The sequence below is a fragment of the Meles meles genome, chromosome 8 (assembly GCF_922984935.1).
Source record: "Meles meles chromosome 8, mMelMel3.1 paternal haplotype, whole genome shotgun sequence".
Lineage (NCBI taxonomy): Eukaryota > Metazoa > Chordata > Mammalia > Carnivora > Mustelidae > Meles > Meles meles.
Window position 1 is genome coordinate 28,273,745 of NC_060073.1, and position 124,771 is coordinate 28,398,515.

Genomic DNA, 124,771 nt, shown 5'->3' on the forward strand with positions numbered 1-124,771 from the left:
AAGGAAATTTCTGGTCGGGAGTAACCTGGGTGTACGGAGAAGATCCATGTCTTCTTGAGTGGGTGGTGTATCAGCCAGGGTCTAATCAGGGGACAAAATCCGCATCTACCAATGCAACCGAGAATTTAACATACAGAATTGTGAATCGGGTATCGGGCAAGTCAGCTGGCGAAGAGCAGACACGGAGGAAATCGCAGAAGTGGAAAGTGCAGGAAGCAGGTACCACCCTTCAGAGGAGGGAAACAAAAGCCTGAGTTGGGGATGGTTGAAGGGGCTAGAGGAGGGCCCAGGCTGGCTGGGGCTGCTGGCTCTGAGGGGTTGATGTCCTGAGGCCGCCTGCGGACTGAGAGAGCTGCGAACTGATCCCAGCTGCCGCCGCTGGGCCCACCTGTCCTGTCCCGGATGTTCCAGAGGCAGGAAACAGGCATGAGCCGGTCTCTGGTCTCTCCTCACTCCCCACGATCCCCCCAGGCCTCCCAGCTGCCCTCCAGCGCCTCCTACAGGCGGAGCCCCACAAAGCGGGGCGGGGTTTTAGGCTTCCAGCCCCAGCATCCCCAAATACTGAAAAGGCCCGAAGCTGACAGACTACAGCTTCACAAGCAACAGGCCAGGAAGATTTAGACTCAAGTGTGGGCAGATTTAAAAGAAACAAACGAGAGCGCTAAGACTTTTATGTGAGGAAGGAATCTACGCACAGTCCGTATTTTAGACACATGTGGTATTTAAAAGAATAAGGCCCTGTTCGGTGACAGCTTTATAATTCCATTTAAAAGTGTGTAATAGAGTAATTAATTAAGACTTGTGATTTTTATGGTGTCATCTAAGCTTAAGTAGAGCGTAAAAACATTTAAAGTTTCCCTTATTTATAAGCTTAATTGATTAGTTTCTAGAAGAAGTTAGGATTGGGGAAGATTTTATATGTTGTTAGAAAAACTGAAGTACTTAAAAAGAAATATTAAATTTATAAATGTATTTAAAAGTGTTTGAAGTGCTGAGCTAAGTTTGTAAATAGGACCAAACATTATTTAAAGGCTCCTCCAAAATTAATGCTAAAATCTGCTAGACATACAGAATAATAAAATTTCTAAGTTGAACTTAAAAGCCTAAGAAAGGCTTTTAAATTTGTATCTTAAACTGAATATTGATTCCAAAAACATTATTAACGGAATTATTAAATGAATACTATTCATTTAATTATTAAACTATTAAAATACTATTTTAAAATCCAAATTTAAACTTACTAGTTTTTTTAAGGAAAAGGCCCACTGAAATCTTTTCTGCGTAGGAAATTGACTGTTCAGGACAAGCGGGATTTCCCCACCCCTAGGCCCTCCCCTTATGAGATGTTTTTAGAAGTGGCTGAAGAAGAGCAAGAGAGGCAGCTTTGCTTCTCCACTCTCTGGAGACCCTGAAACCATCTCGCCATGTAACTAGCTGAGGGGGCTATGCCCCTGACTTAGTTGTTCTGCTTCCTCAACCTCTACCAAGCCAGGACACTTCATGGGATAGAGAAGGATGATCACTGGACATGGGGTAAAAGAACCCAAGCCTCAGTTTTGCCATCTGCGAAATGGGGGCGCTACCTGCCTTGCAGTTGTTGTGGGGGTCCAGATAGTACTTGCATACCAGGGCAGACTCTGAAGCTCCCTTTTGCTGGATCTATCCTGGGTTAGGGCCAGGAGGTTCTTGCCTAAGCACACTGGCCAGGAATACTCCCACTTACTTCTGGGAAGGAGACCTTCTTCAAAGAGAAGGCCGTGTGCCAACAACGGGCACATGGTCCGGGCCCTGAAGGACTCTCTCACTGCAGACAGAGAGGGGACACGCCCAGAAGGAAGCACCTGGCTCAGGAGCAAAGCAGCAGTCCTGTGCACAGGGTTAGCCCTGTACAGGGACTGGCGGCCTCGGGCTGGAGCAGGAAGGGGAGGGGCTGCAGAGAAGAGCAGAGTCCTGGCCCCCAGCCGTGTTCCCAGGTTGCTGGGCCACATAGCTTCAGAGGGAACATGACTAGGCAGCAGCATGGGGAAGGTCTCTGCCTGTGGAGAAAGGAAAGTGGGTGAAGGTCTATTGTACAAATAGGTGGGAGGGAAAGAGTGGCCATCAGAATTGTGACCATCCCATTAATTCGTCCAATGCATTTGACTTAGAGAACTTTCTCTGTCTGCTAAGCCCTAGGCAGGCAAACACAAATCCCACATATCGTCGCCTTCCTGGGATAGCACCTGACACGTGCAGAGGCATAAGTGTCTCCTACCTGGAGAAGCGGTGGGCAAGGCCTGCGGGGGTGGGGGGCAGCAGGAATGAGGTGGGAGGGTGTGGGGGTAGAAGGCAGAACCACCCAGTGAGACGGACACCTGTTCACAGGGAGTCACAGAGCAGCAAAGGCAGCGGGAGACTAGCTTGGAAAGGACCTTAAAGTCATGTTCAAGTGTGTGGATGTTAGTGGAAGCCTGGGAGAAGTTTATGTTTTAGAAAGATCCGCTTGGCCATCCATGGGGAGAGATGGCATCTGGAGACAAATTCAGGGAGTACCCAGTGGCAGAAATCCAGACGGGAGGAAGAGGGCCTGACAAGCACGTGAGATTTTAAATCAGAGAAAAGTCTGAGCAAGAGATTCCAGAATCCTAGTTCGTGTGGGAGTCCGGGCCTGGGTGGGTGGAGGTCAGGCTTGAAGGCCCCTGGACACTGAGACCAGCACTGGCCTACCCTCTGGAGCCTCAACTCCGTGGAGCCCCCAGCACTCCCTAGGGTGGCTTTTCTCCTGCCGGGAGAGACGCTGGCAGTGGGGTCAGCAGAGGCAGTGCCCGCGAAATCTCGAGATGGAGACCATGCTGTGTTGTCGAAGTGGGACGGACAGAATCACGGGGCCTTAAACGTGAGAGGAGATAGAATATAAGCCGCTGTGATGCACATGTGAGAGGGGTTCCCCCCACCGTAACTGGCTTTGACGCTGGAGGAGGTGGCCCAGGAGCCCAGCATACAGGTGGTCTCCAGAAGCTGGCAAGGGGGAGGGAATGCATTCTCCCCGAGCCTCCAACAGAGGCACAGCCCTGCTGACACCTTGATCGTAGGCCCATGAGACCCGCGTCAGACTTCAGCCTACAGAACTGTGATAATGAATGCGTGTTGTTTTAAGCCACTCAATGCCATTACCATCTGTGGTCACTTGTGACGGCAGGTCAGGCAACAGAAGCTGACTGTAAGCCCGGCTTGAGTCAACTGCAGAGAGAACTTCTCTAGCCACCCGACCCAGGGTCGCCCTCTCCTCTCCCCGAGCCGCTGCATTGTCATTTGACTCCCCTCGGGTGTTGGTCGTTATTTGAAATGCCTGTGTTGACCTGATCGCCAGCCTGCCCCCACTGGATTGTCCCCAGGAGAGCGGGCAGGCCCCTTGCCCGACCGTCCATTGCTGCATCCCCCGCTCCAAGAGAAAGGGCGTTCAACACAGGGGGAGCCGCCCCCCGCCCCCTCCCCCACATTCGGTAGGTAATTGAGCAGATGCAGAAGCCAATGTGACAGTGCCCCAGTGACGGGGAATCTGCTGCCGCACAGCTCTTTCCCACCTTACAGCCTCTGAATATTCAACACAAATGGCCACATCCTGCTTTTCATCTCCCAGGATTCTCGGTCAGCTTGGGTCACACCCCGTTAAATGCTCTCACTAATAACCCTTCAATCTCAGGTCAACTCGGCTCCAGCCATCCTGGGAAAATATATGCAGAGAGTAACACAGTGTAGATTGAAGTCTCCTTCTGCCAAACAAAATCGGAGGGGAGTGTACAGAGAGAGTCCATGCGTCGCAGTAAGCGTCCCCTCTGGGTCAAACGCTCAGGGAGAGCCCAAGCTGGCTTTAGAGGAGGACTGGCCTTCCCAGACTTTGTTCGGTGTTTTCCAAGCTCCTCAGACAGCCTGCTGGTCCAGGAAATGACTTGCCAATCCAGCTGAGGATGGCAAACAAAACCAGGGGACGCTGGCTGAGGTAAGGCTGCTGCTGAATCCTGGAGCGGAGGCGACAGGAAGAGGGACATGGAGGCAGGAAAAGCTGGCTGAGGGCATGAGGACAGGACGCACCAGGAGCCAGGGGACCGCGGCGCTTGCAGATCCTGTCAAGCCGCACAGCACAGGGAGAGAGTGACGTATATGAAACATTTATGAAATGTTTATTGAATCTATTTTGGAAACGAACAACATGAAACGTTTTTGGGTTGTGAGCTCACCCAGAGCTTGGAGTTGTGATAGCTTCCTGTCACTAAAATGCAGCCCCCAGGAGATCCTAGCTTCATCTCACAAAGGGAGAAAAAGAGCTTACAATCAGTACAGCTGTCACCCTCGCCACAGCTCTGATGGCTAAAATGCCCAGAAACATCAACATTTTTTCCGTAGAGTCTGGAATAGGCACTGCGCAGTATCAGGCAGGACATTAAAGGTGAAGTCGTCAACTGGCTGACAGTCATCAGCCGTTGAGTGTACTGGGGCTCCCCTGACCCTCTGGTTCTCCACCTAAGAGCTCACGTTTAACCCACGGCTGCTGTTCTCCTAAAGGAGACACACAAGGCATTTAAGAGCGTATATGTCATTAATGTTGTAAACTAAAAAAGAAACCCAGGCATGATTAATGACTTTGCCTGGATCAATAAATACTTGTCCCAAGTGCTAAGTACCAGTAAGGACAGACACCACCAGTCAAAGAAATCATCAAACTGTTACTTACAGATGTTCTAGATTGTTAATGCACGTTAGTCAATTTGTGGACCTCACCCAACACAGACACAGAGATGATTTTTTTTTTTGTTTGAAATTCTCCGAAGATCTCCCTGGGACATTTCTCTTCCACATTCTCTTAGAAGAATAAAAATGAGACAACTTTTTAAACAAACTTTCCAAAGTACAAGCCATCCAAAGCATGACTCTGGTCATAGTCCAGATCTTCGCCCAGAAGGGATGGGCCGTCAAGGCTCAGATATGCTTAGAAGGCCTCTTTCCCTGCCGGCAGCTCACACTGTCCTCGTCCCCTCCCAGCCACCTCCTGCCATATTGGAAGCCAAGCTGGCTCATGCCTCATTAACAGTTTCCAAAGACTAACAGGACACCTAGAAGGTACCAGAAGGATTCAGGAGAGCCTTCTCTTTTTTTCTGGAGCTGTTACCAGTGGGGCCAACGGGCAAATACAGAGAACAGTGGTTCCAGGTGGACAAAGGGCCCAGACCTGGAGGGAGCAGTGTTAAGGCTTCAGCGCAGTACCAAAGCCGGCTGCCCCAAACGGCATGTTGAGAGCTCAGATGTTAGAAATTCCAGGCACTTCTTCAATCACAGGGAATGAACATCTCTCTAAAAGATCCTGCCCACATCTCCCTCATCTTCCCCTGCTGTACAGCACTGGGACATTCCATTTACCACGACCCTCTGCTCGAGGCAAACGGAGGCTCCCCACCTCGGTGCTACAGACTGTGACGCTCACAAACACAGGCCACTCTGGATTCAAGTCCTGCTGCTTCCAGCGCTCCGCAGCTGACGAGCCCCACCCACCACCCAGCCTGCTCCCTGAGCCACTTCCAGGCTCCTTTCCTAAGGAGGGAGTTGTTTATTTTCTAGTTTGAAGACAAACCCCCTTGGAAACAAGCAGTGCAAGATCCTACGTGCAAATATTTGCAAACTATTTTTTTTTTTTTTTGAAACGATGCACATTTAAAAAATTCAAGTCAAATCCAGGAACAGACTACTTGGTTGGTATCCCCTGGCCCCACACCCCACAGCAGGAAAATGGTCAGTTTCTGAAATGGGAGAGGAACAAAGGCACCAGCTTCTCCACCAGGGAGGTTAGTTCCTTGTGCTTGGGAGGAGGCTGGAGAGGGGAGCGCTGAGGCTTTGTCAAAGAGGGGGCTTCTCCAGCCATGTGGCCCCCCTGGGACCAAAAGCCAAAGGCGGCATGTAGGATCTGGATACAGGTGAAAAGGACCCTCACCCGCCGGGGTCAACTCTTCCTAGGAATTCTGAAAGCATAAGGAAGGCACGTTCCCAGCGTCCTGTTTGGCAGGAGCTGCTGCCTGCTCTCGTTCCGCCCAGAACAGGGGAGAAGAGGTACCGCTCTAGGAGCCCCGCATCACAAGCCCCTACATGGGAGCTCCGGAGGCCAGCGCACCCTTGCCAGCTTCGTGGGCGGCTCATCCGACCTCCCGCTGTCATCATGCCAGGGGCCCTGGGCGATATGGTCGGGAGCAGCCGACAGCACTAATCTGGCGGAAAAGCCCGGAGAGGAGTATCCGGAGTCAAGCAAGCAGAAAGGAAGCATCAGACAGTTGGGTCTGTGTGGCTGCAGAGAGGGGGTCACAATCATGAACATGGAGAGGTTCACGAGCGGGGCACTTGGACTCGGCCTCCAGGAGGAGCCTCTTGGTGAGCCCCCCCCCACCACAGACCCCCGGGACGGAGCCGTTCTCATGCCAGTGGCAGGATGGAGCTGGGAAGTCCTGGGGCTGGGCGTTCAACCGAGGGAAGCACAGTTCAGCTCGGAGTCCTCCTGGCTGTCCAAGGTCCCCTGCTCCAGGCCATCGGGGCTGTCGGTGATGTTGGGCTCGCTGGAGCACTGTCGGTGCGGGGGCGAGAAGCTGGGCGGCAGGAGCAGGCACTGCTCCCCGCCAGGCTCTTCACCCAGGCCCGAGTGCATCATGGTGGCCATCGCCAGCAGCTGGATGTCCGAGTGGGCGTTGGCCACCGTGTGCCGCCGCACGCTGCCACACTTCTCCAGGTAGGCCTCCCCCTCCTGCTCCGTCAGCGGGGTCAGAGCTGTCTCGTTCAGGGGCCGGCTGAGGGCGGGCGTCGGGCAGGCGTAGCTCAGGACCGTGACCTTGGATCGGACCCTGGAGTGGCGTCTGGCTGCAAGAGACAAACCGGCAAAGGCTGTCACTGGGGAGGGGTGACGGGGGTGCAAAACCTGCTCATCTGTTTGGGGGAAGAGGGAGGTGGTGGCTCCACATCCAGGAACAGCTTGAGGTACAGACCTGCTGGAAGGCCGGGGAGGAACCCGACACGCTGTTCTTGCAGCAATGCCTGCGCCTGCTGGACGTGCCCCCAATCCCTACTCCCGCCAGAGCAGGGGGCCCAGAGGGCTTTCCAGGGTGCCTCCCATTCTAGGGCGTCTCCCCTCTTTCCCAGCTGCCTCCCCAGCTTCACTGCATTCGCCCTATGTTTCTTTTCAACCGGTCTCCTCTAAAGGCCTGGGCACTGGCTGGACCAGCTTCTAGAAGACACCCTGTGGCTCTGTTCAGCAGGAAGTAGAGGACTCTCGGGTGACAGCGGATGACTTAGCCCCTCAAGCCCAAGTCCAGCTAAGGGGACCTCGGCTGTCAAAGCAAGGGCCGTGGGACATCCTGACTGGGACCACACACCCCTCCCACCAGGTCAAGGGGCCGACCCCAGTGTTCTGTTCGAGTCATCTGCAGTTCCAGCAGCCTTTGGCAGCACCAAGGAATGGGCGAGGCTCCACAGATGGCCCTGTGGAGGCAGACCCCAAAGAGGAGGCCTGGCCACGAATTAATGCAAAACCGCCGCTGCCTGCGTGCCCCCACATTCCAGAAGCTGCGCTGAGCCTTGCCATGCACTCATCTTTTCACTCCTCCCAAAAACGGAGCTCAAGTCATGAGATGCTATTAGCCCCACTTTACAGATGAGAAAACGGACTATCAGAGGGGTGATAATTGACCTACGTGCACACAGTGAGGCTGCAGAATGGCTGGGAGATTGGGAGGTCTCACTGCAGACCCTGCTTTTCCAGAGACCCCCAATGCAGGGGTAACTAGAAAGGGCCGAGGATCTCCAGGGAAGGGCGAGCCAAGTGGATGGGGTTCCGAGGCAGGACACAGCAACACACACTTCCATGGGTCAGGGAGAACGTACCCTGGAGCTGGGCCTTCAGTATGTGAAACCCCCAGAAGGGGGAAGGACAGCCATTCTGAGCCCTGGGAACAGCCTGAGCGAGGTGCTGAGCCAGGGGCGCCATCCGGCCACAGGCTGGCTGGAACATGGAAGACGTGCACAAGCAAGCAGGAGGGCCCCTGAAAGCCAGACAGAAGCTTCTGTGATCAGAGAAGCCTTAGGGGCGGGGTAGGTTGGAGGCTGTGCTCCAGAATGATGCCGTGGCAGGAGCTACACCGGGTTGGAGCCTGAGAGGCCAGAAGTGAGGAAAGCCGGGGCAACGACAAGCCTACATCCCCTCGGTCTCGGGGCGGTTACCTCCTATGCTCCTTAAGAGGCACCCCACCTCTTCCCCCACATTGGCACTGCACCTGTCAGGGGCCGGCTGAAGTACCCCAGGGAGACAGAGGACTGAGAATGGAGGGCCGAGGACCAAGTGGGTTCTGATCAACCTTCCTCCTTCTACCAGTGCACGCCTCCCTAGCCATCCAGCACCCTACCCCATCTCATCTGCCCTGGCTTTCCACGGCTTCCATGTCCCTGAGACCCTGAAGACCCCCAAAGAAACCCATCCCTTTCTCAGCAGGGGGAGGCCGCGGGCAGCAGGGGAGAAGCGTGACGGGGTGGTGTTCCTGCATGGTCAGGATCCCAGGGGAAGACCTGGATTCTAAAGGGAGAAGAAACCATGCGGTTCAGAGACTGTCCTTGGGGACACGCGGCCCACTCTGCTTTAGTTCACTCTTGGCTCTTGCCGTGGATCTGCAGGGCCCAGACACGTTCTGTCGTCCCTTCCAGAGCTCACGCTCCTAGATGGGCGTGTCCGTCTGCAAGGCTCTCGGTGGCTCCTGTCACTGGACAGTTTTATAGGTCCACACATACACCTCGATGCACATTCAGTGAAGACAGGTTGAAATCCTAAGCCTTAGGACTGAGTCACCAAGTCTGCTGGCTCTGAGCCCCAAGGGAGCCGACAGGTAATACATAATTACTTCTCAAAACCAAAGAATGATATACAGAGTGTTCCCATCCATTTTCTCACTGCTGAGTCCCAATTACCCTTTGAAACACCTGGGCTACTCTCACTCTTCCCATTGTTCAGATGAGGAAGACTGAGGCTCAGCCCAACTCTCATAGGCTCTGAACAGCAGTGCCCAGACCTTCCCCACAGCATGCCATTGCGTCTTAGGGCTCTGCTGCTGCCCTCAGAAGATGCACTCCTCTCTGACGCCACGAACAGCAAACACGATCCCCTAGGAGGTGCGGAACAAGAGGCTGGTATTGGCCGGGAGAGGCTGGGTCAGCGGCTCCTCTCTTTGGGGAAGAACGAATAGGAGACAAAATGGCAAGGAGCAACTGAGAAGGAAGAATCCATGCCAAGCACTGGCTGAGGTTCTCTTGGGAGCATGGGTGCTCCTACCCTTAACGTTTCTATAATGTTCCCACAGTGTTACAATAACCATGTAGTACTTTTATGATCACAAAAATCAATCATTCTAAGACAGAGGCGCCAGAAGAGTAGAAAGAAGCCAGGATCCCATTAACGAACTATCCTTAAAAAAAAAAAATGCCCTTGAGGCACCTGGGTGGCTCAGTGGGTTGAGCCGCTGCCTTCGGCTCGGGTCATGATCTCGGGGTCCTGGGATCGAGTCCCGCATCGGGCTCTCTGCTCAGCAGGGAGCCTGCTTCCCTCTCTCTCTCTCTGCCTACCTCTCTGTCTACTTGTGATCTCTCTCTCTGTCAAATAAATAAATAAATAATTTTTAAAAAAAATGCCCTTGAAAACAATTCGTTTGTCTCCTGCTAGCTGCTAGAAGAAAGCACCTAGGACTGGCAGTTGCAAATCTATTGTGGCCCAAACCCTCAGCCAGCTGGGCTGTAGACTGGGCTAGACCATTCTGTGAGCACTGCTCACACGCAGATGTAGGAAGACGAGAGAGAGCAGGAGCTAAGGCTGGGCCGGGGACACAGGGTAAGCTGAGGGCCTGGGGGACAGACGGTGGACACACACAGCATCTCGGGAGGAAATGACCATTTGTTTGATGATTTCCAGGGGCCCCAGCCCAGCAGAATGAGCCAGGAAAGGTGCTTCAGACGGTTGCCTGGATGGTATCCGTCTCTCTCTCTCTCTCTCCTGCTGTTATCCCAGAAGCCCAAAGTCCTCGCAGGTTTAACAGGGAGCAAAGACAAGAGGCCTCTTCAACTGCTGCTGAGAGAACTAGAGCCACAGTGAAGGGCAGCCCCCCGGGACACCTGCCCCCTTCTTCAACAGAAACTCTGAACTGTGATGTGCAAAACCCTGCGGTCACTGCCGAGAGGGAGAAATGTGAACCTGCCTCGGGGCCTGCCACAGGGGCCCGAGCCCAGTGCACGTGCGTGAATGTGTGTGCCCGTGTGCGGCGGGGGGTTGGGTCCTGGCAGCCGTCACTAGCTGAGCATCTACTGTGGGCGGGGTACTGTATCACAAAAGCAGGTGCTTCATCGACATGCTCGTCTTTTGACCATTTTGCAGAAAAGGAACCTTAAGTCAAGATGCTGAATGACTTTGCAGCCTGTTAGTGATGCAAGCAGGGTTCAAGCTGAGGGCTCATGGCGGAGCCCCCGCTCGTGCCCGCTGGGAAACCTGCACACGAGTTACCGTTTGGACAAGGTTAATGAGTACGGAATTACCGAATCACTCTACTGTACACCTGGAATTAATACAATACTGGATGGGACCTATAAAGGAATTAAAAACAGACATGGTCGGGGGCACCTGGATGGCTCAGTGGGTTAAGCCACTGCCTTCGGCTCAGGTCATGATCTCAGGGTCCTGGGATCGAGTCCCACATCGGGCTCTCTGCTCAGCGGCAAGCCTGCTTCCCTCTCTCTCTCTCTCTGCCTGCCTCTCTATCTACTTGTGGTCTCTCTCTGTCAAATAAATAAATAAAAATAAAAAAAAATAAAAATAAAAACAGACACGGTCAAGCAATGGCAGGGCAGAGGTAAGGGCAGGAGCTAGCTGGGAAGTCAGGAGAAGTCCTGAAGAAGAGTCGTTTCGGAGGGGCGGGTTCCAGACTGGCAGACGGACAGAACCCAGACATTCACTCACTCGCTCCCTCAGAGCAGAGAGCCGTGATAGGGCCTGGGGGAAAGGGTTACACATGCTCCCGGCTCCCAGCGAGCTGACAGTCTGTGGGGGAGACTGACAGGTCACCAGGCAGGACCACACAGCATGGCAAGGGCCAGGATGTGGCCTGGGCTCCCGGGGAGAGGCACAATCTCTCCTCTGGAGTGATTCCAAGGAGGCCAGGTCACCCTCTAGCCAGTACCCATAAAGCAGCCAGTATCAGCTCTGCCTGGGCCCTAGAGATAGGGCACTGTCTTCCTTCTCTGTGCTCACCCCTCTGCTGCTCAGAGACTCAAGTAACTCATGCCAGGCCACACAGCAGAAGCCCAGCCCTTGCGGTTTCAAGGCCAAGTTCCTTCTGTGGCCGGCCCCGCCTCTCTCCTTAAGGCTGTTCCCTGCTCATGACTCACAGGAGTGGCCTAGGACTCTTCTGCCTTCTGGGGGGAATGTTTTGGTTCCCAGGACTGGGTGTGGGCAGAACAGAGACCGCAGGGGCTGCTGGGCTGCACTGAGTCCCCTGGGCGGACAGTATTTCCTCGATACGCTCCCACCAGACTCCAGACTCCAGAGTCAACCTCAGAGAAGCACGTCAGCTGCGTCCCCAGTGGGGTCAGGCCACACACTGGGCTGGGAGCTGAGACCGCTACCCACACTGGGCCTGCCCGCCACCTTCCCGGCCTTCTTGTCTGTACCGGGGAGAGCCAGGCCCTGCCACTCAGAGAAGGAAATCTCCCTTAAAGAGACCGATTCAGCTGTGGACACCCCCTGGGGGCTGAAACGTGTCCTTTCCTTGCAGGGGTGCCCTTCGATCTGGGAGAGGAGCTGGGCCCTGCCAACTCAGCCAGCACCCACCTCCAGCCCTCCTCCTCCTGCCTTTCACACGGGGTGGGGCCTGGGGGAGCCTTTATTCCTTCCTCGCTCCCCAGGCGCCCCGTGGAGCTCTGGGCATTCATCCCCCTGAACAGGAGCGGGCAACGGCAGCTCCTTTCAAACCCCCGGAGAAGCAGAGCCTGGATGAGGCGGTCCTCAGTGCCTCTGAGGGGCCCTCGGTTCCCAGGCTGTTGATCTCCCAGGCGCACAGGAGCAGCCGCCATAATGTTGTTGTGACCTCTGCAGGCCATAGCCCCCCGTGGGCATCAATCTCTGGGCCCCGGGCACCTGGAAGCCCACGAAAGCCTACTCGTCCAGAGGAGAAGTTACAGTATCTTGAGGCAAGGGCCCTCCCCCTGGAGACATAACAGAGGAAGATCTGTAGGGGGCCAAGGTGCTTCTGCGGGGGAGAAACACAGCACGATGAGTGTTCCTGAGTGTTTGCTGTGAGGGCCCCGGAAGCAGCCAGGCCAGTCGCCTGGAAACTCTGGGAACTGGAAAAGTAGGATGTGGGCCTGGCCTCTGACACATTTTTATTTACTTATTTTTTTAAAGTTTTCACCCTTCCTCCTCACCTCCACATCCCCACTGCCCTGGGAAGGTGACTGCTTTGGAGGAGAACCGTACATCATACAGTCGCTCCAGCGTGACTCCAACATGAGCCTCGGACTCCATTCTCTCTCTCTCTCCCTCTCTACCCCCTACCCCGCCACCCCAAGCCTTACACATTCAGTGAGTGAGGCTCCCTTCACAAACCCAACGGCCTGGCTTACAGCAAGAGAGTCTTTCCAAGCATCCCCATGGAGTCAAACAGGCCTGGGCAGGTGTCCCCCAACCCCCCGGGAACCACTCCTTAGGAGCTTTCTTCCCAAGTCGGAGCCTGAGGTCAGCACAGCAGCCACCCCTCAGCAGGCTGTTGTACAAGGAAGACAAGCACCTGGACGGCACCTGTGGCAGGCATCTGGTAAGCGGTGGCTTCTGAGATGAGCCCTCCAGCTGTCTCGGACCATGCCCAGCCCCGGATGGGCCCTGAGTGGACCATGGCAAACCCTTCCTGGGGCTTTACACTCCGGTTGGTGGTCTCTGCACTCCTCTCCTTCAGGCAGGACAGAGGTCATGGTCTCCATTCTACTAAGGGGAAGACTGAGGCTCAGGGAGTCCTCACTTTATCTGGCAAAGGGGTGTCCTCAACAGGGAAGGGCTCCACTGTGACCATTTTAGCTGTTCGGTGTGCAAAGGTTCAGGGTGAAAGGTCTGGCCCTGGAACCCTGCTGGGCTGGGGAACCCCCTCAGCTGTCCCTCAGTAAAAATCACCATCAGCTTCTAGAAACTGACAGGGGTAGGCAGGGGTGGGGTTGGAGCACGTAGGAGAGCTGGTCAAGTGCGACCAACGTGGGGCTTTGAAATCCCAGCTCCAACAGCCATGCGACTTTAATCCTCATTTGCCTTACCTGCAAAATGGGTACAGTGGGGCCCACTCTGTGGTCGGGTATCCAGCCCACCCGGCAGAGGGCCTGCCCAAGAGGTAGTCTGTGGCCGAGCCTTCCCCGGCCAAAGGCCACTTTGTAACTCTGAAGGTCTTTCAGTTCCTCAAAGGCTCCAACCTCCTGTTCCCCACTCTCCCTACCCCAGAGCCCTCCCAAAGATCCTTCCCTTTGCCTGGGACAGCTGAGTAAACAGGGACGGCAGATTAACTCAAATTCATCCTACAGGACGCGTCTCAGGTATCACTTCCTTTGGGGGGCTCCCCTGCTCTCCCAGTCCAGGTGAAGGGCCCCTTGGCTGATGAGCCTCCCCCCACTCCCAAGAGTCCCTGTACACAAATGAATCATTGTTTGTGATCTATTGTTTGTGACTTCCCCCCTGGACTGTGCACGCCAGAGGGCAGAGACGGGTCAGTCTGAGTCATGGGTATACCCGCAGCACCACACCTCACACGGCACCTGGGGGAGGGCCTCAGGACACATTTGCTACAATAATAATAAAACAATCAAAAAGAGTCCCTTTCTTCCCCCTCTACCCTTCCTGAGACAAGAGCCCAGACGTGAGGACTGTCCTTGGTAAAAGAAAATCTCAGGCCTTTACCATTTGCCAAAAGTATGTATTATTCTGAGTTTAACTGGAAAGCCAAAAGCATCCCCTTTTAGAGTAAGTACTCCTGAACAAACTTCCAAATCTATCCTTAATCCTGGCTCTAGGCGCAGCTGATGGCCAGGTCCCTGACACGGCCCAGTTCACCGGCTTGCATCCTGATATCTGCCTGATTCCTCCCACCATAGGCAGGTTAGGGTTAGGGTGAGGGCTGAGCCGAAGACAGAAGTTGGGCTCCAGGGAGGGCAGAGAAACGCAGCAGCCTGCTCATGGCTGGAGAGGCGGGGGGCCAGTTTTCCTTCAGCTGGCATTCCACTCTGGCTTGCACCAGCTCCTGGGTGGAATGAGCCAGTGATCAAGAGGAAAGGGGGGTGAAGAAAGGAGAAGAACCCGGCAGGCGGGCTGGGGCCAGCACCCCAAATGTGTGGCGGCTGGTGTCTCCAGAGACACATGAAGGGGCCAGGAAACCTGCTTTTCCTGCAGTAGTGAGGCCCAGGGAGGGGCGGAACCTCGCCGGACACAGTTCCTCTGCCCTTTCCTTTGAAGTTCAGCTACAATTCCACGGAAGCCAGGAGAACGGGGCAAAAGATTCCAATTTCAGGCAATCCCTTGCCGCCTCTGCACCTCTGTGTAGGTGCTGGTCTCCCCTGCCCGGGGTACAATTACCTGTCACCCACCTAAATACATATGTTTTTGAGTGCTTACTATATACGAACCAGCATTAAAGTTGCTGCAGATAGGAAAATTCCTGCATTTGGGGGGCTCTCGTTTCAAAAGGTAACTGAAGAATGTGTCTTGTGATAAGCCTATTATGGGACTATTTCCGCATCTGGACTGCAGTTTCACGGAGAGAAGGAACAGATCCCCTCCACCCCTTGATTCTCCAGGGTGCCGAGTGCAGAGGCGGACGCTAATGCTGGCTTTAGAGCCACCAACAGGACTTGCCCCCCATCAAGGAGCACCTATCCTTGGCATATAGGCCTTGGCGGTAGCTACAGACAAGGAGGGGGGAACAGCAGCTCCATTTCATCTGGCCGAACACAAAACGAGCTGTTTTCCCATCTCAAGCTGCTTTCAAGGGAAAATCCACTACCGGTGGTTTTTCCACTCAAGTGTGTGTGTGGTGGGGGTGCGTGCAACCAGGCAGTTTCTGGTTATCACATATGGGAAAATGAACACCGCAGGCACACAAAAAAGATCAAAGCCACCGATCAAAGATGCAGATCAGACAAGCAAGACCACAGAGGCGTAGCATTAGTCCCCCGGGAGGGATCGTGAGGCGGGGAGGTCACCGCGACACAGGCCAGTGGGAAACACAAGTGATTATTAACATGCGCAGATCGGCCTGGACCCACACCAGCAGCAAAGAGCTTGCGACAGCGTCCAGGCTCAGGAAGACATCGCTGGCAGCTCTCAACGGGGATCCCCGCAACCCAGGAGCCTCGCCCCTTACCCGCCATGTACGTGGGACCCGAGACGCCACGGTCCTCACTGATGCCCAGGAAGGGAGACACCACTTGCTTCACCAGTTCCTCCAGCTGCAAATAACCCTCACTGGGGCCCGTGGGCTCATGAACACTCTGGAAATAAACAGCCAAGAGAGACAAAGGTCAGTCAAAAGCAGCCAGGGCCAGCTGGCACCCAGCCAGCAAATCCTGATTGCCCTCCTGCTACATTCAAAGCGGGGACACCAGCAGGCAGCATCCTCGTGGCTGGAATGAAGGAATCCGAGGCCCAAAGCCTGAGTCATTTGCCACAGGTCACAGTGATCATAACTGTGCCCCCGTGGCATCTTCTCCCACCGGGCCCCATTCACGCAGGGTAGACGGGACACGCCAGCTCAGGGCTGAGGTCTGACTGGTCCCGACCACATTGGTCCCACCCCACTCTCCCAGTAGCTGCTTCACGCTCAGGAAGCACTTTGCATAAGCACTTTACATGGACCAAAGCACAGAGGTCTCTCAACAATGCAGAAGCCAGATGCCCCCATCATCCCCCTTCTGCGGACGAGAAAGTTAAGACCCAGAGGGCTCATGTAACCCAGGACTGGAATGCAGGCTGCTTTGGCTCTGAGCCCATCTTACTGCTACTTGTTAAGAAGGCTAGAAAAGAACGGGGAATAGAATTTAGCATCAAGATAAAAGTCAGTTCAAAAGCCCAACATGACAGGCGTCCTCAGGGCTAAGCCTGGGCAAACGCCAACTAACACCAATGACCACGGCCAAAAACAAAAAAGGAGACCAAAAGTGACCAAGCTTCTCCAGAAGACCAGTAGACTCCTAGGGAATCCAGTTTCTCTCTGCAAAGGACTCGAAGCTTTGCTGGGTGTCGAGGAGTTGGAGGGGAGCAGAGTTGTGCTCAACCCAACAGGATGTCCCACCGAAGTCTCAAATTGGAAGGGAGGGTACATCACCTTCACTTAAAAAATAAGAACTCCCCACCGTGCTGGAGTTTGGGGGGATGGGAGGAAAAGATGGTGGTGGGAGGATGAAGCCAGAAGAGCCCGTCCCACAGGCTGGGCATGACTGGGTGAGACAGAGGCTCCCTTGGATGCCGGCTGACTTGGCTCGTGTCAGCTCCTTCCCCTGGAGACAGGGAGGGCTGGAGGGTGGTGGGAGGGAGGGGGGTTGGCTTAAGAAAACACAAAGGAGGCTGGGGAAGGGGGTTGCAGGGCAGAAGACTCAGGATTGGGAATGGGAGGGGTCAGAAGGGAGAACATGCAGAAAAAACAGGGCGCAGTGAAGTCTGCCCAGCACTGCATGGGGCTGGGAGCGGGGAGGCAGGAGGGTTTTCATGGCCCCTGGGCTCTGACACCTGGCCCTCCTCCTGGGCTGAAGCCCTATAAAATCCAGCAGTGGAAATGAAGGGGGAAAGCACTTCAGCCAGGAAGGGACTCCTCAAAGCTGCAGAAGGGAGAGGGGAACCTTCCTCCGGCTCCCTGGAAACCACTCAGGACTCAAACCAGGGCAGGTTCAGCCCCAAGACCACCACGACTGGTGTTCAGAGCTGAGGAGACTTTTTTTTTCCTTCGATTTTTTTCTTCCTTGATATTTCTCGTCTGTCTTATCGCCCCAAGCCTTCCCTCAACTCAACAAGAGAGGGACAACGGAGGAAGGGGAAGAGCCAAGAGGTGGGGTGAAAATGGGTAACCCGCGCACGGTTTGGAGCCGGACAGTTTTGTCCCAGGGTAGCCATGGACAACCTGACGTGCACACAGCCCTCAGCCCGGCTGCCAGGCTGGCCCAGCGCAAAATGAAAATGTGGGTGGGGTCCCTTGTGCAAAAATTACTAAGCATTTCAAGATGGCGATGGTAGAGAGTAAACCGAGCATGGGCCCCTACTTGGCATGGGACCCCGGGTGACTGCATGGGTGCCCCTCAGAAGGCACTGCGCCAGGATGATCTCAGGGCCTGCCGGCACCTGCCAGGAGGAACCAGATCTCAGGCTCAGCCTCTCCCTGGGGCGGCCTGGGGACAGAAGTGTGCCACCCAGAGAGCAGGGAACTTGGCAGCCCCTGGCACGTGTTGGGGAGGGAGGGGCTCGTTCTGGGACATCTGCAAGAGCAGCGGCAAAGGGAGACCTGAAGGCCTGAGAAATGGCTCTTTTCACTGCATGAGCGTCAGGGGAGGAGAAATCAGCTCCAGATCTCGTGGCACAGGAACAAGCAGGGCCCTGGGGAGAGAAGGGAGCAATTCTAATGACTGGGGCCCCAATTTCCTGCAGTGGGCGTGGTCCCAGGGCATTCAGACCCAGCAGCTGCCGTCCTGCTGCTCAGGAAGATAGACCTGGACGGGCCAAGGATCCCTATTCGTCCCTGTCACATTCCCAGCTCTGGGCTTTACAGTTTCCAGAGTGAGGAAGAACGTGAGCCAGGACTCGTCCCACAAGACCCTCCGGGAAGCAGCGCCAAATGACCGGAAGGACAGTGGACCATCTTAGAAGCTTCTGAGGTCTCTCCCAGGGCCCTGGGGCACCGCAGGAGGGAGGCCGTGGTACTTGAGCAAGGCTGGCTGGGCAGGTAGAAAGACCAAGGGCTGAGGGATGGGTGACAGATTCACTCTCTTGAAAATTACTATGTGACCTTAAGATGCTTGACCAACTCTGAACCTTCACCTCATCTGCGAAAATAGGAAAACAGCGACTGTCCCCTTGCTCAACTTCCCAGACACCTGTCCCAACCACAGAGCTTCTCTGTACTTCCTTCCCTCGGCCAGGAGAGAAATCCCTGCACAATGGTCACCATCAGGGGACTGGAGGGAGGCCAGAGGCCTGGGGTCAGTCCCGCTCAGGTTCTCACTCGCTGTGCCATCCCTCACTGGACATGTTTCATTAACACGCACCACGTGCCTATGACGTGCCTACCACGTGCTGGGTGCTGAAAGCACAAGAGGGAGGAGAACACGGACAGACCTGCCTTGACCGGAAGGTGGCTGCAGGCCCCGGAAGACAGTGTTCTCAGCAGAGGGAACCCAAGTGCAGAGACTCTGCTGCCGCAGGGGGAGGCGAAGGGACCAGTGTGACCAGAGGCTCCAGGTGAGGCCGGGGAGGTGGGAGGACACAGATCAGGCCGTTCTCCTAAGATCACCGGGAACCCTATGGAAAGCAACGCAGGCTAGAGGCGAGGGTAGGTGAAGGAAGCGTCTCCTAGGCAAGCAGGCCTATCCCTGAAGGGTTGCAAGGGGATGATGGCAGCTTTCTGATATGGCTGTTGTGTTATCCCATGTGGGAATGTGGTGAATGTTTTTCACGAGCACAGACAGAGGCCTTCCTGGGCTGCTATCGGCAGGTGGCAGCCCTCACCCCCAGTCTCCCTCCAAGAACAAAAACAGCACCCACAACAAAAAATCACCTCTCATCCTTAAAGCAGCATAAATGGAAATAAGGGGAAAGCCCAACTTCTCTTTCCTAATCTTCCCATCTGAACCCCAAAGGGGTCATTTTCTAGATTACTCACTTGGGATGCAAGCTCCATTTTATGTTTCTCAGACACGAACCCTCCCCATATTTTCCCTCCTCCTCCCCCTCCTTCCTGCCCAGAAAACACCCAACCTGGCTCTCCAGCCAATGATGAGTATCCTCATCTTATTAGGTAACTTGTGCTCCTGTGGGACTTCAGGAAAGGAAGAGAAGGCCCAGAAGGGCGGCCCAGCTCAGGGACCCGCAAGAGAACAGCAGCTGGGGGAGGGGGAGGACAGACCCCATGACCGCGATAGGGCAGTGGGGTCACTGCTAGCCTGAGCAACGGTGACACCAGCTACCCCGGGGAGCAGCTCAGACCCAACATTGTGACGTTTGAATACAGAGATGGAGACACTGGGCCATCTTTGGGGGGGGGGGACCACATCTCTTTTGTGGGAATCGTGCACTCCCACCCATAGGACTGGGGTCCCTGAGGCCATATTTATATACTTGACTGAAGGTCACGGCTGACTGGCAAAGGAGAGTTGGGTAGCCAGGGCTAGACCAATCCAGTACAGTCCCCTGAGTGGACACAGCTCTGAATTCTACGACTTCTGGCTGAGGGACCCTGGACAAGCACACATGCCCTGGGTTCCTATTTCTTCACCTGGGAAATGGGAATAGCACCACCAACTACCTACAGAGTAATCCTCTGGGTGATCTGATTCAGAACACACCACACAAAGTCCCGGGCCTGCACCGGGTGCCTAGCTCGTCTTCCTACTGTTGATTCAGAACGGGGAAGAAGAGGCAACCATGTGGGTCATTTCTCGGTGGAAACACCTGAGCTGCATGTGTGATGCCACGTTTGGTCACGTGCAAATGGAGAAAATGAACACAAGTCTGCAGAGGGAGGGGGAGAGATAGAGGCACGCGGTCCAAGAGACACAGGGCAGGGTCAGCAGAGGCGGCTTCGGAGAGACAGGGAAAGTCCAGCAGGTGGCGACAGGCTGGCAGCTTTGCGGTCTTAGGACGCCCACCTGCCCCTGGGGAACCTTCTAGTGACTATAGTCTGGCTCCACTCACCTGCAGGGGGCGCTTGCTGTCACGTGCTCCTTGTGGCTCACGGTGAGGAGGGAGCATATCTGCTCCCTGAATGACAGGACCCTGGTTCTCTCGTGCCGCCCCCCTCCCCCCGGCCCCGGCCCCCCACAGCTGGGATCCCAGCATGGAGCACAGCCTCACCGGTGCAGCAAATGAACATATGTGCTAAGGAACAGGAATGACAACACTCAAGCGTAAGAGCTGAGCGAAAGTGCCCAGGTCGCCCGGTCCCATCCCCGTCCCATAGGGTCTCTTCCTAACCCAGCCCGGTGGCCATGTCCCCAGGGGGCCTCACCCACCTGCAGGATGAGCAGCATCTGGACGATGGACGGGGGCGGCGGGGACCGGGCCAGCAGCAGCACATCCCCCAGCTTCACCTTCAGCAGCACCAGGTCACGGAAGCCCAGCAGGGAGATCTGACGGATGGTCAGCTCCTGGCCCTAGAGAGAGAGGGGGCAGCGCTGGGAGGTGAGAGCCAGCAGGACAGGCCACCAACACAGGGTCCAGGACGCCCAGTATGAACAGAACACCAGGATGGGACAGGACGGGTGTGTGCAGAACTTGGGTGGGTGGGGGGGGGACACGCTTCCAAAGAGTCAAAGACTTGGCCCCGGTCCTCCCCAAGGAAAGCTTCATTTATGGTACGGCATGACTCGACCTGCCTGAGTGACCCAGGATGATACAAGACACATAAATGGGAACCATGCTGTCATGAGTTTGGTAGTGGTGGTGGTGGGGGTTGGTCAGGAAGGAGGAAGAGAGGGGAAGATGGGGGGAAATGAGAGAAAAGATCAACACCCCCCCCTTCCAGGCTGCTTCCTCAACTCTGTTCAGTACGTGAGCACGTAGCCTGCGCCAGGCCAAGCAGGAAAACGTAGGGACGAGTCTGACCACGCAGGGTGTGGGTGGGGGGGTGGAAATAACTGATAATCCTAAGAGCTGACAATTTACTAAGCTCCAGGTGGTAGGCAGGACTTTCAATATTTTAGATGGAACTAACACGATTAATCTCCACCCTTCGCGATAGATACTGTTATAAAACCTACTTCACACATGAAACCCCTTGAGCCCAGAGTTATGGTTCTAGCCCAGAGGTAGAGCCGGATCTCAAACCTTAACTCTTTGATTTTAGGGCTCCCGAAGTTTCTCAAAGCAGAAAGAGAAAAAGAGGGTCTCTCTCCTAGACTCCCCTTTGCGCGTATACACACAGCACACACCAAAAATGGGCTGCTCTTGGCGGAGCCGAGATCGGAAGGGACCTGTGAAACAGGATGTCATTTTTCATCCCTCGGGTCTGCCCAGGCTTAAGGAAGACCTGCATTTGCTAGAACTCCTCAAGGTCTCACAGAAACATGCAGAGTGCTTTTGTCTTCCCCGCATCCCCTCCTCCTTGCCAGCTTCTGTCCCCAGAGATACACACGACCGCCCCTGGCACTTTCCAGGCTTGGGTCAAATACCCCTTCTTTGACTGCCTTCCCCGCATGTCTCCAATGGCAGCGGTGCTCCCCCAACTTTGCCTTTTCCAAGGCACTACAGTCCACACTGACCTCTGACCTCGCAACTATCTGTACCCTCGCTTCATCTCCCAAGTTCCTTTCGCTTTCTAAGGTAGGAAAATGAAGGCAAGCTTCCACATCCTTGAACACAGTAGGTCTTCAAAACCCCATTTGTCCACAGAGGAACTAGGTCTGACACAGACACCTACACAGACAAGGGCTCTAAGGAGGATCGAGCTGACCTGACAGACATCTCGGTGTGTTACTATCAGCAATGAGGACCCCTAACTCTGGGTCTCTCAAGGTGGGGTGTCTGGGTCAGCAGCAGCACTGGGGAAACTGTGTGGGGGACAAGGGATGGACAGGGGCAAGTCAACTATCACTGGATCTTGTAATTTTCCAAGAGAAGCAGCTGGTAACATCCCAGACCCACACAACTGGGGTCCTACCTGGATATATGTCAGGGAGGGCCCTTCTTGGCCATCCAGTGATCGTACCAGGGCCCTGCCCACTCAGATACCACACTCCCATTCTAACCCATCCGGATACCCACACCTTGGAATTCCGTGCTCATGGGGTCCTAAGACAGACACTCAGGTGTACACACCCCTTCCAGCAGGGTTGCCAAATAATCGCAGAATGTCGAGTTGAATGTGAATAATTTTTTAGAAGTATGTGCTAGATTTTGCATTATTCATTATTTATCTGAAATTCAAATTTAACTCCTATAATATTACTTGCTAACTCTGGCCACGCTACCACCCAGGTTGGTCTTCTTAGGACCCAACATGGGCCTAGTAGTGACCATTACTGGGAGGGGAGACGTCTGTGGGGACTGGAGCTGAAATGACCCCATACACGCTCCAACCCTCTCAGAGGGGCACAGGATGGAGCTGAGGAGGGAACGGAGAGAGCAGCGAGCTAACAGTCAGAGCTCTTTCTGGAACTACTCGTGGCAGGCCAGAAATGGGATACGGACTCTGCAGGCATAACCTCCCAATTTTTAGATATTGATATATATTTAACGGAATTCCAAGTTCCTATACAACACCATCCAGAGCAAGAAAAGCATGTGGGCCCTTATGTCCAGCACGTTATCATGGCCAAGGGCTGTGCTGCTGCTGGGCCCCACACCCGCCCTTCAACAAAGCCCCCATGAGATCTGCACCTTCACCCCAGCGGGCACACCGGGGGCAGGATAAATGGAGGATGGAGATGTGACTCTTGGAGAGAACAATCTATCAGTCAACCTGACTGCGGAGGTGTCCATTCTGACCGGGCAGTGACCAGTCCTGTTATCAGCCTCTGCAGGAAGGTGGAGGAAGTCAACTCAAGTGTTAGAATAAGCTCCGGTCACAGAGTAAGAATACTAAGGAGATGCTGCTCAATTTTCGCTGGAAGTCCCACATTTTGCAGATGAAACAGAGCTCTGCCCAGAGAAATGAAACGAGTTTGCCCAAGCCCAGCTACCAGTGTCCTTTCTGCTTCCTCTTGTGGCTACTCGTCTTCAGGCATCCATCCTTTATGGAAGACAAGCAACATGATTCCCTTCCCACAATCTGGGACAACAGCATCCGTGGGCTTCAAAGAAAGGAAGAGGGAAGAAAAGAGAAAAGAGAAAAGTCTCCCTGCCCCATCTTCTCTACTTCTGAAACAAACCACTCCAAGAATATACAGGCAGACTCAAAACCAAGAGCGTGACGAGAGCCTACAAATTGCTGGTTAAGCGGGCACTCTCCCTTTGCTTGAGGTTAGATGCTAAACATAGACCAGAGAGCCCTCCAGAGAGCGCCGAGGTCCTTAGCCAACTCAGGCGCCCAATGTCCTGCCTCTGCCCCGTTCACCAGGAGGCCCCAAGCTGGCCAAAGGCCAAGGAAGGAGACAGAGCGCAGAGGCCGGCAGGAGGTTGTTCCTCAGTGAGACTGACCTGAACTGGATAAAATATTGCCTGCAGGGTGGGGAGAGTCTCAGTGAAGAAGTGGTCCCACACTTCAGCCAGAACCTCAATGCGATTTTCACCTACACGAGGGCGAGAAGATGGGAGGGGAGAAAGAAAGAAAAGAATTTGTCATTACTTGCAGGACAGGCTAGAGACAGTCCCATGTCAAATGCAGCATGGGGACAGGGGTACAGAAGAAGCTCATTATCTACATTTGCCCTAGGAGGCATTACTACAAGTAAATGTGGGATTAGATGGGAAGACTTCACGGAAAACAGACAAATATGTCTTCTATCCCCCATGCCAGAAAAGGGAGCTGAAGTTTAGAAATCACATGACAATTGGTGCCATCGTGGGAACGGTTCCAACATTCTCAGGCTCTGTGCTAAACTAATTATCTATAGGCCATTTCATGAGTAAACTCTATGACTTCATTTTATAGGCTCAGAGAGGCCAAGGGTCTAGCTCAACATCACACAGCTAGAAGGCAGAGCTGGGAGCCAGAACCCATGCTCTCAACAGAGTTAATCTGGGAGGATCCTGGGCACAGTTATTTATTGTTTTCATTTTCTAATCATGACAACACTGTTTTTGGTTTTTTTGTTTTTTAAATTCTGCATTCCAGCTATCAGTACAGGGAGGAGAAAGAAGGGCCTGGAAAGTACCACTTCCACCCACTGGTTTGCAACAACGAGAGGCCAGGTGGAGGGTGGGACGTAGACAGCACACTCTGCAGGGGTCACCTGCAAGACACAGGACACCCGATGCTGCGCCTACTCTCGCCCCTGGGACCCAGAAGGCTGACCACGGTCAGGCACCTGTCCCGGGCTGCCTGTACACGGGTCACCCCAATGCCACCGGAAGGCAGTGCCAGGAACTCTGTACCTGCAGGAAGGCGGGCACGGGCAGAGAGAGGGGCCCGCACGGTGGCTGCTTTTTAATGACCTAGATTGACAGAGATGATTGAGCCCTGTCTTTGCTCATCTGAGGCAGAGAAACTGGGTCAGCCAAGATTAGACACCGAGAGATGCGTTTGGCAAAACACTGCCAGTTCCACTGAGCAGATCTTGAAAGATTCATTTAGCATCTTCCGCCTATTAATTTAATGGACAATAAAAGCAGTGGCTGGGAGAGAGAGCAGAGCAAGGGCATAACTAGCTGTGAGCAGGGCCGAGGATGTGCCAAGTTTAAAAGGTCAGAGAGAAACACGCTAGGGGGGAAAATGCAAATCCATAGCACCCTTTAATTTCCCTCCTGGATGGCTAATTACAGTCAGTTGGAATTGCTTATTGACTTCTCCGTCCCCTCCACTAGAACGGGAATGAGTGCATGAGCCCTGTCCGTCCTGCTCACCGTTGTTATTTCTAGCGCTTAGCACGATGCCAGACGGATCAATAAATCCATTTTTAGAAATCTTTCAGTAAACGAATGGCAAGGATCAAGTGTATAGGTTTTCCCAGATGCTAAGGCCGGTGAGTGAAAGGAGGTTACCATTTAATTCAAATATGGGACAGCGCAGAACAGGACTAAATAATTCGCTCCAACATTTTCCTTTGCTCTTAGATCAAGAAAACCGCTACAAAATGGGCATTCCGGTGGGCAGGGGCAGGAGTCTGTTTCCTTCTTCTGCAACATTACCCTTGACCTTTCCCTTTGACCTTTGGGCCCTACTATGTGGATTTTACCTCAGCCCTTAATGCTCACCATGATCCTTCACACCACAGGGCTTTTGCATGTGCTAGTCCCTTTGCCTAGACTGTTCTCAGCCCCCACCCCACGCTTTGCCTGACTTAACATCTGTCTGTCCCTCTAGTTTTAGCTCCAATACTGCCCCTATAGCAAAGTCCCACCCACTGGTCAAACCCTCCCCCTACGGACTATAGTCTTGGTATCTGTTGCAATTACAGTTTTATATTTGATGATGATTTGATTAATATCTCTCTCCACCACTGATTGTGAGCTCCATGAGGGCCTAGAATCCTACGATGGCTTTGTTCAGCATAGTGTCCCCAGCACCTAGCAAAGCGCCTGGTACGTAGTTGACCAAAAGTCAACGTCTGAATGCACAGATCTTTTCAAACGCAGGCTATGCTAGTTCACAGCAGGGAGGAGTTGGGGAGGTCAAAAGGAACATCTGAGATGTTAGCTCTCATCCTGGTACCCAAGAACAAGGTGGATCCAACACCTGGGTAACGTCCTTCCCAGGAGAAAGGGCTCCTCCAGCTCCTTTACTGATGGGCTGCATCCTAAGCCTTCCACGAGGCAGACAAGCAGAGGCCTTCTGGAAATGGACGAAGGGAAGGGGACTCCTGCAGGCCAGTGCTGGTGCCTACTGACTCTCCTCCACCACCAAGACGGAACGCTCGTCGGCACACGAGGCAATCCTTCTACCCAGCAGCAGGAAGGCACCTCTCCCGGGAACCTGGGTCTAATTGCTGCCTTCAAACTTCACAGAGTAATGGACGTTTTGGAAAGCATTCAGAGGAGAACATCAGACAGACACAGGCTAGCAAAACAGGGTACCCCAGTGAAGAAAGGTGCAAGGAGGTGACTTCACCTTCAGAAAACAGCCCAGAGGACTCAGCTTCCTGCAAAGATGAAGGGTGACTGCATGGAAGGTTCTAGATGGACACCCTACAGGCACTGTCCTCTTAATGGGCCATGGGAGTTTTGATCGCCGCACGTCTACAGAAGGGGAATGAGAAACTCCTCATGGTCAAGGTTGCTAAAGCTTGGGGAAATGTCACTGGAATTATTGTGACAGAGCCTGCCCGGAGAGGAGCTGTGTGTGTTGGTTCTGCGGCCGTTATGCTGCAGGTACATAAACAGGGAGGTCTGTTCCGTGAAAGGATGGATCCTATCCATGGTTTCCGAGCTACATTTTATAGCCAGAGGATCCGGGGCGCCTGGGTGGCTCAGTGGTTAAGCCTCTGCCTTCCGCTCGGGTCATGATCTCAGGGTCCTGAGATCGCGTCCTGCGTCGGATTCTCTGCTCAGCAGGGAGCTTGCTTTCTCCTCTCTCTCTCTCTGCCTGCCTCTCTGCCTACTTGTGATCTCTGTCAAATAAACAAATAAAATCTTAAAAAATATAGCCAGAGGATCCTTTTAGCCGAATAAAATATTTCTTGGAGGTATAGTACATAACATAAAAAGTGAGGATGTTCGGAAGACAGGCAAGGCCCTTACAGGTTTTCCACAGGCCCCTTGGCTGTGCAGTAGGGCCGCTCAGACACCTGGACGAGAGCAGACCCGAGAAGAACGCGCGGCCCAGTGCCCCGTAGCGCACTTGGGCAGAGGCACAGAACCTCAGATGACCAGCATTCCTGAGCCTTCACTCCAAATGTATTTACGGCAAGCATCACTTGAATGAGAGGCCCTGAACTGCCCTTTGAAAGCACCATACAGCTCCGGTTTTGCTCAGTATCCTTTTCATGAAGCTGGTTTTCCATGTTTCCAGGAGCTTGTGAGAACTCCCCAAATGACTTCCAAGCAGATACCATGGCCACAGACCATGTGTGTCTCTTCCCTCCCTTTCTGAGGCAGCCGCCTCCCACGCTGGTGTACCAGCCTGACCCCAACAGGCAAAAGGAGCACAGATTTCTTCTCGTCAAGGCCAGTCACTTAAAAATAAGGCCTTGGCCAAGGGGGCGGGGGGCACCTAAGTTGACTCTTGAATTCAGCTCAGGTCATGAACTCAGGTTGTGACATCGAGCCCTGAATCAGGCTCAGCACCGGATAAGGAGCCGCTTAGGATTCCCTCTCTCCCTCTCCCTCTGCCCCTCCTCCCTGCATGCATGAGGGGGCAAAAAAAAAGGCACACCCTCCTGCCCGCTATTTACAGTAGTAAATAGTAGTACCTCCACGTAGAAGTTTCTAGGCTAGAGTAGGGGAAAAAAAAAACAAAACCCGTCTATGGGCCTACTACATGCCAGATAATGGTGTTACACCAATTATATTCCTTATACTCCCTTTCAAAATCGTATCATTTTTAAAAATGATTTTTTAAAAAAAACATACAAAGAAACTAGAAACTTGCCAAAAGTCCCCCAAGCAACAGGTGGTGAGCTAAGATCAGCATCCAGCTTCTCAGGATCCAGAGTCATGGGGTTGGCCAATTCTTGCCTTGGTCCCACCTCCCATCTCGATTCGGTGCCTCTCCATCCTGTCCCAGGGGCTCTAAAACGTTTTAAGTCCAGGAACCTTCCTTTGCCCATCAAATCAGACCTCCTTCAGCAGGTACCTGCCTGGTATACAGTCCCCCAAATGGGTAGGGGCCTCCTGTCATAGAAGACCTCAAGAAACATGAAAAAGGCCAATTGAGAATAACCTGGATCAGACCAGAAGGAACGGCGTGGCAGGATCTGTAGTGTAATTAATCCCTTCCCAGAGGCCGCCAGCACGCACCCGGTGAGAACCCCCAACAGGGTCTCTGAGAAGACCACCGCGATTCCACAGGACTTCTCAAAATATGGACCGGACTCACACTGCCCCGAGCGGCCGACAGCAGGCAAGTGCAGCCGCCTGGCTGGAGGAGACACGGGCAGCGTGAATCACTCCCTTGGAGCCCGCCACTTTTGGACAGAAGCATCTCAGCTGTCCAAACACCAGAGGCTGAGTCACAGAGCCCGCAGTACGAGGGCTGCCTTGTACTTGCCTTCACACAGCTTAATCTTCTCCTCCACGAACAACAGGCCTTTTGCAAGAAGCTGGTTCTGTCAAGAGAGAACAAAGAACACAAGGGTTGGGCTACTGCACAGAGTGACAAAACCTTCTTCCACTTCCAGTGGCTGAGGGTGCCGGGTTCTAGGCACTGGCAGATTCGTCAAGCCACCAAGTCTGAGGAGACATTTGTCCTCACGGAGGATCAGGCTTCGGGAGAAGTCAGAGAGACATCCCGCAGCAAAAGAGGGAGACAAGAGCCAATCCCAACTGCCATCCTGTCCCTCCAAGCAGGAAGGAGGTAGGCCTCGCGCTTGGCTGGCCCTGTGGCACCCAATATCCTTCGAGCCCTTAATCTGAACTCAGAAGAGGGAACACTGAGGTAATGGGAAATTAGGCAGAAATAATATTTTTTAAAAAAGGTAAATTTAGGGTTTCTCACGCTAGCATGAAAGAGACTATGTGCAAAACTTCAAGCAGCTGTGGGTATGTGTCCATCAGTGAGCGTGTGTGTGTTAAGCTGTGGAGAGAGAGAATAAGGTTGAGTCCTTTTTCAATCGTACCTAACAACTGTTGAGTGTTCTGTATATGTCAAAGGGTTTACAGCCTTCATTCCACCTAATTCCAACCATCCCGAATGTCTCACCTGGTTGGGACCATCACCCTTACTTGGCTGATGGTCAGGAAAGACACTGCCTACAGGGGACAGAGCAGGGCTTCCTGGAGCCAGAAGCCATGTTCTCTCCACTCCGCTTTGCTGCCTTCCGGCAAGTCTTCCCACCCAGACCTCTTCCTTCCCTTGAAGGGCTACAGCGGGTCCCACAAGAAGTGGAACAGCCTCTCCACAGGTCACAGAAGCTCCAAGAGCGAGGACGTGCTGGTGCCTCTCCACCTCACCCCATATTATCAGATTCTCCAAGGCCTATGTTTATGGCATAGGAGGCCTGTGGGGATATGGATCCTACACAAAAAAACCAATGCATTTCTTAGTATACTCTTTTATAAAACCCTACGTTGCCATGATGACAAGAGCATGCACAGCAGAGGGGAAAAAACTTAGATGTCAGACAGGTTCAAGTCCCACCTCGGCCATATTCTAGTTGTGTGATCTTGGCCTTACTTTCCCTGATTCTTGAGTTCCTTATCTGTAAAATGGTACCAGCAACATCATAGAGTTCATGTAAGAATTAGTCACTGTAAATATACACACACACACACACACACGCACACACACACGTGGTCTTTTTTTGTCCTTAGTACTCAGTGGCAATGGGCAGTGATGAGCACAGCTCCTCTGAGCCCATCTGTCTTCACAAAAGGAGTGGGAGGTAGAGAAGGTCTGTAACAAATGAGCCTACATCAAGTATATTAAAATATTTTTAAAAAGGAGCAACCACATTTCTGTGACTCATACATATGAACCAAATACCACAGATCCTATTATGGGTGCCTGGGTGGCTCAGTGGGTAAAGCGCCTGCCTTTGGCTCAGGTCATGATCCCAGAGTCCTGGGATCGAGTCCCGCATCGGGCCGCCTGCTCAGCTCCCTCCACTCTTTTCTCCTGCTCACGTTCTCTCTCAAACAAATAAAGCCTTTAAAAAAACAAAAAAAGATAGGACCTAACTTCAAAAAGTAGCCGGGCACTGTTTGGTTTCAAGATGGAACCCCAAATTTAAGTTAGAGCGACGTCTTATGGGAGAGCACCAACTCTGCTGAAGGACGAAAAAATCAATTCCTTTACAAAGAATGGGAACAAACAGGTAATTAAGGTGAAACCCCGGTTGCGTCCTCTCCCTTCCAGCCCAGCAAACAAATCCCAGCAGCTTCTGGGTCAGAAAGCAAGAAATCACCACGGCACCCAATTTCAGCTCTCAGAAGCAAGGCTCTGTGACAGCTGAGCTGGACAGGAAAGGGTTCCAGAGGAGCTTCCTGGTGACAATCGCTCCATCGGCAGGTTTCTGAGCAACTGAGGCCCCAAGTCCCTGCGTGGGTACCTTTCACCCATCCGGAAGAGGTTCTCAGAACATCTCCGGGAGCTCTGTGCAACGGCTCCTGATGCTATGACTCCCTGTCACCACTTCTAATGCAGCACGGATGTCCCAGGCTTTTTCCAAAACGGCCCTACAAGCCTCCGAAAGCTCACATCTCTGCGACGCACCCACGGATGAGATCCAGCCCCCCTCTGAAGGCAGGTTTCGCGAGTGTGTTCATCGCCACAGTCATGCACACGTTCAACGGCAGGGGTGGGGGAGAACCGGAAGTACCGGGAGGTGGACAGAGAAAAGCCTCGTCCAGGTCCTATCCTGCGTTAGTCAAAGAAATGAATTCAAATCCTATATCCTCTGTGCTAGGTCCTTAGGGGTGAGGACCGTTTCTTAGTTTAGTGCCTGTGGCTCTGAGAACAGTGTCCCAAACACGGCAGATGCTAACAGACATTAGCCGAGGGTCCATGTTGCCGGTTTGGGGGGTAAAGATCATGTTGAACGTTTAAGAAATCAAGATAAAAGACAGAATATGTATAAGAGGGAAGAAAGGGAAAAACAGTCTCCCTAAATTTGTTGATGTTTCTTCATTTGGTAAAAATCACTTTGTCTGGATCTTAAGGGATAAACTTCTTTAAAAGACGGCCCAGGCTCTCCTTCCTTCTCCCTCTTATAACTTCCCCCTTCAAGGAGACATTTGGTGGGGGGAACCCAACATTTTTTTATTTTTCAAGGAAAAGAAATTACTTGTGGATTATAGAGAAATGGAAAAGAAAATATTCTTTTTAAAATTCTCATGATAGAGGTGCCTGGGTGGCTCAGTGGGTTAAGCCTCTGCCTTCAGCTCAGGTCATGATCTCAGGTTCCTGGGATGGAGCCCTGCATTGGCCTCTCTGCGCAACAGGGAGCCTGCTTATCCCTCTCTCTCTGCCTGCCTCTCTGCCTACTTGTGATCTCTGTCTGTCAAATAAATTTTAAAAATCTTTTTTAAAAAATTCTCATGATACACAGCATGGCAATCCTTAATTTAGACCAAATAGAGCACCAAAAACTTGGGCTCAGGAAGGGACTGAAGGGAGCATCTAGTCATTCTGCCATCTTCCCAGCTCTGTGGTCAAAATCCACTGGTCAGACACCGTTTTGATGGTATATGGGTGGATCTTTTCCAGGAAAGGAGTCTCCAGATTTTCTTCGGCACATGTGCACGGAGGAAGGATCTTTGGGGTCAGCCTACCCACAGCCCCCACCTTTGGAGAAGCACCTGTCATCCACTTAATGGACCTGTGCCCCACTGTGCAAGTTCAAACCCCTTGACCCCAGCCTGTAGTGTCGGCTTAGTCAACTGGCCTGGTTCCAACCCCACCCCTGACTCAGGCCTCAGCCAATAGTCTTCTCTCCTGGGAATCTGCAGTCAGGCAGGACCCTGCAGAGGTTAGGGTCCTGTGTGACTGCAGGCCTCATAGTCTGAAGGGCCTCCCACTTGGGTTTAATGCCCTGCAGTTACCATTTCAATTCTTAGTATTTTTATCTTTGAACTTGTGTATTTTTTTTTAAAGATTTTATTTATTTATTTGACAGGCAGAGATCACAAGTAGGCAGAGAGGCAGGCAGACAGAGAGAGAAGGTGGAAGCAGGCTCCCTGCTAAGCAGAGAGCCCGATGCGGGGCTCGATCCCAGGACCCTGGGACCATGACCTGAGCTGAAGGCAGAGGCTTTAACCCACTGAGCCACCCAGGCGCCCCTGAACTTGTGTATTTTAAGTGAAATCGGATAGGGCCATGGAGGACGTGCCAAGGCCTGGGGCCTCAGCTCCTTTGTGGTTCTGCCTCCTACCACCTCCCCAGGAGGGGTTTTCAACATCTGCCCCCCTTGCACTGGTGGCTGACCCCGCTGCAGGGTCTCCTTCATCCTGCCCACCTCCCACTATCCTCCCATTCCCGATGGTGGAAATGGTCCTGCTGGTGGGCGCCCAGGCACAGGTGCAGGGAGGGGAGAGTTGGGTGCCCGCCTTGCAGCATCTCCGGGAGGGGTCTGGTAGCAGCCCTCCCCTCCCAGGGCTCACAGAGCTGTGCCTCAAGTGCTGGTGGCTCAGTGTGGGGTGGCGTGGGGGGGGGGGGCTCTTGGCCACCCTTGATCTGTGTCCTGAGGGTGCGAAGGTTACAATCTCTTCAGAGGTCACTTGGCCATCGTGGGTTACAACAGCAAGCCCACAGGAAGACTGATTTACCACCCTGGCCATGACCAAATTTTTATTTTGCACTGGGCCCTGTAAATGATGAAGCCCGCCTTGTCTGTCGGTCACCTTACCTAAGGATATGCCACCTGACGTCTGTGGGGCTTAAAGCTACTGAGACCTAAAAAAGTGGGGGAGAGGGGAACCAGCCTTGAGTCAGGCATCCATTGTGCACAGTCTGTCTTTCTAGGCACCTGTTCTCCCTGGAACTCACTTTGCCGCACTCCCAGCCCTCGACAAGAGCCCGACTCCGGAAGGTACCGACTATCTGCTCACTGCGGGCAGTGTGGGGCCAGAGCTGGAAAGAACCTAACTTTTCTCTGGTCCCACTCTCCGCCCCATGGCAGCAGGCTCGCCACCTCCCCAGGCCTAAGGCTTCAAGCTAATAAAACACATTAAACAGCAGCCACCTAGGAAATGATCTGGGCCTTGGAACGAGGCTCCCGGTCACTTACTGCCTCACCTCCACCCCGGAAAGGAACTTAGCCGTGGAACACACGACACTTTGTTGAAGTGGCAGACGCGGCTGGGTGTGAGAAACGGCTGACTTGTCTATTTTTTCTAAAGCATCAAAAAATAGGCTGCCCACAGAAAAGTGAGGTTCAGCTAGGAAAAATGCAAAAAACAAGGATGTCTGGGGAAAGGCACTAAAATCACCCAATCTTGCGTGGGCAGGACAGCTTCGCCCCACCCTGCCGCGGGGACCGTGGAGGACAGGCAGGAGGAAGCAGTAGAGGGCAGAGGAGCAGGTAGGCTTGTCTTGTCACCAGTGCACACCTCCTGTCCGCCCCCACCCGGGGGACTCAGGAAAACAGGGAACCCATTAGGTTTGCGGGATGGGGAGAAGGACACGGACCCCATCTTCCCAGAGGAAAGAACTTTCCACATAGCAGGAATTCTGTAGCTGCTGAGGCCGCCGGCCACCCTCCGCTTCTACTGCTTCAGCAGTGATGATGAGGACAGAAGGACAGGAGAGTTACTTACTGATTTTCACTCCTGTCAGGCACTGTATTAAACCCTCTGCATGCTCTTAGCTCATTATACCTTTGCCAGAAGCGATGCCTGTCTTACAGATGAAGAAATCGAGGCTTGGAGAAGTAACCAGCAAATGTGAGACCAGAACTGGCACCCAGGTTGGTCTGAATCCAAGCCCAGGTCTTTCTCCCATTCTATGTCCCTGGTTTATTTTAGCAATAATAATAAAAAATACAAAGACACAAATCACCATACGCTGACTGTTCCCTCTATACCAAGCACTTTGCTTATATAACAACTTCTCTAGGAACCACAACAAGCTTTTGAAGTCGGTACCATGATTACAACTAGCTTACCACTCAGGAAACTAGGCTCAGAGAGGTTGAGTGACATGCCTGAAGTCACCCAGTCAGTAAGGGTTCCAGCAAGGACCAGATGTGGGTCCAGATGTGCCTGGCAGAAGGGCGGGTGCTTTCAGCGGTCACGCTCTCCTGCCCTGGCACCCGGAGAGGCTGCTTACATCCTTGTCCACAGGGGAAAGCAGAGGAGATCCTCTTCTGGCTCACACACGCCAAGAGCAGTTGGCTTAGCCATCTCAGGTGAGGTCACTCAGTTCCACCACAAAGCCTCCATCCAGCTGGCTCATTCCTGCTGCCTGACCCTGCTAGCAGCGTCCCAAATTCTGCCTCTCCAAAAGTACTTTTTCAGGGCCTCCCTCTCTGCGATCCACTCACTGTCTAGCAAGGCTAACACCTGGCTCCCCAGCAAATTCCATTCCCAAAGGAGACATTCCTTCCGACCCCAGAGGCATCTAGAAGCGCGCCCCTCTGCCTCCAGAGAACTTGTGTTACCCAACAATTCTACTCCACACATGTTTCCAGCGATACCAAGGTCTACAGAGGTCCATGGTGCTGGTACCCAGCCTGTGATGGAAACAGTGGGCCACCTTCTGTTTTCCCCTCGCAACTATGAAAGTACAGTCATCGTCTCTAAGGACGTCTGCATTTCCTGTGAACCTCAATACCTTCCTAGATAAGCAACGAGAAGGCCCATAAACAAGACTCACCTCCAAGCCCAGAGAGTTCCTAATAAGCCATTCTTGGTGTGTGTTTTGCATGTGTGTGTGTATGTGTGTGTGTGAGTGTGTGTGTGTCGGGGGCATGATAAGACAGAAATCCCCAGCTGGAGTCCTGGTGTGTGTTTTGCATGTATGTATTGTGTGTGTGTGTGTCTGTGTCTGTGTGTGTATGTCAGGGGGCGTGATAAGACCAGACAGAAATCCCCAGCCAGAGTGAGAAGAAGATTTAAAACTACGTACAAATGCCAATGCTTCATTTAGCACTACTTCAGGGGTCACTAAGAGGATGTATTTGGACTTTTAAAAAAGTTGTTTCACAAGGAAACTTGGAACAGTCCATGTCTGTTTCACTGGACACAAAACAAATAAAATTTAAAAACACTGAAATTTCTCTTCCCTGGGGCATCCTTGAACACTTAAAGTACAATCCAGAAGATTTTTCTTCTGTGGCCAGATGGCCTGGGTTGGATACCTGCTCTGCCTTTTCCTAGCTGTGTGACCTTGGACGCCCTCCCTTCTCCAGGCTTCAGTTGCAGTATCTGTAAAACGGTAAGAACAAAATCTTCCTCATCAGCCATCAGGAGGAATAAGGGACATGGATGGCCCCGGGAAAAGGTTTAGAGCGTCTCTCAGAAAGCGTGCAGGCATCACAAGCACGGACTGCCGGACCTGGGCCCACACTTTCTGCTTCTGTGAGTGTGAGGCGGGGCCTGAAAATGTGCTTTTCCAACACACTCACAGGTGGCACTAAAGATGCTGGTCCGGAGACCACAGTCTGAGAACCAGGAGCTTAAAACAACGCCTGGACCGTGAACGTGTGAAAATGTTAGCCACTGGAACTATTATTGCTTTCGTCCTCCTTAGAGCTCTTCGCCAGCCTCAGAGAAGGCTGCCCTGGTGCTTTCCATGCCTAACAAATATTTCTCAGCCTTTCCAACTCAGTCTTTACTCCTCGTGGCCACAAAACGGCTGCAGTGTCCTCACATCCAAAAACCGTGTGCATTTCCAGCAGCCTCCCTCCACCCCCTGCCTGCTGTCCCTCCTCCATCGGGGCCCTGAGCCTGGTGGCTGCCTGCTCTATGGGAAATCACCCAATTTCATACAAAACGGTTTCCTGAAAACGCATGCAGAACGAGACACTTGCATGATATAAGGCGGAGTTCTGCTCCCGTAGAGCTAAGAAGGGTTATAAAATCCCTGATTACATCTCATCTGCGGGTGACAGACTTCTAGTGTTTCGCACCTACATGTTCCTTGTTTCACAACTGAACGTGCGGTATGCAAGGCCAACGGGGCTAAACACCCGCCACGTCTGCGTGCCCGCTGAGTTTCCTCTTGATCTCAATGATATGAAGACTTACGGTTATCAATTTCATGGGACCCATGTTTTCCATTTATCTTCATAAAATCTGAGACAAGCACACTAAAAATATTCAAATAATTGCAGGGGTTTCAGGTAACTGCTGAGGGGATGAAGTACGGCAGAGCTCCTGAAGGGTAACCCAGCCGGCTGGCAGGTGGCCCCCCACTGAGAGTAGCCTGAAGCATCCAGGGGTCCTTCTCACAGCCGCCAGATGGGTACCACTCCCTTCTCTCCCCTCACAGCAGCCAAGGAAACCTTCTGCCCCACCCCCCAATATTTACGAACTCCACAGTGCCTTTCTTCCACGTACTGGCCAACTCCAAAAGGCAACCTGCAATGATGTTCTCACCTAAGGGCATCGTTGCCTCCCCTCTTCCCTGTCGTTTCGCTGGAGCACAGCCCACTTGTTCAATGCCCCATCCCTTGCTAGCCTCTGTCGCCCTGATGCTTTTTTTTCCATTTGGGGAATCCCGCTGGTTGGAGAAGGCTTCCCAGGCTCCACAAAGAGGAGCTGAAACTTTTCTTCTCTATTCCAGTTGGGTTTGGAGGGGAAAAAAAAAAAAATCACACGCAAGTGATTTTCCCCACTCTTTTTTATCATCACTCCATCCAACTAGCTGTGGATTCCTACTGGTCCCATGTTTGTCCCCTACAAAATCTACTGATTCTGGGCCTCTTTGGAAGCCTTTACCATCTATGTGGGTTTTCAGTTAATGCTACACAGTGTTGGACCCATGTGGCTTCATCTATATCCTTGTTGTATCTGCATTCTCCAACTCCACAGGGGCCATGAGGCTTCCAGGGGTCTCCCCCCTCGGCTCTGCCAGGTGCCATAAGCCCTCAATGAACCTTCCCTGATAATGAGCTAAAGAGGAAACGGGCCTCCTGGGACTCTCACAGATATGGGTAACAGGGGGAGGTATTTATAGAAAATGCTACCAAGCCATCCATGTATGACCTTTTGGCATTAGGGTGACTAAATGTCCCCCTTTCCTAGGTACCAGCTTGTTCAGAGCCACTGAGGAGAGACGGAGTTCCTGTATCAAGCTAAACTCTAGTTTCACCAAAAGGAATTTCACTTTCTGGGCTTAGGGGGAAGCTTACAGCATGGCCAGCAGATATAGGAGCCCAGAAAATGCTCTCTGCTGCTCCTTCCATCCCCATGCACCGCACCACCAAGGTGGTTAACCACTAATTAGGTGACAGGAAAACGCAGAGCATTTCCCGTCATCAGTTCCCAAAGTTATAAGGAACCAATTATCCCACAGAGCTGTCTCCATGACACGGAGTTCCCCCGGGAAACCCCAAGTCTCCTTCCAGGAGCAATTCAAAACCGAGGGCAAAAGAAAAATTCAGTCCTGGAAATGTCCAGTTTTGGGGGGGAGCCCATGTCTTCTGGAAATCTACCTGTGCTTCTGTGGCTCAAACGGCCTGTCTTCTGTATGTGCGGACACAAGATAAGCAGCGTGTCTCCACCTGCTTCCCCTCTGCCTCCACCTCAGGTCATGGCCATCATTCTCCACTGAAGATACCCTTTCGTGACTCTTTTTTAAAGCTACAACATGAGAATGTTTATTTTCAGACGCAGAATCACAGAGAAGACTCTGCAAGTGGAAATGTCGGGTTGGGGCTCTGGGTCCCAGGCGATGGGCGTCCATGGATAAACACAGACAGCTAGGAAGGGGGTCATCTGATTGTCCACAGAGAGGAGCCCAGTGCGCCAAGAACCCATCCATCATCTTCCCGGGAGGCCACATCCACAGTGTTGGGGTCTTACCTGTCCACTCCTGGGTTCTGTTCCTTATGTGTCCCCAGACCTTCCCCCCTCCTCCTAGCTGGAGGAATGTTCTTCCTGGAGCCCATTCTGACTTTCCTTCTTGAAACTACATCTGCCTGTCGAATGCGAAGGCTGGCCTCTAGAACCCTTCCTCCTGGATGCCCCTCCCCCTCCAGCCTCCCTCCTGGAGCTTTGGGACCAGCCCATTTTTGAGAGGTGCCTAGCAGGGGGCTCTCCAAACCCTGAATCTCTCTCCAACCACCTTCAGCCTTCGGCCATAACCAGGGCCGCTTAAACGGTTAACTCTTTGCAGACTACTGGTCTTAAATCCATCCACTTTTTAAAACACACACATGTTTAAAAATGAAATTACAGCAACATCATTTGGCATAAATGGAATGTAACTCAACCATCAACTCAACACAAAAAAAAAAAAAAAAAGTTGTGAAATCCTAATTAGTGTCCCGAGCTGAAGGTACTACATTTGAGGCCTGCTCTGTCTTCCTGAAACACCATCGCCAAGTCCCACAGAAGTGTAAAAGACCCGGCACAAACCAAGACCCTCTCTGGCACAATCGGCAGCACTAAAGGAAAAGGAAGGCCAACACTTCCCTGCCACGAAGGCGAGTGTTATTTACCACCCCTGTCTCCACCATCTAAAATCATCTGCCTGCAGTAGACGACCCCTCCCTCTCTCCCAAGAAACTTTACTGAGCATCTACTCTACTCCAGGTACTTTCCAGGGGCTGGGGAACCAGACACCTTTTTATAAAGGGCTCTGGTCCTCCAGGAGACTTCAAACCTACACTTTAAAGAAACAGCTAGACAGCACCCAGGCTAGCTTTCCCTCCAGTCTAGCACCTTACACTAAGGAAAAACCCAGATTCAAAACTGTGAAAACCAGTTCCTACCCCACACCCCCAGAGACTCACTATTTGCCAAGCAGCTTGTCTGATTAAGCTCTCGATAGAAAAAAAAAAAAAATGACGTGTGGTTATTAGTTAAGTGTTTGGCATACTTTGTAAGCAGCATTAACCGCCCCCAAAAACCTCAGGGCTTCCCAGATAAACAAGTCCCCACCCAAATGCCCTTCCCCACCCATCCTAGGGGTAAGCCCCCCATGCCAGAAGACAACTGACATTTAAAACCCGATTGAAACCACACCAAATGCTGTCTATTTTAAATGTCAACGAGGAAGGCGGCCACGCTGGCAGGTTCCTCCAGGACTGATTGAAAAACCACTTTTCTGGAGCTGGATTTAAAAATCAATCACTACAGATGGCAAGAGGAGAGGCTGAGGACAAGACTGACCTTTGAGTCAAGGGCAACCGAGATGATGCACATTTGTAACTAATTACCTCTTTCTTAATCTTTATTTTTGTCTCTCCCCGGACAGGGGCTTTCTTTCCAGCAGCTGAGACATCTGAGCCAAGTAAATTCCAGGCTTCCGCAGCATCTCACTTTGTCCAGATTTACAGTGGCCATTTTCTGCTGTGTGTGTACGTGCATGCTTGTGCATGTGTGTGTTTCCAAAGGACTGACATCTGTCATTCTTTAAAAGTGCACATAAAGGGCGCCTGGGTGGCTCAGTCGGTTAAGTATCTGCCTTTGGCTCAGGTCATGGTCCCAGGGTCCTGGGATCCCTGCTCAGTGGGGGAGTATACTTCTCCCTCTCCTAGTCCCTCCCCCTGCTGCTTTCCCTGTTTGTGCTCTTTTTCTGTCACATAAATAAAAAATCTTCTAAAAAAAAAAAGTGTACATAAAAGTAGAAACTTCCTGAATCTTGGTTAAAAAAATAAAAAAAAAAGAGAATGCCTGTGTTTTTAAGACCTAAAACCTCTTTAAACTGTCTTAAAAGTATTTTCTCCTTGGATACGGAATAACATCACCAACCTGAAACCAAGATGTTTTCTGTTTTTATGTTACTTTCCCATTAAAAGGGATGGATGACACCTAGAATAACAAACATGCATACGTATAAATTTAACAACCATATTACTCTGTCTTCCTCTGTGCTCGTCCCTGTTCTGAACACCTGACAAATAATAATCTAGTCAGTCCTCACAACAGCCTCATAAGATTTGGTCTTATTACCCCTGTTTTTATAGAACAGAAAACTAAAACACAGAGAGGTAAAGCAACTTGCTCCAGGTCACACAGCTAGTTTGTGGCTATGCCAGGCACTGAACCCAAGTAATCTAGATTTAGGGGGCATGATCTTGACCACTCCCTCCCCACTCTGTCCCCACACCTCTCTCCCCACACACTCTGTGCTGAGTACTTTACAGATGTTATTTCATGTAAACCATACAACGACCTCTAATGTTTTTTATTCCCATTTTTCAGATGGGGAAAACAAGGCATCTTGCCCGAGACCACTCAGCTAATAAGTGAAAAGCAGGAGCTCGGACTTCACCGAAGACTCACCTAGTCAGTTACTCAAACAATGTGTCCGTCCCCATGCCCTCCCCTGCCCCCATGAGTCTGTGGTTAGAATCAGGAAAACAACTTGCATCGGTCCTCTAACTGAGCCTGGAACCTTGGATTCAATAGCCCCGTAACAACAGGGTTTGGGCAGGATGGACATCAGATCCCCTGACCCAGTTAACCGAATAGGCCGGGAGGCTTAGCGACCAGAAATAAGTTGGCCAAAGGGTACTTATAGTTACAGTGACTTAGATGCTGTCCATGGGGGTGCGAGGGAAGGTCGCTAGAGCAGCAATTCTCAAAGGGTGGTCTGGAGTCCCACGGGAGATCCTCAGACCTTTTCTACAGTTACTCTAAGCCACAGTTTGCCCTTCTCCTTGCTCCCTTCATGAGTGTACCGTGCAATTTTCTAGAGATGACAAGATGGGCAGTACTGCAACAGCTGAAGAGGAGATAGATACCAGGACCCAGCTCTCCCCTCTGAGACCAGACGGCGCAGTTTGTAAGCCTGAAACAACGCCACTCTTCGGTTAGTTTATTCTGAAAACCTGTCTTTCACAACAATGCTGTTTAGGCTAATGGGTAATAGGTCTATTATTTAAATGAATTAAATATTAAATAAAATAATAAATAAATAAAATAATAATAAAAATATAGAGATATATAAATATGTAACATATATAATATATAATTATAAATATATAACACATAATATAAGTATATATTAAAAATGAAATAAAATAAAAAATTAATAATAATAAATAATAAATAAATAAAATTAAATATTAAATGAATTAAATATTTTAAAGTTTTTCAGGTTTCATTTCCAATAGGGTGAAGACAGAGATAACCCAAGTAAGTGGTCATTTTTAAGAGCGTAAAGGAGTCGTGAGACTAAAAAGCCTGAGAGCTGCTGCCCAAGACCATCATGTCCATAATAGGAGGGGAGGGGCCACACCGGCCCTGCACGTATCAGGGACTCAGTGACTGTAATTCTGGACGCTGAAGGAATGGTACATGCATCCACGTACACAAGAATGATGGATACTCAGACTCACGCAGCTTACCTGGAAATAGTCCGTAATGAAGGATCCAAGTTCACTCTTCAGCAGCCTCCTGGGGAGAGAGAAACACTGTCAAGCAGTCATGGATGGTACAGCTCCCGCGGTCTTGTTCACAGAGGCACGAAGACAATGGAGTGCCCGCCAATGGCACAGGGACCAAGGCCAGGTCTAAGAAGGGAGTGTGCTAGGCTCTCGTAACCCAAGAGTTCTTAGGGAATTCAGGCAATGGAAATCCTATAGGGGGATCCAGGCAGCCACAGAGGATTCTTTTTTTTTTTTTTTAGAGAGAGAGAGAGAGAGTGAGCAGAGGGAGGGACAGAGAGAGGGGGAGAGAGTGAATCATCAGCAGGCTCCACACACAGCGCAGAGCCCAACACGGGGCTCAATCTCATGACTCTGAGATCACAATCCAGCCACTGGACATTCTAATAGGGTTGGTAGAGACAAGCCCAGGGCACCTGGCTTCATATGGAGGGGGGAAAAAAAAAGCAAAGAGGAGAAAGACCATAATTTTAGATTCCTCCATATCTGTAGACTTTATGGTTTAAACCACATCTGTCATACATTCTTCAACCCACGATTGTAAAATATGTGCGAGAGGAAGGTTATTATTATCTCCCATGCAGATAAAGAAACGGAGGCTCAGAATAAGCCAGTGGCAGAGTCAAGATTCAAACCCATGCCTTCTGCAAACTCAACATCTTTCCCCATAATCCCACCCAGTCTCTCCTCCAAATCCATCAGCTCATTCAACTTAGTGCCGTGGTTGGGCTGGTCTTGCTGCCCATCTCCGAGGGACTGAGGAAGTCCTTCAAAGGGGACTACAACAGGGAAAAGGGATTCTACTCACCCAGCCACAAACATTGACTGAGCTGTCCTTCACGTGCCAGACGCTGCGGTGGCACCAGCTACCCGGAAGTGAGCACAGGAGGTCTCGAGGCTCACAAACACACTTGCAAGATGACTTCAGAACCTCAAGAGCTAAAATGACTTTTTATATTTTTATTCGTATTTTTTTAAAGATTTTATTTATTTATTTGACAGACAGAGATCGCAAGTAGGCAGAGAGGCAGGCAGAGAGAGAGCAGGAAGCAGGCTCCCCCCAAGCAGAGAGTCCAATGCGGGGCTCGATCCCAGGACCCTGGGATCATGACCTGAGCTGAAGGCAGAGGTTTTAACCCACTGAGCCACCCAGGCGCCCCTAAAATGACTTTTTTTTTTTTTTAAGATTTTATTTATTTATCAGAGAGAGATCACAAGTAGGCAGAGAGGCAGGCAGAGAGAGTGAGAGGGAAGCAGGCTCCCTTCAGAGCAGAGAGCCCGACATGGGACTCGATCCCAGGACCCCGAGATCATGACCTGAGCCGAAGGCAGCGGCTTAAACCACTGAGCCACCCAGGCGCCCCCCTAAAATGACTTTTTAAAGTCTTGGCACCAGCCCCTCTTCTCCCTGTGACAATCATGGGACTGGCCCCACTGCTCTTTCTTTCATTGGATCCAAACAAGGTGAGAAAGCTAGAAACAAGAATAACTCATTCCCCAGACCCGGGCGTTCCCTAGGCGGGTACGCTCTTCATCGCTTCAAATGATGTCACTGACACATCCCACCAGTCATGGTCATGAAGGGGCAAATGCTTAGGCTTCTGACAACAGCTGCTGGCTATCACCCCCCCCCCCCAACAATGTGTTCCCACATGTCGCTGGAGGAGAAACAGGAAGTCACAGCGAGGTATCATTAGGGGCAGACCACAGACACAACAGGATTGCAAAAGAAACAGAGAGAGAACTCCATGGTCCACATTCTCATACCAGAGAGACCCCTGCAAAGCTGCAAACACGTGCTGAGCTAGGAAAACACCTTCCTTGGCCCACGACCGAAAATGTGCACGTGACGGATAACTGCATTCTGAGACCTAATATCACGGGGGGCTCCTGAAAGGTCACCCCACAAACACAGCCCAACAGCTCGCCCAGTTGTGGGCCTCTCTGACAAAAGGCGGGGGAACCTGCATCAGTCAGCAGGCCAAGGGCCGGTCACTCATCAAGGCTCCTAGAGTCTAGAGGCGTCTCTCAGGCAGAAAAGAGAAACCAGTGGGGAGCCCCAGGTGCAGGCTTTTGAACAGGAAGAGTCAGAGATGCCACTTGTGACTGCTGGAGGGAGAGGCACCTCCCAGAAAGGTCTTCATAGCCTCTGGGAAACCTTGAAACCACAGATGAGGAAGTCAAGCTTCCTAAAGGAGGGGACAAAGAAGCCCTAATAATAACGGGCCACCCCGAACCGAGCTTCCCAAGCACTTCTTTTTCCCCGTGACGCCGAGGGACGGACATGGCTTTGAGATCAAGTAACGGGCTATGGAATTGGTGTCCGCGAGGAATCGTGCTGGGAAACTGCTCGTGAAGATGCTCTGGGTAAAGTGGAAAGAGAAAGAGGTCCAGGGGAAGGGTAGTCCTTCAAGGTCAGCTGCTATGGGAAACCCGCCTGGAGCACCATGGCGGAGGGACCCATGTCAATGTCGTTCATTAGCTGGACGTGGTCAACAGGTGATTACTGCCCAGTAACCACGGCAGTGCTCGGGAGCATCACCATGCTACCCAGTTGAGGAATCTGAGAAGCACAGTCACCGACCGGTCAGGGGAGGCAGAAAGGCTGCACCCACAGCAAGGGGAAGGCACAGCATCTTCCGGTCCCTCCAGAGCTGCCGCCAGCCATGGCCACGGCCAGAATGCTGCAGAGCATTGCAGCAAGACAAAGATTGCGGTGGTGGGGGGGTGGGGGGACCAGCTGATAAAGGAGCAGAGGTTAAGGAGGGAACTCGACACAACCAAGACAAGGACAAACTCAGAAGCTTCAAAAAGACTGAAGCTAGAAGCAGCCATACCAGGAGCAGCACGATGGCGATGGAGAATATTGAGCAGCAGAGCACGGAGATGCTTCCACCACGCCGAGAACACGGACCCTCGGCCCTTTACTGAGAAGGAACCAGACACAGAAATCTGCACGATGATCCACCTTCTACACTTTCAACCTAATTAATGGACTACTTCTGCTCGTGTATGATAAGAGAACCAGACGTGTGTCCTTTCCTCAGTCCCGAGTTCAAACCCCTGTCCACTAGGTCTTGTGATATAGACGAAGCCGAACAGAATAGACCCCATTGGATCATTTAAGTCAACATTCTGTTGTCCTGGGGAGGGGAGGGGCCAATCACTAGGCAGTTCTGTCCCTTACAAAACCTGTCCTACTTCTGAGGATGTTATGTGTTAGACAAGGTCACTGCATCTATGTCCAGAGTTTTTGCTGCAGCAAAATATAGGAATCAACATAAATGGGCACCAATAAAGTACTCACAAAAAATTATGGTTCATTCATACAACAGAATTTTATGCAAAGGTTAAAAAAAAAAGAACTCTAATGATACATAAAGATCTAGGTTATATTAAGTCTTAAAAAATGCAAGATGCTGGAGATGGAAAGGAGAGGGAGTTGAGGGAAACTGGAAGGGGAGTTGAACCATGAGAGACTATGGACTCTGAAAAACAACCAGAGGGTTTTGAAGGGGCGGGGGGGGGGGGGGGGTGGGAGGTTGAGGAACCAGGTGATGGGTAATAGGGAGGGCATGTACTGCATGGAGCACTGGGTGTGATGCCAAAACAATGAACACTGTTATGCTGTAAATAAACAAAAAAAAAAAAAATGCAAGATGCTGAACGGTGTATATCATATGCTTCCTTGTGGAAGGATAAGAGAAAAATAAGAATATGTATTTTTATTTACAGAATATGAATTAACTCAGTTGTCACATCTGTTCTTTGAACTTATTGCTCTGGAACAGCGATGTGATTTGGTTTCCAGCAGGCCCTTTGAGCTGAAATAGACAGCACCTTGATTTTGAAAACACACCAAGCATGTATGCATTTTAAAAATTACATATAAATGCACTGGGTTTTGTCCCCTCCTCTCCATCTCCCCAAGTAAGGAGCTGGAGAAGTTGCAGCCGTTCCTGGAAATTAAGTAGGGCAACAAACCATGTCAGCAAACTTTATTCATTGACGTTAGGAAGAGATAGAGATCCCAGTCTGTGGACCTCCTATAAACTGCTGAATGCCCCTGGCTGCTTGTCCATATATATGTTCCTTACCTATGCATAAAGAAGGTCTGGAAGAATGTCCAATAAGCTGCCGTTCCAGTAATTATCTTTGGGAGGGGTGTTGAATAAGAACTGGTTTTCTGAGATACGAGAAATTCTCCTTTTTTTTTTTAAAGATTTTATTTATTTATTTGACAGAGAGAGAAATCACAAGTAGGCAGAGGGACAGGCATGGAGAGAGGGGGGAAGTAGTCTCCCCGCTGAGCAGAGAGCCCAACACGGGGCTCGATCCTAGGACCCTGAGATCACAACCCGAGCCGAAGGCAGTGGCCCAACCCACTGAGCCACCCATGCACCCCAAGATTCTTTATAGTATAACTCCTTTATTTAAAATTTCTGTACCCCATGAATCCTATGAAAAAACCATAAATTTATTTAACAAAAACCACCACAAGGGTTACCACCATATGGCCTGCAGCCGAGAAGGAATTCTGGGAGGGAGTTCCCATCAAGGTTGCAATGTCAGGAAGCGGGTGGTCCCAGGGAACCCACCTCAGCCTGGCAGCCTGAGAATTCAACTCAGAGAGAAAAGTGGGGAGGCGGCCAGAGCTGGCCCAGCCACGGGAAAGCAGACTGCCGCTGAGTCACCGCACAAGCTCCAACCTGTTTCTATTCTCGGTGTTTATTCTGCTAGCACTTGATTTACAAGGAAAGAGTACTTCTGAAAAAAGTGATCTTAGCTGAACTGAGAGAAAAAGGGATTTTCCACCCCAATGTCTTGATACATCATCTTCAGGGGAGGACTCGGCAGTACCTTCCCTCCAGAGCCCCTGAGAGAGACTAGAGATCCCACAAATTCATTCACCGAATCACAGCCATTTCCGGAACACCTGCTGTGTGTCAGACAGGGTGCTAGCTGCTGGAAGGGATAAACAGGGCCGGACAGAGATTTCTTCCCCCCTGGGGTCATGGTCTCATGAGGCACAGGAGCCCCATCTTCTCCAAAAACAGACACTACAGTCACCAAAGCGTTAGAGATGCGCAGACCTAAATTCACAGAGAGTCAACTCACCCTCTAACCTTCCTTGCTAACTTCGCCAGTAGAGTTTGGAAAGCACCAGAAAGGAGAGCAAAGCAGGAGGAATGACAACAGAATTAACGAACCTGTGGTTTGTGGTTCCCTAGATCCGAAAGAGGTGAAAACTCTCATTGCCTCCAAGCCCTAGGCTGCATGCTCTGGCTAAGGCACGGGGGGCTGAGACTCTGGCAGCCCCGCTCCCCCTTTTTCCACTCTCTCCCAGGGAATTTTCCCTGAAAAGAGGAATGTAATTCCTTATTAGAACAAATAGATAAGAATAAGGAATCAGAGTAAATGTCCCCCAGGATGGAGCAGGATGATTTTCCCCCAAACTGAAGGTTTCAAAGCCCAGGGGCCAGGCGCTGAGGTCCACAACAAACACAACAGGTGCTTCCTCCTGTAAGCCAAACACAAAGCCACAGGTCATGGTAGCAGCTCCGCTTCTTATCCACAAGGATAAGAAGAGGTCAGTACGGACAGAGAGGAGAGGGGCCTCGTGGAGCGTGAGGACCGGGACTGAAGCCCGCTGTCAGCGATCACCCCTGCAAGTCAGCATCACCGGTCAGTCCCTTGCACCCGGTCCCCAGCCGGAGTTCAGGGGTTAACAAGGATACCACTCTGTGGACTACCGCAGGGGTTAAAGGAGTTCATCCTGAACTGGGCAGTTCCCAGAACAGGCCTGAGGCACACAAAGCCAGGCAGGGGCGCGTCGTCCAGGGCTGCGGACCGGGATGCCCACGCTCCCAAGAACCTGACCCAACGGCTTCTCTGCATCTCCTTTGGAGTACGCCGGACCAGCCCATTCCCAAGCCTGGCATGAAGGACCCCGGTGAAACTCACGAAGGGGGCCGGCTGTGGGGGCCAGACCTTGCTGAATGAACGAAGGGTAACAAAGGGAAGAAGGTGGGTGCGAACTCGGGGGAAAAGGTGGCTTGACGAAGATGGAGGGGACGTCCCGGCTCACGGGGCTCCAGCTTCGCCTGTGTCACGCATGGGGCTTCCAGGCCAGGCCTTGTGTGCAAACAGAGTCCTGCTGCTAACCAGCAGCAGCAGCAGCCTGAGCTGCAAGGAGGAAGTGGGGACCGGGGAGTAATGGCAAAGGACGCTCATGCGGACCCAACCCAAAAGGGAACAGGGCACGACGTTCAGTCAGAAGCCAGAAAGGCCACAATAGGGAAAAAATGGGGAACCACACACTGGTCTGTATTATCTCACCCTTTCTCCCCTCCCAGGCTGACTGGGCGAGACATCACCCCAGATGACAAGATTTCCTGTTATTACACAGACCCGCCATCTCGCCCCTCACTGTCTTGTCAACTCAACTTCCCACTTCTGTGGGCTTGAAGAGTAAACAAGACCAGGCCAGAGCCGGATCCTGGCTGGTGGCGGGGCACGGGGACACTGCGGGGGCAGGTGGCACAGGAGTGGCCCAGAGGACAGAGAGAAACCACCTCGGGTACGAGCCACCATCTCCCTGGCACATGGGGAAAGACCCAGAGCAGCCAAATCCCGGAGAGGAGGCGGCCGTGGTTCAGAGACGGGCGTCATGGGGCTCGTGGTTCCCAGCTTCCATCAGGACGGCCGGAGGAGCTGTTCGGTATTTCCGTGTCCTCTGGCAACTAACTAGGGGCTGCCCCAATACTCAGGCCCCCCAACCCAGCGCCTTGGCAGGATCCAACCCGACCTCCTCGTGATCCAGGCCCTGTTCCCAATATGGTAGCTGGTCAGTGCCCCTCCAACCTGAACCCCAACCTGACTGCTGACTCCCCTGAAGATCACCTCCCTCATTTCTGCAACAGAACATTATTTTAAGGAGGCAGCATCTTTAAGCACTTAACGCAGATGCCGCTTTCCTCCCTGGGTCCATTTTACTGGGGCCCACTGGAGGCGGTGTCCACGACTCATGTAAAATGCGAGGACTCCCGTACCTCTTGCTTTCCTGCACCCTAAGGGGGGGGGGGCTGTGGGGACAGTAAAAAAAGATGGAGACAACCAACAAAGAGCTTCCATGGGCCTTCCTTTTTTTTTTTTTAATGTAATCTCTACACCCATCGTGGGGCTTAAACAACCCCAAGATCGAGTCACACACTCTACCGACTAAGCCAGCCCGGTGCCCCTGACCTTCTAACCATGTCACAGGCACGATGCTAGGAAGCTGACATGCAGCACTGCTAATTCGTCAATGTCCCCGTGGTAGGGGACAGATGAGAGGAGGCTGATGCTCACAGCCTTGCCCGGGGCCATATATGTAGATCCTCACCCAAAATAAGGCCGACCTCAAAGTCAGCCCATGGTACCCCACATGCTCACAGGCCAGGTGGGTTAGAGGGGTGGAGGATGCGGGTGGGTGTGAATGGGGGGGCTGCAGTGCACCCCCTGAAAGCCAGCAGGCAGGCCTTGGCTCCCGCTGACCAGTTCCAGGCCAGACTACACTTCCCAGTGTTACCCGATGTGAACTTTCCAGAGAGGCCTGGATTTTCAGGGGAGACTCAAAACACCATACGGGCCAACCACCACCACAGGGGCCAGCCCGAGGTTCCCGATTTGTCACTTCCCTCTCACTACTCTTCCTGCCCCCAAAGTCAAGGGTGTGTCTCAGCCAGAACAGACACAGACAGGGACAACACATATACTCGGGCAGAACCATCTGGGCTGAAAAGAGACTCCACCTTAAGCCCTCCCAAAGCAGGGTCGTCAGAAAACAATGCCTCGCCTACCTCAGGATCTGGGGGCAAATCTATGTCCTATACCCAGGGACGTCAGGCCTAGATCTGGACGATGCAGGCTCTGCATTCCTCTTGCCGCCTGCTTACTCGGTGTTTAAGAAAGGGGAGGCCCGGGTTCAAATCCCAGTATGGCTACTAACCAGCTCTGTGACTCTGGGCATGTTGTCCTGGCTCCCTGTGCCTCTGTGTCCTCATCCGTAAGACAGGGATACAGGATCTGTCTCAGAGAGCTGTGGGGAGTTCTAGAAGAACGGCCATATTGAAAGCATTCAGACTAAACCCGACACAAATGTCTGCTATCGTCATCACCTCCGGGAGCCTCGCCTCAGACTCTGCCAGCCTGGGGGCCGCATCCAGACTCCGCTCCTCCCCAGCTCGTCCCAGCGCTTCCCCCCAGCGGCTGCGGGTCCCACGACCCAACCAACAGACTCGCTCACAGAGATGGGAAAACCTGAGGTGCGTTTCCCTTCGGGGCATGGAGGGGCTCAGGCAGCCAAATGACTCAGGAGAAGGGCGTTTCAACTCAGACCAGTCAAAGACCAAGAGCAATTCTTGGAACCTCTTTCCTTGAAAATCTCTGGGGTTTCCTCCACGCCGCCTCCTTCCCAACAAGAACAGAAGCTGCGTGGTTGGAGAGAGAAGGAAAATGTGAGTTTCCTGCCTCAGGCCAGCTGCAGATAACCCATCTCTGGCTTCCGGAAACCTCGCCTCTGAGCATTCATTAAGGCAGAGGGGAAAAAAATGCTTCCTGGGGAGGAGGAGGGGTGGGAAGGCCTGGAGACGGCTGTGGCAAGGAGGTTATATCCCGACTGACCCAAACCTGCTCATCCTCCAGATTTCAACATCCTCCAATTATCACCTTCCCCCAAATAATTCCATGCCCCCCGTCTATACTCCCCCGGCAATCTGCCTTGTGCTCGCCTCCCCACTGCAGACACGGTCTTCGGGGAGCTCACCAACCCCAAACCTCAGACCCAGGTGTGCCCCACTGCCAAACGGCAGCCCCATCAGCATTGAGGCCAGGAACAGGATTAAAAACCACATCGATGCCCCACAGAGAGTTTAAACCGAGAGGACCTCCAGGTACTCACGATCATGTACTAACCCTACCACTTAAAAGGCTGCCAGGGCTGGCCGCGGGGACGTGGGGACGCTGATTTCGGCTTTGATTCTGAACTTGGACGGTCCATCAAAGTTTATTACCGTTTGGCTTGAGTAGAACGGAGAACAGAGAGTCATTTCCTCTCGTTCTTTTCTTTGCGGAAAGGACAAACAGCTGGCTCCTTGTAAGAACCCAGCCTCACCCAGACTCCAAGTCCAGCACATTCTTGGAGGAGCCCGTCCTGGACCTCTCTTGCTCAAAGTGAGCTCACCACATCCGAACTGCTGGAGGGGTCTTTACACAACACCGTCCGTGCGGCGAGTCACCACACTGCCCCATGCTCTCACACGTGGTACTCGTCCATCATTTATCACTTTATTATCACTACCATTTCACAAGGATAGACGCCATAATGGTTAACGTATTTACACACTAGACCCTGCCCTCGTGACCCGTTTAGCACCATCTTGGCCTGCCAACCACCGTGAGGTTGATGCTATTACTATCCCTGTTTCATGGAAGAAAAAACAGACCGAGAAAAACAAAGTAACTTGCCCAAGGTCACACAGCTGGTCCCCTCTTGATGCCCAGTCTCTCTGAATCTGGACACGACTCTCTTTTAAAGATTTTATTTACTTGACAGAGAGATCACAAATAGGCAGACAGGCAGGCAGAGAGAGGAAGGGAAGCAGGCTCTCTGCAAAGCAGAGAGCCCGACGAGGGGCTTGATCCCAGGACCCTGGGATCAAGACCTGAGCGGAAGGCAGAGGTTTTAACCCACTAAGCCACCCAGGCGCCCCTAGACACGACTTCACAAGTTAAAAAATTCTCCTGGACCTGGCACAGACATTCTGGCACAAACACCCATCACAACTGACTGCAAAGTGGGCTGGAGAATCACTGGTCCTCTCTCCTTCCACATTCTCTTCCCTTTGTTCCTACTGTCCTGTACCCCCGCCTCATACACCCTCTACACCGGACATCCCTCCACCCTGTTGGCTTTATGAACCTGCTTCCAAAAGAGAAAAGAAAAGGAAAACCCAAACCCAAATGTCTCCACGAAGAGCAGCAGGACTGTTCTGGCATTGTAATTGCTGAAATGAGGGACAGCTGTGTTCATTCCCACGCAGGCACCTGCAGAGGTGGGCATGCGTGCAGGCTGGCTCACCTGACTCCACTGGGGACCGAGTCACACCGACGCCTGGCATGCCTTGAATGTTCCCAGTCAGGCTCTGAGCGTCTATGATGTGAAAACCCATCTCTACACTAACCACTCTCCTGGAGAAGGTCAAGAACAAGTCTGGTTTTTGACAGCTTTGACATCTTCCGGGCTCACGTCACATCTGGGCAATCAGTGTTAAACCCCAACCACGTGTATTTCTCACCGGCCGGAAAATTGCTCAAAACATAGGAAAGAACAGTCAGCCCTGCCCCCCACCCCCAGACCCAATATTGGGAAGGAGTAGTGGGGGGGGGGGGTCGTGCTTCTCAGAGGGTGGTTAAGAATCACAACACATGATGAAAGATGGGGTCTCAGGGGCCTCGTGAAAGAAAAGCAGAAGACCAAGACCAACGGTTTAAACTTTCTTCCAGTCTGAAACCTCCAACTCTAGGAGGCGGTACTGAGAGCACAGGTGTTGCTCTGGGCTGACCTGTGTCCCTGCCAAGCTCCTGTGTTGAAGTCCCCCTCTCTATCTGCTGGTACTTCGAGATGGGGCCTCTGGAAGGTCATCTGGTTTCCATGAGGTCATGAGGGTGTGGCCCTCGAGATGGGATTAGTGACCTTAGAAGAAGAAATGGGAGAGCTTGCTGAACACAAAGGGGAGGAGCCCTGGGAGGACACAGTGAGGGAGCAGCCAGGACCTGGGCTCTTAGCAGGAACCGAATCTGAGCGCCCCTTGACCTCAGACTTCCCAGCTTCCAGACCGGTGAGAAGTAAATGTCTATGGTAGAAGCCACCCGGCCTGTGACATTGGTTACAGCAGCCTGAGCAGACTAACACAGGTGTCTGAGACGGGTTCAGGTTCCAACGCCGCCCTTTCCATAGCTGGGGGACCTTGGACAAGAGTTATTTTATTTTCCTTATCCACACGTTTATGGATAAACTACGAGAACAACAGTTGCCTCACATGGCTGTGAGGAGGATCAGCTGTGAGGAGGGTCGGGTGGGCCTATGGACGTAAAAGGTGCTCCGTGCTTTTCCAGACAAGCTCCCTTCCCCCACTCATGTGACCCTGGTGCTAGGCCAGCCGTCATCAGCACGGCCTTCACGCAGGCTGGGGCTCCTCGCGTCAACACACAGCCTCTGTCCCATTCAGCCCACAGATATGTTTTGTTTGACCTGCACTAATGTTTGGGGGAAATTTGGTTTATTTATTAACATTTAAAAGCCAGGAAATTTCACATAAAAGTCTTAATTTCCGGTTGAGAAAGAGGCTGACATGTCACCCGCCCCACGTCCTGCCAGGGCGATCCAATCCCCTTTCAACACAGGGGCAACTCTCACCTCTGTGCATCCAGCCAGTCTCCCACATTCAGAAGACGCCCTGGGCACCTGCAGGCTTCTCAGTTAGCAACAACCCCCCAGGGATAAAAGGTCTGGTGGAATCTGCCGTGGCCAGTACTTTTCCTCGCTGCCCACAAAGATTTTAAGTACAATTTCAGGATCGGTCTCCCGAAGTGAGGAACAATTAGCACGTTCCTGAGTCACTGTTTTATTTATTTATACTTCCACTGTGAGCTAAAGAACCCTCCCAGAGAGGCCAGGATCTCAGTTCTTGGAGTAAAATCGAGTTCCTGCAACCCAGGGGTTGGCTGACCCAGCTTTGCCCCTGTCACTTGACTTCGTGGGGCCTCAGTTTCCTTCTCTGTAAAAGGAGGCCTTGGGCTAGACAAGCTCTATTATCTCTTCCCTATTTGTGTAATTACTATGTGAAATTCAAGTTCCTGGGTAGAAATTCAACACACCTCAGTTTACTTCTGAGCCCCAAAGGTTTAATGAAAGCAGAGCTCTTAAAACACCTCACTGACCCTTAAAACACACATCTTCACTAAATGTAAACAGGACCCACATAATGGCCTTATTTATTGTTCTGCCCACTCCAGGGCTGGGTCTTTAGCCTTCATGTTCTGCACTTAACACACCAGACAAGCAAGAACACCAGGACATTAAAAGGCCTAATGTGCAACCTCCTTCCCCAGGAGATTTGGTGCTCTGGGCTGCTCCTGCCTCTCTCTCTCCTCATTTCACCAAAACACTAACCTGACCATACCACCCCCAAACCTTGGGCAGTCTCTGCTTGTGGGCCTTTTCTTGGTTTCTTGCTCACTGCCACCACAGGACCTTTGCACATGCAGTTTCACCTGGTGAATTCCCACTGGTCCTCCAGAAGATGGCACAAGTAGGACATCACTCTGGCCTCGGCAAGATCAAGTCAAACAGATGTTCTTTCCTCACAGCAGCTGTCACAATAGCACTTTCACATTTTATAGGTATAATTAATTGACCAACGATGGCCCCCCTGACTGAATATAAATCCCAGGACAGCAGGGTCCACCTCGGTCTTTGCTCAGTGCTGTCTCTCCAGTGCCTGGCCAATAAGCAGCACTCAAATATTTGTTGAAGGAGTGAATAAATTTATGAAAAGCTGTCACTACTGAGAAGATTCTGGAAGACAAGAAACCCCTCAAGGACCATATCTTATTGAGGGTTGTTATCGCCAAAACTCAACCGTAATGACCGCGACAACGTGCACAGTCATAAGAGCCCCCAGTACTTAGAGAGCTCCGACCCTGTCCTAACAGGTCATTTATACAATAGCTCAATTTAAATCTTTACAAGAATCCTATGGAAGTAAGCACATTTCCCACCCATACTTTATGTAAGAGGAAACTGAGGAACAAAGAAGTTGGTAAGAAACTTAAGTCAGTAAAAGCCGCAAGGGCAACAGAATCCCAGGCAGTCTGGTTTCAACCATGAGGCCATCTTACCCAATATGGCACCTAATGGTTAAGCAGGGCACAATCCATACGTACAGACGTGACATATATGACATCTGCCATATGTCAACCCTCCACCCCCTGGTTCCCCCCACCGTGCCCCACACAGCAATAAATGGATGAACCCGCCATGGATCATTATTATCTAGACAGATAAGGGTCTTGGAGCTTAGTAGCCATATAAGCCAGTAAAAGTCGACAGGAGCAACAAGAACCAAGCAGACAAAAAATTTAAGCTAAGGCTGCCAGTGGGACAGCCCCCGCTGCTCCAGCTCAGGCCCACAGCAGGGAACCTCAGGCCCACAGGGGAAAAATGGCCCCTGACCCAGCCATCCACGTACCTGATATTTTCGTTCAGTGCATAGAGCTCGTTGCTTTGCAAGCCACCTCCTTTGAAGACGTTGATCACGGCAGTTTGGACGCTATGGGGGAAACAGAAACGAGCCCTTGTTAGAGGATCTGTCTGCCTAGAGCAGCCTCGATCAACAGCTCAGGGCTAAAAGCAGGTGCAAGGGCCAGGGAACCCATGGCACAAACATGGCACCGTTTTCCATTCCTGGAAATCCGTTACTTCCTTCCCCCGGTCACTGGAGAGACAAGAAGACTGAGACCAAGAAGATTCAAAGGAAGACCCTCCCCCCCAAGTTTCTCAAAGGCAAGCTGGTCTTCCTCACTGGCCCCACCGGCGGCCCTGCTGGCAAGCAGCCCTCAGGAAGGGCAGATGCTGGGATGTGCTCTCAGGACGCTGGGCTTGGAGAAATCCAAAATGGCGCAAGTGGATGCCAAGAGTGCCTGGGGTTTCTTCACTTAGGAGGTCCCTGTCCTCCCAGAGCAGCCTGTGTGCCTGGGGCTGATACGAATTGCTTTTTCCTTGCCTTTTTGATAGGGTTACCTTGGAAGAGTCTCACTGAGGCTAGCCTCTCTCGCCCCTTCCATTCCCCTCCTGGGAGGTGCAGAGGCATTGGTGGGTTAGTCCCTGGCGGGGCCACAGCTAAGTCTTGACTCCACAGGCTCTGCGGCACCAGCCCAATATGTCAGCAAGCAGCAGACTGCAATCTCTTCTTTATCGAGGATCCCAGGGTTTTGTTGTTTTTTTTTTTTTTTTAAGAACACAGATCCATTCACAGCAAAACATGTCAGAGCCCCATCTTCAGCACCATTGTGAGAGTTGCGCATTCATGAGAAAATCCAGAATGAGTCAAAGTACAAAGAATTCAGTAATGCTTTAAAATAATGATATGCTGGGTTCCTGGGAGGCTCAGTCAGTTAAAATCATGAAGCATTTAATTCATCCAAAGAGTAATGGCTAGATACAAAAGCAGCAGCCCAGAGGGATGCAAAACGTGGTGTTGATCCTGTCTTACTCGTTGCCTGGTGTATAAAACATCGGCCAGACACTGCATAAAAGCCAGTATCTCCTTCCCCATGCATCTGTGGCTCACGGGTTGATACCACTCATTTGGCTTATGTCTTACCTTCCCAGAGAGGTAACAGGTGACTTGAGGTTCCTTACTCGGGCCCACCCCTGGGTACTCGAATAGTCTAAGGTTGACTAAGGAGCAGGACAGGAACTGTCAGTCCGGGGACGGTTAACGGACTCCGGTAGCCCAGAGGCCCCCAGGGGCTCAAACAAGGGAAGGCAGTGGACACGTCGTCCACAGGAAAACGTGCTTCTTCAACAGCTGCCTAGCTGTATAATCACGACCTTCTGGAACGGAGCTCTCCAAAGGAGCAGAAGCTAAACCAGTCCCCAGGCCCTTCTCTGGCCCTTGGCCACTGTCTACTCCACGACGATCGCCCCCTCCCCGTTACCTGTTCCAGGCCGAGTTGGAGCTGAGCTGCAGAGCCTGCCGGGCTGCTTGGAACCGGGGCAGATCGCTGAGCACTGGGGAGCTCATGAAGCGCGGCCTGGGCCTGCGGAAGGAGCCCATCTTGTGGAACTCAGTGGGCAGACTGGGAGCGAAGCCGCGGGTCATAAGTCCAGGTGAGGGGAACTTCTGGACCAGAAGGTTCCGAGTGCCCCCGGGAAGGGCTTCTCCCAGGGCTGCTCTCCGGCTCTCAGGATTTCTTAAAACCACAAATTTAGCCAACACCTGAAAAGAAAGGACAGTTTTTATTGAAAAGTCCCAGGTTGAGCAGATCATTGTAGAGGAGACTGGTGGGGATTTTCCAGCCACACTATTGTAAAAACGACTCCAGCACCCGGCAATAACATCCATCCCCTACCAGCTCCCATTCACAGATTTTCACGGGTCTCCTTTTGACTCTAACACTGTGCTTACCCCAAGGTGGGAAGCCAGTGACAACGGGCATAGGTTAAGGCAGTCCTACAGAAAAGTGATTTCTACGCTGAGCTTGACGGTGGTTCCTATAAATATCAAGGTCTGGGCACTGGCTGGGTTTCTGTAGACCCCGCATCATTGTGCATTAAGAGATGGCTTAAAAAAAAAAAAAAAAAGGCCTTAAAAAAAGAACACAGGAGCTCCTTCTCCTGCACTAAAGACCTTCCATGATCTGCCCTGAGCATGCCGGCCCATGTGTACTGCTCAGTATTTCCCAAAGCATCAATGCCTCCTCACTCAGGCCCGTCTCACCATCCCTTACCTGCCGTTCACTCATTCATTCCATCAGAACATATTTACTGAGTGTTCGTCATCCATTAACCACTGGGAGCTGTGGAGCATCCAGATTTCTAAGACATAGTCCCTGCCCTCAAGAGGCCCAGGGTCTATTGAGAAGACAAATGTCTGTGTATCCATACACACAATAATTACTGTTTCCTGATTTTTTTGTTTTTTTTTTTTATAAATTTTAATTCCAGCAGAGCTGACATACAGTGTTGGTTTCAGGTGTACGACGCGGTGACTCAACACCTCCTCGCATCACCCCGGGCTCTTCACGACAAGGGCCCTCCCTAACCCCCAGCCTCTGTTCCCCCACCCCCCAACCACCTTCCCTCCGGTCACCCTCAGTTTGTTCTCTATAGTTAAGAGTCTGTTTCTTGATGTGCCTCCCTCTCTGTTTTGCCTTTGCTCATTTGTTTTGTTTCTTAAATTCCACATGAGTGAAATCGTATGGTATTATTCTTCCACTGACTTACTTCACTTAGCTTAACATAGTACACTCTAGCTCCATCCATGACATTGCAAATGGCAAGATTTCATTCTTTCTGACGGCTGAGTAATATTGCCTTGTCTTCATACACCACATCCTCTTCATACATTCATCAGTCCATGGACACTTGGGCTGCTTCCATATTTTGGCTACTGCAGATAATGCTGCTATAAATATAGGAACGCACATATCCCTCTGAATTAGTGTTTCTGTATTTTTTTTGGGGGGGGGGGTAAATATCCAGTAGTGTGACTGCTGGATCATAGAATGGCTCTATCCTCGAGCAATATTCACTGACCACACATCATGCACCCGCCGCTCACCCAGGTACTGGGGATGCAGTGGTGGCTCTGGACAACACGGTCGCTGCCCGGTAGAGCTCACCACTAATGGGCAGGGTTCCACGCCATGCAGAATTCCCTTCCTTTTCTTCTCTCCTTATCTAGATCTAACTTACCCTGCAGGGCTGGGGTCAAGGATACTGTCCGCTGAGCAGTTCCCAGGACTTGATGGCTTTGCAGTTCATGGCAATGGCTTTGCAATGACCCCGGGTTTGAGTCTTAACCAGGTCCCACCCAGCTACATGACCTGGGGCACATGGAGTCCAAGAGTCCAAGGCTATGAGCAGTGCCACCCGTGCAGGACTGACGAGAGGAGACATGAGACTGTGTGATGTACCCAGCAGAACGGCACGCCCAAAGCTCGTTTTCCTCAGCACCTCTGCTCCTATCATTTTAGTCTCAGATTCTTTATTTTTTAATTTTAAGATTGTATTTATTTAAAAGAGAGAGAGCAAGAGCCCAGCAGGTGGAGCATCAGGCAGAAGGAGAAGCAGGCTCCCCGCAGAGCAAGGAGCCCGATGTGGGACTCGATCTGCCCCTCCACCTGCTTCTCAGAATGAACCCAAGGTGACTAATACCTATCAGTGTGTACCGCAGCAATCAAAAGAGGCCTGCTCCATTTCTAAGTCTCAACGACTACGCAAGTGCCACTGGAATTTGGAAAGATCTTTACAAATCATCAGATGAGGCAAAGAAGAAATAAAACCATGGAGTCCCTTCAGAAGCCTTCCACGGGCAAGCTTTGGGATTTCATTTGCCCAGTAAAGGTCACACTGTTGAAAAAGGATCCCTTTTGCTGCCCTTCTTTAAATGGGCCTGCTAAGTGCAATACATTCGTGTAATTACAGGATATTAACTCCTTTTATGAGGACCTGAGACTCGAGGTGACACTGAGCGGCCTCCCACTCAGGGCGCTGCTACAGGGAAGTAGAAAGGTAAGCTGAATGGGCCGTCCATGTGTTTACTCCCCGGCTTCCTGCTGCAACGGCCACATCCCCAGGAAGCTGTGCAACACGGAGGACTGTGGGGCCGGCTCCTGTCCCTTCCACTGCTCAGTCGGCAGCCCCACGCCTCGCACTCCAGCAAGGCGCACGGGTGGGCAGCCCCATTCACCAGAGGCCCCTTTTAAAGAAGAATAATTTTCAGTCCTAAGAATGATGAGCGCAGCCCCCACACCCTGTCACCAGCTCAGAGTGACAGCTGCCGCCAATTCCGCTGTCACCTGTGAGATCTGCCACCCGCAGACCCCGACTGGCTGAAGACCGTCGGAAGCTGCCTTTGTTTGCATCATTTCTGCTTCAGGAGAGAGTCAGGAGGCCTCCCCCAAGCACGGACAGGAGCAGCCTGAAGGGAAAAGCGGGTGCTGTGCCCCACGCACCGTATCCACCTGCTACCACCGCAGTGGCCCCTCAGGCACAGCCTGGTCCTGACCTAACCATGACAAATCAGTAAATGACAAGACAGAGCCCTATGTACAGATGGCCAAAGTGAAACCCAGAGGACCAGAGCAACTTGTCCAGTGTCTCTGAGGTAGGAGAGCTGGCACTGGCTAGAACTCAGCTTCCCCGACTACAGATCTAGAAAGTTCCCCAGGCCCCAGCGAGGCTGTTCCATAACCTCCTTAAAGAGGCACCAGCCCTTCCTCGTCTCCGTACCCTCAAGCCTAAGCTCCCTGCCCAAGACACAGAGGAAGGAAGGACAGGAACACATGAGGCACCGACGGCCTGCCTGTCGTGGCGCCAAGCACTGTCACAGCAGGTGAACTTACGACCCTCACAGAACCCCACTTCAAGATCAGAGTAATCTGCCAGAAGTCACAAACCAGGTGTCAGATTGCTGACTGGTGTCCAGACTGCCCTAACTCCTTAGCCTGTCCCCATTTTGTCATGCTACCAAACTCAGCCAGGAACCAGAAGCTACCACGTCAGTCAAGAACACCTACTCATGAGATTTCATTTCCGTTTAAATCTCATGTGCCTGAGACAGATAAACGGACATAAGGAACTCTAGGACCACAACTGACAGGAGCAAGAGGAACCGTGAGGAGAAGGGAAGAAAAGAGAAAGTGTGGACTGCCTTAGTTAGACACTCCATTCTTCCCCAGCTCTGTGACCTTTGTAAGTCACTTGACCTCTCTGAGCCTTGACATCCTTCTGCATGAAATGAGCATGCTAAGGGTGACTACCTCAGCACTGTACGGGGATAAAATGAGCACGTATTTGTAAGACACTTAGAGAGGACGGGTCATGGCAAACAGCTATGTAAGTGCTTGTTAAATAAATAACTTGTTATTCTACATCTCCAAGCAATGACAGCAGTGGAAATACAGCAACTCTGCCCCGTTTCTGGCAACTTTACTGACATCTGGAAAACACTTGGCTCAGGAGGACACAAGGCCTCTAAGCTGCCTTCATGGTCACAGAGTGCCTGAGGTCGTGCCCCCTCACGCCTCGGGCAACACACTTCTTTACTGAACCTTCACCTCCGTGTGGCCGTCCCTCAGTTTCAGAGCGTTTCCACACATCACCACACTCGTAAATCTTACCCTAACCCTGCACGGCAGGTCGGGAAGGGATCCTGTCAGATCAGGATCTGAGGCTACGTGATTTGGCCACAGCTGGGAGCCAGGTAGGGCAGAGAACCAGATCCCACCCCAACCTCAAGCCTGTCCTGCCAGAACATTCTTCTTTTTCCCCTCTGTATGTTAAAATATTTTCATGATGCAACATACGTAAAAAGGAGTTTACACACACGTGTAAATACATGCATTGTAAATAACGATAAACTTCCACCTGCTTAAGAAAGAGGATGCTACCTTGGAAACCGCCCCCGTGTTCTTATTTTTCTGATAACAGCACATCTGCTTACTTATTATTAAAAAAGTAAACATGCACATAAATCTATAACATACAACGCGAGAAGCTCTCTGCCCAGAACTTGCCGAGAGGACAGACATGTGCTAGATCGGTGCGGTGCAAGGTATAGCTACTAGCCACATGGCCAATGAGCACCTCTGACATGGCCAATGTGGCTGAGGAAGCGAATTTTATTTCAGTGTAATTTTTAACGCCATACACACGTGTCTACACACTATCTGAATAAAAATGGGTAATCTGGGGGCACCTGGGTGGCTCGGTGGGTTAAAGCCTCTGCTTTCAGCTCAGGTCATGATCCCAGGGTCTTGGGATCGAGCCCCGCATCGGGGTCTCTGCTCAGCGGGAAGCCTACATCCCCCTCTCTCTCTGCCTGCCTCTCTGCCTGCCTGTGATCTCTGTCTGTCAAATACATAAATAAAATCTTTAAAAAAAAAAATGGGTAATCTGTTCTTTCCTCTTAAGACATCGTGGCTATCTTCCCATATCATTGCATACTAACCTACTTCATTATTTTTAATGGTTCCTTTATTCCATTTGGGGGGATACCACACTTGATGTAACCAATCCCCATTTTGGTGGCTTCCAGTTTTTTGTTCCTGCAAAGAATGAACATATCCACCAGTTTTGGGGACCCCATGCCTCTAACACCCACTGCCGCTCTAGCCAGAAATAGCACCGCAGAAAGGGAGCTGGGAGGTCTCGTGGCCGTAGCTCCCAAGGATGAGTGGCCATGAGTGGCCTTGGAATCAGGCAAGCCCTGGCATCAAGGAACATTCTGCTGCTCACGGACGGTGAGAGGCAGGAAGCCTGGTGCCCCAAAGATATACTCACTTCTCAGTCCCCAGGAGCTCTGAATATTACATTACATGACAAATGACATGATTCCATTAAAGACCACGAGAGAAGGAGCTCACCCTGGATTTGCCAGGTGGGCCCCAAATGCCATCACATGTATCCTTACAACACGCGGGCAAAAGACGCCAGCAGTCACAGGCAGCGGCTGGAAAGGGAACGACGCAGATTCTCCCACAGCGCCCCCGGAGGAAGCACAGCCCTGGGACCCCTTACTTCTGGACTTCGGACCTCCGGAATTACAACAGAACGCCTTGATGCTGTTTTAAACCACCAAGGTTGTGGTCATTTCTTATTGCAGCCGCTAGAAATGAATATATTCACGGTGTGGCCTGGGACCACTCTGACTGCAGTCTCGACATCCAGGAAAGGGGGAACAGGAAGAGTTACTTTGGAGACCTGTGGCGACGAGAAAGAGGAGTGGTGAAGTAACCTGGCAGGGATCCAGGAACTATTAGGGGTGACAAGCAGGTGCAGTGAAGGTTCTGAGCAAAGGTGCCAAAGCCGGGCTGGGTGCCATCACTTACGCTGTGACCTGGCAGGTGACTTAGGATTGGTATGAGAGGTAATAGAGATGACTCAAGTAAGGCTTAGAATAGTCCTGGTATACAGCAAGTGCTTGATAAATGCCACCTATTCTTTATTTTTGTTACCCCCGCCACCACCACGGTGATAACCCGGCTCAGGCTGTCGCAACCAAAGACCGCAGACTGCATGACATAGACAACAGAAATGAATTTCCTCATAGTTCTGGAAGCCAGAAGCTCAAGATCCAGGTGTCGGCAGAGTTGGCTTCTGCTGAGGCCCCCTCCCTGGCTTACAGATCACCACCTTCCCTCTGTGTCCTCGCAGGGCTCTCCCTCTATGTATGTCCATCTCTGCGTGTGTGTGTCCAAATTTCCTTTTAGTATATGCATACCAGTCCGGCTGGATTAGGGCTCACCTAAGAGGCTCACTTTAACTTTATCATCTCTTTATTTTTGTTTTTTTAAGACTTTATTTATTTATTTATTTGACAGAGAGGTAGAGAGAGCTAGAGAGTACAGGCCGGGGGGGGGGGGGGGGGCGTGCGGTAGAATGGCAGAGGGAGAGGGAGAAGCAGATTCTTCACTGAGCCGGGAGCCTGATGCAGGGATTCAATCCCAGGACCCTCAGGTCATGACCTGAGCTGAAGGCAGACGCTTTACTGACTGAACCACCCAGGCGTCCCTCATCACCTCTTTAAAAGCCCTACTTCCAGATACAGTCACATTTGAAGGTACCAGGAGCTAGGTTCTAAACATACAAAGCCGGGGGGGTGGGGTGGGGAGGGCACACAATTCAGCCACAACCACCACCAACACCATCATCATCATCATCACCGCAAAAATTTCCTTGCCTAACGTGGCAGAGTTAAAGAAAACAGTGTTTCGGGGGCTGTTCGCCTGTGAAGGACCAGTTAACATTTAGAGACATGTGCTTCTAAAAAGATGTAAATGGTGAAGTGGGGGGTGCTTACGTTATCTGGAAAGCTGGGGTCCCGGACACATGAAGGGCTGTGGTGGTTACCCTCACTGGCCTTGTTCCCCAGGCTCACTGCACAGGGATTCCTTTTAAAACCTCCACACACAGGATCCAAGATAGGTTTCTTGGAGGGGAAACAAACAAACAAACAAAAACAAAAACCAAACCAAACCAAACCAAACAAAACAAAACCCGTGGTGTCTCACGTTCTCCTCCCAGCGGCCAGGGCACGGGGAGCAGGCAGGGCACAGGCCTGCAGGCCAGCCCAGAGAGCCGAGGATGGCAGTATACTTAGTAGAAAATGCAAATCAGTTCCACTCAGGCTCCAACGCTGCACTCTGAAAGGGGAAGTAGAACCATGGCCCAACTTAAAATAAAGAAGTGAGTGGCTTATAATGACTCTGAGGCTTCCAGGAAAAAGCCATTCTGAGGGTAAATAACAAAGAAGTCAAAGAAAACTGAGAAAACACAGTCGATGGAAAGGCCCAGAAAACAAGGAGAGGCCAGTTCCCAGGGAAACCGTGGAGAAGGCCGAATTTACACTTCCCCCCTCAGGAGCTCCTGCAGTCAGGAGACCCTGGGTGTAGCTCCTTCCCTGGGACCTGAACACAGACACGAAGGGCCAGTGTCCTTCAGCACCGTCAGGATGCTGACATCAGGATGACCAGTGTGCTCTGGTCACCGCCAGAGTCATCCCGATGATAACGATGGTGAGGAGAGCGAGGCCCACTTACCGAGGGCCCGCCGTGAAACACACACTTGACATATTCTCTCAGTGGTTCCAACATGAACTTAGGGGGTCTCGGCCAAAACCTTTAACAGATGAGGACAGAAAGTATTAGAGTGCGTCACATCTTGGGGCCACGTGTATATCACACGTGCACTCATGTGCGCAGAGTCTAAACGAATTGCTTATTTCATACTGTATGTAACAGCCGAATGTTTGAAAGGCTCCATGTGCTGTGACCATCCCCACCTTACAGAGGAGGAAATGGATGTGCCCAATGTTTACCTAAGGTAAATGTTTGTCTAAGGTCATACAGCTTATGGCAAGAACCTCACCACCCAGGGCCCTTGATACCCATATCACTTTGTTGCTCCCACGCCTTCAAAGCGTCCCACAGCTCTCAGAGTAAATCCCTCAACCCCATCCTCATAACCTCACCTCCTGCCACTCTGCACCCCAGCTCATTGGTCTTCTTTCATTTCCTCCAACACGACCTGTTCTTCTCTGCCTCAGGACCTTTGCATATACGATGCCCTGTGTGAAATACTTCCCATCCACTTCTCCAGGCTCAAACCCAACAGACCCTTTACCACCTGCCTTTTACTTGCTCAGAGAGCTCTCTTTCCCCTCACTCTTGCTTAGGTCACATGACCCCAGAGAACACCCTCCTCACCCCCTTTGTTGTCCTGTCACCCAGTAAAGGACTACAGAATTAGTTATTATTTCTGTGAGGTCCATAAAGGCAAGGACTCTGTCTATCCTGTTCCCAGGCACTTGGTACAGTGTAGGAATTCTGCAGACACTTGAAGAATGAGCAAATGAACCAGCCACCATGAGAGGCACTACTACTGGGAGACTGGGAACTGTACGTACCTGTCAGCTGAGAATACCAGCACCCAAAATTACACAAAGCTTTCCCATATGAAATATCCTGGTATTGAAATCTAAGAAATCTGGGCTTGAATCCAACCTCTGCCATTGATTATCTGGGTGACCTGAGTAAATGACTCAGTGTCCTTATCTTCAGGGGCGTCTGGGTGCCTCAGTCAGTTAAGCATCTGCCTTCAGCTCAGGTCATGATCCTGAGGTCCTGGAATTGAGCCCAGCACTGGGCTCCCTGCTCAGCAGGGTGCCAGCTTCTCCCTCTCCCTCTGCTGCTCCCCCTGCCTATGCTCTCTCTCTCTCTTAAATAAATAAATAAAATCTTAAACAACAACAACAACAACAACAAATCTTCCTCATCTTCAAAAGAGTGGGGTGTGCATCTCCATGAGATAACCTAGATCTCATGTGGCCAATCCAAGACCCCCCCCCTTATAATCATGGCTAGTGTTAATATTTTCATAACACACTGTGTTCACAAAACCCTCACAGGTTCCAGGAGATGACCTATGACTCGGATATGGGGTAACAGGCACTGCCACACGCTGCTGGAAGGAAAGCAGTGTGGGGCGGCTGCTCGGAATGGAAATCTGACAAAATCTACCATAAGGACAAAGGCTATGCTCTCTGACCTAGCAATTCTACTTCCAGAAATTTTACTCTAGGCATGTCAAGTGACTCACATAACCAGTGTTTTTACCACTGTCTTCTTTACAACCGCGGCAGATGGGAAATAACCCATATGCCCAGCAACAGAGGACTGGCTACGGAAACCTGGGTGTCCCACACGCTAGACTCCCACGCAGCTCGAAGAGCGAACGGGAAAACTACGGGCTGACTGGCGTGCCCTCCCGTCCAAATGAAAGTGTGCTAAACACAGAATCGTGTGTATATTATGCTACCATCTAAGAAAAAGAAGATGAAAAGAGCATTTACATATTTCATTTCACTGCATAAAGTATCTCTGGAAAGACAAGCCAGAAACAGAACACCTGTTTCCCCCAAGGAAAAGAGCTGAGTGACAGGGACACAGTTAGGGAAGACTTTTCTCTGCAAACCTGTTTGCACCTTTGAATTCTGAAACACGAAAATGTACGACATATTCAAATAAATAAGTAAAACAACAGTGATGCTTCCCGCCCCACTCCCAAAAGACAAAACACAAAGGTTATTAATTTGTTCAAAGTCACTCAGCTGCTTGGAAGAAGTGCGGATTCGAACTCGGCTTCTGATCCCAAATAAGCGGTTATAGTTCATTCACTCAACACAAATTTATTTCTTCACTTATTCTACAAGAGGAATTGCCTTGTACAGGGACACACAGGTCAGAAAAACAAACCCTAAGGGAAAAAAAGAAAATGAAAGGAAGACCAATTTCTTTCCCTTTTTTGCCCCACGTGTCGCAAACTGGCCACACTTTGTAGAACATCACAGACAGCGGGCGGGACCTGTCCCGGCTAAAGGAGGCAGTCCCTCCTCAATCCAGCTCCTCAATCCAGTCTGGCTTTTGCCACTTCAGGACACAAGCTCAATTTTGCCAGATCTAAATTTTCCAATAGATGCCAAAAATCCAGGGTTTTTTTTTTTAAATGCAAAATCATGTGGCTTGAAAGTGTCGGCAACAAATTCACCAAGCTCACTCGCACTTTAGGTCCTAACGTAGAGGTTTGGGACCTTTATTTGATCCCATCACAGCTCTGACCACCAGCTCTCTCACACCCTTCCCCAGGGGCCTCTATCAGATGTGACGTAAGCCCCCACAAACCAGCCACTGTCGGCTTGGGCAAGTCACTTCCCTTCCTGAGGTCTGCTGGCTTACCAGCTGATGAAGAGCCCGGCCTAGCTGGTGGCCACCAGCCCCTTGGCATCGCCAGCTCTCCATTCAGCCCTTACCCTGACCGACTGCCCTACAGAACCGAGCTCCTCTAAGAGACAAGGCAGCGTGACCATGACCCTGACCATGACAGGGCACAAACCTAAAACCAGCCCTCAGCTACCACATCATCTATCTGATCTCCATCTCAGTCCTATCCCCTCACTGACTCTGCCCTGGAACCACGAGCTCCCCTTTGTATTACAGACACTCTTCCAACAGGGCGAGCCAAGACCACATGGGGGATGGTGAGAAGAAACCTACAGCAACCAGGACCCACCGAGCCAACCCAGGAAACTAGATCTGACCCTCACACACCCCACCCCAGCCCACCGGACAGGAACCAAGTCAGATGTGGGTATTCAAGAGCACAAAGACCATTCTGTGAATCCTCTACCATGACTTAATTTTACTCCCTCACCGAAGAGAGTATACTAGCTTTCATCAGGGGCCAGCCAGGACGGTCAGGACAGGTGCACGCCTGCTTCCATCTAGCATCTCAGGTCATCTCCACTCAAAACTAACAAGGCAGGTTTAATCTTTCCATGTCCCTGATGAAGAAACTGACACACAGGGTTTAACTTGTCCAAAGTCAGAAGATGAGGAAGAAGGACCGAGTGTCGGATCCTACCTGATTCCAGACCCTGAGCTCCTAACCGCTGTGGTTCAAGCAATACCCCCATCTGCCACACGCAGGGGTGAGAGGTGACCACCACCCGTGGTTTCCCTTCATGCACACCATCGACAGCTTCTTGCCTGGCACACTCTGCCTCTCACAGGAAGAAGGCACCGTTTTCTCAGGGCCCTAACCAGCTTGTGAGGTCATTGTGTTTGTTTACTTGTTCACTGACGAGCCCTGATGACATGTAAGTTCCTCAAAGCCTGAGACTTGGCCTGTCCAGTCCCCTGTCATGCCCTGCTGCGAGCACAGTGCTGGGTACATACAAGGTAAACATCTCTGAACGATGGAATGACACGTGGTCGTTCAGGCCACCCAGCAGAACAGCCTTCCCGCTGCTAAGGGACCAGAAAAATCCTCTCCCTGGATGACCAAACTGGGGTCCGCCTAAGGATGACTGTCTGCAGGAACATGGACTGTGGCTGTGTGGGCCAGGAAGCCTGGGTCTGTGTACCCCAGCGTGGAACCTACAGATGAGGCCCAGGAGAGGTGCCTGGGGGCAGAGCCGTGCCTTTGTTTTGATTAAGGTCCAAACTTCCATGCAACTCTTGGGAGACAAAAGCCAGCCTAGGGACAGACACTCCCACCAACAAGAAACCATGAAGGGTCAAGTTGGGACTCTGGAAAAGGCCTCACTGGAAGAACGAGACCGCTTTCTCAGCGCTCTGCTGGAAACCGACACAGACAGAGGAGTCCCGAGAAGGTCAGTTTCGGCAACAGCAAATATTGGCGCAACAGGATGCGAGCTCCAGCGCTTATCTCCGCTTATCTCCGTCTAGCCGAGCCTTCCCAGTGCCCAGAGGCCTCAAAGCGCTGACGACTGGGGCCGGGCTAGCAGTCATGACTTCATCAGACCGTCGCCCTCACCCTGGCCTGCAAACCGCTGTATAATCACCAGAAAAAATCCCCTCCTTCGGTACAAGTCCAGCCAAACTGTGGGGAATAACCACACATCTTATTTATTCATCTGTGAGCCCCACGGTAAGGATGGAGTTTCTTGGAGTGCAAATTGTGAGGGTGTGGCCGGTCGATGCCTTCCAGAGTGACGCTGCAGAGCCCACCAGACAATACACCGGAACGTCTAGACAGAAGCCGTCGCTGCGGCTGACCATTACGTGGGCAATTACACTTCCGACACGTACCATCTAAAACCCTGGTGGGTGACCCAGTGCTCCAAAGCTACTGTCTGGCCGACAACAAGAATTTTCAGGGTGGGGAAATGTGCTCCCAGTTAACCTGCACAACTTGCTAAAAATGAGCTTCACCCTCCCACTGCAAGAACAGGGTGACTTGGGGGCGCCGGGGTGGCTCAGTCAGTTAAGCGTCTGCCTTTGGCTCAGGTCACAATCCCAGGGTCCTGGAATCAAGCCCCGAATCAGGCTTCCCTACTCAGTGGGGAGCCTGCTTCTCCCTCTCCCATTCCCCTTGCTTGTGTTCCCTCTCTCGTTCTGTTCCTCTCTGTCAAATAAATACATAAACTCTTAAAAAAAAAAAAAAAAGAGAGCAGGGTGACCTGTTTTGTTTTTGTTTTTGTTTTTCATGAGAAAATGGGATCAAGGGAAAGGAAACTTCCGTGTCCCGTAGCCAAATACAGAGAGCACTGAATAGAGACTCAGAAAACTAAAGAGGCTGCCGGGATCTGATCACTTCACACAGGTCACGGGGCCACTTCAAGTTCCTTCAACAACCGAGCATTAGGAGGTCCAGCGTGCACCAGGATCTGAGACGAGGAAGCATAGAGGGAAGGAAGAACAAAGTACCTGCTTCCTTGGGGCTCAGGGGCTCACCAGAAACACTCCCCAGGTCACACGATGAATGCAAATTGACAACTCTACTTGGAAGATGGGCAGTGGAGACAAGATTGAGGCAGAAAGGTGGATCACCTTTTCTAGTTACAAGGCAAAGCTATTAAGGGATGCATGGAGGGCTCAGTCAGATAGGCTCAGGTCATGATCCTAGGACCCCTGGATGAAGTCCCCAGTGGGGCTTCTTGCTCAGTGGGGAGCCTACTTCTCCCTCGGCCTGCTGCTCCCCCGCTTGTGCTCTTTCTTTCCCTGACAAATAAATTTAAAAATCTTAAAAAAAAAAAAAAAGGGGAAAAAAAGGCAAAGCTGTTAAGAGGTCAAGTGAAAAACACAGGTTCTCCATTTTCTCGCCAGTCACTCTAAAGAACATGGACACTGGAGCCTAGAAAGGAAATGTGGGGAAGGGAAACACAAGCCTTCATAGGTAAGCCTTTCAGAAGCTTGAGTATCTTTTTTCAGTTGTGATAGACAAGAACAGAATGAAAAAAATCACAGGTCGACAACTATTTTGTGAGCACCTACTACGCTAAACACAAACATGAGGCAGATATAGTCCTACCAGTAACGAAGAAACTAGAAGAGAGCACAAGAATTCAATTATGATTAAAGGCAAAGACAAGGAGGCCTAAAGCCAGGACAGCAAACTTGATTCTTATCAGGGCCGTGGCAGGGAACACCACCTGCTAAAGAATCCAGTCTTTTTGTTGTTGTTGCTTTTTGTTTAAAGCTGGAAACCTGAAGTTAAAATATCAAGTCTTGGGGGCCCCTGGGTGGCTCAGTGGGTTAAAGCCTCTGCCTTTGGCTCAGGTCATGGTCCCAGGGTCCTGGGATCAAGACCCGCATCCAGCTCTCTGCTGAGCGGGGAACCTTCTTCCTCCTCTCTCTTTCTCTGCCCGCCTCTGCTTGCTTGTGATCTCTGTCTGTCAAATAAATAAATAAAATCTTTAAAAATAAATAAATAAATAAATATCAAGGCTCCTAATTTTTTACACTGTAAACAGCAGTGGACCAGTCCCATTACTCTGTAGGTAGGAAAACTGAGGCCCAGACAACTGAGCAACTTGACCACGGTCCAACAGCCTGCCCACAGCAGAGTCGGGATCAGATTCCAGATCTCAACTCCTTGTTCCGTGTTTTCTCCAAGATGCCAGTTAGGACCAAAGCAGGGGGCTCTTTCAACAACTCCTCTCTCGGCAAAGTTGATACCAAAATCTTTCCAAGTGTCTTGAAAGTAATCGATTTTCTTATTGGTCAAGGTCAAGAATGTTGTAAAACTTTTCTCAGAACACCGCAAAGGATTATTTTGTTTACCCACTAATTTTGCCTCCAGAGACATTACGGTGAAAGGGGTCACAGAGCTTCGTGGTGGGGCACTCTGGCAGCTGGTAGCCTGCAGCAGAATTCCCCGAACGGACGGCTCGAGTTCACATACCGCAAAGACGTCTGGGGAATGATAGTGAGCCAGTTCCAAAGGGGCATGTGGAATTAGACAGCAAGCGTTAATGGGTTTCCACTGAGGATTTACGCAGCTGAGGTCACGAGCAGGTTGTAACAGCGGCTGAGGCAACTCAGTTCAGCATAATATGCACATTACAGCCCTGGCTGGATTCCTGCCCCCGGTCCTTGGGAAGAAGACAAAAACAAATGCTTCTTCGGGGTATCCTCCCAGGCTCAGTTCAAGGTGACGTATACTCTGGTTCCTCAACGAGGGAGCCCAAAGTGGCCCCTTAATCCTAACATCTGCTAAAAACCTAAAAACCTAACGGCTGTCACAGATGCCTTCAACCAAACCCAGAACCCAGCCCAGGTCAAAAAGAACCAGCCAAGCCAGAGAAAGTTCTGTAACAGGTAAAGAGCAGTGAGAAACTGGGGGGTGCTGCTGGCATTTGGCAACCCGCTGAGGCGAAACCAGGACACTGATGAACGCATTGGAAAAATCATATATTTGCACCCCAAAATTGAGGAGAAAGAAAGAGAATGAAAGCCTAGAGACATAAATACATGCTTTCAGGTAGCATACAATTATACACAAAATAAACTGTACAAACACATATGATGGGTTCTTTGGGCAGCAGCAGGGGTAAATGTGGATCATATTTTCCCATGGGGCATGGTCAAAAGAAGGAGAGATCTTCTGGTGAGTTCTACCACTGTCTGAAACCCTCGGGCACAGGTCATCCGTGAGAACACCAGGGCCCCAAAGAGGACCAGGCAGGTGAGGTGCTATCTCTTAGGGCCATGCCCTTCGTGTTTATACCCTGATGGCTCACTTGCTTGACCCTAGTCCCAGCCCCGAGCGCACACACCACCCCCTTGGATAAAGAGCACTCAGGTTTTTGATTCAAAGCTCAAGCACAGAGTAAAGGTGGCTGATTTTCATTACTGGCCCATCCTTTCACTACAGAGATAAAGGAGCTAGTCATACTCCATCCAACCAGCCTCTGTCCATACTCTGTCCATCCTCCATACTCCAAAGTTTCACATACGTGTCCCTAAATTTCCGACAAGGAGCTCAGTTCACCAGCTTGCTTTCCAGAGGCTGACAGAGCCAGATGTACCTGGCTAGGAGCTTCTGCTTTTCAATGAAGCCAGTATATAATAACACCATTTATTATCCTGCTCGAGAAATGTAATATGTTTAAAAGGGGGGAGGGGGAGGAAGAGAACGCCCTCTACACATTTAAGGAACATAAAGAAGCCTCCAAAACCCCAGAATATGTTAGAACTAGAACTATCATGGATTTAAAAAAAAAAAAAAAAAACAGCTTAAATTTAATAGACCGTTTAAATTCCTAGTTGATGGTAATTAGAGAGCAAGCAACATTTCTTTAAACGCTGTTAGACAGAACTTAATCCAATTTAGGTAATCACTAACCTTTGCAGATTTTTTTTTTTTTTTGCCCCTCCCTCTCTCTCCTCTAAATGAAATCCAAGGATTGATCTACAAAGGCCATAAACTGGCAAAACATAAGAAAAGAATATTTAAAGGCAGAGACTAGGTGACTATTACCACAAAAGGCCAAGTCCAATTAAAATGGAAACAGGTCTCATGAGCTCCCTAATTTATATTGCCTATAAACTGGGGATTCTAACCAGGCATCATCACAACAGAAGGTATTCTGAGGGAGGTGGGGGTCCTTCCTTCCCCGCTGTCCCCCTCTGGGCACCTCCCAGGGTAGGCCAGTTGCCAGGTCTTGCTTTATGGTCTAAGAGCCATCCCCTGCCAGACCAAGGCTAGTAATCCTCTGTATTCAAAGTATCTGCAGGGCCTGTCTCCTCCCATGGAGCGACGACTCAGAATTACCCAGCTGGTCCCTTCAGCTACTCCACTGCTCACCCACCTCCTACCCCGCCCCCCCCCCCCATTTCTAGAGCTCCCACACTGCTCAGGTCCAGAAACGTCCATGTGAACCACCAGGGCTTTCCTGATTACTTGGCACCCTGGGTTCTTCACGGAAGGCTTCAAGGGTATATATCAAAACGTACTGGAAAGCACAAGGTGCTTAAGTTACTGGCTCTTCCGTCAGGAAAGGAATTGACCTCTCTGAGTCTCTCTTTTCACTTCAAATAGGGAAATCTTCAAATAGGGAAAAAAATATTCACCTGGTCAGATCGCTGAGAGGCTCAAATGACATCACCATGGCTGTACCTGGCTCATAAGAGCTGCCCAAGAAATACCTTGGCTTGTTTGCTTTAACTGTGTAAGTTTCAAAGTAAACCTTGGATCCCTGGTCCCTGAGAAAAATCATCATTAACTCAAGTTCACCTCTGATGTCTCATCATCGCTTGGTGTCATTTACACTCCCAACCTCCTTCCTAGCTCCCTTGCCTTCTGTTTATCAGGATACCACTCCCTCTGTTCCGAATCCCTAACCCAGCACAAAATCCCCCAAATACTGTATATTCTCAACCTTCAGCAACAGAGATATTCACACTGACTTGTTAACAAATGATAGGGTCTCTAAGCATTACTCCAAACATTTGCATACAGAGGAGGCAGCTGTAGGGAACAAACTTTTAATGACAAACATTAAACAGAGTAGGGCTCTCTCAGGGGAGCTCACACCCTACTTCTCAAATCAATTCTGTATTGGCCTAGCTCTGCAAAAACCATCAGAAGGAAAAAGGTGCAATTTAAGAAAGATTTCAGTACACTTGACCTTGTACAAGGGCTCTACAAAAGGAATGAACACAGGGGTCATGAGGGTAGAAAAATCATCAAAAAATCCACAAAGTCCCAATAATTCCATTTTCTACAGATAAATGGTTTATATCTTGCACCTACACCGTCCGTAAGCAAACTGAGGATGATGACATTTAGGTCTGGACTACCAGCATGAAATCTTCAGGTTACCAGAGTAACAGTTTTCTCTATACAAGATTAAGATTTTTTTTTCCGGGGCGCCTGGGTGGCTCAGTGGATTAAGCCGCTGCCTTCGGCTCAGGTCATGATCTCAGGGTCCTGGGATCGAGCCCCGCATCGGGCTCTCTGCTCTGCAGGGAGCCTGCTTCCTCCTCTCTCTCTGCCTGCCTCTCTGCCTACTTGTGATCTCTCTCTCTCTGTCAAATAAATAAATAAAATCTAAAAAAAAAAAAAAAAAGATTTTTTTTTCCTTCAATAATTGAGCCATTCTGTGCTACTATGTGACATAGAGAAAAAATAAGAAAGAAGAAGCCACCAAATGACTGAACTATAAGCTGATCTAGCCAACAACTGAGGAACAAAAAACTGAAAGGAAAGATCTCCAGGACCGGCTCCCACTGGAGTAACAGACCCAGACCCCTTCCTCAGCTCCACTCCTCTGTGTGTGACTTGGGACAAACCACTTCAATGGTTTGTCCAAACCCTCTGTGGGCTCATCAGTATAGTGGTGGGATATAACGGTACCTACCTCATCACTGTTTCCGTGCGGAATTTGTTCTATCATCAACGTCTCTCAGGGCAAAGTTTAAGACACAGTAAGAACTCAAGGAGTGTTTGCCCCCCTCTTCCTCCTTTTCTAAATAAAGGCATATTTTTATAATGTTCAAATAACAATCATTATTGAAATCTCACCCCCCAGAAATAAATATCCATGAGCCTCTGCATCTGAAAGAAATGAGGTCTCCTACTTAAGAAACAAGGTGGTCTAAACTAAGCCCTGGAGAAGTAAGACAGTTGGGCCAGCTCATTTCTAATGTCTTTCTTTTTTACATTATTGATGGTTCAGGCTGTTAGAAGCATCGGTAAGATACGGAAAGGACAGTGGTTGGGGTTGGCAAAACCGAAGACAATTTTGTGGACTGCTCAAGCATTGTTCCCTTTATCTGCTATAGAATAGGCTCTCCAAGGCACCCTCGGTGGGTTAGAAGGACTCAGCCCTGCGGCCAGGTTCCACAGAGAGGACAGCCCACTGCACCTTTCTCCATAGTACCGGGAACCTCACCAGAGGCTTACACTGAAACCGTTTCTACATTAGCCTCTGCAAGCTCCATTTCCCCTCCTGACCGACTTGCTGCTTCAGGATGTCAAGAACAGCGCCTTCCAGCAGAGAGCAATTTACCAGAGCTCAGCACCCGGGACATCGTGCACCGCGTAGACCAATGAAATGTCAAGACAGCAACACACGGTGGTCAGGGTCACCAAAGGGAGGTCCAAAAGAAGCAGTGTTCGAGGCTTGATCAACGAGCAGCCTTTGGAGGGGCAGTAAGGGCTGTTAGCTCCCATGACCGCTTTGGTCCTTCGCATGGGCCATTTTGCACGGATCCCGTGGACAACAGGTTCCAGAACTCCGCCCCGGCAGGGATGCACGGGGACCCGCCCAGAGCGTTTAATGTGCGGGTCTCGGGAGCAGACGTGCCTCGGAGCGGCCGCGAGTGAGCCTTGCGTCCCGTGGGGCGCATCGCAGTAATTGAAACCTTACACACCGCAGGACTGCAGCGCCGTCTATAAATACTCCCTGCCTTACTGCTGACAAACAGAACGCGGGCTCCCGGCACCGCGGAGGAAGAGGCGGCGGCATGTGACCGAGGGCAGGGGCAGGGACAGAACCCTGTTGCCTACCAGGGAGGCACCCCAGGGCCGATTGCTGAAGCACAGTTTGCAAGCATACCCCCTGATGTGACCCGGGCCGCCCGCCCTCGGGAACAGGGGCCGAGGGCCGGGAAGGGAGGGTAGCGGCCGGGAGAGTGGGGGGCGGGGATCCGGAGCGCCCCCTGCGCGCGGTGGGCCCCCAGCGTGCGCACAGTAGGCGCGCAGACGAAAGCCTCGCCAAATGGAGAGCGGGCGGGAAAGCCGGCGCTGAACCGGGGTGCCGCCGGCGCCGAATAGCCGCCCGTCCCGGCCGGGTGTCTCGCGGGCTGCGCCCCGGCCCGCCCCAGTCGGCGGAGCACAGCGGAGCGCGGGACAAAGCGGCTGGCCTCCCTGCCCTCCCTCCCACGCCTGTCTCTGCAAATAGGGGGACGGCAGGAAAAGATGGGCTGTCTCGGGGCGCCCGATCGCCCGCGCCCCAACCGGGGCAGCTGTTACAGATTTGCCGCCTCGGGCCCAGGGAGAACGAGGGAGGCAAACAAGCAAACTTTCTTCTTTGGTCTCCTGGCACAGCCTGGGTCCGGCGGTCGGCGGCATCCCCCCCATCCCGCGCTAAGCAGCACGGCTTTCTCCCTCGCCCCAACCCGGGGGGCGCCAGTCCGCTCGCCTCCGTCCTCCTGCTGCGTGCGATCCGAGGATCCCGCACTGTGCTGGGGTCCCCATCCGGTTGCCCCCAAATGTGATGCTTTCCCCAAGCCCCCCACCCCACCCCCCGCCCCGGCTCGTGCCCCGCCAGTCCGTGCCCGGAGTGCACGGTGATTTCGTGCTCAATCCCGTGCGGTCTCCGGGCGTACAACTCCAGCCCCTCCCCGGGACTTCCCCACTCACCCCCTTGGGGTCCCCGGGCTGAGTCACCTCGAGTTGCGCACACCCGCAGCTCGCCTCCGCCCGAGACGGCGCGCCTAGAACAAAGTTTCCGGTCTTCCCGAGAAAGTTTTCTCACCAGCGAGCAACGAGGGATCTGGATCGCTCTCTGGCCGCGCTCTGCCCAGCTCTCCCTTCTCCCTCCCCGCGCAGCGCTGGCCTCTGCGGGGTCCAGTCCAGCCTCCCGACCGCCAGCGCGGGTACACGAACGCCGCGGCCGCGGAGCTCCCCGAGCCGGGCTGGTGACACGTTTCCCTCCTCTCCTCTCAAGGCCGCCTCCTCCCCCTCCTTCTCCTCCTCCCACTTTTCCTGTCCGGTGCTCATCGCTTTAGTTTCTCTCCCGCGGCCCCCACCCCACCCCACCTCAACCCCTCCTCCTCCTCCTCCCCCCCTGCAGCGACTCTCACTCGGCTGGGGAGGGGAGAGGGGGAGGGGGCGCCTGCACTTTCATCCAGATCAACAATTTCAGGAAATCCAACTCTTAACTTGAAAAGCCTGGGAGGATGCAACAGGTCGAGAGAGCTCACACAAGAGGAGGTCCCCCTATAACCTCCGCCGAGGGATCTCCGCCACGTCCCCCTACCAAGGGAAACTCTACCAAGAAGCCATGGGACTGTTTCTAAGGCTCACCAGAGTCCCCGAGAGCCTGGGACTTTCGCCGTTGTTTCAAGGAACAGTCCCCAGACCGTTTCCAGGAACAGTTGTTTCAAGTGCATTAATGAAAATACAATTCCAGTGAAGTCTCTCCTTCAGATTCGCAAAACCCTTTTCAAGCTCCCAAATTCTCTTTCCGGCTGAAGGTTTAGTGAATTGGAGGGCCCCTCAGAGTTTGAAACAACAGAAAACCCCCCATCTCAAAATTAAAAACAACGTAAAATTATTTTCTTTTTGCAGGTGGTAAGAATTTGAGGCAGCTGTGTTCAGGACTCACTGGCTTGTATAATTTCACCTATGGTTGAGCAGGAAATACTTTTAAAATGCTGCCGGCTCAAACATCACACTTAGGCTTTGAAACCACAGTGACATTTGCTGAAGAAAAGATGTGTCTTTTTATGTCAAAACTGAGGGGGGGAAATGTTTATTTTGATCACCGTGACCTTACAAGACCTATGTAAGAAAGGGTTGCTGGTCAGGGTGTTCCCAAGGGAGAGGGTTGAAGGGGGATTGATGAAGCTCCCCCAGCCCCACTTGGCCAATGATATTAACCAATTATCAGTACAAACCCCAGGGTGTTGAAAAGACTTTAAATCTCATCCCAGAAATCACACACATGGAGAAGCTCCAGACTCCAGGCATGTGCCTGGGAAAGGAAAACATGAGGGCCAGGGACTTGAGGGATGTCCTGGGGGCAGCTGTGGGGAGGTCTGAAGAGCCAAAGCCTAGAGCCAGAAGGCCAAAGTTTAAATCTCACCTCCTCCTTTTACTAGCTGCCGGATATTAGCCAAGTTAGTCAGCTCCGTTATGGCTTAGTTGACTCCTGTGAAAATGGGGATAAAAGTAGGAGTGAGCTCAGGGGCACTAGGAGGATGTAATGAATTCAAATGGAGAAAGCGCTTAGAATCTCTGTCGGATTTCAACAGAAACTAAGCCATTATTATTACTATTATTATCTCGCAGGTCAGGACAGTGAAAAAAGAGCCATGTCTGCAGAGCTGCGGGAAGCTAGGGAAGCCTGGGCACACTCATTCCATATTCGAACCCCCTCATCTCCTTCAAGTCTTTGTTCAGGGAGGACCACCCTATTCTGTTTCAAGTTGTAACTCCTTCCTCCCTCCCAGTCCCCCTCAGTAGACTCTACTTTTCCTTTGGTCCATTGTATTGCTCACCTTGTGGCATATTATAGGATTTAGGTTTTTTTAGAAAATGTATCTCCCACCACCTCCTACTTCCAGGGCAAAACATCAACTCTATGGGAACATGGGTTTGTTCTGTTCGCTGATACCATTCAAGATCCTAGAATAGTACCTGGCACATAGTTTACACCCAGTAAATATCTTTCCCCAAGCCTCCCCCACCCCCGCCCCGACTTGTGCCCCGCCAGTACGTGCCCGGAGTGCACTGTGATTTCATGCTCAATCCCGTGCAGTCGCCGGGAAAGGATTCATTCAGCAAATTGAAACTGTGCTGGTGAGATGGGTTGGGCACTGTGCAATAAGAAAAAAAACTTAAGGGGTGCGTGGATGGCTCAGTTGGTTAGGGGTCTGCCATAGGCTGAGGTCATAATCCCAGGGTCCTGGGCATGAGCCCCACATGGAGCTCCCTCCTCAGCGGGGAGCCTGCTTCTCCCTCTCCTCTCTGACTGCTGCTCCCTCTGCTTGTGTTTTCTCTCTCTCTCTGTCAAATAAATAAAATCCTAAAAAAAAAATGAAAAGAAAAAAGAACTTAATCATTAGGCTTATCCAAGGATAAAAGAGGCTCCCTCTGAAAGAAGTGTGCTCTGTAGTAAAGAGAAGTACCCACAATGTAGGTGACGCCAGCTTGGTGGGGAAGTCATAAAAGAGTATTCAAGGACCAGAAGGGAGGTTTAAAGAGGTCAAATCTCTTCTAAACCTAGGAGTTGTGAATTTTGTAACCTGAGTTTTCTTAAAATGAGAAGTAGCCAACATTTGGTATAAATCGAATTAGAGCTTCTCTCTACAAACAATTACTACCAGTATCTTATACTTGTCACCACTCACATTTTTCCAAAACTCTATCTAAAGGCCAATAGAACATTGCCTTTCCTTAAGAAACAGAATATTGTTAGATTTCAGATCATTCTATTTACACATTTGTTTACGGAGATAAAAATTGTAGTTCTTTGGAAGACATATCAGGTATGCAGCTTGCTGCCATGGCCGCAGCCTCTGGAATAGAAGGTGGCTGAACCAAGGTCCCTGCTGAAACGGCAGGCCTTAGGCAGCCCTTTTAAGATCAAGGGCAGGTACCAAACCCAAATGCAGCCAAACTCTGTAACAAACCTCTGTGACCAACTCTAGCCCGGAAAAGGTACAGTGGTCCAATCAGAATCCATTTCAGGAATGCAGACACACACAGGTGCACGCATACAGAGCTAGTATCCAGAACAGACGCTGAGATATAAAGTCTAAAGTTTAGACTTTATCTAAACTCTCGATTCTAGAAGCTACATCATCTGTGGACCAGCTAGATGTCGATTACAGGCATATTTTTTGAACCCCACAGTATCAACATTTTTTTAAATTACTCGCCAGTATGTAAGAATCAGAACACTTCATGCAAAAATGTGGATTTTCAGCAGGCACTGACAAATCTGAAAGAAATCTGAAAGACCCGGCGCTGTTCACGCTGCAAGCACGCCCAGCCACAGAGCGCTACTGCTGGAGCCCGTCTCCCTCTAGACAGGGCCGGGAGGTTTCAGTTTGCCACAGTCTCAACCACTTCTTGACCCCACTTCCCTGGGTGAGGCCAGAGAAGGGATGCTGGCACCCACGTAGGATGGGCCAGAGCCACAAGGAAGCAGACATAATGCAAGAGAATGGCATGGGTTCGGATCATTTTTCTCCCCGGCAAGAGAACCTTACCTTTCAACAAAACCTTGCTTGACATGGCATGACGTGCACATTGTTGAAATAAAGGAAACTGGAAGAGATACGAAGGCAAGTGGGCAGCAAGACAGGGAGACACAGAGACCCCCTAGGGGCTGCCGTGGGATCAAAACCACCATCCAGTTTCTGTTCTTCCCGAGGTGTGGTGTTCTCCTTTTCCTTTGTTCCCATAACAATGCCCACCCACCCCATCTTCATAACTCATTCCTGTCCCCCAAAGTCTAGCCAGACCAAGTTCAGAAAAGGCAAGGCAGGGCGCCTGGGTGGCTCAGTTGCTGGGCGTCTGCCTTTGGTTCAGGTCATGATCCCAGGGTCTTGGGATCAAGTCCCACATCAGGCTCCCTGCCCGAAGGAATGCGTGCTTCTCCCTCTCCCACTCCCCATGCTTGTGTTCCCTCTCTTGCTGTCTCTCTCTGTCAAATAAATAAATAAAATCTTAAAAAGAAAGAAAGAGAGAAAAGAAAGGGCGAGATGACTTGTCCAAAGAAGGATAAGGCAGGGATCCCCGATACCAGTTTAGCCCTCCTGTACTACACGATGCTCCCTCTTGGTAGGATTAACTGCATCTGTCTCTGAATGATAATTAAAATCACTTGAATTTACAATCTCCTAGTACTGAATGCCTCTGTAGTAAAACATGTACCTGCTGGGGCGCCTGGGTGGCTCAGTGTGTTAAGCCTCTGCCTTCGGCTCAGGTCATGATCTCAGGGTCCTGGGATCGAGCCCCACATCGGGTTCTCCGCTCAGCGGGGAGCCTGCTTCCCTGCTTCTCTCTCTGCTTGCCTCTCTGCCTGCTTGTGATTTCTCTCTGTCAAATAAATAAATAAAATCTTTAAAAAACAAAAAACAAAAAAAAACATGTACCTGCTAACTTTGGGCGTTCAGGTTTGGACTTCCTTCCGTAATACTTTGACATCTCATACAATGTCTTATAGGTGTTCCAATGAAGAAAAGCATCATATATTTTCATACGTTTTCTCCTTTTTGCAGATGGAAAAATGGAGGTCCTGGAAATCCAAGATCCTTTGCTAATTCCGGGCACAGAGTTTGTGAGCACAGGCAGGTCCCCTAAGCACGTGCAGCAGTAGAACACACAGTTTTTCAGGTTCTCAGAGCTCCGGTCATAAAATAAGTTAATGTAGTTACTCATAATAAATACCAATCTAGACACAGAACTTGCGTAAGCGCTCAGTATACATCCACGGCTCTGCACCGTCCATAAAATAGGACCATTTGAGAAATAAGCTCAGAATCTGATCTAACACCAGGATGTAAAATCAGTGACCTTTGATAGAGCAGGAAGACGTCATGCACAGATGAAAAAAAAACCTTGCCCTCCTGTCCTCTTTTTAACTTCCACAGCGCACAAACTAAGGAACTAGAAATTTGTTCTTTGAAAAATTTTGGATGATACAAAAAATTGTTTTTGTCAGGGCGCCTGGGTGGCTCAGTGGGTTAGAGCCTCTGCCTTCGGCTCAGGTCATGGTCCCAGGGTCCTGGGATCGAGCCCCGCATCGGGCTCCCTGCTCAGCGGGGAGCCTGCTTCCCACTCTCTCTGTGCCTGCTTCTCTGCCTACTTGTGATTTCTGTCTGTCAAATAAATAAATAAAATCTTTAAAAAAAATTGTTTTTGTCCTCTTCAACCTTTCCTTGGGCAAAATAACATGTTCCTGGTATGGTGGTTGTTGGTCTCGTTTTTGACTTCAGTATGGAGAAGTATCTGGCCTCTATTTGAAAGGGGCTGGTAATTATTTTGAGATTGTATTTTGAGAATGACTTGAATGAGCGCATCTTAAGAGTGAAAAGAATTTAGCAATCCTACCCGAATTTTCCCTGGGTAATCCAGATTTCAACTATTCCTTCCCACAGTTCCAAGTTGGTCTGTTAGTTGATAGGTACTGACAGGTCACCTGTTAGTACTAAGTATTAGGGATGCCAGTGAACAAGACCGTCTCTACCATCAAGGCGCAACAAACAAACAATAAACATGCAAATGAACACACAGGGAAGATCATTTCAAGGACTGGTCTTTGCTGCGAGGAGGCTATGGAGTGCTGGAGTGACCATGGAGAAGAGAAGAGCTTTATCCAGGGTCATCTGGGATGGCCTCTCAGCCAGGGTAGCTTTGGCACGAAATTTAAATGAAAAGAAGAATCCATAGCAACAGAGGGATGTTCCAAACAGAAGACTTGGCCAATAGAGACCTTGAGTCAGGGAGAAGCTTGGCAAGTGAAAGAGATGAGAAGAAAACCATTATGGTGGAAGCATAGAAACCAGCTGGGAAGAAGAACAAGAGGAGGTCCAAGAAATAGATTGGGGTCAGATCCCATAGGACCTGGTAAGTCAGGGTAAGAGTTTGGCCACAGTGGGACATCATCAGGGGGATTTAGAGAAGAGGTAACGTGATCTGGCTGATGGGTGGCAGATGGACTAGAAGAAGAGCAAAAGTGAGGGCAGTTCCTTTGAGGAGGTGGCCTCAGAAGACCAAGAAGAGATGATGCTTGGATTCAGTGTGGAGCAATTATATTTGTCAAGCATGGAATTGGAGATGATGGAACTTTCTGATGGATTGGCCACGTGAGGAAGGATAGGCATGATGGGTGAGGCTTCAGTTTTTTGAGCAACAGGGTGGAAAGTGGTGTCATTCACTAAGGTAGGAAAGACAGATGGAGCGTGCAGTCAGAAGGAGAATCCATAGTTCTGTGGTAGCTCCGTGGAGTTTGAAATGCCCGCGTGAGAGCCAGGCAGAGATGTCCATATAGACATTTGCATATATGAGATGATGTTGAGGGATGGATAAATTTGAGACCTCTCAGTGTATATAAATGGTCCTGAAAACCAAAGGACTATGTGCAATGCTTTGAGGAATGAGTATAGACAGAGAGGAGAAGCCAGGAAGAATAGAGGAGTCTAATAAAAGAAAAGCAACCAGCAGAGGAATGGAAAACAATGAGATGCTAATGAGACGGTGAAGTCAAAGGGAGCCCTAGAGAAGAAGATGTACCGGGAAGGAAGGCTTGGTCAAGGATGTCCAATGCTCTCAAAAAGTGAAATGAGAACAGAGAATTAACTTTTCTTTTTTTTCTTTTTTTTTTAAAGATTTTATTTATTTATTCGACAGAGAGAAATCACAAGTAGACAGAGAGGCAGGCAGAGAGAGAGACAGAGGGAAGCAGGCTCGCCGCTGAGCAGAGAGCCCGATGCGGGACTCGATCCCAGGACCCTGAGATCATGACCTGAGCCGAAGGCAGCAGCTTAACCCACTGAGCCACCCAGGCGCCCCGAGAATTAACTTTTCTTTGACAAAGCTACATTGGTGATCTTGATATGGGTCCTTTCAGTGGAGTGGTGTAGGAGGAAATCAGGGAGATTTCTCCCCTCAGGGAGAAAGAGTTGGAGAGAAGGAGAGAGGGAATACTAAACTCTTTCAAAGAGTTCTGCGGTGAAGGGGAGCGGAGAAATGGGGCTGTACCTCAGGGGGATCCAGAATTAAGAGAAAGTCTGTTGATGTGATGGTTTGATTACTTTTAAATGGGTGATAACAAGTAAGACAAGTTTTGAAGGCTGATGGGAATTATGCAATGAAGAGGTAAATTGATTTATGTCCCTACTCACAGTTCCGTGGGAGGGGTAGGAGAAGTAAATGCTCATTTGAGCTCATCTCCAAATGTGGCACATTTAAACACACTTTTAAAAATTTTATTTTTTACTCACTGAATGTTTATATTTGCAAGCTCTTTACTTTCCTGTGATTATGGAATTGTGTTGATCTGGTTGGAGGACTTAAACATTTTTATATGCAACACATTCCCACGTTGAGACTATGATCAGATGTTACGGTAAACACTGCCAAAGTTGGATTTTGACATGCACAGGGAGGTTCTCGGGTCCATGCTTCTGCCTCACACACTGCAAGGGACAGCAGTCACTGCAATTACAGTGTGAACAGTGTATCTTCTGCAACTGGGCAAAATGGCAGGCTTGAGCTAACGATTCTTTGGGCCAGCTCCTCCACCAACCAACCACGGGTGCAGATCCATCTCCAGACTTTCTCCACTGATGTAGGAATCCAGCTGTATATACGTCAACCTGCTCACCACTGCCACATCCAAAGATGCCAACATTGTATTGCCTGATCCATCTCTTAGAAGGCCTTTTGCATCCAGAGGCAGTGGAAGAAGTCAATTTTTGGTGTCACAATGTAAGATCAGCACATGCTCAATCCAGCTCTGCACCTTTAGGCAAACCGAATGGGAATCATTCCAAATAAATACTCAAAGGTGTTCTCAAAAGAGTTCTTTAATTTTCCTTGGTCATTGTAGCAGGCATTCGAGAATGCCTGCCCACACCATACCCTCTTTTCCAGCAACATATCCTCGCTTCCAGATTTTGCAGAATGGGGCAGTGAATCATCCTACAACTTATGACAGATGGCTGGTCTTGGGAGGGGGCACCTGACAGAAGGGCAGGCGAGGAGCACCAGTCAGACTACCCTTTAAGGATTCAACTGCTATGTAAGATGGTTGGTCCCCTGGCGCCCTGTCTTTCCCAGCAAGAGCCAGCTCCGTGTGCTCCTGGCTTTCTGGCCGCACTCAGACTCAGACTCATCACTACCCTCTGCCTTCAAGTACTCAGAACTGGTCTCCCTATGGCCTTCATCTCTGTCTCTGCCCATCAACACAAGAAGCCAGGGATCAAGGTTACCCTTAATCCTCCAGACTGTCATCACCACATGGCCATTTCCATTCCCCTTTCCGACTTGTCTCCCAGCCCTTCCCTGCTCCCCAGAACCTTCTGTCATGTGCTCTGGAACCCTCAGTGGACACTCCTAGAAATCATTGAGAACTCCAAAGTACTTTGGTGGGTGGGTTATATCTATCTAGATATACTGGATTTGAAATTGAACATGAAAATTAACTTATTAACTTTAAAATAACTAATAAAGCTATCAAATATTTTATGGAAACCAACGGTGTTTTTTTCAAAGTCACAGGAAGAATGGAGTTGTTTTGCATTTTTGCAAATCTCTTTAACTTCTGGCTTAATGGAAGACAGCTGGACTCTCGTATCCACTTCTGCATTCAATCTGTGGTGTTATCACACATCATGTAGCCTCTGGAAAATTCCACTGTGCACTTGTGAGAGGATTAAAGTGAAAAGACAAATAATATTGTAGTCTTACTTTGAAGTTTTTGACTTGTGGATCTGTGACAGGGTCTTAGAGACTCCCTGGGGTTCCTGAACTACACTTTGAGAGTCACTGTTCTAATGGCGCCTGTGTTCTCCCCTGAGGACCTCTCCTCCCCCCCAAATCCTCTCAAATGGTGGTGGGTTCTCTCCAACACTCCTTCTATCCCTGTCCCTCCCTAAATATCCCCATCAAACCATCAGATGAGTCAACTCACTTCCCCTCCTTGTGTGGTCATTGCAGTCTCTTGGGTCATTCTCCTCTCTTCTTGAAGCTTTAAGTCCCCGTATATGGTCACTGCCTTAGCTACTGTTCCTGTTGCAATTCCTGATGATTTCAATATTCATAGACAAAATCCTTCCAATGTCCTGGCAGCTCCTTTCTTTTTCTTTTTTTTTTTTAAGATTTTATTTATTTGATTATATATAGAGAGATCACAAGTAGATAGAGAGGCAAGTAGAGAGAGAGGGGGAAGCAGGCTCCCTGCTGAGCAGAGAGACCGATGTGGGGCTCGATCCCAGGACCCTGAGATCAGGTCGACAGAGGCTTAACCCACTGAGCCACCCAGGCGCCCCCTGGCAGCTCCTTTCTTTGACCTCTGCTCCAGTGACCTTGTCTACCGCAGTCACTCACTCTCATGGTCAGCCTTGACTTTGTCGTTTCCTATTCCTGCCTTCTCCCACTCTCTAACTTTCCAGTTCACCCCTCCAGTACCCTGACTCCCAGAATTCTGAAACCCCTGAGATCCATTACCTTTCATGGCGTGTCATCCCTCCCTTCCCTCCTCAGCCAGAATAGATTTTATTATCATATTAACTTCCTTTCATGCTCCCTACACTCCCTTGCAATTTCTCACTTCATTGTCTCTACTTAGCTAGGTCAAGGTTTTTCAGGCGGATTCTCCTCCTCCTTGGTGCCTGCATCAGTTTAAACATGCCTAGAGAAACACACCCAACCACACTGCCTGATTTCAGTTTGAATCCGCACTCACCACCCTCCTGGGTTCTAATGCCACTCAGGACCCACACCAGATGTCTCTAGTGCAGTCACTGTCCCACTGTCTCCAACAATCCCAAACTTTCTCACGCATCCTGACTCTCATCTGAGAACCTTTGTTCCTTCTTTGAGAACATAGGAACAAAATTTCCACAATGCTAAGGACTGAAACTTTGTCTCCCCCCACATTCATACGTTGAACCCTTTGTCCCCAGTGTGATGGTATTTGGAGGTGGGCTTTCTGTGAGGTGATTAGGGTTAGATGAGGTCATGAGGCTAGGGCACTCACGATGGGATTAGTGCCCTTACCAAAAGAGAAAGAGACACAAAATCATTAATCTCTGTCTCTCTGTCTCTCTCAACCAAGGAAAAGTCCTGGGAGGGGGCATCAGCAAGCTGTGAAAAGGGTCCTCACCAAGAACTGAATCAGCCAGTACCTTGATCTTGGACCTCTTAGCCTCCATACCCATGAGAAAATGAGGTCTGTTGTTTAAGTTCCCAGCCTACAGGATTTGTTATAACAGCGGAGCTATGAGGCGCACACTGCCGCCGCTGTGTCTATCCACCTGCCAGAGTCTGCTGCCATGGTCTGCCTCCTCCTATTGCTGGAGATGAGCTGCAGGGGCTGAGGCTAAGCCCTCCATTGTGGGCCAGATCCCATCCCCCACACGCCTCCTCTTTTCTGGGGTGGGGGGGAGTGTGGAATGCCCCCTCACTGCTCCCACCATGTTGGTTTACGTAGAACAGAATGCCTTGAAAGAGTTCTCCATATTCATTGCTCTTACTGTTCCTTCTCTTTTTCTTTCTTTGGCCCTCTCCAGTCAGGCTTTCATCCTCTCCTTTCTGAGGAAACCACTGTCAAGGTTGCCCGTGATCTCCACGCCGCAGAGGAACTCAATAAATACTTGTTGAAGGAATGAATGAATGAGTCCTCAGATCGTGAGGACAACCCAAAAGAAGAGTTGCACCAGCATGTGCGTATGAACACACAGAGACACACAGACAGAGGGAGGTGGGGGAGGGTGGTGAGGAGCCTCTTCCTGGCCCCTGCTCCCATGAAACCCAGCTTGTCCTTGGTTCCCTGAGAGGCCCCTGCCCTTTCATTTGAGATAGTGGGGTACAGGGTACAGGGCGTGGGTAAGGCTGTCCTTGGCAACACATCTTGATCAGCACAGTCATCCTATTATAAGCCAAGCTTTGCAGTCAAGAAGTGTTTCCTTGTGGAAGAAGCCTAGACTTTGGGGCACTATTCGGGGGGCAGTTCCTTGATCTGTGGGAATCCATGTTGCAGACACAAGTTGGTTCAAGGATTTTATAAGATCTAAATGAGATTTATGAGAGTTCTGTGAAAAGCGTATATAGTGCTTGCCACACTATTGTACAGTCTGTTGAGTGGCAAGAGAAAGGTAATGAAACACCACGTTCAAACATTGTGTGTTTGTTGTTCATAGTGTTTGTTTTTCTAGATAAATAATCCTGATTCCTTTATGGTAAAGCCAAGGATTGTCTTCAATTCCCAAATTCTCAATTTCCCACATATGTTTTAGCCTTTCTTTATATTGAATATTTATTATATAACCACAACAGAAACATACCATCGTATTAAAAAATACTGCTGAATGTGAGGGAGATTTCAACCAAGAACATGGAAATAAAGTGGTAATCTTAAAACATGACATTCAGACCCTACCTACATTGAAAACAGATAAAGAGTCTAATCACATTACTATAACAATGTAAGATGGTAGTCTGTGTTGGATATGTACAGAGGCAAATGGAATGAACAAAAATGTGTTTATGCTTATTCATTCCTGTCTGAGGGGGAGGTGAGAGTAACAGAGGAAAGGGAATGGATGGGAAGAGGAGAAAGAAAGAGGGAGAGAAAGACAGAGACAGAGTCCTGGCCAGCACAGTTCATCTAGGTTATGGTCAAGAGACCTGATGAAAAATCCCTTGGGATAATCTAGGCCACATTCCTCAGAGTTAGCACCCCCCACGCAATCCTATCTATGAGTATGGTGTCCTGGGTACCATGATATACCCTCAAGGAGCATTCTGTGCAAAGTAAGCTTTTTGGGATTGACGCATAGTAACTAGATTCCCCAGAGCCCGATGTACAAACTAAGATACTAGTTAATCTATTGTCAGTAATATTGGTTTCTAGGACTCTTCTTAGAATCACACTGGTAAATGATCTCTTTAGGTGAAAGAGTCAGCATTGGTAGGAAATTTATTCATTTTCCATTTTAATCTCAATCTTCCTTTGCAAGATGGAATCCTCATTATACCCAAAGCATTGCACATTCTTTCCTCTCCCTTTCCTTCTACCTCTTCCTCTTCACCCTCCTCCTCCTCCTTCTCTTCTTTTTCTTCTCCTTCTCCTCCCCTTCCTCCTCCTCCTTCTTGTTCTTATCTCTGTCTCTCTGTCTTTCTGTCTCTGTTTTTCTCTCTCTCTCTCTCACACACACACACAGGAAAACACAAATATGGAATCAATAACAACAATCTCAATTAACATAAACATACGATGTCAGGTGTTTTGACGCAGTATCTCCCATCTCAGACACTCTGACTTGGATGCTAGGATTACTCCCATTTTACAGAGGAAGAAATCCAGGCTCACAGTGGTGGTTTAGTCCTTCCTCAAGGTCACACACTTGTCAGAAGTAAAAATAAACCCAAGGTTTTATTTCCCATTGTAAGTGCTTCCCTCCCCTTAGTCAACTTGACCTCCCGAATGAGGGAGAGGAAGTCACATAGCTGTTTGGGGAAGATAAATATTCTCATTCAAACCCCCAACTGCAGGGAGGTCTTGTGCTGGACATGGGAAATAAGGAGAATTCTGCAGCAGCAGAAAGCAGATGGAGGAAAGATGCCCTGTCCCCTAGGACAGCAGTACCCAGCAGTCCTTGAATGTCCCCTGAAGTCAAGGTGAGCCAAGCTGGCAAGTGGATAGCCAGCTTTCACAAAGAACTTCCTGTTCATTCTCTAGCATTAAGTGGGGGCAGTTCTGGCTTGATAGGAACACAGACCAGCCCATTACTCACCACCGCCTGTTCTATTTCTCCTCCTAAGTACAATATTCATTTACTAGAGTTTGGGTGTTTCGCCATGGCTTCCATCAATGACGTCTAGCTTAGATCTTGAGGATGGGCGACTCTTAGGCTGTTCTCTGAGCAAGGGTGATACCACAAGATGTAGTTACTGTTGCTGGAGAAAGGCTCCTTAGCCAAATAATTTGGGGAAGTACTCCATAAAATGGCGTGACAGGCATCGGTATATCAAGAATTCGGAGGTGGTCTTCGGGAAAGAAACTCAATAATTTAATTTCTTTTCATGGAATACTATCAACAGTTTGAGGGTATGGTGCTCCACAGGACATGAGGAGGGCGATGCTATCCTAGGCAGAAGCGCCTGCCTGCCAAATTTGCTTTGAAAAGGGCCCAGGATTAAATAAGATCAAGGCAGGATCTTAATTGAGTCTACTTGGTAGACTCTGCTTTCCGATTTTTAATTTCTTGGATGACTAATCTACTGATAGTATCCAAATTTACAGGGGGAAAAATATCCTTGCTTGACTTTCCAGTGCGGAAACAAAACGAGTAACCTTGAACGATCATTCCCCCGACCTGCTTAAGCATCTCATCTGGGCTGGAGAAAAGAGTGACGAACCAGTCATCTTCCTCCTAAGAGACGATGATGAGAGCAGAGACAGATGTGAACTAAGGACCTCTGCTGGTACATTAGCGTAAGCAGCCATGTTGGCTGCGGACACACTGGGTAGCAGGCCCCCCGCCACCCCCCACCCCTGCTGGGCCCTCAGCAGACAGGCACTCATTTCCTCCTGCCAGTCTGCCTCGGTTGCACCACTAACCTGTCCATGTGGGAAATACCCAAAACCCAGCACCGTGCCTCTGCTGAGGAGACACTCAATAAATATTTATTAACGGAAGGGAGGGTAGGAGGAAGGAAATAGATTGAGGTTTGTAGATGGTAACTTGCCCAACGTCACACCTCTTGCAAGCAGGAGAGTCAGGATTCGGAGGTAGCGTGGCTGAGATCTTCCACACCTCGCCAAGCTGCCGCGTTTTTGCTAACCAGCACACAACCAGCCCCTAGGAGCTGGCTTAAACCTCTAGCCACACTTGTTCAGGGTGTCAGCTCTGGCCTTACTGTAGTTGGTGCAACAGAAATTGATGCATTTAAAAAAAAAAGAAATTGGTGCATTTGTAGGCACTTTTGGGGGGTGCCTGATAATAACAGCCAAAAAATTTTTTTTTCTTAAGATTTTATTTATTTATTTGACAGAGAGACACAGAAAGAGAGAGAGAGAGAACAATAGCAGCGGGGAGTGGGAGAGGGAGAAGCAGGCTTCCCGCCGAGCAGGGACCCTGATGTGGTCCTCAATCCCAGGATCCTGGGATCAGGACCTGAGCCTAAGGCAGATACTTAACTGACTGAGTCACCCAGGCACCCCAAGAACAGCTAAAATTCCTTGTGCTCTTACTACGTACCAGGCACAACACTAAGAACTTGACCCAACTTGTTTCCATGGCTCCTGGGAAATCGGTGCAATTATAACCCCCATTTTACAGATGAGGAAATTGAGGAGCAGGGAGACTAGGTGACTCCCCCCAAATTAAGTGGTAGGAGGAAGATCTGAACTGAGGCAGTTTCACCTGCAACTCTTCTCCTAAACCCGTTCCCTATGTCTGAAGACAGACGTCCCGAAGGAAAGAAAAGACAGAGGCAAACACCACCCGAACCTGGATCAATAAATACATTTATTTCATTACTTTGGAAAAGTGTTGGGGCACCTGGGCGGCTCAGTGGGTCAGAGCCTCTGCCTTCAGCTCGGGTCATGATCTCAGACCTGGGTCCTGGTCCTGGGATGGAGCCCCACATCGGGCTCTCTGCTCAGCAGGGAGCCTGCTTCCCTTCCTGTCTCTGCCTGCCTCTCTGCCTACTTGTGATCTCTGTCTGTCAAATGAATAAATAAAATCTTTAAAAAAAAAAAAAAAAAGAAAAGTGTTTGCGTGTTCTAAGCACATCACAACTATCAACTCATTTAACTCTCACACTGCCAGGAAACAACAGCACGAGGCTGGTCCAACTGTTATCCCCGCTTCACAGGTGAGGAAACAGAGGCATTGCCTCCGTAGATGGGAGACTTGCCCACACAGCAGGTGACACAGATGGGATCCAAACCCGGAGAGTCCAACTCCCTAGTCCTTGGGCTGAACCACGGAGTGCTGTCTGCTGAGAGCAAGCGGGCACCTCATTTAAAAGTGAGACACCTGAGGGGTGCCTGGGTGGCTCAGTGGGTTAAAGCTTCTGCCTTCAGCTCAGGTCATGATCCCAGGATCCTGGGATCAAGCCCCCCCGTCGGGCTCTCTGCTCAGCAGGGAGCCTGCTTCCTCCTCTCTCTCTCTCTGCCTGCCTCTCTGCCTACTTGTGATCTCTGTCTGTCAAATAAATAAATAAAATCTTTAAAAAAAAAAAAAAAGTGAGACACCCGAAGTGCTTGGGTGGCTCAGGCGGTTGGGCATCTGCCTCCAGCTCAGGTCATGATCCCAGGGTCCTGGGACCGAGCCCCACGTTGGGCTCCCTGCTCAGTGGGAAGCCTGCTTCTCCCTCTCCCACTCCCCCCGCTTGTGTTCCTGCTCTCGCTGTCTCTTTCTCTCTGTCAAATAAATAAATAAATGATCTTTAAAAGTGAGATATCCTCCCACTAGCAGGGGGGAGGATGGCCGCAAACAGGAACACAGAATCATCCTCAGCTCTGGAAATTAATGGGGTCAGGGAGCTTGAATGACTTAATCACTGTTCAATTTAGATTTCCTGGCTGAGTGGGTTCCTGTTCGTCCCACTGGAAATTAATAGCTGATTGTTTCTTTGCATTCCTATGGGAGGGGTAGGCCATCCTCCTCGGGCTGCCACTGCAGGGGAAAGTAAGCTCTCAGCCAGCGTCAGGCAGGTAAAGGGGATGAAACCCTTGCGGCAGAGATGGGTCACCTCCTGCTCACTTGGCTCCTCTAGGAGCTGGGCCCTGTTCTCCCCAAGGAACCTGCCCTGGGCTCAGTTCACAGCTCTTCTGATGGAGGGAGCAGGAGGTTGGAGGGAGGAAGCAGGGATGGAGGGAGCAGGAGGAAGGAAAGGAGGAAAGAAAAGATGAGTCAGGTTATTCGTTAGAAGGGACAGAAGGTCTTCTAAGGAAGTGATGAGAAGCATCAGTGGGAGGGACAGAACCAACCACAGGGCATCCTGCTTAGCTCTGCAAGACGGCCCCCAGCTACACTTGAGGAGGTAGGATGGGAGCTCCAGATGGTGGGAGTGGTGTCTGTCCAGGGGCAGGACAGGGCCTCAGTGAATGGATGGTAACTATCTTGGGACATGAATGTAAGTTAACAGCACCTCAAAGTGTTGGGCCTTACTCTTCTCTGGCCCATAAATGTTTGCCTCCCTTTTCTGTTTATGTCTGGGACTAAAGGGATGCTAAGAGAGGCCTGGACCACGGGCCTCATTCCTGGCTACTCTTTTTCTCCACCTCCCCTAGTGCTGGGTCTTACAGAGCTGCTGGTGGTCTGGGTAAAGGTGGTCCCGCACACTGGTCAAGGGTGCAGGCTATGAGAGATAAACCAGATTTCAGGGTTGGCCCAGCAACATACCAGCGTGACCTTGGGCAGCTTACTTAATCTCCCAGGGTCTAAAGCACCTGGCTCTCTTGCTCCCCCTGATAAACACCCACCTCCCCTTCCATGAGCCGGGTCAAGGGCTTATCCTTCCCCTGCACCCCAGGCAGGTGGCCCCAGCACGTAGCACGCCCTCCCTCAGAGCCTTGCCTCCATGTGTAACCGTGATCAACTCACCTGTCTCCACTCACCAGTCACGCAGTCAACGATGCCTTGTTATTTATCCCCAAATCCCAAACCCTGAGCAATTCCTGACGTACCACAGAGGCTTTAACAGAAGAGGAAAAGTGGGACTGAAGAAGGAAAGACAGATGCTGGGAGGAAGGGAGGACAGGTATACTTGATTAGCCCTTTGAAACAACAGGCATAGCTTGAGGAGGGCTTGGAAAATGTTCTTTCCCCCAAATGTCTGTACAGCTTGCCCAGCCTCCAACCTTTCCTGTTTAGGAGATTTGTTCCTCAAGGGTAACTGTGCTGTCTCCGGGATTTTCTTGTTTCTTTTCCAAGGGTAATGCGTTCAACTACGTATAGCCAAGCACTTCAACATCCATTTATGAGATCGATTTTCACAAGACAAGTGGGGGGAAAGCCTGTCATGACTTTGGTGCTAAAAGCGAAGGAAAGAGGCCCCCAAAAAAGGGAAGGGAGATATCAGTGACTAAAAAAAAAAATGTCAATCTCAGTGAGTCAGAGTCATAAGAATGAGAACACGTGATTCCCATTCCCACTCTGCCGGCCACTTCTCCGTCCTGGTTCTCCCTGGCGCACACCCCTGGGAGAAAGTTTTCTTCGGGCTCCAGCTGAAACCCCAGTCTCTGAGCAAGGTTGGAATCTCCAAGGACTGTTCCAGCTTCTCCTTCAGCCTCAGACTGGGATTCACCCACCGCATGTTAACGTAAATGGCATTTTTATGAAGACTGACTATATCTTCCAAAAGCAAATAAACGCAGTGAGCAGAGTGGCATTGTTTTTCATTTCTGCCAATCTCTTTAGTACCCGGCTTAACAGAGAATAACCAGATTCTCATACCTGCTTCTGCATCCGGTTATAATAGCCCGTCCTACAGTTGCTGGAAAACCCCACCGTGCTCTTGAGTGAGACTGGGAAAAGGAAGGGCCAATAATGGAGGATGTTGTGATCGATGTATCAGTATTACAATAGGTTTGAGCTCACGAACCCCATGAAAGTGTTCTCAAATGACTAAGGGTCTCCAATAAGTAAGACCAGAGACATCGCTACAGTGCAACTGAAAATGTGGGGTCCCCTGTCCAAAAGGCACCGGGCATTTCAAGGCCACCAGAGCAGAGCGTTACTCCGAGCCGGGGCCCGTCATGACTGCACAGGTTCTGAGGCAAGTTCAGAGGCCCCCCCGACCACGCTTGGAGAACTGTTACCGTGCCCTATTGCATCTCGAATCAAAGGGCTGGCTTAGGGTCACAGTGTACACCGAGGTGCTACAGAGGTAGGAGTGTGTGTGTGTGTGTGTGTGTGTGTGTGTCTAAGCTGCCGGATCACTAGGGATAAGTGTTCTTGAGCAAGAGCATGTCCATAATGAGAAGAAGGTGTCATCGTGCAGGTTTTTCCCTGGGCGTCTGCAGAACCTTCCACCCTATTCAACCTCTTATTCCATACTGACCACACACACACACACACACACACACACACACACACACACACCTCTAGCTGAGGCACCGCACCCCTTGTGTTCCACATGGCTGCACACCAGAGAGTCAGATACTAACCATGGTTTCCTGTTTTGTGTTTTTATTGTGGTTACAGGCTTTGATCAGCAAAACTGATACGTACAGGACTCCTTTTCCTGTTTGGTGCTTGGCACATAGTAGGCGCTCTGTGCATCTGCAGAGTTACAGTTCTCGTGGCTGGGGCAGATGCTGCCTATTAAATGCTGTCACCAACAGAGGGCTGGCCACACCAATACAACCTTTGGCCCTCCTTCTCGACAGCAAGGCTCCTCGCGCCATCTGCAATCCTACCACCAACGTCTGGACAACTGTAGCCGAACAACAAAGCCCTGCTCCCCAGCAACCAGCTAGCAATATGGCCCAAGGCTCACATGTGTACATGGCTGATAAAGGACATATGTTGTCGCTGTGGTTGTTTAAGGAGGCTCCACACTCAGTGTGGAGCCCGGCGCAGGGCTTGAACTCACGACCCTGAGATCAAGACCTGAGCTGAGATCAAGAGTCAGACACTCACCTGACTGAGCCATCCAGGTACCAGATTTCTGGTAACAAGTAATCCATTTTAATGAACATTATACACATTTACAAATATAAGGCAGACCCATTTACAATTCTGGTCAAATGACCTCCCTCTCTGGCACAGAGAGAAGTGACTGCAGCTTCTCTCCCACTCAAACAAAAATCACACAACAGGGGAATGCATCTCTTGCCTAAAATGGCAGGACATTTTTCTGTTCATATTACAAGTTCACCCTCCTGCAGGTGCAGGGACCCAGGATCTGTAGTTCAACTCTGCCACTTGACAGATGGGGAAATTGAGGCTCAGAGACAAGAAGTGACTTATTTGGGGCACCTGATGGCTCAGTCAGTTAAGTGTCTGCCTTCAACTCAGGTCAAGACCTTAGGGTCCTGGAATGGAGCCCCTCATCGGGCTCTCTACTCAGCAGGGAGCCTGCTTCTCCCCCTTTCTCCCTCTCCCTGCCGCATCCCCTGCTTGTACTCTCTCTCTCTCTCTGTCTGTCGAATAAATACATAAAATCTTTAAAATTAAAAAAAAAAAGAAGAAGAAGAAGTAGTGCCCAAACTATGAGCCAAGACAGGAGAGGGAGGGGCATGGCACCTGGGTGGCTCAGTCGTTAAGCATGTGCCTTCGGCTCAGGTCATGACCCCAGGGTCCTGGGATAGAGCCCCACATTGGACTCCCTGCTCAGGGGGGGACCCTGCTTCTCCCCCTGTTTCCACCTCTCCCCCTGCTTGTGCACTCTCTATCTCTCTCAAATAAATAAATAAATAAAATCTTGAAAAAAAAAAAAGAAGTGAATTATTTGTCCAGGAACACATAGCTATCTAGTGATAGCTCTGAGACACACCCCCACTTCTCCGAACTATTAGATAAGGGACCCTCCACACCAGGTGAATGTGGGCTTTCAGGACTGGATGAGTGTAGATTACTGGACATTTAACCATGCCCCGAGAGCATCATTCCTTCCCAGAGGTTAATTTGAAATATCTTTCCTCCCGCTTCAGCATCTGCGTCCTCTCCCCCTCCATAGCACACTTTCCTTCCTTACAATGTGTATTCATCACCTTGGGGAGAAGAAAAAAATAAGCCTTCCCAGAGCAGGCCCGGAAGCCTTTGCTGTCTGGCTGTCATCCCAGCGCTTTGCAGAAACCGCCCGATCAAGGTCAATGATGTGCTTGTTTCTAAATCAAACGACTTTCTCCTTGCCATCAGCAACCATGCTTCCCTGATAGCGATAGTTGTCCTGATAATATGGAAGCTTTTATACTTCAACTACGTCAGGGGTTAAAAGGCCGTTTGTAAGTTCAGTATTTAAGAGTGTGGGCTTTGGAGCCAGACTGCCTCACTCACCTCTTGGTCACAGAATTGACCAGCTGGATCCCTTAAGCAAGTTGTGCCTCAGCTTCCATATCCGTAAAATGGGAACACAGCAGTATCTAGCTCATAGAGTCTTGGGGAATGTCCACGAAATGTGCTTAGAACACAGCCTGGCTCACAAAAGTGAGTCATTGTTGATGTAAAATTCATAAATCTGAGGTGACTGAGGGTTTTCGTTGGCAGGACCCATTCCCATAGCACCAAATAGAAGTGCTAGTTTATGCTCTGAAGGTTATGTTCCTACTTGCTGCTCTCAGACATCTCTCTCTTGGGTATATTTCCTTACAAAAGATCCACTTGGAAATCTGTTGAGGCGAATGACACTTCCTCCCCAGAGGGTCTCCCTAAATGTCTCAGAGAATTATGGGATCTGTACTCTGATCATCCAAGATTCACTTCAATGAAGAATAAATTCAGATGAACCTTAAATTCAGGGGACACCCAAAGCGTGCAACAAACATCACCACGTGGCGCTTTCCACTTCCTGCAAGCTAAGCCCCTGCATTCCCCAACCCCCAGGTGGCTCCTAAATTTCCATGAGGTTTCCAAGACTGACGCTGGGCTGTAGCCATGTACTTGCGATTTTTTTCCAATTGGCTCTTCACTTTTCCTTGCCCCTGGCTGGTGAGTGTAGCGTGCAGAAGCTCGAAAATCTTTCAGGAACTATTTGATTCCTTCCTTGTTCTACATAATGATAAGGACGATGACGGTGGTGGTGGTGGAAGGTATTTCTAGACTGCTAAGTTCAAAGGTGGTTTCTAAGCACTTCGTGGGTATCATCGTCCCCGCTTCCCAATGCGTTCCTTCAAACGCACGTGCAGAATTCTGCATTTTCTCATGCCCAACTTTGAAAAAATGACCTTTGCTCTTATTTCCACAATGAGCCCCTATCTCTTAAGCGGCACGTTCCACAACCTCACAGCTTTCGTTGCATATAGGCAATGAAGGGTTTAGTAATAGTCATAAGACACCTCAAAGCCAAGCACGCATACAACCCAGCAGCCATAAATAGGGGTCAGTCAGGTGGCAGAAGCTGAAATAACTGTCCCAGGGACTTACTCCTCTTTGGTGGTGGTGGATCTGCTTTTACCTAGAGCACGACTTTGTTCTTAATTATAAAACAGTATAAGCGGAGCGATGATTAGAGAAGCTTCTACAGCACTAGCCCGAGAGCTTACCAGGTCCCGGGCTCCGTGCGAAGAGCTTCTCGTACGTTATCTTACGGAATCTGCAAAACAACCATGAGCTGAGTATTGCTATTATCTCCATTTTACAGATAAGGAAACTGAGGTTAAGAAAATTATTTGCCCAAGTCACACTGAGCTGAGTTTCAGTCACGGGTGCATCTGACTTCAAAGCCCAGGCTCTCAGGGGCTCAGTTTCTAGGCTGATTTTGTGCAGCAGAATGTTCTCCCTGTTGTCCATCCACACCTGACTGTCCATGGCCTCCCCTGGTTTCTCTCCCTTCTCCTCCTCCCTGTGGGACTCTTCCATTTATTTTCACAGTATCCCTGATCTTGCCCAGCAACTCTTTAAAGCCCTCTCATGCAACCCTGTCTCCCTAAGGACTTCCACAGCTCCCAGCACACAGTACATAAACAATACGTATTTGTGGAATGAATGAAATAATCGCCTAACGAATACTTGCAAAATGTGAAGCATTTCATCCTCAGCAAACGATCTAAAAGCTTTGGCTTCTAAGATTTTGTGGTTTGGGGCCCGTGCGGGGCTGGAACTCTCTGTAGGCACACCCATACAAGGCGATGGTTCTCAGCCAGAAGTGAGTTTGGACCGCCACCATCCTAATGCCCGGGACATTCAGCAACGTCTAGAAACATTTTTAGTTCCCATGGCTGGGGGTGGGGAGAAAGGGGTGAGGACATCGTGGCATCTAAGGACAGGGTGCTCCAGCACAGGACAGTCACCCACAACAAAGAATTTCAGTCTCAGAATGTCAGTCGTGTCGAGGTTGGGAAGCCTGATGGAAGGGTTTCTCTTCCTAAAAGTGGTGTCCTGGTGGCTGAGACGGGTCGGGAATGCAAAAGCCTTCCTGTTTATCTGAGTGCCCAGGGCTGAAACCCAGGGTTGGTGTTGGCCTCTTGTTTGAATGGAAGGAACAGGGAAGAAACTGGGGATCCGCTTGAGGATCCAGAGATCCAACTTACGGCCCTGACACCTTGGAATTACCATGATGTGCTGCTCTAGGCAAGATGTTGGGTCCCACTTTTCATCTAAAATGTGTGTGTGCGCGTGTGTGCGTGTGTGTGTGTGTGTGTACAGGGTGGGGAAAGGGGGCCCTTCTAGCTCTAAAATCCTCTAGTTTTAACAAAAGCTGAAAGTCAAACTTCTTGTTCAAACTTATCCCCCGATTCACATCCAATCTCAAGGCAAGCTTTATGTTCACTTTTTTTTTTTTTTAAGATTTTATTTATTTATTTGACAGGCAGAGATCACAAGTAGGCAGAGAGGCAGACAGAGAGAGAGGAAGAAGCAGGCTCCCTGATGAGCAGAGAGCCCCCTGCGGGACTCGATCCCAGGACCCTGAGATCATGACCTGAGCTAAGGCAGAGGCTTAACCCACTGAGCCACCCAGGCACCCTTTCTGTTCACTTTTAAGATCCTCTTGCAATCGCCTCTTTTCACTACCCCCACTGACCCTACACACACACAAACATGCACGCACGCACGCTCCCGCACATGCATGATTCCTCTTCCCAGGCCCCCACTGTCCCTGCCTGGATTACAGGCCGATGTTCCAAATCAACCTCCCTTTCTCCAGGGTGAATCCTCTGACCTGGATTCCCAACAGCCCCTCCCATGTGACCTGGGGCACGTTCTCTCTCGTCTTCTCACTGTCCACCCTCCCTGGAGGGCAGCTTCAGAATCCTTCTTCATGGAAATTTCCCCAAAGTCAGCAGAAAGGCCTCTTCTTTGTTCACACTCTAGTACCCCTCTCTGCCTAAAAGATGGGCATAATTTTCCCCTGCGATGGATGCCCTTCTGGTACCAGGAAGAAAAGAACACTCTACTACCTAAGATGGGAAGCTGACACTAAGATGAATCTGCACTTTAGCCCTTATCTTGCCTTCGTTTCCCCCATGTGTTTCCTAGACAAGCTCCCACACTTTGCTGCCCCAGAAGCCCAAAGCCCTCTGCCTCATCCAACTACTTTTCTGCAATTTATCGCCCTTTGTTAAATGGCATCCAAGCTCCCTAATGGAACAGCTTCTTGGAGATTTTCGGTTTTTCTCTATGAAGCTCCCCATGCCATGTAACACCAAGTAAAATGTATGTGCTTTTCTCCCATTACTCCATCATTTGTCAGCTTAATTCACAGCCCTGAGTTGCAGAACCTAAGAGGGTAGAGGAAAAGTTTCCCCTCCCCTACAAAGGCAAAAGTATTATTAGACAACTACCCATCACAGCTGTTTCTGCATTACGTGCACAGTTAGAGATATTCTCTATTGTCCCCATGGTGGGAGAGGAGAGAGGAGTGGACTGATCTTTTGTTTAAAAGAACATGGTGATGAGCCCTTCGGTATAGAAGATTCTCTGGCTCAGACCAGAATGAGGAAGCAGAAACAAAGGAAGCGGAATGTGTTCTCTGTAATTAAGTAATAAGAATTCTCTTTCCCCTTGCAACCTGGGCTGTACACACATCTGAGAGGCCCAGGAGTCTATGGGGAAGAAAATGAAAGCAGTTGCCCCTCAGGGTCAGAGCCCGCATAGGCCCCCACAATACAGAGCTAGGTCAAGGTCAGAGACTTCTCAGATGCTATGGCAGTTATTCTGTAACATTATCTAGTGCTTAGTTATCCAGAACTGTGTCACCAGGCACGGTTCTGAGCCCCTTACAAGTGTCAGGTCATTTAATCCCCACAACAATCCCACTGGTATTGTGACCTCCCTTTTACAAATGAGGACATTGAGACACAGAGAAGTTGAGTGACTTGCTTAACACCACCCAGCTTGTAGGAGGTACGACTGGAACCCCAGCCTGGGCAGCCTGATGCGAAGATTTGTGCTTTTCACTGCTTTCCTGGTATTACACGCCAGTGTGCTCGCTCTGTGATGTAATTCTGTTAGCCCAGAAGAATATGGGAGCTAAAACTGAGAAAGCACTAAATAAACCCTCTTGCCCCAGGGGCTAAATGGTGCAGAGAGCTGAGCAGCCCCCGCATCAGTGCGGAGGGGGCTGATGGGGATGGAGAAATGCCCATGGCAGGAAGTTTGCGATGGTGCTGGTCTCTCTCCTTTGCTGAGGCCTCATGGGGATGGGCAGGTCTCAGAGTCGCTTTTTGTTCTGTTTTGTTTTGTTATTTGTTCTATTTTCTAGTTATTGGAGGAAAGAGTGAGCCTAGTTACATCTGGACCACTGCAAGACGCCTTAGGTACGGTAGGGTTCAGAAGATGATGAGTTGTTAAGAAAAGTGGTAAGCTAAATCTTCCTGTCCTTGCCATCAAGGAAGCAATGAAAGAGACTGCAACCCCATTCCCACAACCCTCCCCTGCAGGGAGGAGGGGAAGATGTGGAGTGCTCTGGGGCACAGATGTGCATTATTTCGGCTTGCTTAAAGAGTGGGCATCACCGGATTCCAGAGAAAGAATAGAAGGCCCCTCGCCTTCCTTCCCATGAACAATTGCCCAGAAGGAAGCAGGGACGCTCCGTCCCTGGATTTCCCTGCAGGAAACCTGGACCCTACTAGGGCCTCCTGCTTCCCCTCCCTCAGCACCCTGGGTCCATTCCAGGTGAGCTCTCTGCCTGTTTGGAAAACAGATGCAGAAGGGGCCAAGTGCAAACTCAGACAGTGCATGCATGCGCGCGCGCGCGTGTGTGTGTGTGTTGCTTCTGAAAGCAACTCAGATGGTTTTAGAAATAGCAATTTAAAACATTTTTTAAATTTTAAAATTAAATTAAAATCTTTAAAAAGCAATTTTTAAAATTTTTTAAATTTAAAAAAAATTTTAAATTTTAAAAATCTTCATCAGACAGGGAGCACCAAAGGTATTTTTCTTCCCGTTTACCTTGCACCTACTGTGTGCTAATACCCTGTCTAGCCCCTAGAGAGAAGGAAACAGTCTGCCTCTTCAGATGCGTGGGTGGTGCTTAATTACTGAAGCTGCTTAATGACATTCCTGCACCCTGTTTTTCATCAATGGAGTGAGAACGCTGGTAGCTGCCTTGCAGGGGTGTTGGGATAGTCTTAAATTTTAATTCCACGTGAAGGCATCTAGTACTATAGCTGATGCCAGCCATCTCCTCGAGCTCTGCATCGATTATCAGTTTTTCATGATCTCTCATTAATAGTTACAACTTGAGCATACCTAGGATGGATTCCAGCTCTCCAAAGCTGTGACCATGACACAAACATGGGAAATGACACACATATGACACAGGGCAGGACGACAGAGCATTACCAGCCCAGACGGGCACAGGGACGGAAGTGCCCGAACGTTCTGTGGCAGGAGATCCCCCACGTGATCAGAAGAGCAGGACTCGGGTGTACAGAAGGGTGAGGTGGGGAGCTCCAAGCTTGGGGTGTCCTGTCACCTTCCACTCGTCTCCCTCACCGTGCTTTCTCGGGGTGCACCCCTGACATCTTTCATGCATCACCTGCCTTACCGGACACACACAAGAGCTACGACGAAATCTGTGCTGTAGATGAGAAAACGGAGACCCACAGAAAGCCATCTGGCCAAGCATCAACTTAATGTTGTCAAAGAAGACCCTGGGGTACAAAGTTGTCAGGTTAAGGGGGCAGGCCGGTCACACTCAACTTCAGGAGGAAGCTCAGAGAGTAACCTGGCAGTTGTCATAGTGACAACCTGAGTTGTAAGGACCGTGACAACAAACTATGAACTGTTACTAAGCGCTCATTTGTTGTGCCCGGTGTCATGGAAAATGCTGTGTGTAGACTCATCTGGTTCTTATGGTAACTCTATGAAAGAGGTGGTATTATTACTATTATTATTAACTTTCTTTCCTTCACATAGGAAAAGTGGGGGCGTAGAGAGGTTCAGAAACTTTCCCCAAGGTGGCTGGCTCTGAACAGACAAGGTCAATGGCAAATCCACGGCGGTCTACCCTGAGGCTTGGGCGTCAAAGCACCACAGCAGCTGCCTCCTGAGTCCTGCGGAGACCAGCATGTTCTGGAGCATTTTAGAAAGGGGCCCTGTGGGGTGCCTGGGTGGCTCGGTGGGTTAAAGCCTCAGCCTTCAGCTCAGGTCATGATCCCAGGGTCCTGGGATCGAGCCCCGCATTGGGCTCTCTGCTCAGCGGGGAGCCTGCTTGCATCTCTCTCTGCCTGCCTCTCTGCCTACTTGTGATCTCTCTCTGTCAAATAAATAAATAAAATTCTTAAAAAAAAAATACTTTAAAGAAAGGGGCCCTGTAGGAACATCTAGCTCACTCTCATCCAATGCCCCCGTGACCGGACCGTCCTCTGCCTGACGAGAGATGTCGGTCACAGTGGTTCAGGCACAGACTCTGGAGCGAGGGTGAGTGTCCCCTTTGCACTTCTCCACCAGGTAAGGACCCTAGCATCCTCCACACCCGCCCTCTCTCCAGGCTAACCACGCTCCTCTTCACAGAACTTCCATACCCTTCACTTTCCCAGGCTCTGTCTCTGGCAATAGTCTAGTTTGCCCATGCCTGCCTTACCACCCAGCACCCCAAACTCAAAAGAGAGCCCTGCATGTGACTTGACTGGTACAAAGAACATTGGTACTCTCTCCCTCATTTATCATAAAATCACACTTTCACTTTCCTGGCCTCAAACGGCTCTCGGTCTTAAGAAATTGCTGATTTGAATGGAGATCGTGGTCAAATAAACCTCTTTAAATCAAGTCAAAGCTTTTCCAAAACTCTGTGGACAGAGGCACTCTGACACAGCTGAAATATTCAAATGCTTCATGATGTCATTTTAAGAATTCGAAGAAGAAATTTCAAAAGCAGTACACGGTGTTCCATTTTAAATTAAACAACAGAAAACCGAATAAAGAAAAAGCGTATGATCTTCCTGCTCCCCATATCACCCATTTTCTCTCCAATATAACCAATATTAAGTGATCCTACCTTTACAAAACATACACACAAAATAGAAGGGTCCCTTTAAAAAAGATTACATCCTATGCCAAGTGTCAGCAAACCATGACCTGGAGGCTACTCTGGCCCACTGCCTGCCTTTATAAATAAAGTTTTATTGAAACATAGCCAAGCCCATTTGTTTACGTATTGTCTAAAGTTGCTTTTGCTCTGCAATGGCAGGATCTGAAATATTTGCCCTTCGGCTCTTTACAGAAAATGTTTGCCCCCTCTGCCCTACGTACTATACTCCATTCAACCTTTCACTTTAGACAATATCACGAACATCTCTCAGGTCACTGCATATAGATCTAACATTCTTTTTAAAAGCTATCTAATGGGGCGCCTGGGTGGCTCAGTGGGTTAAAGCCTCTGCCTCTGCCTCTGCCTTTGGCTCAGGTCATGATCCCAGGGTCCTGGGATCAAGCCGCATAGGGCTCTCTCCTCACCTGCGTCCCACCACCGCCCCCATCCCTGCTGGGCCTGCCTCCCTGCCTACTTGTGATCTCTTTGTCAAATAAATATATAAAATCTTTAAAAAAAACATTAAAAGATATCTAATATTTCATAATACAGATGAATGGCAATTTATTCTACAACGTCACTATTTGTGATCTTGTGATATAATAAGAAATGTATATTTTGATTTCCTCTCTGGTTGCTGGCAACGAGCTTCTAAAACCCTCGGAATTTCCTGAGCAATGGGTTGCGAGGAATATTTTGATTATTCATTACAAATCCCTTTCCAACCATACCTGAGTTTATGCTAATGAGGTGACGCTTGCTGGCCCCCCTAGAGAATTTCAGGATGGGAGGCTGGGTGCCAAGGGATATAACCATGTGACTGGAAGGTTGAAACTTTTAACCCTGCTCCCATACTCCTCTCCACCTCCAGGGAGGGGAGTGGGGCTGGAAACAGAGTGAATCACCAATGGCCAATGATATAATCCACCATGCCTATGCCATGGAACCTCCATTAAAAACCCTATATAAAGGAGTTTGGAGACCATTTGAGACAGTAAGCACATCATTGTGCTGGGAGGTTGGTGCCCCCCAAACTCCACAGGGATGGAAACTCCTGTGTTCAGGAACCCCCCCTAGACCTTGCCCTATATACTTCTTTATCTGGCTGTTCACTTGCATCCTTCCTAATATTGTTCACAAAAAACTGGCGATAGCAAGGAAAGTGTTTCCCTGGATTCTGTGAGTCTTTATAGCAAGTTATCAAACCTGAGGAAGGGGTCATGGGAACCCCCAATTTGTAGCCAGATCAGACAGAAGTGTGAGTAACCTGAGAGCCCACTACTTGTGACTGGCATCTCAAGTGAAGCGGGTGGTCTTTTAGGACTGGGCCTTTACCCTCTGGGGTCTGGGCTAACTCTGGGTAATTTGTGTCACAATTAAATCAACTCGTAGGACACCCAGCGGGTGTCCACAGAGCAGTAGAGAATTGCTTGGTGTGGAAGAGTTACACGTTTGTAAAAAACAGATCACAGCAGGAGCCTGGATGGCACCCCCCTCCCGCCAGGCAGGGTATTTGTGCCTTTGGAACAGGGCAGAAGGAGTTCGGCTCTGGGGACAGAGTGCCTTGGATCCTAGAAATGGAAAATACACACAGATCACGTTGTAGATGCCTGAAGGCTAAAGATCTCCTCCCCGATCCCAGAAAAACCCGTGTATTTTTCTGTATGAATTCAGCATAAATTCAGAGATGGCACAGAATTCCTGAAGATGCTGTCCACGGCATACAACCCGTAGGTTAACGACCCCTGCCCTAGGTACACGGCCATCACGTTCTTTATGGAGGCTTACCCACCCCTTGTCATCACTTTGACACAGCAAATTTCTCTGTGATTCATTAACTCTTCCTTCCTTGCATCACTGACCTTGTGCCTGCTGTTCCAAAGACTGGCTGTCACGCGCCTCCTTCTTCCTCTGGCTATTTTGTTGGGCAAGATAAACTCACTTCCCAGCCCTCAGGCACCTCCTGCCTGGCACGAAATGCCCACTGACCAACCCCACTGACAAGCACCAATCTTCCTGCTTCTCTCACCCTGACCTGCTTCCCTAGCCTCCCGTGAGATCCTACGTTGGAAAGAGCCTTTTCCCTCAAGCCCTTTGCCATCTGGATCAGTCTTCCGGAACATTCTTGAAAGTCGTAAATCTTTCAGGTAAACTAGATTTTCCTTTCTGGCTCTTGCCTGTAAATTCGGTGGCTTTGTTGTGCCTAATTTTAACAAAGGAAGTTTGGCAAAAAAAAAAAAAAAAAAATACTACAAAAATGTCAAATTCAATGGCCAAGGGCTCTCCACTGATATTTGTTTGTGCTGCCCCCTACTGGTTAGAAAAGTAGCACCAAATAAAACTGCCAGTTGGTCTGTCCATTCTTGGTCAAAATGCTCACAGGTTTATCTTGATTTTTAAACAGAGTCTTAGAAAGTAATGCTTAGAAAGTGATGTTGATCTTCCTTATTTACAAAATCAGAGTGCCCTGTGGTCTATTTTAATGCCTCGTAATGTCCATTAACCGCTCTCGCCCTTTCACCCAGAAATTTCCTTTCCAGGAATCTGCCCCAAAGACATTGTAAGAAGTGCAAACGAGAGATTACCTCCAAAGAGGGCCACCTTGTTATTGGTGGTGTAAGGAGTCAGAAGGAAGTTAAATGTCTGACAATAGGTGACATGACACAGGCATCTGGTGGAATATTGTTTGCCTTAAAAATGATGTTAATAATTATCAATGATAAGAAGAAATGTTTATGTTAAACAAGCAGGACATGAAACCATGAACCCCTGTACAATCTCAACTAAGTGTGCCTAAGTAGTGCAATGAGGTTGTCTTATACACTCATATGTTTCCCTGTTTTCCCGTGAGCATGTGATATTTGCAAAATCAAGAAAAAAAATCATACATCTTATTTTCGCAAGGTGGAAAGTTCGCAGAGAATCGTTGAGTGCATTGAAAATCAAATGACCCCAATTTATAGATATCCTGACTCTGTGTCCTTGGATGAGACACATCCAAGACCTGTTTTCCCAGCAGTAAGTAGAGGTCTTAACCGTAAGACTCAAATATGCGTTGCAAACCTTCCCACACAATCCTTGTCTTCCATTCATTCCTCTCATATATTTACCTCTGCACAATTTGCCCCCTCAAGAAACTCAAGCGCACTTCCCACCATCTCATCATTTTCCCACAGTTCATATCCCTTTTAAAAAAATGGTGTATAAACTCCCAGGCTTAACCACTTTGGGGGATTTTCATTCTTTTCTGTGGCAACCCCCCATACAAAATAAACCTTTTTTTCTTGTTCACCTGTCTTTTGTCAGTTTAATTCACAGTACCCAGATGCTGAACCTAATAAGATAGAAGAAAATGTTTTCCTCCCCTACACTGCCCACATTTGCTAAACTTTAGTAGGGAGCAGGAATCGTGTAGTTCCCCCAATGCACACTATGTGCTCAGTTGAAGTCCCTTCTTGTCTTTTTTGGCTGTTCAGACCAACCATGCATGTGTTAAAAGATGAAGTGAAACATATTAAAAATCTCACGTTTATTTGAGCAAAATCAACTCAAATCAGGCAGCATCCAATCCAGCAGAAAGATAAGCATTTCAAGGAATTCTATGAAATGAAAACTTCTATATGAAGGAAGCAGGAGAAAGCAGGAGAATAAGGACATATTATACTAGGAGGAAAAAGTAGGATTGGCTATTGCAAGCTTACTTTTCCTTAGGGGATGGCAAGGGCCTATCAGGCAGAGCACCAAGGCTGACCGGGAGATTTCTGATGGAGTCATTTAGGATTCCGTTTCTGGGAGAGCTGAAACTGTAATTAAGTCAAGTTTGGGTTTGGGGAAGAGGGTAGCATAAGCGACTCCATTTTGGGAAAGAGGCTTCAGTATTTCAGAGGCAGGATCATGGAACTCGTGGAGTCAACCTCAGGCAAGCAAGAAATTCTCAAAATAGATAGAGGGCCATTTAGGGTCATAAGGATGAATTCTTACATGCTCTTCACACAAAGGTAGGGGTACCAGTAATAAAATATTTAGGCAATCTATAGACCTTGAGTAACACTGCCTGATAATAACTGAGACCCCCTTTCTGACCTCCATTACTCCCATCAACATGTTGCTAATACCACGAAGGCAAACCCATTTCTGACACTTAGCTGCCTAATGGGCATATCACCTGGTGTTTCTTAGAGGTGCAGATGGCTGAAGCCCTTCAGATGGTCCCTTCTGGGATTAGACTTTTCTGACATCGTGCTCGCAGACCGCTCGGGAGCATGGACACTTGATTGGAGGGGTAGCTGCCCCAGGTGTCACTTTAGATAAAAACACACAACTATCACATGCTTTATGCGGACATGATGCACAGGGTATTACAGACATAGCACCTGTAAGCAGTACCACTAGTCCCTGACTCGGGTCCACACACAGCAATTAGTGATTATTAAATCTGCTGCAAAAATTCTAGGCAACACCATCTTCTGAATTTTGCATTGAGTTTGGAATTGCATTGTGCATGCATTTTACATGTACTCCCTTATAGATTATGAACTAGGGATTCTTCTCTCCCTTCTTCCCTCCCACTCTCGTTCTTTCTCTTTTTTTCTCTCTTAATGAATTCTTTTTTTCCCATTCCTTTCTGAAGTGTGGCCAACGTTTATTGGGGAGGTAGGCTGTATGGTAAGGGTCCCCAGTCAGAACACTGAACAAGTCAAAGCTGAATCCAAGGTTCCCAGGGCAGAAAGGTGATCTCCACCCCACCCCCATCCCTCCCAGGTCTCACTGCACCTCAGGAATCCCATAAAAAGGCCTCCTTTGGTATTCTGAGAGCTCTCCATTCAGGGTGGTTTTATCAGAGAAATTAAACCATAAAGCATTCGGCTCAGATAACAGGATTAATTAACATTCTTCTCATTCTGCAAACAAGCCCTCTGGGAGGAGTGCCACTCAGGTCTTAGGAGGTAGGGCCAGGGCCGTCCTGGAGCTGCCCGAGGCTGGCAGGCGAGGTTGGTTCTGCTGCACGCTAGCCTTTTCTTCGAGGAACGAGGAATGGTGTGTGAGAGTACAACAGCCGCCCCCCCTTGCCCTCCCCCCACCCTCGTCCTCATGGGGCAGTTCTGTCCTCCTGCCCAACCCACCCCCCTGCCAGGCTTTCCGCTTTGTGTTTCCAGGTCGGTGTTGAGAGACTGAACGTGGCCTTCATACGAACAGTCACAGTAAGAAGAGGCAGGAGGTAACACCGAGGGCGGCTTCCCTGTGGTCTGCGCCAGGCTGAGCCCTCAGAATTCGTGAACTCAAAGGAGAGAGCCTCCAGGAGTGGGTGGTCTCAGCTCTCACCACCCACCCACCTTGAGTCCTTTGCATCCTCCCAAAAGATCTGCCTCTTCAAGGATTCATGGCAATGGCTCTCCCACTGAAGACCTGTGAGCCCCTTGGAATCACACAGCACACTGCACAGCCGTGACCTAGACAGCTTCTCATTCTTTGTCTCCTCCCACTCCACACCCAAATTTCTTTCCTCTTTCAGTTGTCTCTGTTTCTCCTCTTTCTCTTCCCCTCCCTCAGCCTCTATTAATTCTCTTGATTTTCCAGAGGCATTAAGCCCTAGGGCTCACCTTGCAAAGCCCACGGGCATCTCAGCTTACAAAGCCATCTCAGTCCCCAGAGCCCAACAACTTAGCCTCCAGCCCTTTCCTCGTGGGAGGGACCTTTCAGCACATTCCAGACACATGATCTGAAATAATCCTCGAATTCTCGAGAGGGAAGAGCTCAGGACGGTTATCATCCCCGTGTACACAGCAAGAATCAGCTCAGAGGTGAACTGGCCCATAGACGTTGTCCAGAGCCAGGAGGAATCTTAAAGGCTCTGTTTGCTGTGACCACAAGTCCCAGTGAGCCCAGATCGGCCCCCCTGAAGCCTGTGTGCTTCACTCTGCAGAGTGCTCTGCTCTGGGATCTTAGGTTCACCCTGACTGTGCCAGAGGCTTAGCCAGCTCTGCATCCACAGCTTCAGAGACGCTTGTCCCTGGTGCGACAGTTGTCACCCACCCAAAGCAGCTGCATTCCCCCTGCCTCTGCCTCAGAGTGCTTGAAGGCTGACCAGGCAGGTGACCCCGCCCAAGCCACCCCTCTCTGTGCCGCAGGCTCCATTCATCCCCCTGTGGACCTGCTCCCCAGCCCAGGTGGGCTCAGGCAGGCTGGGGACCACGGAGGACGCTAGCGTGAAGGCCACGACGTTTGCCCAGGCTGGTATCACCTGCACCCAGGGAGCCCATGGGGCTGAGACGGATTACACTTGTTTATGGGCTAATGTTTCAAGTGACAGTTGGAGGGAGGCTTAAAAATCAATGAATTCTCTTTTCCAAGAGGGACAGACTCGGAGTTTAGGGAAAGCCGTCCCCCGCAGCTGGCTGGCTCTGAGATGGCCCCAAAGGCGCTCACCCAGCTTCCCTTTAGGGCCCTGATTTCCTCTGGTGCAGGTTCCACTCAGTTCAGAGCCTTTCTCTGCTTGCCTGTTATTGGTATCCCAGGTCAGCTCTCTGGGGTTGTGTTTCTGCTGTGGGGCAGGGTCAGGGCCCCTCTTGCCTCGCTCTCCTTCCTGTCCCAGCAGGGCTCCATAGCGGGGAGCAGGGAGGGCTTCAAGGCAAAGCCCCGAGCCCGAATGCCTGGGTGAGTCCCAGCCCGTCCACCACTAGCAGTGTGGGCCTTCACTTCCTCATCTGGAAAGTGGGGATAGGAGCAGTACCTCTTCCAGAGCCGACCGAAGCGATGGAAAGACATGCAGCTCAAGGTCTGACACGGAGGGTAGATACACGCGTGCTTCGTGGGCTGAGCAGTGTTCGCCGCACACGGGTCAGAAACACAATGGTGGCCCTAGATGTCGGGCTACCAGGGAGGAGGACAACGTGCCCATTCAGAAGGAGCAGCCTCCGTGGAGCCTGGCAAACCGGCCCCCTGGGCAGACAGACCCACTATTTCTGAAATCTTCCAGTGTTTCAAAAGAAGCCAAAAATCCAGAGTTTTGCATGGCATCTTCTAATTCATAGATACCGACAACAAATTTATAAAGAGTTATTAAGCACCAGGTTGCACAAGATGAAGCAAGTCAGGGGTTCTGATCCTGCGGGAGGTTTCCAGAATGCAGCCTCTGCTCTCTTCCACCCCATCAAGTCAGGGGAGGTAAGAGTGAAGCTATGCGGGGACGGCAAAATACAGAAGTGATGAGTTGTTTTCCTTGTAGTCAGAGGAGGATTTGATCATCCCAAGGGACAAGAGGGAACATGGGATGCCACTGAGGCTCAGAAGGTGAATGGGAGGTTACAGTGCCCTGCCTGGGGGGCATGCCTCAGGGAAAGGCCAACCCAGCTGAGGAAATCTTCTGGTTGGGACAAAGCGACAAGAAAAGTCCCAGTTGTGGGTGGTATTTTCAAAAGGCCACTAAATCTTCAAATCATGAGATCACCCTTACTTTCTAACTACCTTCTTGATAGTGACTCAGAGCCTTGGCTCAGGAATCAGGCTGCCTGGATGAAATCCTAGCTCCACCCCTTTCCAGCTGTGTGACTGCAAATAGTGACCTAACCTCTCTGTGCTTCATTTTTATTTGTAAACATCAGCAGTGTCTATCTCATAGCTGTTGAATAAAGAAATTAAGTGAATACACGTGAAAGGCCTAGCATGTAGTCATTACTCGATAAATGTTATTTTGAGCATAAGTAATAATCATTTATGTATATGCCAGCTCTTATCGGTCAACAGTGCAATGGAAATTTGTGAAGTACTTAATGTGGGCAAGTTTTTATTTTTTGAAGCTTAATTTTTAATTAATTAATTAATATTATTATTATTTTTTAATCTCCACACCAGTGTGGGGCTTGAACTCATGACGCAGAGATCAAGAGTCGCACACTCTTCGGACTGAGCTAACCAGGCGCCCCTACATTTGCAAGTTTCTTGGTTTTTGTTTTTTGTAAGTAGGCTTCACACCTAACACGGGGCTTAGACTCACACTCCTGAGATCAAGACCTGAGCTGAGATCAGGACCTGGGTGAAATCAAGAGTCAGATGCTCAACTAACTGAGCCACCTGGGAGCCCCTACGTTTGTAAGTTTTAATAAGACTCCGTGGGAAATATTAGGCTTGGAAGACAGGTCCAGTGCTTTATTTACTACTAAATCCCCAACACCGAGCACCATGCTGAATTTAAGGTAGGAGGCCAATGAATGTTCATTGAGTAAGGGGCTGCTGTCCTCAAGGAATCTAGAATGAGGGATGGGGGTAGGAGACAAGACCTAAATGTATAAAAAATTAACAATTAAAAATTTATGTTGTTCAAGTCATCAAAAGAAGAACAGTCTGAGATAGAAATGTGTGGATATCTGAACAACTTAAACACATTCTCATTGCTGGAAGAGCTCAGCCTCAAAAGAAACCACCTCAGATTCAAGCAGAAAGGCGGAGGTCTCATGGTGACAAAGGTGCGGCTTGGATAGGAAACAAAAAGGCATTCCAAGAGGGCTGAGTAAACAGAGACAGGGTGATAAAGTACTAGGTGTGTTTCACAGACAGTAAGCAAAGGAATTTGATGGGGACAGAATGTTCAGAAGAGCTGGTAGGTGAAGAAAATCTGGAAAACTGGGTTGAAAAAGGCTTTTAATGCCAAGTTAGGGTAGAGATTACTAGATATTGCCCCTTCCTTTTTAATAAAACATCTAATTTATTTGCTCAGAATGTGCTACATACACTCCTTAGCCTCACTGATAGCTGGATGCAACCATGTGACTAAGTTCTGATTTGGTTAAGACTTAAGTGAAAGTCCTACTTGCAAATTCTGGAATGTGGGCACAATGGCTGGAGCTTTGGCAGCCATCTTAGAGCATGAGGCACACTGCTCAGGTTGATGGAAGAGGAAGGAAGGATCCAGGGTCCCTAATGACTCTACCAGTTTCAGAAGTAATGGTCACACAAGAGAAAAATAAACTGTACTGCTTAAGCCACTGTTATTTGATGTTTATTTTAAAATGCAGGCAAACCTAATCCTAACTGATGCACAAGCCAAAGACTTCATACTTTATCCTGGGATAGTAGGCAAACACTGGAAAGTTTATGAGCTGGCAAATAACAAGATGAATACATACATATACATTTTCATACTTATTAATATATATTCATATATATTAGTCACACACACACACACACACACAAGAATTGGGTTGTGCAGTTTTGGAGGTTGAGAAATCCCAGTATCTGTAATCAACAAGGAGAGCCAATGGTATAGTTTTAGTGTGAATGCAAAGTAAAAGAAGACTGGGCACCTGGATGGCTCAGTCAGTTAAGCATTGCAGTCTTGATTATGGCTCAGATCATGATTTCAGGGTTGTGAGATTGACCCCTATTTTGGTTCTACACTGGGCGTGGAGCCTGCTTAAGATTTTCTCTCCCTCTCCTACTACCTCTCCCCCACCTCTCTCTCTCACACACTGTTTTTCTCTCTCTCAAAAGAAAAAGAAAGGAAGAGGAGATCAATTTCCTAGCTTGAAGACAGGTAGAGAGAGGAATTTTCTCTCACTCAGCCCCTTTTTTTTGAATGCAGGCCTTTGACTGATTAGATGAGGCTCACCCACATATGGAAGGGCAATCGGCTTTACTCAGTCTACAAATTCAAGTGTTAATCTTATCCAAAAAAACACAGACACACACACAGAATAGTGTTTGATCAAATATCTGGGCACCCAGTGACCCAGTGAAGTTGATGCATAAAAACAACCATCACAATTGAGTATGTGCTAGAAACTGTTTAGAAGGAAAAGCATCCCAAGAACTGGCATAAAAATGTTAAAAATCCACATCCTTCTTGATTGGTCTAACTAAAATCAATGGGCTCGGTAGCTCAGCTGGACCAGAGAAAATAAAAAAATCTAGTGTACTATTTGAAAAGAACGGCTCCTGAGTTAACTGCCTGAGGTCAGATCCCTGCTCCTTTAATTACCAGCTCTGGAACCTTGGACAAGTTATGGAACACCTCCGTGTCTTGGTTTCTTCTTCATCTGTAGGACAGTGGGTATAAGTTTATGTGCTAGTGTTGCTGTAAGAATCAGATGAGATAAGCCACTCGTTCGGACACAGGTGTTTATTATACCTGTTACGCGCCTCACACCGTGCTTGGCACTGGGCATACAGAGGTGGACAAAACTGTTAAGAAGGGGGTTACCTAGCTAGTGAGTAAGACAGTAAGTAAGTGATGAAAAGAGATCACTTCTGCAGTGATGATTGCTTAGAAAAGTATGGCGCAAATACAAGAAACAGTGCAGACGACCACAGGGGAAGGGAGGGAAAACTGAATGGGAAGAAACCAGAGAGAGGGAGACAAACCATGAGAGACTCTTGACTCTGGGAAACAAACTGAGGGTGGCAGAGGGGGAGGTGGGTGGGGGGAGGGGGTAACAAGGTGATGGGCATGAAGGAGGGCACATGCGATGAGCACTGGGTGTTATATGCAACTGATGAATCATTGAACACTACATCAAAAACTGGAGGTGTACTATATGTTGGCTAATTGAATTTAAATTTTAAAAAAAGAAAAAAGAAAAGTACAGTGCATGGTATACCCTGCTAGTGACATGCAAGAGGGTTTTACGTGGGAAGCAAAGAACAGTTTTAGTTGTTTGTGATAGCCAAACACCGATAACATATCTTAGAGAAACACTCGTTTCTACGGATGATGACATTGATTCACTCAACACTCTTTGAGAACCTACCAGGCACTGTATTTTCCAATGAGGGGATCCAGCGGGGAGCAAAACAGAAGAACCCCTGACCTGCCTGAGCTGACATTATACATTTTGTTTACAATTCATTTAGTTGTCCTTTCTAAGTCAATCTAAGTTTGGAAAATTCGAATCCATCTTATTAAGTAAGCAGTGCATTGTGGGTAGGCAGATCAGGCAGAAGCGGTGACAGTGGTACAGAATGACCCAGACCTGGGACGCGCCGCGCCCAACATAGCTCAGCTCAGTGCCCCCTGGAAGGAGTTTCCGGACTTTGGCTCGCCTCAAGAAACGCGTGCCCACATCCCCGACTCCCAGTTTCCTGCTCATCTTCTGTCTGTATCTCAAGTCTTTTGGTCATTTCTTTGACTACGTTCTGCAGAGTATGCAAGAGTTAGTAAGAGTATTTCCACTTTGAAATGATAAGACAACCCACTAATTGGATTAACTGTGGCAAAAGTTCAGAAATCAAGGAGACTTCGAATAAGAAAATATTCGTAAAGAAAAGTGATTTTCCCTTTTGCTTATTATATAGTTGGCTAACCATGGGTTGCACCATGAAGAACCTGTTTTTCTGACTCTATTAATATCCTATAATTACCCTGTCAAAGCTCCCACTTAAGCAGACCATACTGTATCTGCATTCTAAATAAATATCATGTACTTGAGAATAATTTGTCCCTCAAGTAGATGAACAGAGCCTCACTCCCCAGTTAAATAAACAACATAAATATGTTGCTGCCCTCCCCCAAGACCTTTGCACACCACTCCTGTTCCCACACTCAATAATTCCAATGCCCCCCCCCCCCAATTCCTCTCCAGGGAGCCGGGAGGTAATGAACCATATAGGAATTTTTATTTCCACAAACGTTACTCATTTCACACACCACCCCCACACTCGCACACACAGACATCCTGCCACCTAAGCAGAAAATACTTATGGAAAGATCATCCCTCAAAACATAGATGGTGACTGAAATGACCGTTTAGGTTGAGGTACACAGCGAGTGATCAAATAAAATACTATTAAGTCCTTCAAAACTGACACCTAACAAAGGTAATCAGGGCTCAGTGGAACTACAAAACTTCTCCTTAGTCACCTCACTTCGATCACCAGTCCTGGATAAACTGCGTTCATTCATTTTCCATCCATCCATCCATTCATTCATTCATTCACACACTCAGTAAAAGTATATTTAGTTCCTTCTGCCTTGTTTGCTACTCCCTTAGACACTGGCATATGGAGGCAAACAGAAAGGAGATTACAGCCTAGCGTGTGAGAAAGATAGTGATCCTACGGACACAAAAATATAAGATTACAAACTATGAGAAGCACCATATAGGAAAGGTATGTGTAAAACAAACAAGGAATTTGCCCTAAGCAGAGGAGTCAGGAACAACCAAGAACTGAAGAGATAGGGTTGTTAACTAGGAAGAGTGAGGGGCAGGTGTTCCAGACAGAAGGAAACAGTAAATGAAACCCTAATGTGTTAGCATGGCTAAAGGCAGGAAATACTGGCCGGAGTTCCCCAATCCAAGAGAGTAAGGTACAAAGGCAGGCAGGGACCAGATCCAGCACATTTGGAGAGGCAATGCAAGGAGTTTGGCCTTGATTCAGAGATCAGTGGAAAGCCACTTGAAGAGCTTTAAGCAGAGAGGGTTCTATGATCCCAGGCACATTTTGAAGGCAAGATACAAGCAGCCTTTGTAAAAAACTAAGTCTGCTAACTGTTCCTCTATTTCTGTTCTCCCCTTCCTCTATATACGTGACCATCTGAGATAAAGACTACATTTCCCAGCCTCCTTTGCAACTAGGTATGTGCATGTGACTAAATTATGGCCAATGGCATGTAAGCAGAATTGTCAGGAGGGAGGAGCTTCTAAGACTCGTTTAAGAGCGTCAAACTGCGTGTGCTCTTTGCCTTCTCTTGGTTCCCTCCTCCATCGTAACGCTTGGCTTGTCATCCAGATGTTGTCATCTTGGACTATGAGGAAGATGCTATGCAGGGAGAAGCAATGAGAAGAAAGATGCAGGGTTCCTGACATTGTGGAGAGCTTACCAATCTCAGACTGCTCCTTCAGCTTGTTAATTTATGGAGGTATACCTTATATACAGTTTTCATACACAAAAAACCCCTCCTGTATCCATTTGAAGCATATAATTTGGTAAATCTGACAGTTCTCTACATCCATGTAATGAGCAACTTGGAGAATATTTCTACCATCCCTAAAAAATTTCTTTTTAAAGTAATCTATACACCCAGCATGGGGCTCGAACTCAAAACCTGGAGATCAAGGTCACATGTTTTACCAACTGAGTCAGGCAGGCACCAGCCTCCCAAAAGATTGTTCAATGCCCCTTTGCAATTCACCCATCCCTTATTCCCAGCATGAGACAACCACTGATCTGCTTTCTGCCTCTATAGACTAGCTTTTATTTTCTAGAACTTTATATAATGAAATCATACAGTGTATACTCTTTTTTTGTCTGATGTCTTTCATTCAACGTAATTATTTTGAGATTCACCCATGTCGCATCAATAATTCCTTCCTTTTAACTGCTGAGTAGTATTCTATTGTATAGATCTAACTGTTCAATCCATTCACCTATTGATAGACATCTGGGTTGTTTACTCTTTGGGACTCTTGTGAATAAAGCTGCTATGGACATCTATATAAATCTTTGTGTAGATATAGGGTTCATTTCTCTGGGTAAATACCTAGGAGTGGAATGGACACATCATATCGTAGATGTCTGTCTAACACTATGAGAAACAGCCAAATTTTCAAAGTGGGTAGAGCATTCTACATTCTCATGAGCAGTGAATGAGAAGGCCAGTTGTTCCACATCCTTGCCAATACTTGGTATTGTCAGTCTTTAAAATTTTAGATATTCTAATGGATGTGCAGTTGGGCTACCTAGATTTTTAGATGAGAAAAGAAAATCACCATTTTCATTGTGTTTAAGCCAATGTTATTTTGGATTTTCTGTTATTCTCAGCCAAAGCTGCTGTTATGGATTGCAGAAAGCAAGACTGGAAGGAGAAAGGCCAGGTGGGAGAATCCCAGGGTTCAGACAAGACTTGGTGGTGGATCCAAGTAGGGGAGGACACTGGGAATGGAGAGAAATGGATGGATTGGTGAGGCAATTAGGAAATAATGGATTTAGGATCAGAAAATTAGGTATGGAGGGGCGCCTGGGTGGCTCAGTGGGTTAAAGCCTCTGCCTTCAGCTCAGGTCATGATCCCAGGGTCCTGGGATCAAGCCCTGCATCGGGCTCTCTGCTCAGCAGGGAGCCTCCTTCCTCCTCTCTCTCTGCCTCTCTGCCTACTTGTGATCTCTATCAAATAAATAAAATCTTTAAAAAACCTTTAAGAAGAAAAAAAAAGAAAATTAAGTATGGATTAGGTATGGAGGGTTAAGAAAACCACTTAGGTTACATAGCAGAGGAGCTGGGTCTCAGATCCAGGCTTTTCATGCCACAGGATATTCCCAACAACTGCTCTTTTTGCCCACCAGATGTCAAAGTCATATGAAGGAGAAACCAGCAACTGATCCAGCTTCCACTGTGGCCACTCTCTGGTTTTATGCTGGTTGAGTTGTGTCTTTGTTTTGGTGCAGAGGAGAATGTTTTGGACAGGAGGGAGGAAGATGTAAAAATGCTGATGTAGGCATTCATGAAGATTTTTGGTAATATTATTACTATTTTTGTTAGTACTTAAAAATAGCTCTTATTAATATTGATTTCTGTGTGTATCTCTTCTTTTAACTCCAATTCCATGGTGGCAGGAAATCAAAGAGCTTAAATCAAAGAGCTTAAACTGGAAGCCAAAAACTAATCTAAGAGCTCTGGGTGGATAATTTTTATTTCATTCTTATAATAATCCTGTGTTTTTCTGCATTTTACAGATAAGGGAGACTAAGACTCAGAGAGATTAAGCACCTTGCTGAGGGTCACACAGCTTGTAAGAAGCGATGCTTCCTGTGTTTTGGAACATCACTCCCAAAGCAGAAGGATTATAAAGAAAGGTCTGTTGGGATTCAGATGGGTGGAGAAGAGCATAAGAGATTAAATAAGAACAGCCAAATGATGATTAGTGAAGCTGGACAATAAGGACATGGGGATTCACGGGACTCTCCTAATTTTACATTTTCAAGATTTCAAATAAGCAAAGTAATATAAGACAGCACACATCATTGCTGCTAGTGTAAATTAATACAACATTTTTGGAAAGCAATTTGAAATTCATATCAAAAGTACTAAAGATGCTTACCTCTTAAAAGAAAGCCTTGACATTTTTGTGGACTTCAACAATGGACCCATGGGCATGCCTCCTAAGGAAATAATCCCAGATACGTGTAAAGATCTTTGAGAGGATGTGTGTTCCAGAAGGGTTATTATGTCAGAACAAGGAAAACAATCATAGTGACTATGAGTAAAAAATGAGTTAAAAGAACAAAAAATAATAAAAATTTTAAAATGAGTTAAAGAACTCATAGCAAAAGAATGTGTTGGTGTATTATGCCTTCTTGAAAATGGTGCTGTTGGAGAATACTTATGGACATAAAAAAATGTTCACAATAGGTTAAAAAAAGTAACAGAACAATTGGTACCCTATGATTAGTTTCTTCATTGACTTAAAAGAAAATGCTAAGGTATGTCTCAGAAGTCAACAATGATATTTTGTAAGTGGGAATCTGAATGACTTATCTTCTGCTTCTCTGCATTTTCTAAAATTGTAACAAGAAATATGTATTTGTTTTCAGGTAAATTAAGAAAAGAATAGGTTAAAAAGACTTTTAATGTTAAATAACCATGTTTTATAGACTCAAAATGAGTTTATTTTTCTTAGAAATTTTGGCATGATAACACACCTGAAGTACAAGACACTAATTTCAAGTGCCCAACTTGGTGACTTTCCTTTACATATGTCCACACCCAGGTAACCATTACCCAAATCAAGATCTAGAACATTTCTGGTACCTCAGAAGGTTCTCTCAGGCTCCCTTCTAGTCCATTGCCCATTCCCCTTCTCTTAGAAGTAACCATTGTTTTGACTTCTATAAACATTGACAAGTTTGTGCTGTTCTTTTTTTTTTGTAACTTATTTTATTTAAATTCAGTTAGTTAATGTATACTGTATCATTAGTTTCAGATGTAGAGTTCACTGATCAATTGCAGAGAACACCCAGTGCTGTCCTTAATGCCCATTCCCCAGTTATGTGCTGTTTTTAACATCATGTAAATGGAATTATGCAGTAAATAGTCTTTTATGTCTGGCTTCTATAATCCAATATATGCAATTCATCTATATTCTAATGTGTTCCAGTGGCCCGGTCTTTTCTACTAACTCAATGGAACTCTGTTATATAAATACACCATAATTTATGTATTTATTATCTTGCTTCTGGGGCATTTGAGCTGTTATTGACCCCTAGGTATAATTCTTTTATGGACTTTGTTGTTTGAGTCTTTGTGTAGATATGTACACTCATTTCTCTTGGGTGTATACCTAAGAGCGAATAACTGGTTAACCTCTCCTAACTTGTGAGTTATGTAACTGGTTAACTGGTGAAATAATTGCCAGACAGCTTTGCGAAGAGGTTGGACCATTGTATAGCCCTACCTGCAATGACACAAGACTTTCAGAGGCTCCCTATCTTTGCCACCCTGTGGTACTATCAGCCCATTGCATTTTAGCCCAAATAGCTTTGGTAGGCATTCTCCAGCTAAGCAGCGTTATAGCTGGTGATGTTGGACTAACCAGGACCCTTTTAAGTGCACATGATGGAAAGTCGGGGCAAACTGTGTCCGCAGAATAGGTACTGACTGGTTCATGTCCCTTGGAAGGCTGTGGAGTAGGTTAATCCTTCCCAACATTTTCATGTCATGGCATAGAGAGAAAACGACAATATGTGTAGAGTGCCTGGGGGTAATAATAACTTGAGTTGACTCTGGTGGCAGTTGGAGGCAGCCTGCTCACCTCATCCCCAACCTGGCCACATGAGAGGCTGAGGAGGCCCATTTCTCGGACATCTAGAACCCTGCTGCCTTTGGTGCCCGAGCCGGGAAGTTCTGAGGTAGGTCGCATCCAGCACCATAAAGAATGGCTACGGGAACAGGGCCCAGAGATTAAACTCCCTCCCTACTGGTCCATCTCTTGTCTCTGTTTATCTCTTTCTTTTGGCCTTACTCTTTCTCCACAGGCTGGAGACAGTCACCATCCAGAATCTCAGCTTCAGCTTGCTCCTCAGGAGAATGGGAGTTGTACTGGTTTCCTAGGCTGCTGTGACAAAGTAGTACAAACTAGATCTCATTTTTCACAATTCCCTAGGCTCAAGTCAAGGTGCCACAAGGACACACTCTCTCTGAAGGCTGAGGGGAGAAGCTGTCCCGTGTCCTTCTCTTAGGTTCTGGTGCTGGGAGCCATCCTTGGTGTTTCTTAGCTTGTAGATGCCACGTGGCCGTACTGTCACTCCAGTCTTTGCCTCTGTCCTCACATGGTATTCTCCTCATGTGTCTCTGTGTCTCTTCTGCTCTTCTCGAGCGACACCAGACATATTGGATGAAGCCTCACCCTAGCTGGGTAGGACTTCATCTTAACTTGATTATATCTACAAAGACCCGGTTTCCAAATAGGGTCCCATTCGCAGGTACTAGGGATGAAGACTTCATCATATCTTTTGAGAGGCATGCAATTCAACCCACAACAGGATGGCTGTTCTCCCTCTCCCTTTCTTAACATTCAGATAAATCCTGACTCAACCCATATTTTCAGTCCTTCAACTAATCACCATGTCCCAAGGACACAAGCTGTGATGAGGCCAGAATAGTAATGGTAGTGGGCACTGACTTGATGGTTTAATACCCAAAGGTCACTTGGAGTAGAGAAGGAATTCCCCCAAAGAACCCAAGAAGTGGAATGACCAAAGTGTGCTAGGCACATGAAACTAATAGTCACCACAGTTCGCTCTAAACTATTAGGTTCCATTTTCTAGGGTTATATGTACTACCAATTCATTTTGAGAGGTTCACCAAGTATTTATGTTGAGTATATTTAAAAATAGGTACTTGAATTACCGATAACACCCGCCCTAAAACTTTCCTAAGGGAAAACTGTCAGGCAGATGAACGATTTCCTGACTGTTGAGAGAATCTCCTGGATAAAATGGTTGCCTTCATCTCTGAGGCAATACCAGTGTAGGTTTGTTTCAAAGAATGCTTTTGGAACAATTATAAAGTATAGCTATACACAAAGACTCTTTAAGAATATTTTTCTGAGGAGTAGTCTCAGAGGCTGTGAACTGTTACGGGCTGAGCTGTAGGCAGAAATCCTAACCTCCAGTACCTCAGAATGTGATGAAATATGGAGATAGAGACTTCAAAATGTTATCAAGGAAAATGAGGTTTTTAGGATGGGCCCTAACCCAATCTCATTTGTGTCCTTATGAGAAGAGGAGATTAGAACCAAACATACCCGGAAGAAGGAGCAGGTGGGGACGCAGCCAGAAGGCGGCCATCTGCAAGCTGAGGAAGGAGGCCTCACAAGAAACGAACCCTGCCAACGCTTTGTTCTTGGATTTTTAGTTTCCAGAACTGTGAGGAAAGAAATTCTATTGTTCGAGCCACACCCAGTCTGTGGCTCTCCTTACGAGAGCCCTAGCAGATGAATGCGGGGACTGACAAACCACACGGAGGATTAAAACGGGTGGAGGAGAGGAGTGGGTGCTCTGGTCTTACCACGCGGTCACGGTCACGGTGGGGGTTCTGACGGGCGCGCTGGCCCTCGCTCTCGGGGTTGCTGCCTGGCCAGTCAGGCTGCTCCACGGGTTAAGCACTAGGACAAGGCTGAGCACATTAGTGATGCCCAACCTCAACGGACACAATTTCTTTCAAGAATGAGTTCGCAACCTCACCCAGGCAAGTGAGGCTTGAAAAGACTTTTGTTAGAAGCTTATGGGAAAGAAACTTCCTTGCTCTTCTGAGAGCCACTTGGAGAGAACGTTTCTCTTTCTCTAGGATGTGGAAGAGGAGGCAGGAGCGCCTAGATCTACGGGCACCCATTTATGGCCATGGACTGAGTCTCTTTTACCCTTTCATGAACCCCGAAGAAGGCAGAATGTAGAGAGAGGAAGAAAATAATATTTGAGGACATTTTCGAGTGATGTATTAAGCCGTAGAGGAATTGGCGATGACATGGGACAATAAATGCCCTTTCTTATATAAATCTGTGACTAACTGAAAGCATCCTACTCTAATAGTTAGAAAATCAAATATATTTTTTTAAATAGGTATGTTTAACCTTTACAATTTTAGGGAAGTAACTAAAAGCAATCGACAGCACTGAAACTCAAAGAATTTCTTTTGAAAAATTGCATAATAAGAACAGTAAAAAGAAAAACAACAAGAGGAACTTATTAGCAGGAACCTATTTCTAAAAACCGAATTAAATGGTTATAAGCAATTAGAATTATTAAAATAAAATAAGCAAATATAACAAATAATAAAACTATATTAAATAAATGTAAATTATAATAAAAAAATAAATTACCCTTTCCAGATTATTATGTACTAAGCATACTGTATGCAGTATCCCACTGAATCTACACAGCGATCGCATGAGGGTCCTATAAGTATACCCATTTTACAGATAACAACACAAAGTTTCCAAAAGTTTAAATAATCTGCTCAATGTTATAGCAAGAAAAGGGCTATGCAAGGATTGAGTCCTGCTAATCTATAACTCCAAACCCCCGACTCTGAAAGGACACACATACCACTTCTCTAAGCATAACCCTAATCCTCATACTCCTTCCAGGGTAGAGCCAATAACAAATGAGGAGATTCATACTCACAGAAGTTCAGTAATATGAGGGAGCTCCCGCAGCTAGTGACTATGCAAACAGGTGAACCACAGGGCAAGGAGTATTAAATCTTAGAGGCCAACAGGCCAGGTAATTGATACATGGGAGGAAGCACCAAAACTTGGCACTCAAAGGGGCCTTAAAGATCCACATTTCATCACCTTTTTTTGAACCTAAATTAAGGCCCAGAGAAGTTTCGTATCTTGCCCAAGGCAACATAGCAGTTAGTGGCAGAAGTACAACTAGGACCCGCGTCTTCTGTCAAGGAAAGATTTTTTTCTAGCACACAAAACTGCCTTTGATGAGCTTCATGTATGGGGTGCTTGCTGAATATACTTGATTTTGGAATCTTTTCCTCTCTCTCTCTCTCTCTCTCTCTTTTTATTTATTTGACAGAGAGAGAGAGAGAGATCACAAGTAGGCAGAGAGGCAGGCAGAGAGAGAGAGAGAGGAGGAAGCAGGCTCCCTGCTGAGCAGAGAGCTCGATGTGGGGCTCCATCCCAGAACCCTGGGATCTTGACCTGAGCTGAAGGCAGAGGCTTAACCCACTAAGCCACCCAGGCGCCCCCCCACCTCTCTTTTTTAAGATTTTTTATTTATTTGAGAGGAAGAGAGAGAGCGAGAGCAGGGGGAGGGACAGAGGGAGAGGGATTAGCAGATTCCCTGCTCACCAGAGAGCCGCATGCAGGACTCCATCCCAGGACCCTGGGATCATGACCTGAGCCAAAGGCAGATGCTGAACTGACTGAGCCACCCAGGCGTCCCCTTTTCCTGTCTTTTTTTTTTTTTTTTAAAGATTTTATTTATTTATTTGATAGAGAGAGATCACAAGTAGATAGAGAGGCAGGCAGAGAGAGAGGGAAGCAGGCTCTCTGCTGAGCAGAGAGCCTGATGCGGGACTCGATCCCAGGACCCTGAGATCATGACTTGAGCCGAAGGCAGCGGCTTAACCCACTGAGCCACCCAGGTGCCCCCCTTTTCCTGTCTTAATGGAGTAGATCAACCCCCAGTGCTGGTTCTTCTGATAATAGCCCCATAATTTTCCCTACAGAAACATCCCCTTCTCTGCTGCATGTGGCCTTGGAAGGATGGGTAAATTGCCATCCTGTAATCATGTCACCTGAACAATGGGAATCCTTCTCCTGGGAATTTGAATTTTGGTTACACTCTTTTGATAATAAATCTGTTTTTCCTTAAGGAATTCAGAGTCAGTTTCTAGTGTCCACAACCCAAGAACCTGGGTCAGTTAAGGTTTTTTCAGTTACATTAATTAGAAAACCCAAGCCAAATATGCTTAAGCAAAGAAAGGGCATTTTGTGACTTAGATGAGAGATCTGCAAACTTTCGTTCTTGGGCGAAATTCTGCCCACCACCTGCTTTTGTAATAGTTTAATTGGGACACAGCTATGCCCATTGGTTTGTTGTTGTCTATGGCTTTTATGCTGCAACACCAGTGATGAATAGCTATGACCGAAACAAAGCCCCAAAACCTTACTATCCACCCCCTTCCAGGAAAAGTCGGCAGATCCCCGATTTAGAAGCGAATCAGGTGTAGCTTGATCCAGGGGCTCAATGAAATTTTCAAAACCCAGGCCTTCCACCGCAACTTCCAGCTGCTTTCCTCCATGTGAGAGCAGGATTCTCGGACTGACTCTCCCCTTATCGTTACAGCCCACCAGCTTCATCCCCTCCACACACAAATTAAAGTCTTCGATCAGACACTCATCAGCCGGTATCAGCCTTTCACTGTGTTCAGAGACATTATTGGTTTAAGTCAATCAGGGTTCATCCCCAGGAGCTGAGAGTGGGGGTAAACCAGGATCTGGGGGGAAGTGCCCTGATGTGCTGCACCAGCTGAATTCCCTAGTGTCAATACTCCTACCATGGCTGACTTCGAGCCCTTACGTGTCACAGAATGCAACGCTGGGAAGTGATGCGCGGGAAGCACACTGTTACGTATTTTCCACCATAGATACAATAGACTCATGTTCTCAAGGGGAGAGATAATAAAAAAATGTAGCAAAATAATTAGGAAGTGATCAACTTGGAGGGTTTATTACTTTTGCTCTTCGTATGCTATCTAACTGCGTGTTTATATAATTTAATTTTTACTAATGACCACGTTTGACAACTGGCTGATCCTTAACAGTCAGCTCTAATTCACCAGCTCAGACCCAGCACTGGGCTACACGCACCCAAACCATAATGAGGACTTACCAGAATAAAAATAAATCGATAATTGATGGTAAGTAAGACAAAAGTAAGACCAAAAAAACCCCACACAATTATTCACTATGGAACACTAACTGATAAACCAGGTAAAATGGGAAATAGCATGGGGGTTTAAGGAAACGATGTATTTATACCAGTAGGAAAATCCATTGGTGGTGTTAAGCAGAAGATTCTAGAGATTTGTGTGTTTATACAGACTGCCCATTATTCCTCAAG

General features: G+C 49.3%; 1 protein-coding gene across 9 annotated transcripts; it reads right to left on the reverse strand.

Annotated features, from left to right (window-relative positions):
- Positions 1 to 4,141: 4,141 nt before the first annotated feature.
- On the reverse strand, positions 4,142 to 80,111 carry PRR5L (proline rich 5 like). Of its 9 annotated transcripts, XM_046015367.1 has the most exons (10): positions 79,984 to 80,111; positions 76,965 to 77,030; positions 55,780 to 56,060; positions 54,309 to 54,389; positions 40,978 to 41,026; positions 28,071 to 28,128; positions 23,405 to 23,496; positions 20,281 to 20,421; positions 15,432 to 15,558; positions 4,142 to 6,873 (listed from the first exon to the last, which is right to left on the reverse strand). In XM_046015367.1, the coding sequence occupies exons 3-10, from the start codon at positions 55,941 to 55,943 to the stop codon at positions 6,482 to 6,484; spliced, it is 1,104 nt and encodes a 367-aa protein (XP_045871323.1). In that variant the 5' UTR covers positions 55,944 to 56,060; positions 76,965 to 77,030; positions 79,984 to 80,111; the 3' UTR covers positions 4,142 to 6,481. The 9 variants fall into 9 exon arrangements, with proteins under 9 accessions (XP_045871323.1, XP_045871325.1, XP_045871320.1 ...); XM_046015369.1 differs by lacking the exon at positions 76,965 to 77,030 and having other exon boundaries at positions 79,984 to 80,091; XM_046015364.1 differs by lacking the exons at positions 76,965 to 77,030; positions 79,984 to 80,111 and adding an exon at positions 75,633 to 75,802.
- Positions 80,112 to 124,771: the final 44,660 nt, after the last annotated feature.

Coding starts and splice junctions, on each gene's coding strand:
- PRR5L (XM_046015362.1), bottom strand. CDS start 75,235: ATGGGGGGGATGCCGCCGACCGCCGGACCCAGGCTGTGCCAGGAGACC. Junction 28,129..40,977: donor TCATTACGGACTATTTCCAG/GTAAGCTGCGTG, acceptor CTCTCTTGACAG/AACCAGCTTCTTGCAAAAGG. Junction 6,874..15,431: donor GGGTCCCACGTACATGGCGG/GTAAGGGGCGAG, acceptor TGTCTCTTGCAG/CCAGACGCCACTCCAGGGTC.